Source organism: Lathyrus oleraceus, chromosome 7, assembly GCF_024323335.1.
Source record: "Lathyrus oleraceus cultivar Zhongwan6 chromosome 7, CAAS_Psat_ZW6_1.0, whole genome shotgun sequence".
Taxonomy (NCBI): Eukaryota; Viridiplantae; Streptophyta; class Magnoliopsida; order Fabales; family Fabaceae; genus Lathyrus; species Lathyrus oleraceus.
This window is the reverse complement of record NC_066585.1, coordinates 189,971,048-190,115,226: the sequence shown is the minus strand read 5'-3', so window position 1 is coordinate 190,115,226 and position 144,179 is coordinate 189,971,048. Positions and strand designations below refer to the sequence as shown.

General features: G+C 36.1%; 1 protein-coding gene across 1 annotated transcript; it reads right to left on the bottom strand.

Annotated features, from left to right (window-relative positions):
* Nucleotides 1–66,722: 66,722 nt before the first annotated feature.
* On the bottom strand, nucleotides 66,723–117,701 carry LOC127102830 (serine/threonine-protein phosphatase 7 long form homolog). Its single transcript, XM_051040158.1, has 3 exons — nucleotides 117,572–117,701; nucleotides 116,965–117,389; nucleotides 66,723–66,924 (listed from the first exon to the last, which is right to left on the bottom strand). The coding sequence occupies exons 1-3, from the start codon at nucleotides 117,629–117,631 to the stop codon at nucleotides 66,723–66,725; spliced, it is 687 nt and encodes a 228-aa protein (XP_050896115.1). The 5' UTR covers nucleotides 117,632–117,701.
* Between the last annotated feature and the right edge of the window lie 26,478 nt (nucleotides 117,702–144,179).

Below are 144,179 nucleotides of genomic sequence, written 5' to 3'. Positions count from 1 at the left end.
TCTTCAGCTTGAAAGATTGGATTTTCAAAGTCGAAACGAGCCGTAGCAGAAACGTTATCAATAGGATCCGGTGATGTGCATCTGCATGAGTGATGGTATGTGCTTATGAGTGTGAAAGAAAAAAAAAAGTGGAAACTAAACAAAACATTGCCATTTTTTTTTATTTTGAAAAACTGTAAAAATAGAAAGACAGGGAACGAAATATTTGAATGCAAAAATACGTCCTTTATTTATAATAAAAATGCAAGTGTCACATAGATGAGCCCTTACAATGAGTCATTACGCCCTAGGCGGAACGTAAGACTTGGATATGCATGAATAAACAAAGAAAATTACTCTTTAAGAAGAGTGACGTGGATAATCTCTTCAGAAGACCAATTGTTGATGACTTCACCCGGGATCCTCGGACGCACCCAGTTGTCAATGTCACAATCACTATCCCCATCTTCTTCGTTGACCGCAGAGACCTGGCCACACTGAATGATGCCAGCACTGGAGAAAGTGATCGGCCCCTGAGGTGTTGTAGAAGTCAAAACTGGCTGATACCCAATCCCGAACTTATCTTCTTTCATTGGTAATTCCAACAGACGCCCCCAACCGGGAGCAACACCTGAATCCACCACGGCCCGTGCCTGCTTAAAGGATGAGATAGAGGCACCCGCCTTAACCTCTTCCAGCGGAGCTGCATCCTTGACTTGAACTGACTCAAAGGCCTGACACAGAGTCTCATGAATTTCACCTTCTACTTCTACATACTTGAATGTAGACAGGTTACTGACTAGGATGTCCTCCTCACCACAGACGGTGATAATTCGTCCGTTGACCGGAAACTTAATCTTCTGATGTAGAGTTGAAGAGACTGCCCCAGCATTATGGATCCAAGGACGACCCAGCAGGCAACTGTAGGAAGGACTGATATCCATCACGTAGAAGACAGTGTTGAAGGTTTGTGATCCAATCAGAATTGACAATTCTACCTCTCCAAACACCGATCTCTTAGAACCATCGAAGGCTCTCAAAATAAGATCTGAAGGTTTCAAGACCAAACCCTCTACTTCTAACTTCGACAGGGCTCTCTTGGGTAGCACATTGAGAGAGGAGCCTGTACCCACCAGAACATGCGATAGCATGGTGTCTCTGCATTCCATCGAGATGTGTAGAGCCTTGTTATGATTGCGTCCGGCTGGTGTCAAGTCAGAATCGGTAAAACCCAACTCGTTGCTTGCATGCACATTGGCGACGATCCCTTCTAGTTGGTTTACCGAGATTTCCTGAGGCACATATGCAGCATTAAGGACCTTCAGAAGTGCCTCCCTGTGTGCCTCTGAACACAACAGGAGTGAGAGAATGGATATCTTAGACGGCGTCTGAATCAACTGATCGACTACCTTGTAGTCGCTTTTCTTTATAATTCTTAAGAGCTCATCCACATCCTTCGCAAAAGTAGGCTCAGAACCAGTCTGTGGTGCAGAAGTACCCTCATTCACGACTTGCTTGCCTTTGGCCTTAGCCGCGGCATCAACACTATCAGCTTGGGTAACGGGTGGCGAGAATAGTCTGCCACTCCTGGTGAATCGCCCGATTCCACCAACATTGTCCACTGCGGGACCTTCAACTTCGAGTTCAGACTTTTGACCCTCTTCTACCTTCGAAGGTCATTCCACCCCATGATCGTGTGTGTATACACTCCCCCCATAATGCCACGGAATGGCCCTTTCACTTGTGAAAGGTAAAGGACCAGGGGTTGTGATTGTCATAGCGGTCGGTCGCACTGGTGGAACTGGTTGCGCTTCTGGAACACTGATCTGATTAGTCGGGTAAAAGATGGTGATAGTAGCGACATCATAGTCATACTCAGGAATCTCGTTCATTGAAACAAAAACATCCGGAACACCGGAATCAAGTTCAGTTACATCAAAATCAGACACATTGTTTGGTATATCAGCAACAACATTTGAAAAATTAAATACATCAATGGGAAATACACAATCAGCAGGAACAACATCTGTGAATTCTTCAACAGCATCTTCAAATACCTCTTCAACTACCCCTTCAGCAAACTCTTTGACAGACAAGTCTTCAACTTGGAGGGTACCATTGTCAAGCAAGACCTGGATACCCTGCTGCAGCTTCAAGCAATCCTTACCCTGTGTAGCGCAATCCAAACAACCTTTCCTACAACCGGGGAAAACATCGGCCTTCAACAAGCATTCCTTAATTTCCCACAACGGGATCTTCAACTGCAACACATCCTTAACAGACTTGGCTTCTTCCTCCAGCATATTAACGTTTGCACCACCATGCTGTGGCATGGGATTATTGACGACATTTGGAGCCGGTGCAAGGCTGATAGCCTTTGAATCAATGAGGTCCTGAACTACGTGCTTAAAAGCTTTGCAGTTCTCGATATTGTGGCCAGGTGCCCCAAAGTGGAAACTACACCTAGCATTGGCATCGTAACCCGCCAGAAGTCTACCAACCGGAGGAGCCAGAGTGCGTAGCTGCACAAGTTGTAGCTGTTGAAGACTAGCAAGCAGTTGAGCGCACGACATTGGAAGAGTGTCGAAACGCCGGTCCATCATCCTCTGCCTCTGCTGATAGGCGGGTCTGTTACCTGGCTGTTGTTGTTGTTGATACTGAGCTGGCTGACGTTGTGGTTGTTGCTGATACTGAGTTTGCTGGCGTTGTGGTTGTTGTTGTTGTAGTGGTGCTGCAGCTGGAATGGTCACAGCCGCAACATACGGTTGTTGATGATAGTTTTGAAAATTATTCCTCCTGTTTATTCCTATTTTGATATGAAGACACAAAATTCACGCCCCCTTCCCTCTGCTTCTGTCCTCCCATAAACGGCTTCTTTACACCTGATGAAGATCCACCTCCATTGTGGCTCTTGTAGGTCTTCAGGTAATTCTCTACCCTCTCTCCGGTAGAGACCACATCAGCAAAGTTGGAGGCATTGCACCCCACCAGACGCTCTAGGTAAGGTCCAGGCAACGTATTCATGAACATGTTGGCCATTTCCTTTTCCAACATGGGAGGTTGAACACGGGAAGCTGTCTCCCTCCAGCGTTGAGCGTACTCCCTGAAGCACTCATTGCTTTTTAGAGACAGATTCTGGAGTTGAGTTCTGTCCGGGTCCATGTCTGCATTATACTGGTATTGCTTCACAAAAGCTTCCGCCAAATCCCTCCAGCAACGGATGTGGACTCTATCCAACCTCATGTACCATTCCAGGGATGCCCCAGCTAGGCTATCCTGGAAGAAATACATAAGTAGCTTCTCGTCGTCAGAATATGCAACCATCTTTCGGAAATAGGCTTGCACGTGGGTCTTCGGGCAAGAGCTACCATTGTACTTGTCGAAGATTGGGACTTTGAACTTTGGTGGGACCCTCACGCCTGGGACCAATCCCAAGTCAGAAACATCTACCCCCAGGGGGTTTTGTCCTTCTACCGCCTTCAGCCTCTCCTCTAATCTCCTGAACATGGGATCCATGCCATGGCCCATGCCAAAGTCTTCTGGCAGCAAGAACTGATCATCTTGATCATCGTGAATGGGTTGTTGATCGTGGTTGTTATGTGGGATCGGGACAGGCCCCGGTCCATTAACCTCTGCAATTGGAGGATCAGTCACGACCTCTGGTTGGGTAGTTGCGGGATTCCTTTGTATCATTTGTCTAATCTCCTGTTGTCCCTGCGCTACTCCCTGAACCACATCCATGAATTGGTTCATGCGGACCCTCATCTCAGCAAGTTCTGCTTGTAGACCCTCCATTGCTTTCTGCTGGTTTCTGCGGGTACCGTACCGGTGAATTCCCGAATCAGCTATCCTGCTAATGGAACACCCCACAAAATGAGAACACCGCGACGGTACCTGTTATGCAAGACATGCTATGGATATGCAAATGTAATGACATGTTTATCAATTCCAAAAGGCATTCTAACCCTTTGATTCCAGTCTCTCGTCAGATAAAAAGTGTAAGAAAAACCCTGACCAGAATCAAGAAGAAGATATCAGCCCCTGGGAATAGATAAACATGTGTTAAATGATATGAATGCAAAATGATGTGATGCAATGTAGTGACATGGAAATCAGGATTGCTGTATCCTCTTGAGCAACTGTCGGGTTGCACTGTCTGAAGAGAAAACCCACTGAAGAATAAGATCAAAACTCTGCTCCAGAAAACCGGGTTGGTTGGAGGTTAAGGTTTCCTGAATTTTGCCCGCCCCTCACTGGTAGGTTCTAAGAACAGAAGTTTGTCAGCTTTAGCCCTTCAGTCGAGAATAATACGTTTACCACTGAAGGTTTGGCATTATTTCGGGATAAAAGACCTCTGCTGACTCCCCTCAACAGGATATCCTAAAGCAAGTTCCCAGTCTCGGGGTCCTCGGATTGAGCAGCGAGAATGCGCCCACCAGAGCTAACATAAAGGCGTCTCGGAGGAGAGGCCTCGACTGAGTTCTCGAGAAATGGTCACCAGAGTCGACGATTCCTAAAGGAATATCTGTCGTTATGGAACACCCATAGGACAAAATATATCCAACAGAAACCTCGTCTGGAATGTGGGTCTCATGAACAACTTAACGTAGCAACATACCACGCAAGCCTCATGACTATCCACTCTAAAACCTATGTGTACACTCAAGCCTGGGTAGTGGGCTTATCTCTCATAGAACAGTCCCAACCCAACAAACAAACAACCCACAGAACCCACAGATACAGCAAGCATATGTACATGAATGCAATAAGGTAAAGCAGGTAAATGCTGAAAATAAATAACTGTACAAAAGAATAAACACCCAACAAACAAGAAAACCTACAAAAGCTAGGAGGGACTCGCTTAGGGAAACCAGAGATTCTGGGTTCGTTCCCCAGCAGAGTCGCCAGCTGTCGCAGCCTGAAAAATACAGAGGTGCGAAAAAACAACCGGCGAGAAAGAAATGACAGAAGAGTCGCCACCGTGCGTTATTTATCCCAAAGGAGGGAAAGGAAATGCTCGAAGTAAACCTGGAGAAAGGAAAGGAAAAGACAAGGTCTCGCAACCAAATCTTGGGTTCGGGAGTCGATTATGCGAAGGGAAGGTATTAGCACCCCTACGCATCCGTAGTACTCTACGGGATCCACTCTTGTTGTTTCTTGTCTAAAAGGGTGTGTGTTTATCTAATGTACTATTTACTAAAAGGGTCAATAGAAAAATGACTCGCACAGATATCGCATCCATTGCATACGTATCTCGTCTGAATATGAGAATCAGAGTCTTCGTAGCTCGGCTACCTATGGGTGAAAGAGATGTGTGCTCGCTAAGACATCGCGTCTTATGCCTACGTATCTCATCGGGAATGAGAATCAGAGCAAAACGTAGTTCAAACTACGGGAATAAGGGTCTCGATTGTAACTAGGGCAAGAGAAAAGGAAAGGTCTCGATCGCAACGAGGGCGAGAGAAAGGATCGCAACAAGGGCGAGAGCAAACAAGGATTAGTTGTTAGTCGTTAGTCAAACTCGGCAAGACATCGCATCTTGTGCCTACGTATCTCATCTGAACATGAGAATCAGAGTTGTCGTAGTTCGGCTCACGCACGCCGAAACAAAACAAAACACAAAAGGCAAACATGGAACCCGAATGCCAATCGCTGGACTTACATCGGCTTCCGAACCAAACAAACCCACACTGGAAACCAGATGCCACTTGATGGACTTATACCGGACTCCAAGCACACAACAATAGGATACGGAATGCCAATCGCTGGGCTTACATCCATATCCTAACACACACAAGAAGAAACAAGCAACAAGTTACTAAGGAGTCGGGAACTCGAGCCTAGCAACTGTCAAGCAAACACGCACAAAAAAGGAAAAGGGTGAAAAAGAAAAAAAAGTTGCCCGGAGAGATCTCGTACGACCTCCTGCCTACGTACCTCATCTGGTATGAGGATCAGAGCAACGTAGTTCCCCTTTATAGGGATTGCCCTCTGAATATGGACTTACGAAAGGAGGACACCAGTTGTGTCAAAGGAGAGTGGGCGATGTGTTCACGTCCTAGCAGTAGGTGTCGCAGCTCGCTGAATCGAGTCTTAGGCAGTTACCTCTTTGCAATAGAACGGACTACATGCCGCAAGATCGGAGACGCTCGGAAAGGTCTAGAAGTGGGGGAAACTCTGCCCTAGAGTTGTCATGCAATATGTACTTAGGTGTTTAGGATTTACAAATGGGAATATCTACCTAATGTTAGCATGCAAAGAATATGGGAATTCTACCTATGTTATCATACAAAAGAATATGGGAATCTTACCTATGTTATCATACAAAGTGTTCTATCTAATGGGTGCTACCTAATCGGAACAAGAGTTGACGAGTGGAGCAAGGAGAAATGTTAGGGATAAGGGTAGATGGCGATGCATGAAGCAATCGACTTACAAGGTTGATGGCGATGCATAGAGCAATCGACTTACAAGGTTGATGGCGATGCATAAAGCAATCGACTTACAAAAGGGTGGATGAATACGTGCTGGTTCTGTTAGGTTTTGAGAAAAGTGATTACTCGACGTTGGATCGAGGTTTTGGTCTTGTTTTGAAATGGTTATCGGGTATTCATTTTATTTCTTGTATTAACAGATGAATAAAGAATGAAAGAATATTATACATTTCATGGGAGAGGGATACATTTGTTATGAATGGGGGTTGTCATGGCAATCAAACAATATAAATATATGCCTCATACATCATACAAGTAGGCAACAATCAAACAATAAGATATTTAAACAAGTATATGATCAAATCAAATAATCAAAGAAATGAAATGAATGAGCATTAAACAACGTATGGGTGTAAGTGTAAGGGAACCGACTCATTGTAAGAAAGCCCAAGAGTAAGCTATGTGAGGTTGATGGCGATGCTTAAAAAGCAATCGACTTACAAGGGTGTAAAAAAATGGGCTCGATATTAAATCGAGAAAGTATGATTTTTATAGTTTGAAAAAATGGTTTTTTGAACTAAATTCAAATACAATAACTATGCATTATTAACAAATGAAATTATAATAAACATAAAAAAAGATATTAACAAAATACTAAAAGAATAAAAAAGGCTAAAGGAAGATAAAATCAAATAAAAAGCAAAAAGTACCACACATGAGTATTGAACCCTCCCCACCTAATATTATGCAACTACCATCTCTCCACTAGGCCACTCAACACTATCTACTATTGAGGTACTACCAAAAATATATGAACTGGAATAAAAGTTTAAAATAAAAAAACAAAACAAAAAATTTCATGGTTTTTATATTATTTCTGTAAAAAAAAACAAATTAAGTTAAATAAATAAAAAGAAAATAGTTAAAAAAGAAAAAAAAACAAAAAAAAGGAAAACGACAGAAACCCTTCTCCATCGCCTTCGTCTTCCTCCCCTCACGAACCCGACCTTCCCAAACTCTCTCAGGCGAAAACCTCTCCCTGCTCTCAGAATCACTATCCCTCAAACTCACCCAATCGTCTCTCAAATGCACTCAAACGAACCCCCCTGCTCTCAAAATCGTTCGCGTCTATCTCTCAAAAACCCTCACCAATATTTTCAGACAACAAGCGTATGAGAAAAAAATAGAGAGAACGAAAGAGAAATTCTTACAAAGCGTCGCAGTGGTGGCGGTATAGGACGTGCAAACGCTGGCCTCCAGGTAATCACTCTTGGGATTTTTAGGGTTTCCTCTCAGATTTTCGCCTCCAACTCTCTGTTGTTCTCTTTTTGGATTAGGGTTTTTTAGTCTCTATTTTCGCCTTCAACTCTCTTACTGATTTCTCCCCTTTTATAATCCCATTGCTAGGGTTTGGATGAGATCAAAAGAGTATGGAATTGGAAGTGCTTTTTTTTTGCTGCTCTGTTGTCTATCCCATTTTGGTGTTTGCTCTGAAAAAGGTAACATGTACCTTGTACTTCTTCTGTGAAAATGTTTCATTTTTGTTGCTTGTGAATTTTTACCATCTTACCGAGTTGTTGTGATTTTACTGCAGTGAATTTTCTTGCAACTTTGAGGCTTCTGTTAACAACACTCAACCTTGCAAGAGTAGCTTGTTATATGAATGTAATCTCTGTTCATGAATTAGTTCATTGCTTCACGGGTTATTTCCACTGCTGGTATTCTACTCCTTACCCTTACTTGTTTTGCTGCAGCATGCTTGAATTGGCCTTCCATTGCCCTGCTGGACCCCTTTATTCAATTCATCAGGTGGTAGGTATGGCTTTTTTTTGTATGAAGCTTTGGTTTTGCAGGCTGCTGATGCTTGGCGGCAGGACCATGGCTTTGTAGGAATTTGTTGACAGGATATTGTAACAGCAGATATGACTCTGTATAGCATGATTGACATTGTTATGCTCAAATGGGATATAACTACATGACTTGCATTATCTGTTGACTGCTCCTGCTACAGACTGTAGGTTCATTACTTGCAAGGGAGCATGGCTGGCTACTGATGTTGGTTGGGACAGGTCTTAACTGATGTAGATTGGTGCCTAACACGTGCAAGGTTGTCTCAACGGTCATGTTTTGCAACCAGGTATGCAACTGGACTAACCATTCAATTTGATGTGGCCTAGTTTAGCTTTAGGTCTGTCACCTGTTGCATTGTTGTTTGCAAGTTGTCTTGGTCTGAACTGTTATATCCTGGCCCTTGGATTTGCAGCAGGTAGGCCAATATGCATTAATACTTCTGGCTTTGCTTCTACAGGGATGATTCTTCTGCTGTAAATTTCATGAGCCCTCTCCATCATCATGAACTCCAGACCTACTACATATGTAAGTATGTCTAATGTCCTTTGATTAATGGTGCTAGTAGTGAACTGTTAGTATACTCTTTGTGATCACTGTATGCTTGGTATTTGATGATGAACATGGATGCTGCAGGATATATGGCCAATGCCCCTTGCTTTCAAATCCAAGTAAACTCATTGTGTTAGTAGTTCACAGTTCAGGACAACAGGATTTTAGACTTGGTAACTGTTTGTGGTGAATGCAGGGCAGTTCAGCAGGGTAAAGGTTGGTCTTCTTGTTTGCTGAATTGGTTTGTGCATCCAACATGGTGTTATGGTTGCTGAGAAGTACATGTGTATGTGAATGTCCTTATTGCATTGCAACCACCTTCCATGATTCTTTGAACTGTAATGGACTGTGTTATTCCAATGCAGATTTTTAAGGCTGGGTTGAAGCAGTTAGATGCTAGCATGGCTTTGGTTTGCTGCAACATGATGCAGGTGGAACTCCATTGAGCTAATGCAAGCAAATCCCATCTGATTTTCTGCTGATTTTATTTCAGGTTGCCATGCATTTTGCAGATGAATGCCATTTCAGGCATGCAACATCAACATGAGCATTGCATCTTGTTGTTGTTGATGTGCTGCCAATACTTACCTTGCTGTAGGATTTTATTATGGACATGGATGAACTGCTGTCATGCTGCAGATTGTGTTGTTCTGCAGGCCTAAACCAATTGTTATGCATTGCATTTGGAATATCAGAGGGTGTGAATTAATTTCAAGCAATTATGCAGCAGGTTAACTCCATTTGGTTCAGTACTTCATGGCTTGGTTATGGTATCATCTAGTAATATGTGCATTTACAACATGTCTCTACTGCAGGTCTTGGCTCAAACAAGGCTTGGTAATGGTGTCCACCGAGGGTCCAAAACAAACTCCTCATGCCTTTATTCAATAGCAACAAAGCAATGCAAACAGTATGGCCAAGTGTTGGATGGTTAGCTGCAGCAACAAGGCCAGATTTGTTGCATCATGGACTCTTCAATAGTTAAACCATGCATTTCCTTTGGCTTGGTGAGTTTCTTTGGTTAGAACCATGAGTGACAAGGTTGTGCTGTTAGAGCTCTTTTGAGATTGATTTGGAACAAACCACATTCAAAGGTTATTGATGCCAAAATGTCAAGATAACATGGCAGGTGCACAATGGGACTTGCTTGCAATGGAAGAGACCAAGAAAAATCAACAACAAACATGAAGATTTGGGTGATGTATTGAAGAAAAAGGCCAGGCCAAGTTGGATGGGCAAGAGCAAGTGAAAGTTGACTTTGGTCAAAGTTGACCCAAAAGTCAACTGTTGACCAAAGTCAACAAATGGTCAAAATGTATTTTCTTTTTGATTTCTTTGTAAATGGATATTTAAATGGAAAATTATGGGTAAATTTAGGGTTTAATGGATTTGGGTTGACTTTGGTCAAAGTTGACCAAAAAGTCAACTGTTGACCAAAGTCAACAATTGGTCAAAGTGTCAATTTTTGTGTATTTTTTTTGTATGGAATCAAATGTAATGAAATAAAATTGAAATGGATTAACAAAATGGTTTGAAGTTGGTTTCACAATTGGTTTAATCATAACTTGAATGTTTGACTCTTGAAAAGAAAATAACTTGACTGATAATGTGTATGAACAAAACCATGAAATAAGACCATAAGGTTAGGGTTTTGACATAGTATCCATGAACCAATAACACGACCAGCAAGTGGCTTGAAACACAAGAAGCTTGATTGTTCAGATGACCAAGACCATATGTGCATTAACAATCACATGAACAAACACCATGACTTTGGACCAAAACCAATCCTCATATAAAACCAAAGTAAGGTTAGGCCGAGCATGCTAAACAAACATAAAAAAAAAATCAGGACCAAAATCGGGGTATGACATCAAGGTGAATGTTGCAACTACAGATATTCAATGCCTTAATGTGAGAAGTGTTGAAGTGGAAAGTGAGTTGTGTCACAAGAGACTGAGGCATCTGAACTACTTAAGCTTAAGATATATGAGTTCAAAGAATCTGGTACATGGAATTTCTAAGATTGTGGCACCATAAAACTAATTCCCAAGTTTGCTACATTTATGCATACATTACTAAAGGGTACAAAGTAGAAGTTGGTCAAAGAACAGGTGAACATGATAAAGAAAGATGAGACGACAGTGCCTCCACAATTGCCACCAAAACTAAAGGATCCAGAAAAGTTCACCATCAATTACACTATTGGTGCAGTAAAGATCCCACACACTTCGTGTGATTTAGGATCAAGTATTAATGTGATGCCACTAAATAAGGTTAAAGAATTGAACTTGGGAGAGATCATACTGAGTAATACGACTCTCACCTTGACTGATTTATCTGTTACTCATTTGCTTGGTATCTTACAATAAGTGTTAGTACATGCCGATGGTTTAGTTTTTCCTGCAGAGTTTGTGGTGATTGATATGAAAGGAGATTTAGGAGGGTCAATTATTCTTGAATGGCCATTCTTGGCAACTGGGAAAGCTTTAATAGATGTGAAAATAGGTGAACTTGTCTTGAAGTTCAACAAGGAGAAAGTGGTGTTTAATATGAATGGATACCGTATGTGGATGACCTAGGGAAATGCTACCAACTAGAAGAAAAAGGTAGTAAGGATGACAGAGGGAAAAAGGAAAGTGAATTGACCGGCGTGAGGGTATCCCTTGCACCTAACATGTTGATGACAATTCATCATTGCATATATTTAGTCAAAGATTCGGAGCAAAACAAGTGAAGTTCACGTAAATATGAGAAGTAATGACCAAAGAATGAGGAAAAAATAGCTAAGTGTGCAAATTATGTACTTAGTGAAAATTTGAGTAAAAAATGAGCAAAAAAGATTGAAGTTTCGAAAATAATAACATCCACCATCACGCAACATCGTGCACGCGATAGGGCATTAAAAGTTGCATCGCGCGATGCATGGAATCTTGCGCACGATGGTCACTTTTCTGGGCCTTTTTCTGATGCGTCCTGGTCCATTCTGACGCCTTTAAAAGGGGAAATTAACCACTTTCACGAGGGTTACAAAATTTGGCACTGTGAGCATGATTTTACATCATCAAAAGGGTAATTTTGAGAGCATTAAAAGCCATTGGAGGCTAATCCTTCAAGGGAACTCATATGTTATTCTTCTTTATTTAATTGGTATTGTAATTTTGACTATGATTGACTAAGCTTCTCTAGGTTAGGTTGTGTGATGGTGAACCTTATTCAATCTTGTTGGCATTATATGTTGGTTTGACATTGTATGAATCCTTTGAATTATAATCTTATTCATTTGTTTCTTAATCTTAATACTTTTTATTTGAGATACTTTGTAAATCTAATATTAGACACATAAAGATTATTGACCCTTAGCCTATGTGTTGGACCTAAGGCAATTGTTCTACTTATGATGATTAAATATGGATAGGAGACCCCGAGTAGTGTCCTAGGGAATTAACGTTCTAAATATTGCCTAACCCTGTTTACGATGGCGGACTAGGGATAGAAATCTCTGTGTAGTGGTTAGTGATTTATTTTGCGAGGGATCGGCTATAACGGTTTTGTTAGTTCGCCGTGAGATTATAAGGATTATACCATTCATACAAGGCATCATACATCAAAAAGAGAGGATAATGGGATTATAATACACAACCTAATTGTCTTAATACTTCTGTTTTAAACTCGTAATTTGTTTTCCGTTATAAAACCTAACCCCCTCATTTACTGTTTTCCTTTATATTGAACAATTATTGGCTTGTCAGAAAAAAGTCCCTGTGGATTCGATCTTTTATTACTGCGACACTATCAATACACTTGGTGAGAAGTCATTACATGCCTTAGGCATAGTGCATCAAGATAATGACGGAAATAAGCATTGGATGGGAGGCAACCCATCGGTTATAACCATTTTTTTATTTTTGCAGAATTTACATTATGTTATTCGAGACATTCAATAAGAAGAATTAGCCACTAGAGCATGTCTCTCCACTTTAATCTATGTTTCCTTTAGTGAACAAGTGTGTATCAGTTGTTTCTTTCAGATTTACAAAGTTTACAACTTTAACAGTGAACAAATAAACCAAAAGGAAACTTGATCATCAGGAAAGCGACTTACAACGTGAAGGCAAATGATGAAAAAATAATCAAAAGACTTGTACTCAACCTTCAGATACCTCAACTAGTAAGGTTTGATCCAAATAAATTCCATTTTTTACTGGGTGTATGTCAACTGGTTTTTGCTTTGTGGTGATTCTTATAGTTTTTCTTTTGTTTATCTGCCATCACTCTTCTTTCAACTTTATTGCCACTTACATCTATTGGGTGTACGTAGCCATCAATTGCCATATCACATAGATCAACATCGTGACCTAGAAAGAAGCTCTTTATTTTATCCTTCCAATATTCAAATCTATCGCCATCAAAAACAAGAGGTTTAGCATTGTAGTGATCTTTATCATTTGTTTGAGCAGCTGGTGGTGGAAGGGAAGCCATTGTGTTTCACACTGGATCTTTATCTGACACTGTAAAGTATTTGATAATCTTATCAAGATCAGAACCAAAGCTCTGATGCCAAATGAAGGTGGCAAGAAACACAAGAAATGGGATTTGAATTGAGTTTCTAAAAACAAAAGCTTTTTCAAAACCAACTCAATAAAGAAATGACATAAACAAGAAAAATAACAAAGTTATTTTTATACTGGTTAGCTGTTAATGAAGTTACCTCCAGTCCACCCTACCAAGGTAATTTTGCCTTCTTAACAAGGACTTAATCCACTATAACTGAAACTGATTACAGACACCATAAAGATAAACCGTCTTTGTCTTCTTGAGTCTATCTGACTAAAATCTAGTCACTCAAGGAAACCACTCAAACAACTTTAAGATTTACAAGTTTGTGTTTACAAAGAATGCTTCTAAGAAAGCATATTAACACAATATTAATACAAAGAATATTTATTCCAATAACGAGCAATAACTCTTGTGTGCTTATAAAGAATATACACAGAAAATATTTACTTCAGCAAGAACGTGTGTATGTTCAAAGCAACGTGAATTAGAAACCTCTTCCAATCTTCCAAGTCTCCTTTATATAGGCAGTTAAAAGATTCGTTGGAGGGTAGAATTGAAATAACAAATCACAGTTGTCTCCTTTTATAACGGTTTGCATATAGGAGGTAAAATGGTCTAATAGTATTGTCCTTAGTCCACAAAATCAGCATAGTAGAGGAAAGGGTGATCTTGTACTATGTACTATTTTTCTGACACAAAACCTTATGATATTATCTTATAATCTTCAGAGGCTTCTGATGAAATAATGTTGAAGCATGCTTAGAAGGATCAAGAGACAAGTTGACAGAATCTTAAGAATCTCGGTCTTTAGAGTCTTGACACAGTTCCTCAAAACCTGGTCTTTAGAGTCTTCAAATCTTGTTCTTCATAATCTTTAGAACTTGAGCGCAGAATCTTGAAAGCAGACAATCCTTAAGAGGCTCTTCAATCAGAGTCACAGTTAGAAGTTTTACCATAAATGTTCATCAAAATCGTTGTCTAAGAGCTTTCTAGAACTTGAGAGCATATTGTAAATCACTTGTATCTCTTCAGAGTCAGAGTGTGTTGATTCCAGAGTCTGATGATGTCACACGTCAATGCGTCAGAGTCAGAACCTGTTAGAAAAAGCTACACACTAGATAAAAACCATTAGTGTACAAAATTGTTCTCTAAGAAACAATGCATTGTTATCATCAAAACTAAAGGTCAGATGCATAACCAAATCTTGTTCTAACAGTATAATGAAAATGTTTTCTCTGATGACCAAGAACGCCATCTTCTTCCCCACTTGTCGAATAGTTTGTGCCTTCCCCTGTATTTTGATCGATTTGTCCACTATTAAATCATCAAGATCCCTTACTTGGGTCCATTCGTTGACATCAACAGAGGTCTTTAACTGGATCTCAATTAGAAGAATGAAGTTATAATTGGCGGCAAGTGGATCATCTTCAATCGAGAGATTTGATGCAACAGCAGTGGCGACGACAAGTATTTATTTGCGGCAGAGCTTCTACTGCTTTGCGGCTTCCTCCTTAGCACCCTTTCTGTGAGATAAGACATAAATGAGGGTTTTTCTGAAATTTCTAGGACCTGCAGATGTACTGTGAGCAATCGTTGTAGATGATACACATGAGATAAATCGTTGCAGAGGATACACCGAAGTTGAATCGTTGTAGGTGATACACAGATCGATGAATCGATGCAACCATAAATGAAGATGAACAATTAGAATTTGGTTTAGGAATAAGAATCGATGCAACGACGCAGGAGAATGAATTCACGCGGTGATACACAAGTTGATAGGAGAGAATGAATTCACGCAAGAAAATTTAGATGCAGGAGAAGTGGGAGAAGTGTTTTTGATGATTTGAGATTTTTTACAACTTTTAGCTCTTAAAATTTCGTTTAGAAAAATTTGAAATAAAATAAAATAAATTCTTTTACAAAATAAAAGGTTAAGTAAAAAATAATAATAAAAGGTTATTTATTCACGTCCTCAGTTCGATACTATTAAAGACCCTATATCAAATATACGATTTATAATTCTGGTCTCTAAATATACCAAAGTTTTTTTTTTACCGTCACTAAATCTGTCAGTTGGTATATGGCAAATTTCTTATAGTGTTTTTCGATGTTTTGTTAATAATTATAGAAATTATAATAAATTCTGATCATTGTAATGAGTTAAAAGATAATAAAATCTTTATAAATTATGATATCTTCTATTTTATTGTGAAAATTATATTAAACGGAAAAATTGGAATTAGTGGTCCAAATATAAAAAAGTGCGTGTTATTTTTCAATTAATTAAATGTGTTTACACTAGGTTACGAATTAAAATTTATACAGTTAAAATAATAATTGCAAAATGTATAACATTGATGTAAATAAGGAAATATATTTATATAAAAGAAAAAATGGTACCGGTGATACAAATACAAAAAAAAATATGTGTCACTTATAAATTAAGTAAATAATATTTTTTTTTCACATTAATGTGTAAATCTGATTTTTTGTTGTTGTTAATTTTAGTGAAGGGATGATAATGTAATTTGTCATTTGTTTTTTTTGGAATTATAAATTTAATTTGTTAAACAAAATATATAATATCATAATAATCATTTATAAAAAATAAGTTTAAATAAATTAGCACACAGTTATATACCATTAAATAAAGTTTAGTATAAAGTTAACTATTGAATAATGATAATGGTATGGTGGGTAGGGACATGAACTAAAGCCATAAAGGAGCATTGAAAGAGTATACGTCAAAACCATAACCGTTTTGTGCACGTGATTTTAATGCAACAAATTAAGATAAAGTAAGGATTCATCATTCTTTTAATTTGATTCATTAATCACATGAAACTAAACTATCAGCTTTTAAATATAGCCGGCATTCGGGACCACCACATTTTGTCGTCTGCTGAATATGATTTTTTTATAAGGGTCCATTGAATTTGAAATTGAAATTGCATGAAACTAAACTATCAGCTTTTAAATATAGTTATGAATCTTTTCTAGTGGCCATTAAATATCTATGACAGATATTGATGTCATCTTCGTAATCCTAACAAGCAAACAAAATATATAAGTCCTAGCATTATTTGATGGGGTGGTGGGGCGTTGCTTCAAACTTGGATTATCTCTCAATGTAAACCTCTCTCTACATTTTGAAATTAAATAAAAAGCAAAATACGAAAATGTTGGTAGACCATCAATAATTATATTTTTAAAGGTAGTTTATATTTCATTAATAAATAATTGATTAGTCAAGAAAGACAGACATACGATTTAGTATATGAGACGATCTTCTTTCAACCGATCAACAATTAGTAGAGTGTAAATACACCTTATATAAAGTAGTCAAATTTTTATTAAGTTAATTGAAGTCTACAAAGGTAGTAGAAGTCTTCGAATCAATTGAAATTTAGTAGGACTTGACCATTAAGCTCTTTTTAAAAAAAAATCAACTGATATAATCAATCAAATAATATATATATATATATATATATATGAGATTAATTGTTATGCAATGTCAGTGTAAAAAATTTTACACTGTCAATACATCACAATCATCCGTTAGGGTTACTTTACATGTGATTATAGAAAAAGTCAAACTTCTCTATAAAATCAATGGTTGTGATTAACTGACAGTGTAAAATTTCTTTACACTGTCAGTGCATTTCAATTAAACTCTCTCTCTCTCTCTCTCTCTCTCTCTCTCTCTCTCTCTCTCTCTCTCTCTCTCTCTCTCTCTCTCTCTCTCTCTCTCTCTCTCTCTCTCTCTCTCTCTCTCTCTCTCTCTCTCTCTCTCTCTCTCTCTCTCTCTCTCTCTCTCTCTCTCTCTCTCTCTCTCTCTCTCTCTCTCTCTCTCTCTCTCTCTCTCTCTCTCTCTCTCTCTCTCTCTCTCTCTCTATATATATATATATATATATATATATATATATATATATATATATATATATATATATATATATATATATATATATATATATATATATATATATTATATATATTATGTTTTGTCTTATATATTAATTATGCATTTTGTTCGGTAGCTCAAACACACAAAACATTGTATGTTTACTACTCTTTGAAATAGTTAAGAAATTTGCAATCGAGTTACGTGACTTTTTCATAGCGTAGTCGTTTGGAGAAAATCAAATCACTATTAAGAGCTATTAGTAAGTATATCGGTGTTAAACAATAAATTTGGCATGACCGATGGTGCACTATGGCCAAAAACATTGAAAATTCCAGTTATCTGAATCTAAACTTCATCAGGCGCATGCACATGCATTCGGAAAAAAAGTCTCATCAACATGGATCAGCCATTGCTTTTATTAACATAAATGAAATTAGACAAACAAAGACTTATCAAACCTCCACATAGGTTAGAAATGCCACCATCTTCAGTTGTTTACAATGATGGTGCACAAGATGATAAAGATGAACAATGGAAATAAGAAAGAGAAGAGAGAATAATAACAAACTTCCACTACTCTAAAAACGGTTACAGTAATGCTCACACCACTCACTTGCTTAAATACAAGTGAGACTTAAGTAGAAATACTAAAATACCCTCTAACAAACTTTGCCTACAAGTTTTTGAAAATGAATTAATTCTAACACCGTCCCTTAATTCATATTCAGCTTAACAAAAACTAACAACACCAATTTCATCCCTCAATGGAGAAATTGATCAGTCTTGATCGCCTTCGTCGGAACATCTGCCAACTTTTTCTAGGTGCTAAAGTGCACAACTTCTAGCACTCCATTCTCAACCTGATTTCTCAGAAAATGATATTTAATCTCAATATGCTTGTTTCTCCCATGCACCACTAGATTCTTGGCAAGATTGATTACAAACTTATTATCAATCATCAGCTTCAAAGGCTTGTTTACTTTGATCTTCAAACCCTGCAGTAAATTCAGAAGCCACACAGCTTGAGATGCAGTCAGAGAACATGCAATATATTATGCTTCATATGTTGACAAAGCAACAATTGGTTGCTTCTTAGAACACCAATAAATAGGACTTCCCAAAAACTTAAACAAGTACCCAGAAGTTCTTCTTCTGTTAACTCTATTTCCACACCAATCAAAATATGAGTAACTTAGAAGTTCTGAGTCGGTTTCAACATCAGAAGGGAACAAAACTCCATACTTTAGAGTTCCCTTTATATACCTCATAATTTTGACAGCAGCTTGGTAATGAGACCACTTCGGTTTACTCATAAATCTACTCATCATTCCAACTGCATAACAAATATCATGTCTGGTATTATACAAATACCTCAGAGAACCTACCAACTACTTGAACGTTGTCGCATCTACATCATTATCATCAAAATCAGAATCCAATTTCTGATTTGTATCATTAGGTGTGACATTAACTTTACAATTCAGCAGCTAAATCTCTTCAGAAGCTCAAGTTCATATTTCAGCTAATGTACAATTATGCCTTTCTTAGAGTACATAATCTCCATCCCTAGAAAATAAACCATATTTTCTAGATCAGTCATCTCAAACTCATTCATCGACTCCTTCTTAAACTTAACTATCTCATGTTCACAATTTCCTGTTAGCAATATGTCATCAACATACAGACACACCATAATCATATTGCCTTCAGAAGTATGTTGAACATAGACACCACACCATACTCCATCTCACATTTCTGAAATCCGTGCTTCTTGAAAAATGAATCAAATTTCAAATTCCAAGCTTCATGGGCTTGCTTCAGTCCATACAAAGCTTTGTGTAATCTGTAAACCATGCCGTCCCAATTCTTTTTCTCAAATCTAGGAGGTTGTGATACATAAACCTCTTCTTCTAATGGACCTTTTAGAAATGTAGATTTCACGTCTAAATGCATCAGAGGCCAATTCCTATTAGCAACTATTGCAATCACCAACCTGATTGTTTCATGTCTTGCAATCAACTATTGCAATCACTTCAAAGTAATCTAACCCAGGTTTCTACAGAAAACCTCTCACAACTAACCTTGCTTTGTGTTTTCCAATTGATCCATCTGGCTTTAGCTTCACCTTATAAACCCATATCACGCTGATAAATTTCTTGTTCTTTGGAAGTTTTGTCAGCTTTCAAGTCTTATTCTCTCAAGTTCTTCTTTCATGGCCTTCAACAAGATTTTATTCTTGAGAGCTTTTTCCGTACTCACGGGTTCAGAATCTACTAACATGGTACACTGAATAACTTCCCCTTCAGAATCTACTTCAGTATCTTGCAGCATGTTAAGCTCACCAAACCTTCTCAGAATGTTTCTGATTCTTTGTGGCCTATGAACTTGTTCAGAACCTTTTGATTCTGGAATAGTATCAGATGCTGGAACTCTAGAAATACCGACTTCAGAATCATGAACACCTTTAGAATATGGAATATTCCTAGAATCTGGACTACCACCAGAATCTGAATCAGGATCAGAATCAAATTCTTCCTTATAATCAATCTCACATTCTGATTCTGACTCACTCTCATAATCATTTTCAGGCTCTGACTAATCTTTAAAATCAGAAACAATATCTTCAGAATTTAACTCTGTACCGAAGTTGGATTAAGAGTTGCTCCAATCCCATACTTCTGACTCTTTTACAATAACATATTTGTTGACTTCAACCTTATTAGTGAATGGACAATAAAGCTTATAAGCATTTGTACTGTGATACTCCACCAGTAACATCACCTTGCTTCTATCATCCAACTTCTTTCTAGTAGCATCTAAAACGTGTTTATAACAGACAGAACCAAGTACTCTAAAATGACTCACACTTTGCTTATCTCCAGTCCACCTATCAAAGGGAACAATTTCCTTCAGCTTCTTGGTTGGACACCTGTTGAGCACATATGTCGCAGTGGCAACAACTTCTCCCCACAAAGTGTTAGGAAACTTCTTCTCCTTCAACGCGCTCCTTGCCATATCAAGCAAAGTTAGGTTTCTCCTTTCAGCAAAACCATTGTATTAAGAAGTATATGGAAAAGTCACTTCATGATCAATTCCATTCTCCTCGCAGAACTTCTTGAACTCTGTAGAGTTATACTTACCTCCACCATCAGTTTTGAGAATCTTCAGAGTCTGACCACTCTTTTTATCAGCCTTGATTCTAAATTTCTTAAATTCAGTAAACATCTTATGTTTGAACTTTATAAGGGATACCCATGTCATCCTTGCGAACTCATCCACAAATGACATAAAGTATTTATTCCCTCCCAGTGAAGGTTCTGGAAATGGTCCACACACATCAGAATGCACTACTCCCAAAGCATGTTTTGCTCTTGGAGCTACTTCTAATGCAAATGGAAGTCTTGGTTGCTTCCCTCTCATGCACACATTGCATGACTTTTCTAGTTTCTTAATTTCAGGAATTCCACGTACCAGTTTCTTTGAATTCATATTCCCTAAGCTTTTGAAGTTCAAATGATCAAATCTTTTGTGCCACAACTCACTTTCCCTCACAACACTTGTTGTGTTAAGGCATTCAGAGTCTGCAGTTTTAACATTCACCTTGAATGTTCTATTCCTTCCCTGTTCTGACTCCATAATCAGCTTCTGATTACAGTCATACAACTTCAAAAGATTGTCCTTCAGGATAACTGAGAATCCATTTTCAATTAATTGACCTACACTCATCAGATTGCTCTTCATGCCAGGAGCATACTAGACGTTATGAATTAACACAAATTTGCTATTATTCAGAATCACTCTAACATTCTCTATTCCTTCAGCATTCAGATACTTATCATTAGTACATCTGATCTTGGTCCTCTTCCCAAATCCAAAATTAAACAGCCATTTCTTATTTCCAGTAAGATGGTTTGAACAACCAATGTCCATATACCACCAGTCTTCTAGAGACGCACTATTGGAATCAGAATCCATTAATAACACATTTTCATCATCAGAACTTCTGACTATATTCACTTCTTTTGATTTCCTCTCCTTGTTTGACCAACAATCTACAACGAAGTGGCCAAACTTCTTACAACAGTAACATTGAAATTTTCTCTTGTCATACTTCTCCTTTCTCTTATGACTCCTAGAAGTTGAGATTTCTGACTTCTGAGACCTACCATGTCTTTTCTTGGCTTCTGACCAATACTGCTTCTGGTCTTTTTTAACAAAAGAAGCTTTCAGAGCCTGCTCTACCTCTCTCACAAAGGTTCTTTCACTCAGACGCAATTCTTGCACCTCTAGACTGTTTTGCGACTCTTCTATTCTCATGATGCTCAGATCCTTAGAATGTTCAATTGCTACAACAATGTAATCAAAATGAGAAATAAGATATCTAAGTACCTTCTCAATGATACTTTCTTCAGAGAGAGTTTCTCCATACGACTTTATCTCATTTGTGATCAAAATCACTCTAGAGATATAGTCAGGTACCTTCTCATTGTTCTTCATGATGAGATTCTCATATTGCTTACATAGAGACTGAAGCTTCACCTTTTTCACTGACACATCACCTCCGTAGCACCGCACCAGTGTGTCCCACGCAACTTTCGTCGTTATCCAATCAACAATTTTCTCAAATATATTCATATCCACACACTGAGGGTGTAGAACAACGCCTTCTGATCCTTCTTCCTCAGATCACGCTGAGTATTTCTCTACGCATCAATTTCATTTTCTAGAATTTGAGCATATTCGTCGTTGACGAGATCAAGAACATCTTGAGATCCAAACAACACACGTATCTGAATCATCCAATGATTCCAGTTCTTTCCATCGAACATTGGAAGCTTGATACTCAGATTACCATTTCAGTTCATCTTCAACCTTGTGCAATACACTCATATCTCACATAAACACAGTGTTTCCCAATCCCGCAGAATCAAGATGTGTGATTCTGTTATGATTTTCATCAGAAATACAACACGAATTCTCCGAACAAAAATAATCACACAACGCCTCACCGTTTCACTCGTGTTTCCCATGGTGTTTCCTTGTGGATCTGAGCCGGAGCTCTAGATACCAATTATTGGTGTATAAGGTGATAAAGATGAACAATGGAAATAAGAGAGAGAAAAGAGAATAATAACAAACTTCCATAACTCTAAAATGGTTATTAAAAACACACACACTACTCTGCTACACTACATAGGCTTCAAAAAGGAATAATGATGCTCACACCACTCACTTGCTTAAATACAAGTGAGACTTAAGTAGAAATACTATAATACCATATAACAAATTTTGTCTACAAGTTTCTGAAAATGAATTAATTATTTTTTGTTGTTATGTTTTGTCTTATAAATTAATTATACATTTTTGTTCAGTAGCTCAAACACCCAAAACAATGTATATTTACTACTCTTTGAAGTAGTTGAGAAGTCTGCAATCGAGTTACATGATTTTTTAATAGCGTAGTCGTTTGAAGAAAAATGAATCACTATTGAGAGCTATTAGTAAGTATATCGGCGCCAAACAGTAAACTTGGCATGACCGATGGTGCACTATGGACAAAAACATTGAAAATTCCAGTTATCTGAAGCAAGACTTCGTCAGGCGCATGCACATGCATTCGGGAAAAAAGTCTCATCAGCATGGATCAACCATCGCTTTTATTAACATCAATGAAATCAGACAAATAAAGACTTATCAAACCTCCACAGAGGTTAGAAATGTCACCATCTTCAGATGTTTACAATGTTTTTGGAGATATGCCGGTTGATTCACCTGAAACACTAGTGTAATACTAACATGTTTTATTAGACAAAATATAAACATGGGATATATGATATCATGTATCAAGTCTGTCAACATTGTTTAACCCATAATTAAAAATGAGATTTAAAAATTAGGGAATTGAAGACTAAATAAGTCAATTCTTATGACAACTTTGTCACTTTTGCAATTCAAGAAGTTCATAGTAATTAAGATCCGACATACAAGTTAATCAAAGATAGTCGATCATTGTGACAATAGGATGTAAAATTTATTCTTTTCAATTATCATTTGATACTTTTTCCATGAATAACCTTGAAGATATCCATTGACAAATGGTATGTTTAATATGGTCAATCATCGCTTCAAAAAAAATACATATGATAATATGAATGTCAAGATGCATAAACTATTTTACCATCTGCATCCCCACCATTTCCATTTTCGTCACAGATTCCCATTGATTTTGTCCTCCATCGTCATCTCCACAAATCTCTATGGTTCTCGCTGTGTTCCATTAGCATAAAAAAATTATAATTTATATTATTTAAAATCAAATTAATAAAAAAATTCAAAAACTAACCAAAAAAAATTAAAAAATTAAAAAATTAAAAAATTATTCCTCTACAATATCAACTCATTTTTCTGTAAAATATTTTTTTGTAATATTTGATTCCCGCTCATAAGTGATGATCATCAAATTTCTTCTTACATTACTTTTTTACATACTTCAATATATTATTATAAAATATGATTATAATGGTTTATCATATAAAATTATAATATTTAATTATTACGTTAAAGGTTAAATTATAATTTAATCTAATTATCTTATGAATTATTTTTTCATCTAAATATGTATCATATTAATTATTATTAATTATTAAAAAACATTAATATATAATCTCATACAAGATTGGCAAGTGGTTGAAGAAAAATATAGATGATGTTTATATATCTCTAAGTCTAACTATTGTCAAATAAAAGACATAATTGTTTCTACTACTATGAAGTGATTTTATTTTTGTTGGTTAAGAAGTTTTATTTTAGTTTGTTGGTTGAGGTAAAAAAAATTATCATAGAAAATGCATCATATTTTTTTGGTCATAGGTTCGATTTTTGTTGTTTGATCCATAGTAATTGAATTTTGTATTTTCAAAGCACACACAATTTTACCTCTTAGTTTCTTTTTATACCCGAGGTAAAAAATTAGTATTTATCTTTGTTGGTAGTTCCAATCGAAGGGAAAAACTTTTTTTTTAAAATTTTACTTAATTTTTATTTATATTTATATTTATACACATTTTGAGACAAAATCTATATTCACATGTTGTGAGATTTTTTCAACATAAATCACATATACACATTTTTGGACAGAAATCTATATACACATTTTGTGAAAGAATATGCATGTTTTCAACAAGGTAACACATATATTGTTTACAACCAATCCAAGATTGCACACATACATTTACATTATACTAATATAGGTTATTAGACATCAACCCATGAGAAATTAGTTTAAATCATAAGAAATCTAGGAAGCAACCGATCCAAAGTGAATTAATATCATTTATATCTTCTTGTTTGAATGGTGTATCATCATTAAACAACTATAATTTAAACAAAATTTATATTAGGATAACATAACAACAATATCTAACTTTCAATCTCCACAACAATAACATAAATATTTTACTACCTCAAAAACAACCTAACATAAATAAATTATATGCATATGGATAAAGTGATTACCTTAATCCATGAATCCCTAATCTCTCCAAAGACAATATCTGACATGTGTTTCATAACATGATATCCACACGCATATGAGTTTGGTTGTCTTCGCGACTACAAATAATTTGTATATAGTAATTAATACACATAAAGCAATGGTGTAACGAGCATAACATAATTATATAATTTTGCTTGGGACAAATAATTATTAGTTGTCAATGACCACTGCATAAACATCCAGAATAATTAATAACAGATAAAAACTTGAATATTAAATAAGAGAAAACATAAATCATATATACTTACGAATTGATAAACGATCCTAGGAATAATATTTTTTCTCCTGAATTAACTTATTTTGTATGTACATTTAGATATTATTTGATGAATGTTGGGTAAATTGAATATGGTATGGAGCCAAGAAACCATACTTTTGTAAATCTATTTGTGCAGAAAAAGGATGCATGTACCTAAATGATGTTAACAAAAAAGTTGACATTAATTAAAAGTATTTGGTAACAATGAATATAATTTGAAATCACCATAAAAGTTGTACTTATGTGCACCATATTTGAAGTACAGTTATGTCAAGCCAGTTAACACCCTCCATAATATTCCTAATATAACTCTTTGATATATAATTTTTTTGTTCTAGATCATGTTCAAATTGTATCCAAAAGGACTCTCCAAGACCCTCTAACATGCTTGTCAATCTATGCAATGGATTTGGTTGAGGCTCTAGGGTCTCAATCTTTTGAAGGGGGCTGAAGCTGACCAACTATCTTTCATACTTGGATCATCCAAAATAACTTTCTCATATATGTCTAGTTAATTTAAATATGGGTGGGTGAGTACACTCATCGATTTCAATTTATACATCATAAAAACAATAACAACACAATAAGTAATTTAAAAAAATAGCAATAACACACAACACATATTTTTAATCAAACAAATGAAAAAGAAAACTCCTAAACTAAACTTATATTTACCTAAATCACATCCCGAGCCACAATGTTCTGCATCTCCTGGGCCACATTCTCCTGCATCTCATTTGTCACTCTCTCTTGTACCTCCTTGGTATCACTCTCCCGCGCCTCCTTGGTCACCATCTCCTTCACCTCATTGGTCATCATCTTTGCACCTTCTGATTCACCCTCTCCTCTACTTCTTTGGTCATACTTTCCCGTATAGCCACCTACTCATTTTCTAATACTCCCTATATCTTCCTGTGCATATTATCCTCTAGCCTCTGATCTATTAGCTCTTCAATTTGTTTTTTGCATATTAAGTCACTCTTTGATGATGATCCGAAAAAGAACCGCATGTCGACGCCTCTTCCAGCACCACATATACGCCAACCATGCTCACTAGCTCCAATCGTTTCTACCAATATGTCATGGCGTCGTTGTGGAACCAAAGACACCAACATTGGTTTTTTAAACCAACAAAACCTTCAACACAAATAAAAGTTCATTACAAAATTGAATTAACTACAATTAATAATGTTGAAAAAAGAATCTACTTACAATATTATCAACAACTGTGTGTGTAGCCTTTGATGTAAAATCACCTCCTGATCTTTGATGTGCTCTCTTACATTTCTCACAGCATGATGGTGGAGACGGGTTACGATCAAGCTTATAGAAGGATCTCTCAACTCTTATTTTCTTTGTTTTCTTTTATCTTTTATCATCGCCTCCTCCATTTTATCATATCCTCCATGTGACAATATATGAGGATACATTTTCTCAATTCTTCTTTCCTTTTGGACTCTTAGCCAAGAACTTAGGAGTGTTCTGAGGCTCAACAAATTTGTCCCAAACGTCTTTATCAATAAAACAATGAGTCACATATGGAGGCATTAAGTCAGTACTCTTTGGATTTGTAATATAATATATTTTGAGTTATGTCTTAAAGCCCCTCAAATGCTCACTAGCATATTATATCCATTTCTTTGCCTGCTTACCATCTTCTGAAAAAAAAAAGTGTTCTACATTTACATAATAAAGTTGGTATTAGTATTAAACAAAAAAATAAATTGTCATATATACTTATAAGTATATGGCATTGAAGGAGAGGTGGTAGTTGTAGGAGAGATGGTAGTTATATGAGAGATGGTGGTTGAATCGTCCATCTATGTTGAAACAATAAATGAAAATAAATATATTACTTTCTAAGAGAACTTCATATGTATAACCTCAAAATCATTTTACTTAAGACAAGAATTGCATCAACAGAGACACCTAATGTGAGATTCATGGAACATATTTGGCATATATTAGTTAACACATTCCTAACAATAATTCATTAGAATAACATCATAAATATTTTGCATAAAACAATATCAACAAAACTAACACTAAAAAGGAAAAAGATATTACTTAACTCATGGTATATATGGACTTTTGTCAATATCGACACAAGAAAGGAAAAACCTATTTTCATATTTATCAACATAATAAGAATAACATAATCTACAAACAAAAACTAACATTTATAAGTTACGTGTTTGGACAAAGTGAGTAAGTTACGTACTGAATACATGATGAAGAAGATAAACAATGATGAAAGAAACTTCATTTATGTTTGATTGTCTTTCCACTGTTTAAAGTTATGCTTGAGCTTAAATGGTATTATGGCGTTGAAGGGAGGAAAGATACGATGATGTTTGAACACTTACGTGTGTCGGAAGAGATGATATTTCAAAAATGATTATGGAATATGGACTAGATGTTAGAGCATTTGGATGGAAAGGATGAAGATAAATATCTCTTAGGGTATATTTTCTTAAAATACCTTTCAGTTCTGCGGAAGAATGAAGATGAATGAGAGTTGGAAAGTAAATAAATAGTTGGAGACTATAATTTTGGAAAATACGTGCAAAATATATTGCCTCTCAGTTGGACAATCCAATCGAGGAAATATATAAATTTAAATAATAAATATCTTTTTAAATAGATAATTAATATTACCTCTCAGTTGGATAATTCAACCGAATGAATAGATACATTTGAAAAGAAAAAAAAGTAAGGCGCCAATTTTTTTTATAAAAAATAATAGATAAATTTTAAATAAATAAAAAGTAAAAATGTCTTTATAAATAGATAACAAATATTACCTCTGGGTTGGATAATCCAAATCGAGGGAATAGATACATATGAAATTAAAAAATAAAGTAGGATTCCTGTTTAAAAAATGAATAATAGATAAATTTTCAATTAAAAAAAAAAGAAGAGAAAAACACCTTCTGAGAGTTAAATCGATACATTATAAAAAAGTAAAAGTAAAAACTGCAAGAGTTGGGACTCAAAGCGTGATCCATGGACCACATTTTTTCTCGGTTGGATGGATAAACTAATGATATGTGATATATTTTTAAATTAACAATGTAAATTTACATTAAGGCGCCTAGTGGTGGTGATTGTACCTCGGTTGGGTATACTACAAACATAAACTTTTGTTATAAAATATAGTATTTGTAGTAGTGTTTCAATGGTTCCTCAAGTGTAACAACCATTTAAAGTTTAGAAATAGTAGGAAAATGCAGGGTCGTTGGCATTCCAAGTGATTATGGAGGATCATTCAATCATTGTTAGATTACATTCTTGTAGATGATGGTGATATTTGATCCATATTGTTGTGATTCTTTTCAGGGTCTTAGGTGCATACGCCAAGTATATTTCTCACATGTGATTGAGAATTTTAATAGTATTGGTCGTAGTGTTCCACTGAGCATCTCAATTTTTTTATTGAACTATAAAAGTTAGTTGAGTATCGATTGATATCTCTCGACAGTGATTACTTTTTTTTAAAGAAATTATATCGAGGGATTGACTTTATCCCTCAGTTGTGGATTCCTTAACTAGTCCAAAGGATATTAAGTATGAGTATGAGAAATGTTACTATTAGACTAAGATATACATAAGAATACATTAAATATAAAGGCGAAAATGTGTAAATAATTTGATTGGTTGATTGGATGTTGTTTGAAATTTAAAATGTTTAGTATTTATATATGAAACTATCATAATGGTCATAGCATCGTGATTTGAACCAAAGTTGTCTAAAGAACAATGATCTTAATTTTTGATTTTGATGATAACCATGTTTAAAAGAATAATTTTATTCTCTAATACTTGTTACATGTGTACAAAGTTATTTAAATGATTTTAAGTAACTTTAACTTTTAAAAAGAGTGTGCAAAATTGACTTGTGTTAAAGTGTTTTCTTCTCTCAAGATATATCTTATAAAATATCTTTAACACATTGATCAATAACAATTATATTAACACATCAAATTAAATATCATTTGGACGTATGCCTAAAGATTTTTCTCCTTTATTATCTATCTAATGCTTGCATTGTTATTCTCTACTCTAAAACTTTATAAATAAATAATTATGTTCTTTTCGCTGACTCAATTCTACAAAGTCATAATCAACCTTGTTTTATTTATTAACAAGTTAAAAAAAAAACTTTTTAAACTAAATATAATTCAAACTCCCATTTTTTTTGTTTTCCAAACATTCAAAGTCTAGAGTCTTGACGACCATGCTAAATCTCAATAAATTTGGAAAAGATTAGATTTATCCTTACTAAATTATAAATGTATTCGTTTGACTCTGTTTTTAAAATTATTTGTCCTTATAAATGTACTTGCTTGACTGTATCTTATTTTATTTTTAAGTGTAAACAAATGCAAATATTGATCCCACAACAATCTTGGACTTATAATAATGTTCTTTAACCTTAGAAAGCAAGTCAAATTTATACATAATTTTGACACTCTAATTCATAATTAATTTGTTAAACTTGATACATAACTATAAATCAAATTTGAGTTGTAAATTGAATTCATTAACTAAATAAACTAGATAGAAGTATATATAGATCGACTCAATTGATCCGTCTTAAAATAAGTGATTTAGTTAATTATATTACAAAAATTAAAAAATATATATAAGTAAAAGACATAATAATATTTTTAATGAAATTATAATATATTTAGTTTTATCATAATACAATGTAAAAAATATTTAATTGAAAAAAATATAAGTAATATGATAGAATTAAAAAATTAATATTGTTTTGAAAATTAGTAAAGTTAATCATTTTAAATAATTGTTTTAGAAATAAATTCCCCTAAAAATATTAGGGAATATTCAAATCTCATATAAAATAAAGTAAGGTGAAAATGAGATGAAGTAAATCCAATAAATTGTATTTTATGAGCACCAAGACACGGTCAAGATCAAGATTGTCAAAGAAGTCAAAAAATCCAACCAACGAAACAGTGGCAACTATTGTAATTTCGTAGCATAACAAGGGTATTTCTGACAGCCTCATTCTATATATAACCAAACCTCAAACCATCAAACCACAACACAAAGAACACACCACTCCAGCTCAAAAATTAGTATATCTTCGTTTCTTCTTCACTAAGCACAGAAAAAGATGGGAGGTGCAAGGAGTAATAATGGCATGATGAACGGTGGCGGAAGAAGAAGCGTCTCTCAGAGGCATCCAATTCCAAAAAGAGGACAGGTGAAAGTTGGAATAGTAATTGGTCTCGCCACCTCCGTTGCTTCCATTTTCTCTCGCCAAAGGATTGCACCTAGGACTTGTTCTTCTCACTAACTTGCCCACAGCAACAAAGTTTTGATCATCATTTTCCATTTTGTACAAATTGGGAATGTTTTTTTTCTAGTTCCCTTGTGTTGTGTTCTGTTCTTCTGTACAAATCTCTTGTTCTGTTTTCTTGGTAATGAATTACTAATGAACCCCTTTCGTTCATAATTACTTACCTTCTATTGAGCATAATTTTGTAGTTGATTTTTGATGAATGTTATGCCTACACAATGGATTCTAGCTAGTATACTTATAAAAAGTAAAATTAAAACTACTTCAGGATCACGATGTTCTGCAATTTTTTCCTGTAATTGATAGACCAAAAGAGAAACTTATTATAAGAAGTCAGAAAGTTACATTCTAGAGCGTTGGATTACCGGCAGATATAAAATATCTAAACTTTAAATTGAAACTGTTTTACCTAACATCAATGAAAAGCTAACAATTTTATATTAATCATTAAGCAACTTATCATGTTTATGTTTATTACACTAACTATTATTATTTATTATAGATTTTTTTAGAGATAGAGTCTATGATCAGTCATGAAACAAATAAAGAGGTTTGAGAAGATAAATAAAAAATAATAGGTCTTGTTAACTAATGTCCTCTCACAGACACTCTTAAAGAAAAAATTCGGCCTTATTAATTTAAAGACTATTCTAATGTAAAAATAGGTTTAATTTTTTTTAAATACAATTAAAATAATTAAAAATAATATATAAAAAATATAATTATATATTAATTTAAAATAATTTTAATTATAATTATTTTAACTTTTAATTATTTTTTTAATATATTAAGTTTTTATTATAATATTTTTTTATTATATTTTTATTATGATATTTTTTTATGTCTATTAATATTAATGAAAGAAAATGCAAAATTAAGGGCCTCCAATATTTGGGGCATGTGGCGTGTAGAGCTTGTTGCTCTTGCATAGATTTGATCCAGTTTAAGAATTACAAATAAAAAAAAAAGTTAATTATTTTAATTTTCAATGCATTAAATACGCATATTTTCAAAAAAGAGTTGTTCTTTTAATGCCTTAAAGAGTATCCTAAAACACTCGATAGCACTGCCTTTGTGATTTAAATGCCAAGGTTAGATTTATTAATAAAAATTATTATACTTTTAAGGTTTAATATCTTTTTACCCTTCGTATTTATTGATCGGTGTTTATATTGATCCATTAATTTTAAAATGACAAATTCATCCCTCAACTTTATTAATTGTTTAAAGTTTATACTTCTTAGTCATATTTCTTAAACGCTATTATATTTTTTAACGTTTTGTCCTAGTTAGCAGGATGTGGCAAACGCATAAGATCACATGTTATAAACCTAATCGTCTCTTTTTGAAATTCTCGTAATGCTATCGCGTGAATCTTCTTCAACCTTATGAATTATGGTTCATAATACTTCTTCCTCAACCTTGGTCCTTTACACCTCTTCTGCAACTTTACATGCTTCTTCAAGTTAAGTCGTCTCCATTTTGAGAACGAAGAAAAAGAATGTCGTCTACAAATTTGTCTCTGTTTCCAAAAGTTTCCTGGTAATGACGGAGAAGACATAAACTTTTCCCTATTGAGGGCTTATTCATCTTCTTCGAAGAAGCAATGGAGTTCTAGTCGTTGGTGTGGAAACTTGGTTGTATTTAGAAGACAACAATGGTTAATAATTTTGGGAATGTCCACACTATAAGGTATGATTTTTCTTATAATTTTTTAATTTTAATTTGACATAATGTGTAATGTTTTCGTAAATTCATGCAAGAGACTACTAAAAAAGGATGTGATTGTTTTGCTTTGTATTATTACGAAACGGAATATGATAAGGACATATTTATCATGAAACAAAAAAAAGAGGTTGAAAATTTTAGTTAAAGAAAATGAAGATCAAAATTCATAAATTAGTTTAATGTGAAAGAAGAATTGAAAGACAGAGGAAAAATTGGTGTGCAAGAGTTAGAAGAACTCGAAGTAGCTCTCAAGAATACAATCAAGTGGAAGAAATTTTGGAAAAAATTATGTTTTGTAGTTATAAGTGTTTTAATGTACAATTTGATATTTTAATCATGTAATTGTGTCCCTATAAGTTTATGTGTGAGTTGTTTTTTTAATGTAATTTGAGATGAATGAAATGAAATTCAAGTTTTAATGTTTACATGTTATATATGTATCTGGTATACTCATCTTTTTGGAGATGAAATTGACAATAATTTGACACACCAAATATATTTCTACTATACATTTGGTTTATTTTGAACATCAATTTGGCAGACCAATATGTTTCTGATATACATCTGATTTGTATTGAATATCAATTTGACAAAACAATTTGACATCATTTTAGTTGAATTAGATGCATGATTTTTTATTGGATGTGTCATTCTTGAATCAATAAACAATAATCAGTAAACATTCTTGTATCAGTAAACAATAATCATTAAACATAGAATGACAAAACATTAAACTCCATTCATTAATTAGCAAGTTCATCAAGGATAAAGTACCAAAATAGAGTAGCAAAAGATAACCCAATACATCATAATAGAGTTCAAAAAGACATCTAACTTAACATTACAACAATCCTAAACCAAAATAGATTTCTAAAAGGCATAACTATCCTAAACCAAAATAGAGTTCCAAAAGAAATCTAATTTGTCTACTTGCTTGTTTGAGATGAACTGAGCCTAGTGGTAAGGCCTAAGACATTGCTTGTTGCACTTAACCTAATTGTAGGACCTGGTGATTCAACACTCTTGGATGGCCTCCTTATGCTTAACTTCTTGATTTTCTGTTTCTCTTGATCAAAATCCAACAATATATACTTAAGTGTTCATAATAATACGAATGAAACTCTTTTCAATGAAATGAAAATTATGCACAAAGTTTCATATTTGATGGATATATGAAGACTAGAAAAAATTATTTTAATTATGTAAAAATGATGTATGAAAGAGGTAATTTCAACTTCTAATTTTTGAACCTTTATATACATCATAAAAGACCTTTATGAATTGATGCATATGCTTGGAAACGTTACCATGAAGATTTATAACCTTTTAGACTCATGTTGGTTCAGATTAAAACATTCTTCCTTGGGTATAACCGGTTACCAAAAACCTGTAGCATGTTACACCTCAGAAACACGTTAAAATTTTAAGATTTTTCATACCTGTAACCCATTACAGGTTTTGTGTAACCGTTATAGCTATGCTGAAAGTGCTAAAAACTTGTTTTCCATGGCATGGATCAAACGAATTAATGCAATATGATGTAAGAAGCTTTGAGATAAATAGGCATGATAATTTATTATCATTAATATGTATAATATGAATTGTAATGCATACTTTAACCATCTTGATTCTTTTTTTTGATTTACAAAGCTTATGATCGCTTGAGCTTGATTGTGCTAGTCTTCAATCTTTTTATTTTTATACAAGCTTTTGTCTTCTTTTTGTTGATGTGTTTGTCTTCATCAAAATTTTAACAAAGGTCAAGAAGAACTTTTCTTCACAAAACCTTACAAGTTTCCTTCTTATTACCATTTTCTTGCATCTGCTGAGGTAGAACCATACCAATAAATAAAAACAAAGTCATTAACAAAACATCATAAATTACAAATAGAAAGCATACTTAAATAACATACATATATCTTTTGTTGATCTGATATGAATGTATAGGTACAACATTGACTTATACCTCTAAGATCATAAATGAGTAGTTCCAAAAACCACGACCAATTGTCAGTTGTTTCACCTTCAACAACTGCAAAGGCTATTGGCATTATTTTATCATTTGGATCTCTTTTTATGCTGCCAATATTTCTCATCTACATAGTCCCTATAAAAAAACATCCATCAAGTCCAAGTATAGGTATGTATAGTTTGAAACTCTCCTTACATGATGCATAATCTCTAGAAGTAAGGCCTCTTATCAACTGCATTATCTAGAACAAGTTGAACATTCACCTTACCTATTAAAGAAAGATTTATTCTAAGAATTTCATGGCAATAGTCATAAATTCTATTGTACTATTCTAAGAAGGAACCATCAACCATTCCTCAGCTTCACACTTATCCTTAACTGTCTTAGTCTTATTTACACCAACATTCCATTTCCTTTGGGATTTTTCCTTGATATCCTTTATTTTCATTTTATGATGATCTTTCAATGAGTTTTGAATTCTCTAAATTATCCACTTTATAGTCATCGTCTTCAACTGCATTCACCTAAACCCCAATCACCTCATCCATATTCACCCCGACATGATTGTCTCTGACTACACCATTACTTATCTTAGCCTCATTCATCTTAAATTCGTACAATCACATTCATATAACCCAAATTAACATTTAGAATCAGAACCGACACTGATTCCTAAAACCAATAGAAATTCATACATTAACATTCATACAACACACATTAACATTTAGAATCAGAAACAACACAAATTCCTAAATATTGGTGTAAGCCCTAGATGCCAATACTTTTGGTACTTGTATCGAATTATTTATTAATAATAAAAGACTTTTTCTTTATTATGTTTGTCTAATAAAGTCCCTAGAATAGATAGTCTGTTTAATGTATCAAGTGTGACTATACCATGAGATCACATTAAACATAAGGACATTATTCTTAAAGTATCCATAGTCGAGCTTTATTGTGAAATGGGATAACATTAAAGCATTAAGACTATTATATCTATAGACTGGTGATCACATCTCATGGATCATGGATAAGGAGTTATCAAGTCTTAAACATAGGTATGAATATTAAGAGTAATATTTATACTGGATTAACCCACTATGAGAATACTATATAGAATGTTATGCAAAGTATCATAAGTTATTCTCATGGTGATAATGGTGTATACCACCCTTCGACCTGAAACCACTATGGACCCTAGATGTAGAGTCGAGTGCCTTATTGATAATCAAACATTGTCCGTAACTAGATGACCATAAAGACAGTTGATGGGTACTCCATGAAGCATGCTAAGGGACATGAGTGACCTAGATGGAATTTGCACATCCTGCGTAACAGGATAAATGTCTATGGGCCCAATATTGAACTGGACAAGGATGACACGGTCTATGCCTTGTGTTCAATATAGACATAAGAGCAAAAGGGTAATTGTACACATAAGTATTATCACAAAAGGATTTGTCAGATCACATGACATTTTCGTGTCTTGGGTAGTAGTAATGTGTTGCTAGATACCGCTCACTATTTATTATGTTAAATACGTGATTCAATATAATTGCCAATGCCGCGAAAACCTACAGGGTCACACACAAAAGGACGGATTGATGAGAGATAGAGTAACTAAGGAATATCGTAATGTACGGTTCCCTTAAGTGAATTGTAGAACATCGTAAGGTACGGTTTACTTAAGTAGAATACGAAATATGGTAAGGTGCCACACGCTTAAGTGATTTTGGCATATTATAAGATATGGGCCACATACACTTGAGTGGGCTTTTTAGCTTGCAGCCTACACAAGTGGTTCTATAAATAGAACCCTTGTGTAGAAGCATTTGAGCAATTACAATTTCGTTTCTCTCTCTCACTCACTCAAAGCCTTCATTCGTAGCAGCTAACACTGAGATTGAAGGAATCCATTCGTGTGGACTGAGTAGAGGCGTTGTCGTCGTTCAACGTTCGTGATCGCTCCGTAGATTTGCATCAAAGGTTACAATCGCCACAAGAGGTAATGATTCTATCACTGATCATGCCCATTCGTAAGGATCATTAAAGGAGAAATTTCGAATTTCGCCGTGTTTTGGATCGCTCTTCTCCTTCACTAAAACCATGAGAAAACCCTAATATGAAGACTATACCCTAAAACTAAAATTCTACGTTAAACTCCACACATTAAACCCAATAAACCCTAAATTAAAAAGGGACAAAAAATGAAAACCCAATAAAACCTAAACTAGAAAGGGGAGAAAATGAACATTACCAATATACTTTTCTTCATCTTTTCATTTTAGAAATCTTCTCTCGTTTCTTTTCCTCTCGCTTTAGGAGTCATTCCTTCGTTCGCAGCCTTGTGGGAGAGTTCCTTCGTTCGCATTCGCAACAACACTTCTTCGTTATTCTTTCGTGTCACTTTGAGAGAAAATATGAGAGATATGAAAGCAATGCTGCTTGTAAATCTCATTAAGTATTATTAAGTATTAACTTTATGTTTGGGCTTATTGGGCATAGTTTAGATCTAGGCATATTACAATGTATTAGTTACTTTGATTGTAGCCTATACAAGGCAAATAGTATTTTGAATGGAATAAAATTTGGGAACATTTTTACACAACAAGTGGTATCAGTAAGGCCCATAACTAAAGGCCTTGAGTTTAAAAAAAACGGTCGTATCATCTTTTTCCTTAGTCGTCATCTTTGTCGTCTCAATGGAGGAATATTACAATTTTACCCACCAAATTGTCCCTAAATTGAACGGATATTATGAACATTGGTCTATGCTGATGGAGAATCTTCTCCGTTCAATGGAGTCTTAGAGTTTGATTGAAACGAGCGTCGTCACAACTCATGCTGATGCCACGCTAGAGCAACGGAAGACAGTGCATGAGAGCAAATTGCATGATTTCATTGCCAATAATTACCTTTTTCAATCTATTGATCAGTCCATTCTTGAAAGAATTTTGGTTTGTGACACGGCGAAGGATATTTGGGGAGCGATGCGAAGGAAGTATCAAGGTTCCACAAAGTTGAAACTAGCGCATTTGTAATCTTAACGACGTGAATTTGAGGTACTTTGAAAGAACCCTAGCTATTGCAAATAGAATGAATGCACATGGAGAAAGAATGGAATATATTGCGGTGGTAGAGGAAATATTGAGGTTCATGCCTGTGAAATTCAATTACGTGGTGTGATCTATAGTAGAATCCAATGATGTAACATTTATGTCAATTGATGAGCTTTGGACTAGTCTTCTTGTTCATGAACAACAAATGCAAAGGCACAATGATCATAGTGAAGAACATGCTCTCAAGATGAGTAATGATGGTACAGGTAGAGGAAGAAAGGTCTTAAGAGGTCGTGGTAGAGGAAGAAAAAGTAGAGAATTCGTTTAATTATATAAGTGTCATAAGCTTGGACGTTATCACAATGAATGTCCTTATTGGGAGGATAATTCCAACTACATCGAGTTCAAAGAAGAAGAGATACTCTTAATGGCATATTCTGAAGAAAATAGAGAAGTCAAGGAAGAAATGTGGTATATTGATAGTGGTTGCAACAATCACATAGAGAGAACCAAAGTGTGGTTCTTCGATTTTGATGACAAGTTCAGAGAATTCGCGAGACATGGAAATGATTCTAAAATGGTTGTTATGGGAATAGGAAATGTGAAGCTTTGTTTTAAAGGACGGATCTATGTCATCATAGTTGTGTATTATATACCAGGATTAGGGAATAATTTCTTGAGTGTTGCGCAATTGCAACAAAGGAATATCACAATTGTATTAAAAAACAATGTGTGTCAATTGTTTCATGGACCCCCGTTCCCGCTGACCGGGCAGCGGACCCCCGACTAACTATGCGTTGTGTGATTGGTCATCGAAATTTAATTTGGTTATAATTAATTAAAAGAATTAAAATTAATAATAATAATGTGTTTATTATTATTGTCTTCTGGTGATCGGTTATGGCCTTAGTTTTCTTTATTTTGTTTTGGGTTTTTAAAATACGACCTGCGTGTCGTGCCTCTCTTTTAATCTCTTAATGTAACTTCTTTTCTCATCTCACTCCCTCGTATGTAAAACGAGTTTCTTTTATGTAATATAATGTTATGAAGAAAGAGAAGAATTCAATATCAAAGGAGGACAACCTTGAAGGTCTTGCTTGGAGAAGCTTAGACCGTTATTAGGTTAGCTTAGGTTCTCTCATTGGCTTGGGAGAACAATTGCGCTAGGGGCCATAACTGTTTCATTATGTATGTTGATGCATGTGAATGTATGTTGGTGCATGTGAGAGACGATTTATATGATAAATAAGCCGGTGAGATCAGAATAATTGCAAATTCCCTCAAATTAAATATTAAGTTTATGCTTTCCAAGTTTTAGCACTCATCAAGACTAGTATCGGATAATGTAGGTTTCGCCTACGCAAGGTGCATGTTCTAATATAGTAAGGTGCGATGGGATAATTGTAATATCCAATTGCTAAAACAATGGATCAAACTTAACTAAACAAATTATAATAAGATTATATATGTTTAGAAGCAAGAGTTGGAAATGATCCATGTGATGGATTGGAATAAGGAGTTATTCACCCAACTAAAATATTCGAGAGTTGTATTAGATACAATTGGAAGGAGTTCCTACCTAAATAACCTAGTTTTGTATAATCCGCCTACGCGGACTTAAAACAATGTGAAATATGGATCTTGGCCCACTAGAAAATCTTCCAACGGGATTTTCCGAATCAAATGGTGAGGGTCATTTGTTTTGAGTAAAATAGTGGGAGCATATTTAATTAAAGGCCTAATTAAATATGTTATTGATACTTATATTTTCATTATTTTCATGTAGATTACTATGACAACAAACACCTCTAACAACATTTGCGATCAATCTTTGACAAGGAAAAATTGTCTGGGACAAATTTTCTGGATTGGCACCGAAATCTGAGGATTGTCCTCAAACATGATAGAAAGTTGTATGTTTTGGAGAAACCTGTTCCTGAAGAGGAACCTCCTAGTTCTGCACCTAAGGCAGAAAGAGATGATTATAAGAAGCATGTCGATGATGCCAATGAAACTGCTTGTCTCATGCTAGCTACCATGAACTCAGAGTTGCAAAAGCAACATGAGAACATGGCAGCGTTCGATATGATCGAACACCTGAAGATGCTCTATCAAGAGCAAGCAAGGCATGAAAGGTTTGAAGTTTCAAAAGCCCTTTTTCAAGGCAAGTTAGCTGAGGGAGCCCCTGTAGGTCCCCATGTGCTCAAGATGATTGGGTATGTGGAGAACCCTGAGAGGTTGGGTTTTCCCCTCGGAAAGGAACTTGCGACTGATTTGATCTTGCAATCGTTGCCAGATAGATTCAGTCAATTTGTCCTAAATTTCAATATGAATGATATGGACAAATCTCTTCCTGAACTGCTAGCCATGTTAAGAACCGCTGAGCAAAATCTGAAGTCAAAAGGGAAGTCCATTCTGATGATCGGAAATGGAAAGAGACAGAACAAAAGACCCAGCAAGCAGGGTGATAAAGGGAAAGGCAAGGAAGTTGTCAAACCCAAACCCACTGTTGCTACTTTAAAGCCTAGTGGAGGCATAGCAAAGGAAGGCACCTGCTTCCATTGCGGTAAGACCGGACACTGGAAGAGAAACTGCCCAAAGTACCTGGAAGATAAGAATAATGGAGTAGAGACTTTAACTTCAGGTATTTTTGTTATTGAAATTAATTTATCTACTTCTGCATCATGGGTATTAGATATTGGATGAGGTTCTCACATTTGTACAATGTGCAAGGGATAAAAAGGAGTAGAGATTTGGCAAAAGGTGAAGTTGACCTACGAGTTGGCAATGGAGAAAAGGTTGTTGCTTTAGCCATAGGAACTTATGTATTGACTTTACCTAGTGGTTTAATAATTCAGTTAGAGAACTGTTATTATGTACCTGCAATTAGCAGAAATATTATTTCCGTTTCTTGTTTGGACAAGTTTGATTTTTCATTTATAATAAAGAACAATTGTTGCTCAAGTTATTTGAATGATATATTCTATGCTACTACACAAATGAACAATGGACTATATGTCATTGATCTTGAAATGCCTATTTATAACATTAATACTAAAAGGACGAAACCTAATGAGTTAAATCCAACTTACCTTTGGCATTGTTGATTAGGCCACATAAATGAGAAACGCATTTCCAAACTCCATAAAGATGGACTCTTGGACTCTTTTGATTATGAATCATATGAGACATGCAAATCTTGTTTAATTGGAAAGATGACAAAGTCTCCATTCACAGGAAAAGGTGAAAGAGCTAATGATCTTTTGGCCCTCATACATACTGATGTATGTGGACCACTGAACATACTGGGCATAGGAGGTTTTCAGTACTTCATCACATTTACTGATGATTTCAGTAGATATGGTTATGTGTATTTAATGAAACACAAATCAGAGTCCTTTGAAAAGTTCAAGGAATTCAAGAATGAAGTACAAAACCAACTAGGTAAGAATATTAAAACTCTTCAATCAGATCGAGGTGGTGAGTATTTAAGCCTAGAGTTTGATGACCATCTGAAAGAGTGTGGGATCCTATCCCAACTTACTCCTCCTGGAACACCCCAATGAAATGGTGTATCTGAGAGAAGAAATCGAACCCTGTTAGACATGGTCTGATCCATGATGAGTCACGCCGATCTTCCAAACTCCTTTTGGGGACATGCTCTATTGACAACAACTTACACAAGTAACCGTGTTCCATCCTAAAGAAGACACCATATGAGATATGGAGTGGTAAGAAACCACATATGTCTTACATGAAGATTTGGGGTTGCGAAGTTTATGTGAAACGACAAATTTCAACAAAGCTTGAGCCTAAATATGACAAATGCTTATTTGTGGGGTATCCTAAAGAATCAAGAGGGTATTACTTCTACAATCCTTCTGAAGGCAAAGTGTTTGTCGCTCGAACTGGAGTTTTCCTAGAAAAGGATTTTATTTCCAAAGGAATCAGTGGGAGGAAATTAGAGCTTGAAGAAATTCAAGATTCACAAAGCATCGATACACCTATGGAGGAATTAGAGCAGGAAACACAAGTAGTTGTGGAAGAGCAACCTGCTCAAGTAGAACAAGACCATCGTAGGTCAAGCAGGATACATCACCAACCTGAGAGATATGGATATCTAATAACTGATCAAGGTGATGTATTACTCATGGATCAAGATGAGCCTGTGACCTACCAAGAGGCCATAACTGGTCCCGAGTCTGAGAAGTGGCTAGAAGCCATGAAATCTGAAATGGATTCCATGTACACAAACCAAGTTTGGACCTTGGTAGAGCCTCCTGTAGGAGTTAACCCTATAGGATGCAAGTGGGTCTTCAAAAAGAAGATTGACATGGATGGTAAGGTACGTACATATAAGGCAAGACTGGTTGCAAAAGGATATAAACAAATTCATAGGGTTGACTATGATGAAACCTTTTCACCAGTTGCAATGCTTAAATCTGTTCGGATTTTACTTGCTATCGCTGCATATCATGATTATGAAATATGGCAGATGGATGTCAAAACTGCTTTCCTTAATGGGAATCTTCTTGAGGATGTGTACATGACACAACCTGAAGGATTTGACATACCAGAAGAAGCCCAAAAGATATGTAAGTTACAAATATCAATCTATGGACTGAAGCAAGCTTCTAGAAGCTGGAATCTTCGTTTTGATGAAACAGTAAAACAATTTGGATTCATCAAGAACGAAGATGAGCCTTGTGTCTACAAGAAGGTTAGTGGGAGCATGATTGTTTTCCTGGTATTATATGTAGATGACATATTACTCATTGGAAACGATGTCCCTACCCTACAACAAGTAAAGTCTTGGTTGGGGAAATGCTTTTCTATGAAGGACCTAGGTGAAACAGCCTATATATTAGGAATCAAAATCTATAGAGATGGATCACAAAAACTGTTTGGCCTAAGTCAGAGTACATACATAGACAAAGTGTTGAGATGCTTTAATATGCATGATTCCAAGAAAGGATTCATACCTATGCAACATGGCCTGTGTCTATCAAAAACACAATCCCCTTCAACTAAGGAAGAAAGGGATCGCATGAATAAGATTCCATATGCATCTGCAATAGGATCTATCATATATGCCATATTATGTACTCGACCAGATGTCTCGTATGATTTAAGTGCAACGAGTAGGTACCAATCTGATCCTGGTGATGCTCATTGGGCAGCTGTTAAGAATATCCTTAAGTATTTGAGAATGACTAAGGACTCATTCTTGATATATGGAGGTCAGCAAGAGCTGGCTGTAATTGGATACACCGATGCTAGTTTCCAGACAGATAAGGATGACTTTAGATCGCAATCTGGTTATGTGTTTTGCTTAAACGGTGGCGCTGTGAGCTGGAAAAGTTCAAAGCAAGACACAGTTGCTGATTCTACAACCGAGGCCGAGTATATTGTTGTCTCAAGTGCAGCAAAGGAAGCTGTTTGGATTAAAAAGTTCATTAGTGAACTTGGCATAGTTCCTAGCATTGTGGATCCCATTGGTCTCTATTGTGATAACAATGGTGCCATCACACAAGCTAAGGAGCCTAGATCTCACCAACGATCCAAACACATACTTAGGCGTTATCACCTCATTCGAGAGATAATAGATAGAGGAGATGTGAAAATATGCAGAGTACCTACACTTGACAATATTGCTGACCCACTGACAAAGCCTCTTGCGCAGCAGAAGCATGATGGCCATACTAGATCTATGGGCATTAGGGGTATGCCTGATTGGCTCTAGTGCTAGTGGGAGATTGTTGGTGTAAGCCCTAGAGGCCAATACTTTTGGTACTTGTATCGAATTATTTATTAATAATAAAAGGCTTTTTCTTTATTATGTTTGTCTAATAAAGTCCCTAGAATAGATAGTCCGTTTAATGTATCAAGTATGACTTAATCATGAGATCACATTAAACATAAGGACACTATTCTTAAAGTATCCATAGTCGAGCTTTATTATGAAGTGGGATAACATTAAAGCATTAAGACTATTATGTATATAGACTGATGATCACATCTCATGGATCATGGATAAGGAGTTATCAAGTCTTAAACATAGGTATGAATATTAAGAGTAATATTTATACTGGATTAACCCGCTATGAGAATACTATATAGAATGTTATGCAAAGTGTCATAAGTTATTCTCATGGTGATAATGGTGTATACCACCCTTCGACCTGAAACCACTATGGACCCTAGATGTAGAGTCGAGTGCCTTATTGCTGATCAAACATTGCCCGTAACTGGATGACCATAAAGACAGTTGATGGGTATTCCACGAAGCATGCTAAGGGACATGAGTGACCTAGATGGAATTTGCCCATCCTACGTAACAGGATAAATGTCTATGGGCCCAATATTGAACTGGACAAGGATGACACAGTCTATGCCTTGTGTTCAATATAGACATAAGGGCAAAAGGGTAATTGTACACATAAGTATTATCACAAAAGGATTTGTCAGATCACATGACATTTTCGTGTCTTGGGTAGCAGTGATGTGTTGCTAGATCCTGCTCACTATTTATTATGTTAAATACGTGATTCAATATAATTGCCAATGCCGCGAAAACCTACAGGGTCACACACAAAAGGACAGATTGATGAGAGATAGAGTAACTAAGGAATACGGTGCCCTTAAGTGAATTATAGAACATCGTAAGGTACAATGTACTTAAGTAGAATAGGAAATATGGTAAGGTACCACGCGCTTAAGTGATTTTGGCATATTATAAGATATGGGACACATACACTTGAGTGGGCTGTTTAGCTTGCAGCCCACACAAGTGGTTCTATAAATAGAATCCTTGTGGAGAAGCATTCATTGTGATTGCATTTTCATTTCTCTCTCTCTCTCTCTCTCTCTCTCTCTCTCTCTCTCTCTCTCTCTCTCTCTCTCTCTATCTCTCTCTCTTACTCAAAGCCTTCATTCGTAGCAGTTATCACTGAGATTGAAGGAATCTGTTCGTGTGGACTGAGTAGAGGCATTGTCATCGTTCAACGTTCGTGTCGCTCCGTAGATCTGCATCAAAGGTTTCTATCATCACAAGAGGTAACTATTCTATCACTGATCATCCCCATTTGTAAGGATCACTAAAGGAGAAAATTTTAAATTCCGTTGCGTTTTGGATCGCCATTCTCCTTCAGAGGGGCGCTAAGTAAAGCGCCATGAAGGGAAGACCGTCAGCTTGCTAACGTCCGCCATGGCCCCACGATCTCCATTCCTTCTTAGCACATCATGACGGGCAGATCGTCATGGGCATGACGCCCAGACCCAGAAAAATTGCCTACGAAATAATAGACAGTTTTCCACTTCTCCAACATTATCTCCATTACTTTGGCACAATCTCTTCATTTCGACTTTGAATCTCAGCTTATAAATATGCCTTTAGAGCTGAATTTTTGACACCCAAACTTAATTAAAACATATATTTCAGTTGTAAAAAGCAATAATATCTCACATTGAGTGATTATTGCAACTTTAATTTCTAAGTGTATCTAAGAAATTCTAGTCTGAAGTTGATGAAATGGGTTGTGTATGTAATGAATAGACGTCCTACACATGTTGTAAAGGATATTACCCCAAAAAAAGCTTGGAGTGGAGTCAATCCCTATGTGCATCATTTCAGAATTTTTGGATGCTTAGCTCATGTTCATGTTCTTGATGTTCACATAAGAAAACTAGATAGTAAGCCATCAAGTCTGTCCTCCTTCGTATTAGTGAAGATTCAAAGACTTATAAGATATATAATCCCATTGAGAGAAAGACCATTGTTAGTATAGATGTTTTTTTTAAGAATCCAAGGGGTGGAATTGGAACAAGTCAAGTGCAATCAAAAAATTTGATCATGTAAGTGATGATGACGACAATGATGAAATTGAACTACAAAATGACCAAGATGAGAAATATTACTATTAGACCTAAGCAACTTCTGATCTCTTGTATTGACTTTGACTAACACCTCTGACGTCAAAGAGAAATGTAACTATGTTTGAATAATTGAATGACACATGTACTTATATATATATATATATATATATATATATATATATATATATATATATATATATATATATATATATATATATATATATATATATAAAATTATAAAATTATGTAGACTCTGATGAATAATTTTTCAATTAGTGGTGGCTATTTCATTCTTGGAGATTTCTTGTACAATGAATTTTCTTTTAATAAATAATCCTGTTTAAAAAGTAGGATAAGGATAATGGTAATGTCAAGCTGTGGTCCTTCAAAATTAAGTGCATGACTAGATTAGGTAAAGCGACAATACAGCAAGTTGTCCTAAATATAACATCAAATTCACCAATAATTGGCATAACAATGGATTTAACAGCTGTCACACATGTTTTTGTAATAATATATTGCTATTTTTGTTGTCTTCAAATCTAAATATTCCTTCAATAGAATCCGACATAATTAAACCAATGTAGTATTTGAAAAATGGTACAGTACGATTGTAGTACATTGCATAATTTTGTATCAATAGCTTCCCTAACAAGATTCAGTGCACTGCAATTCCTTTTTGATTACAAATCTACAAAAAATCTATTCTCTCTCTTTTTTAACTCCTGTTTGTAGAAATTTTTCTATAAAGTCTCTTTGTCACATTCACATTAGTATGTAACGAACATGTGCAAAAAAAGGTAAATAAGAAAGAAAGTCATGCCATCTTTTTCATGTGTTCACATTGAATGACTCTCATGTGTAGATTGTAGTAGCACTTCATGATGTTAGTGAAGTAAATTAATGTGTATGCCTTTAACCGGGCATCTCAATGAAATTACTTTATTCCTTTTAAATAAATGTCATTTTACTAAAAAGAAAAAGGGTTAAATGTAGTGTATTTACGGTGTAAAATTATTTTATATTGTCGATGTATATCTTTTTTTTTATTAAAATAAAAAAATTTAAGTTTTATTTGTCTTTTATATAAAATTAATTAATACATTATAATTTTATTCATAAATTAATATTTGATGCATCACTTTTATCTGCATATTCTTTTTGAAATTAAATTTAAAATTGAAATATTGAAAAAGTCTCTAGTTTTACATCACAAGACATCTAAGTCAAAACTATGTAATTTTAGTTAACATATTTAATTTGAGAGTCTCGTCTATGAAATGTCGTTAAGTGTTGGAAAGAGTTTAAGAATTCATATAATAATGAATTTAAAGAAAGGTCGTTAAGTATTTGAAAGAGTTTAAAAATTCACATAATAATGAGTTTAAAGATAATTCATTCTCAGGGTAAATAAATTTTACACAAATATTTAATCAAAATATTTAAATTCATATTCATTTAAGACCGGGATCCTCTCCTGCCACGTGTGCAGCACTAATTTTAACCATTGAATTTATATTTTATTTCTCTCTCTTCTAATTAATTGTATCAATTAATTTTTTTTAACCATCAGATTCAAGGTAGAATGATGGCCGAATGAAAAACGTAGGAGAAGATCCTTATCCGTCTATAAGATAGCGAATAAATCTCCAATAAAAAATAAGAGAACAAAGAATATACACATAAAATATTTTATACTCTGAATCAATGGAGGATGTATTTTATTAAATCACGTATTTATTATTAAAATATTAATATAATATAATTAAATGATACGATTTTATTAAAATAATGACGTAAAATTATTTTACACGATGCAATACCTTTAATTTCAAAAGGTAAATAGTTGACATTAAACCAATCATAAAATGACATATACATTAGCTACATACCACTTCAATTTCATATAGTATTATCAAATTCTGAAAACAAGTATAGAAACATAGTAATATACTCACCGAAAGAAGACACATTAATTCAAGTCATAATTTATAGATGCCTGTATTAGACATGCATAGATCTATCTCCTGAAACAAATATCTAGTGCTCTTGAGGCATTCGAATTTTTCCACTCCCTTGTCCAAAACTAGTTGAAAACTAACATTAAAGCAATTCAATCATATTTTGGGAGAGAGTTTATACCATTCACTAGGTATCTAACCGAGTTGGAGATCTCACATAGACTTACCTGTCACCATGATCTTGTGAGGGGTATTAGAAGACACGACAAGAAACTGGTTATTCTTAGTAACAAGATAAAACAAGTCTGATATGAAAAGTGAAGAAGTTTCAATAATATGTTTAATGTAAAACTTTGTAATAGTTAGTGAGTAAAAGATTTGTAAAAAGTTAGTTAGAGTAGTTTGCCACAGATTAATACACTCTTTGCTTGTATATAAATGTATCTGTAACAAACTATTATGAATAAGAAGATTGTGCAATTCAAATTTTGAAGGAAAGCTTCAATGGCTACACATGATTTCCAATACTATTTAGAAGAGACACAACCTGAATCATATACACATCTATCTTCTCTTATGGAAAATAAAAACACATATATCAAGAATATAAAATCAAAATTTGACTACATTTGGATACGCAGTTATCACCATAGAAATATGATGGGAATTTCTAACTAAAGAATTGAGTCTATTGAAAAAATCGCAAAATTCCATGTTGATAAAAGATAGAGTTTATATAAAGTGACATATTTTACCTTACAAATCGATTTATAAGATTGAGTTAGACGCAATCCATCTATTCTAATATTGTATTTGAATTTTTTGATCAGATTATGGATCGTCCACCGTTAATATATATATGCACCAAACTCAATAATTATATGTATAAGAGAATGTATGGGAACAATCCTAAAATCTCACATTAGATTGAATTTTTTTTTATATAAAGTGACACCTTTTATATTAAATCGTTTTCTAAAGTTGAGCTAAACACAACCCAGATAGATCGGGTCGTGGTTGCATTTTTTTGTTACCTAAGTGGTTGTACTTGTGATTTTTTTCCTTCTACATAACCATGTTTTTCAATTAAAATACCACAATAATCATCTTTTCCCACAATTAATCAAAATATCCATGTTTCAAATAAAAATATTTTATATCAAAGAGGAGGCACCACACACACCGACACATGCATTAAAAATTAAATTCATGCGCCACACACATTGACGCATGCACCATCAATGCGTCAGTCCTGTTGGTGCCAATGTTGTAGGGCAAAGAGGAGACGTCAATGAGTGTGGCGCTTATGTGTATTCCTATTTTTTTATTTATAAATAGGTCATTCTTTCCCCAATATTTTTTACACATCTTCTCATTTCATTTTTAATTTTTTTCTTTAAATTATCTAACATGATTATTAAAAGAGATGGGTATGTTTGTTATTCAATTCTTAAGTCTTCGTTGAGGAACTGAGTTTGGAGCACCCAAACTTTAGAGCATCTTAAGAGGATCTTGGTTTGTTGGTTAGACAGAGAAATCAAAAAAGGTGAAAAATTAGAAGAGTTAATAAGCTTGTTTCGGTGTTCAACATCAAGAATGAGGATAACGAAGTACAATGTGTATGGAAGTCAGTTAAAACTAACAGTGATGTTCATGTTATGATGTACGAACCATATGATATTGTTTTGATGGTTGTAATATCTTAGATATGTTTTAAGTGTTAAATCTTTTTATTTTTTCTTCGTGTTGTTGTTTTAGGCGTGTTTGTGTTCGTTTTGTTTGTAATCAAAAGTTGTATTCAATATTAAATTTCTTGGTTACAAAAAATAAATTATATTTCAAGAGTGCATACAATAATTATATCATGGAGTTTGTTTCAATTTTGGGACAATGTGTCAGTGAGTGTTCAGACTGACGACATATACCACATAATCTTACAGTTTTTTCAAGCGAATCCATTTCAGTTCTAATACGCGTGCTGTTAGGGTGACCCTTTTTTTCCTTCACATGTTTTCATTGTGTCACACTATGTCCCCTTGATATGTAGGCCAACATTCCTCATTTCTACCACCAGAAAGACATTATTGTACACATTGAATATATTTATGACTTTGTAAATGGCAAATAGATGCTTGGAAGGGTCCTGACGAGCATATGAACATGCCACAATGATATGGGAGCAAGATATACAAAAGGCTTGAAACTTTCTGTAATCGCACCAACCTCTATTTAGTTCGACCTGATAGTATCCCTTTGGCCTCCCCTCATTATGGTCAATTGTCTCCTCTATATTGAAAGTGTGTCTATGATTCTCAAACATTGTAACCACATGTTTGTTACCTTTGGCAGTTTCCACCTTAACAAATTTCATATAACTTTCACTAGACAAGTGCCTCGATTCTAACAATGAACTCCACTTTGAACCTTTGGTCCTGAATAATGACCCTCACCTAAAATAGGCTACTCTTACCAACGCGGTTATGAGTAACTTTCTGGTTTATTTGAAGATATAGTTCATTGATTATACATGATTTATAGTCATGTGGTCCCATAATTGACCATTTGCAAAAGCCCTAGTCCACTTCTCTATTGGATTATTATCGATCCACCTTAATGCATCCGCATTTGACAATATGATCTCTTAGCGGTTGTGTTGGAATGATGGTTAAGTTAACACATACTCTGCGTTCACAACTCTTTTCTGAAGCGTCTTGTCTCTGATTTCCCGCATGAATTATGTGCAATATGTCTAATGTAGTAGACATGCGTAGAAGAAGGATCTTTCCAACCATTCTTAGGGTTATTGTATCCATTCTCAATAGATACATGTCTATCTGAAATCAAATAGAGGTTGGGTTGCGAAGCAACATGTATTTGAAGATTTTTTAGAAAAAACCAGCCACCAATAGTCTAACCTTTAACCAGAGCGAAGGAAATTTGAAAGATATTATTGTTGCCATCTTGTGTCACTGCCATGAGCAGTGTTCCTTTATACTTCCTGTACAACCATATTTCATCAATTTGAATAATAAGTTTAGATAACGCAAAATCTTTGATGCATGGATGATATGCCCAGAAGAGTTGATAGAATATTCCATTTTCACTAACAGAAATTCTGTCTGGCATAAATGCTGGCAGTGTCTCCAAAATTGTAACACTTCCCAGAGCATATGTCTTAAGTGCCACCAAATATTGTGGAAGTTCTTTGTACGAATCCTCCCAATTTCTATACACTCGCTCAACAACCTTAGTCATAACTATCCATGCCTTCCTGTATGAGGGAGTATAATTATATCGTGTAACAATATGGGAGATTATTGAACTCACCTTAAATTACAGATCCTTGCTAAATGAGAGCAAGATTTCTTGGCATATCATCTGAGAGCTTAGTTTACGATGATCCCGCAATAGATTGGTGGTAATGCAAGTGTGAGGTGGATCTATGGAACTTATTTCCCAATAATCATTTCTCTTCCTATAAGATGTTGTCAACTGAAACATGCAGAGCATGTTACGACACAAAACGACGTACATCCCCACATCAGTGTGATCTATAGTATAATCAATAGAGTTTTCCATGTGAAAATATTTAATAGCTCTCACACAATCTTCTTTTGTACAAATTTTTTTATAACTTTTTTATAGTTCTCACACTATTATTGTAAACCTAGTAATATTGGTATTTCAAAAATTAAATCTGAATATTTCACAGTCATATGTCTCACCATTGATGTGAGTGTTAATAATGTATTTTGGTGCATAAGCCATTTCATGTGTATTTTGGGTTAAGAGTAGTATGATATTGGTGTTAGAGATGTGTTTAGAATAGTTTGGAAGAGCTTAAATAGATGAAATTTGCATGGAAAAAAACACAGGTACCACATCCTTTAAAAAATCATATAAGCGCCAAATTGAATGGCCCATCCACTTTATACATGCATGCATATTGCACCCTCCCATACAGACGCTAACACTGCATGCACCACATTGAATGACACATCCCTTTATGCATGCATGCAAACTGCCTTACGACCATCCTACCATATAGCCATTTTGCCATTCGGATTGCCATGCAGACGCTGCCATGATGACACTGTGCATGCGCCATTTTAAACAACACATATGTGTAAAATACAATATATGCGACGATAGTTATGACACCAATGAGAAAATGTAACACCCCAACTTTAAATCATTAATCTCATTTAATCATTTGAGTGTTTTTATGTGTGCTTGATTTATTTAAATTTATTCTGAATTATTTGAGTTATTTTGGTGGTTTGTGGAATTTATGAGTATTTTAGTAATTTAATAATTACTGAGAATATAGAGTATTTGAGGGCGGAGAAAAAAAATTGAATTATTAGAATAATTAGAGATATTTTAAATAATGAGTTGAATAAAATAAAAATGGTTATTTTATAATTATTAAGTAAATTAGATTTTTATTAAATAATTATTTAGTGAAATTTTATTTAATAGAATAAAAGTGTTACATTATTTAGAAAATAGAAATTAATAAAATAAAATAATTATTAGGATTATTTTACTAATTATTGAGATTATTAGTAATATTATCGTTGAGAAGCACTTGGAGTTAATTATTGAAGAGTTATATTTAAACTAATGTGAGGGGACTTGAGGATACAGAGAAAACAATTAGAATTTGCGAAAGCAACCGATCGTAAAATTGGAGTTTTTGAATAGAACTTTGGGAGCGACCGTGAGGAACATGAAGATATTTGTCAAAACTTCAAATTTTGAGGTAAATCGAGGAAATTATTTTACTTACGGGTGACCTTAAGCAATCAAGATAGTGAGAGGTCATTACCCTCTTATCTCTGTATTTTATATTATACGGCCTTTGTCCTTATTGGTGATCCAGGGGGTTTGGTCAAAACCCCTAAGACCATTAATTGATGTTTTACTATATAATTTTGTATTACAATGAAATCACGTATGAATCTGTGATTGTTGTGATGCCCTTTTTGGGATTTTCTGATAATTTGTGAGTTGTATGATTACTATGATATTACTGTTATGATTTCTGAACTTTTGGGATTTTCGTAAAATTTGGAAATTATATTGCTCTGTCTGTCCTGGTGCAATCTTGTTATTTTGGTCTGCTTCTCAATGCATAGAAACTAAGCATTTTTAAAAATGTCAGAAAAACAGATTTTTCTTAAAATTGTATATTTTAACAAAAAATCGAAAAAATTGAGTACGGATTGTACGAAGGGGCTTTACGGAGCGACTGTACAGTTGTACGACGGGGTTGTACAAATGTATGGTGGGGCTGCACAGTGGGGGCTGTACGGGAAGATTGGGGACGACAGACAGCGGTTTTCGAGTTTGAGGGTCAGTTTGGAGGAATTCGAGCAATTTTATTGTCAGTAACATTTTTGACAAGTTAGGATAAAATTATTATTTTAGAGTTTTTTTTGTGGTTACTTGAGTCAAACCGTCAACCCCTAAGGAGCTCAGTAGAGTTACCACTCCTGAAAGTTATTAGTGAGACACTTTCGAGTACTTTGAGTACGCAAGGGTCACCCTAGAATTGTCATGTTTTGTTGGCGAGTTATTTAGAGTTTCCTTGTGAATTTTGTGGAATTATTTAAATTATTTTGGATTTGAGAATATATAATATAAAATATACCCCTTTGAGATGTTTTTGAGTTTATTGACTAAGTTAAGGTAAATTATTGAGTAACAACACAATTTTACTCCATGATTGATTATTGGCTTAATACAGGTTTTAGTCTCTTAACTTAATATAATATTCCACTTTAGCCCCTTAACTAAAAAGCATTACAAGTTAGCCCCTTAACATCACTTTTGTTATCCTATTTGGTCCATCGCGTCAATTTCTATCAAAAAACTTTAACTTCTGATGACGTGGTGTGACAATAAGGTCATTGGTACAAATCTGAATTAATATATATAGTTAAAAATTGATACACGGTTTAAACTGTGGGGGTTCCTCGAAAATAAAACTCCCGCAATTTAAACAATGTATCAATTTTTAACTACATATGCTAACTCATATTTGTACCAATGGCCTTGTTATCACGGCACATCACCAAAACTTAACATCTTTTGTCAAAAATTGATGGAAGAGATTAAATAGGGTAACAAAAATGAAGTTAAAAACTAACTTGTAACTTTTTTTAGTTAAGAGACTAAAGCAGAATATTAAATTAAGTTAAGGCACTTGGTGACTATTTATGCCTTGATTATTTTAAGAAAATATATAAATATATTATGTTTTGAGTTTAGTAGTAATTCAATGGAATTACAATTAGGGCATGTTATTGTCAACTTGTGGAATTTTGAGTAATTCGATGGACTTACATTAAGGCTTGTTATTGGCAAATTATGGTTCAAGAGTGTAACTTATTTTTTAGTATAAATTTTGAGATTAGATGTTGATGATTGTATGATTGTTTCAGCTTATGATGTCATAACCATGCATACATGTATATTGGAGTTAAGTAGGACTTCGGCCCAGTGAGGTCAGATTCAGAGAGGAACCATGACAGTCTCATGTCCAGAGAGGGACACGGTTCAGAGAGGAACTGGAGACAGAGACAATCAGTAACATACCTTTGATCCTAAAAACCCAGTACCACATGCATACTTGGAGGAGATGTTGTTGCATTCACATTTGCATTATGAATTGTTTGGTTGTTATTGTTGTGTGAAAATGGTTTGTGTAATTACTATTACTATCATGTTTTCTATTTTCACCGCTAACATTTCTAAGGTTTATTCTCAACATATTTTTCCAATGCGACGTGTTGATAGAACTGTATTTACAATGTGTCGGTTTTGGTAATCTCCTCAACATATTTTTCCACTTTGTTGATTATAAATGTATCATTGTATTACTTGAAAAGTGGAGACCCAAAACACACATTTCACCTTCCCACCGGCTAATGTACCGTCACACTAGAGGACATGTACATGTTGTTGGGTCTACGTATCAAAGGTAAGACTATTAATGGTAACGTAAACCAAGACAATGCAATGTATGAGGAACTTTTAGGTGCCGATTTTTTTGAAGATGCGGGAAGGGGACATAGAGTAGGAGGCGTACGCCTTACTACCGTGCATCTTCAACATCCACAAACAAACTTTCAAAATAATTCGACCGAAAAGGGAGTAGAAGGCGTTCGCCTTATTATTCCTCGAAAGAATTGACCGATTGGTGTACACCACATTGCTCAATCTTTCGTCGTTCTTCAAAAACATCTCCAACAATCAATCTAACTTCTCGCCCCCGAGCGATCGAAACCAATCAAACCCAAACACATCAATTCAACTCGTCACCCCCGCGTGACCAAAACCCTTTCAAAAGAGCACTGTCAATCCTTTCTAATGCGCACAACAAACCAGTGCTAGAGCCTCCACCGAGAGTAGACAAGCCAGCGTTTAGCCGTTAGAACGCCGACCTACACAGTCGTTCATCAAAACAAAACACACCAAATATTCGTAGTGGCCCGAACTACGAATGCTCTGATTTCCTTATTGCACCATAAGGATACGTAGGCAGGAGATTGCTGTATCTTCGTGAGCACACCAATAAAAAACCTCCCATTTCCCCCTCCTGAGGTCTTCATCCATATCTATCATCAATTCTAATCACTCGAAGCAAGTAAATAACAGTCAAATAGCAAAATCAGACTAAGAGGTTCCCGTTGAGTACAACGGACGTAAGGGGTGCTAATACCTTCCCCTTGTGTAGTCGACTCCCGAACCCGAATATGGTTGCGACGACCATTATTCCATTTTCTTAAAGGTTTTCTCGATATTTCCCTATTCCTTCATTGGGATAAATAAAGTTCGGTGGCGACTCTGTTTCGAACAACATTTTTACCGCGTTCCATCGCGAGGGATCGCATTATCATTTTTTTTGAGGTGCGACACATAGTATTTATCTAAGGTACCTTAAATAGCATTACCAATATTTGGTATTAACTGAAGGTTCAACCGAGAACGAAAAAATAATCAAAACTATATGTTATATTATAATACTATTTGGTCACCTTTTGTTTCTTGGAACTAATGGTAATACTGTAAATATTATGTATTTATCTTTGTTAAGAGACATAGATACAATAAGATCATATAGTTTGGGTTCAGCCGTTTTGTCCCATCTATATAGTTCTTTGTGTAAAAATGCACATAAGGTACTTGTTCATTTTATTCCTAGGCTCTTTTGCTCCATGTATGGGCTTGGCCAAGAATGTCGTCCCTAACCCCTGTCAACGAGAACGACTTCACATTCCCTTATGCGACAAAATAAGTTTTTAACATTATTTCCATTTACTTACTTTCTACAATAAATGTTTAACATTATTTCCATTTACTTGCTTTATACAATAAATAACTCTAAATAATTTATTTTCACTCTTTTGGTTTAGGTGGTCCACTCGAGGGATAAACTACAACAAATACCCTAAAGAATGTATCACGGTCCATCGAAACCTTTTGGATCACCTTGGACCAGACGATCTATTACAACTAAATTATTCATCATCTCGCTAATATAGTTTTAATATTAACCATTTACTAATCTAGTAATATATTATTTTCTCAATAATATATTTGGAGGCCATATCTAGGCCTGGAACCTGAAATTAACCCCGAAGATGTTGCAGTTTGAAATACAAAAACAACTATCATCAGGTTCACTACTGCGGAGATGTACCATAGTGATCGTGTCAAGTTGTAGTTCAGCATGCATCAAGAAATTACAGATTCCCCGAAGTGTTTGGGATAATGGCATTAACTTATATTCGATGCCCAATGAAATTTTACTAATTGGAGAGACTTCTTTAAGAATGCGTGATGTCATTGGAAGCACCATCATCAACAAGTCATAAACAAAGTTGTCATGCCATATGAATCTAGACCAACTCAAAATTATATGAATTGGTATAGATTCATTACAACAACTTATTTTTTGTTTGAATTGAGGTATTTGAACGACCCACACCTACGAGCTTCATCATCAAACACCCAACATGATTACTAACACAACTACACCCAACAACCAACCCAACAAAATTATCATCCCACCTACACCTAACAACCAACCCAACATGAATACCAACCCAACAAAATTATCATCCCACCTACACCTAACAACCAACCCAACATGAATACCAACCCACCTACACCTAACAACCAACCCAACAACATTACCAAACAACATACACCCAACAACCAACCAACCATGATTACCAAACCACATACAACCAAATTATTCAGAATGAAGGATGATGAAGACATTGAAACCATGTTTTCTAGGTTTCAGGTTCTTGTATTTGGAATTCAGGTTCTAAACAAGATCTACACTACATATGATCATGTCAATATGATTCTTAGGAGTCTTCCTATCATATACATACCTAAAGTGATAGCTATTCAGGAGGCTAAAGACTTAAACACATTAATTATTTAAATTCTTAACAACAATCTCCAGAGCTCTGATATGGAGCTCAATGGAGATGAACCTGTGATACAACCAAAGCTTATGGATTTGAAATCTTTTGCTAAAACTACCAAGGCTCCTCAAGCATGGGAGTCTGAAGAAGCTTCTCATATAGAAGGTTCTGAAGATGACTCAGATGATAAGGAAATGACCTTTATCATTAAAAGGTTTCAGTATATGTCCAAGAAGAACAAGATATTCTTTGGCAAAAGCAGTGGCTTCAGAGGATCTGGCTCTAGAGAAAAGAAGGATGATCAGAAGGGATGTTTCATCTGCAAGAAGTCGGGTAACTTCATTGTTGATTGTCCTAAACTACAAAACGACAAGTGTTAAAGAATGGAAGCTTTCAGAAATATAACTTCACAAAAAATTCAAGAAGAGTCTCATGGCAACATGGGATGGACTTGACAATGAAGAAGACTCTAAAAAGGATGAAGAGAAAGTCAACCTTTCTTTGATGACTCTTACATCTTCTGAAGCAGAATCTGATTCAGATTCTGGTTCAGAGTCCGAGGAAGAGGATGAAGTATTTTCTAAACTATCTTGTTCTGATTTAATTACTTTCATTCAAGATCTCATGGGAAGATATCAAGAGAAATCTAGACACATGAAAATATTGAAAAAGCAATATGATCTTTTTAAGGAAGAATTAAATTCTATTCAAAACAAAAAATGATGCCCTAGAGAAGGAACATATTGCTCTAGTAAAGGAAGTCTTTGATAAACCTCTTGATGAGCATGAAATAACTCTTCAAGAGTTATCATAAATGATTTGATTAGAATTAAACTTGATTCTATGACGTATGGAGTAAGTAGGAGCAAAGGGGAAGGTATTGGCTACTCCCAAAAATCTTTTAATATAATGTTTGAAACCTTGAGTAAACCAAAATATCCTTCTTCTTCAAGCTCTGCTCGAAAAGGGCTTGACTCTTATTTTGTACCTGCTGCTAAAATTGCAAAGGTTCTAAACCAGTTGAAACCTAAAGTTGTTGAGTTAGGGGTGAAGGAGAAGGGCGATCCAAAACGCAACGGAATTTAAAATTTCTCCTTTAATGGTCCTTATGAATGGGCATGATCTCTGATAGAATTGTTACCTCTTGTGGCGATTATAACCTTTGATGTAGATCTACGAAGCGATCACGAACGTTGAACAATGACAACGCCTCTACTCAGTCCACACGAACAGATTCCTTCAATCTCAGTGCTAGCTGCTACGAATGAAGGCTTTGAGTGAGAGAGAGAGAGAGAGAGAGAGAGAGAGAGAGAGAGAGAAACGAAATTGCAACTGCAACAATGCTTCTACACAAGGGTTCTATTTATAAAACCACTTGTGTGGGGTGCAAGCTAAAAAGCCCACTCAGGTGTATATGGCCCATATCTTATAATATGCCAAAATCACTTAAGCGCGTGGTACCTTACCATATTTCGTATTCTACTTAAGTACACCGTACCTTACCTTGTTCTATAATTCACTTAAGGGCACCGTACATTACAGTATTCCTTAATTACTCTATCTCTCATCAATCCGTCATTTGTGTGTGACCCTATAGGTTTTCGCGGCATTGACAATTATATTAAATCACGTATTTAACATAATAAACAGTGAGCGGTATCTAGCAACACATCACTGCTACCCAAGACACGAAAATGTCATGTGATCTGACAAATCCTTCTGTGATAATAATTATGTGTATAATTACCCTTTTTCCCTTATGTCTATATTGAACACAAGACATAGACCGTGCCATCCTTGTCCAGTTCAATATTGGGCCCATAGACATTTATCCTGTTATGCAGGATGGGCAAATTCCATCTAGGTCACTCATGTCCCTTAGCATGCTTCGTGAAGTACCCATCAACTGTCTTTATGGTCATCCAATTACGGACAACGTTTGATCAGCAATAAGGCACTCGACTTTAAATCTAGGGTCCATAGTGGTTTCAGGTTGAAGGGTGGTATACACCATTATCACCATAAGAATAACTTATGACACTTTGCATAACATTCTATATAGTATTCTCATAGCGGGTCAATCCAGTATAAATATTACTCTTAATATTCATACCTATGTTTAAGACTTGATAACTCCTTATCCATGATCCATGAGATGTGATCATCAGTCTATAAACATAATAGTCTTCATGCTTTAATGTTATCCCACTTCACAATAAAGCTTGACTACGGATACTTATTGTCCTTATGTTTAATGTGATCTCATGATTAAGTCATACTTGATACATTAAACGGACTAGCTATACTAGGGACTTTATTAAACAAACATAATAAAGAAAAAGCCTTTTATTATTAATAAATAATTCAATACAAGTACCAAAAGTATTGGCCTCTAGGGCTTACACCAACAATCTCCCACTAGCACTATAGCCAATCAGGCATACCCCTAATGCCCATAGATCTTGTATGGCCATCATGCTTCTGCTGCGCAAGAGGCTTTTTCAGTGGGTCAGCAATATTGTCAAGTGTAGGTACTCTGCATATTTTCACATCTCCTCTATCTATTATCTCTCGAATGAGGTGATAACGCCTAAGTATGTGTTTGGATCGTTGGTGAGATCTAGGCTCCTTATCTTGTGCGATAGCACCATTGTTATCATAATAGAGACCAATGGGATCCACAATGCTAGGAACTATGTCAAGTTCACTAATGAACTTTTTGATCCAAACAGCTTCCTTCACTGCACTAGAGGCAACAATATACTCGGCCTCGGTTGTAGAATCAGCAACTGTATCTTGCTTTGAACTTTTCCAGCTCACAGTGCCACCATTTAAGCAAAAACACATAACCATTGGAATCATGCATATTAAAGCATCTCAGCACTTTGTCTATGTATGTACTCTGACTTAGGCCAAGCAGTTTTGTGATCTATCTCTATAGATTATGATTCCTAATATATAGGCTGCTTCTCCTAGGTCCTTCATAAAAAAACATTTCCCTAACCAAGACTTTACTTGTTGCAGGGTAGGGACATCGTTTCCAATGAGTAATATGTCATCTACATATAATACCAGGAAAACGATCATGCTCCCACTAACCTTCTTGTAGACACAAGGCTCATCTTCGTTCTTGATTCATAAGTAATACATCACCTTGATTAGTTATGAGATATCCATATCTCTCAGGTAGGTGACGTATCCTGCCTGACCTACGCTAGTCTTGTTCTACTTGAGCAGGTTGCTCTTCCATTGTGTTTCCTGCTCTAATTCCTCCATAGGTGTATCAATGCTTTGTGATTCTTGAATTTCTTCAAGCTCTACTTTCCTCCCACTGATTCCTTTGGAAATAAAATCCTTTTCTAGGAAAACTCCAGTTAGAGCGACAAACACTTTGCCCTCAGAAGGATTGTAGAAGTAATACCCTCTTGTTTCTTTAGGATACCCCACAAATAAGCATTTGTCAGATTTGGGCTCAAGCTTAGTTGAAACTTGTCGTTTCACATAAACTTTGCAACCCCAAATCTTCATGTAAGACATATGTGGTTTCTCACCACTCCATATCTCATATGGTGTCTTCTCAACCTTTTTAGATGGAACACGGTTAAGTGTGTAAGCTGATGTCAATAGTGCATGTCCCCAAAAGGAGTTTGGAAGATCAGCGTGACTCATCATGGATCGGACCATATCTAATAGGGTTCGAATTCTTCTCTCAGATACACCATTCCATTAGGGTGTTCCAGGAGGAGTAAGCTGGGATAGGATCCCACACTCTTTTAGATGGTCATCAAACTCTAGGCTTAAATACTCACCACCTCGATCTGATCGAAGAGTTTTAATATTCTTACCTAGTTGGTTTTGTACTTCATTCTTGAATTCCTTGAACTTTTCAAAGGACTCCGATTTGTGTTTCATTAGATACACATAACCATATCTACTGAAATCATCAGTAAATATGATGAAGTACTGAAAACCTCCTCTGGCTAGTATGTTCAGTGGTCCACATACATCAGTATGTATGAGGGCCAAAAGATCATTAGCTCTTTCACCTTTTCCTGTGAATGGAGACTTTGTCATCTTTCCAATTAAACAAGATTTGCATGTCTCATATGATTCATAATCAAAAGAGTCCAAGAGTCCATCTTTATGGAGTTTGGAAATGTGTTTCTCATTTATGTGGCCTAATCGACAATGCCAAAGGTAAGTTGGATTTAACTCATTAGGTTTCATCCTTTTTAGTATTAATGTTATAAATAGGCATTTCAAGATCAAGGACATATAGTCCATTGTTCATTTGTGCAGTAGCATTGAATATATCATTCAAATAAACTGAGCAACAATTGTTCTTTATTATAAATGAAAAACCAAACTTGTCCAAACAAGAAACGGAAATAATATTCCTGCTAATTGCAGGTACAAAATAACAATTCTCTAACTGAATTATTAAACCACTAGGTAAAGTCAATACATAAGTTCCTACGGCTAAAGCAGCAACCTTTGCTCCATTGCCAACTCGTAGGTCGACTTCACCTTTTGCCAAATCTCTACTCCTTTTTAGTCCCTGCACATTGGTACAAATGTGAGAACCACATCCAGTATCTAATACCCATGATGCAGAAGTAGATAAATTAATTTCAATAACAAAAATACCTGAAGTTGAAGTCTCTACTCCATTATTCTTATCTTCCAGGTACTTTGGGCAGTTTCTCTTCCAGTGTCCGGTCTTACCGCAATGGAAGCAGGTGCCTTCTTTTGCTATACCTCCACTAGGCTTCAAAGCAGCAATAGTGGGTTTGGGTTTGGCAACTTCCTTGCCTTTCCCTTTATCACCCTGCTTGGTGGGCCTTTTGTTCTGTCTCTTTCCATTTCTGATCATCAGAATGGACTTCCCTTTTGACTTCAGATTCTGCTTAGCAGTTCTTAACATGGCTAGCAGTTCAGGAAGAGATTTGTCCATATCAATCATATTGAAATTTAGGACAAATTGACTGAATCTATCTGGCAACGATTGCAAGATCAAATCAGTCGCAAGTTCCTTTCCGAGGGGAAAACCCAACCTCTCAAGGTTTTCCACATACCCAATCATCTTGAGCACATGGGGACCTACAGGGGCTCCCTCAGCTAACTTGTCTTGAAAAAGAGCTTTTGAAACTTCAAACCTTTCATGCCTTTCTTGCTCTTGATAGAGCATCTTCAGGTGTTCGATCATATCGAACGCTGCCATGTTCTCATGTTGCTTTTGTAACTCTGAGTTCATGATAGCTAGCATGAGACAAACAGTTTCATTGGCATCATCGACATGCTTCTTATAAGCATCTCTTTCTGCCTTATGTGCAGAACTAGGAGGTTCCTCTTCAGGAACAGGTTTCTCCAAGACGTACAACTTTCTATCATGTTTGAGGATAATCCTCAGATTTCGGTGTCAATCCAGAAAATTTGTCCCAGACAATTTTTCCTTGTCAAGGATTAATCGCAAAATGTTGTTAGAGGTGTTTGTTGTCATGGTAATCTACATGAAAATAATGAAAATATAAGTATCAATAACATATTTAATTAGGCCTTTAATTAAATATGCTCCCACTATTTTACTCAAAACAAATGACCCTCATCATTTGATTCGGAAAATCCCGTTGGAAGATTTTCTAGTGGGTCGAGATCCATATTTCACTTCGTTCTAAGTCCGCGTAGGCGGATTACACAAAACTAGGTTATTCAGGTAGGAACTCCTTCCAATTGTATCTCATACAACTCTCGAAAATTTCAGTTGGGTGAATAACTCCTTATTCCAATCCATCATATGGATCATTCCCAACTCTTGCTTCTAAACATATATAATATTATTATAATTTATTAAGTTTGACCCATTGTCTTAGCAGTTGGATATTACAATTATCCCATCGCACCTTACTAATATAGAACATGCACCTCGCGTAGGCGAAACCTACATTATCCGATACTAGTCTTGATGAGTGCTAAAACTTGGAAAGCAAACATATATAATATTATTATAATTTGTTTAGTTAAGTTTGACCCACTGTCTTAGCAGTTGGATATTACAATTATCCCATCGCAACTTACTAATATAGAATATGCACCTCGCGTAGGCGAAACCTACATTATCCGATACTAGTCTTGATGAGTGCTAAAACTTGGAAAGCATAAACTTAATATTCAGTTTGAGGGAATTGCAATTGTTTTGATCTCACCAGCTTATTTATCATATAAATCGTCTCTCACATGCATCAATATATATTCACATGCATCAACATATATACACATGCATCAACATACATAATGAAACAGTTATGACCCCTAGCGCAATTGTTCTCCCAAGCCAATGAGAGAACCTAAGCTAACCTAATAACGATCTAAGCTTCTCCAAGCAAGATCTTCAAGGTTGTCCTCCTTTGATATTGAATTCTTCTCTTTCTTCATAACATTGTCCTCCTTTGATATTGAATTCTTCTCTTTCTTCATAACATTGTCCTCCTTTGATATTGAATTCTTCTTTTTCTTCATAACATTACATTACAGAAGAAACTCGTTTTACATACGAGGGATTGAGATGAGAAAAGAAGTTACATTAAGAGATTAAAAGGAGAGAGGCACGACACGCAGGTCGTATTTAAAACCCAAAACAAAATAAAGGAAAACTAAGGCCATAACCGATCACCGCAAGACAATAATAATAAACAAATTATTATTATTATTATTAATTTTAATTATTTTAATTAATTAAAACCAAATTAAATTTCGGCGACCGATCACACTACGCAGAGTCAGCCAAAATTTTTAATGAACAATTCATTTGAAATCGACGTCGTTTTTCGCATCAACACTTGATACTTTAAAGCACAACTCTTGCGCAGTCACAACCCTAATCGCATAACTCTTTGACAACACAACCCTTGTGCCGTCATTAACCCTAATGCATAACTCTTTGACAACACAACCCTTGTGCAGTCATTAACCCTAATGTATAACTCTTTGACAACACAAGCCTTGTGCCGTCATTAACCCTAATGCACCAATTTCAGACCGTCAAACACATCTCGATTGTTGATTCAGTATGATTGATCAACATGTCATTGCTTCACCATACTAATGTCGGATCAAGAAGCAAACGACCATTGATTGCTCAAAGGAAAACAACTATTAAGTGTTTGAATGAATGAAACAGAAACAGTATATCATATATACCGTATTTTGCATCAGGATTACTTATATCATATATATAACTTGATCGATCTCAATTTAATTACTCGTTTATTCTTTGATTCATTCTGTCTTTTAATCGTATTAATACAGATAATACAGAAAATAAACAGCTATCAGATGCATGGTTTCGTAAGTGGCTCTGATACCACTGAAGGAGAAGGGCAATCCAAAGTGCAGCGGAATTTAAAATTTCTCCTTTAATGATCCTTACGAATGGGCATGATCAGTGATAGAATCATTACCTCTTGTGGCGATTATAACCTTTGATGCAGATCTACGAAGAGATCACGAACGTTGAACAATGACAACGCCTTTACTCAGTCCACACGAACGAATTCCTTCTATCTCAGTGCTAGCTGCTACGAATGAAGGCTTTGAGTGAGAGAGAGAGAGAGAGAGAGAGAGAGAGAGAGAGAGAAACGAAATTGCAACTGCAACAATGCTTCTACACAAGGGTTCTATTTATAGAACCACTTGTGTGGGCTGCAAGTTAAAAAGCTCACTCAAGTGTATATGGCCCATATCTTATAATATGCCAAAATCACTTAAGCACATGGTACCTTACCATATTTCGTATTCTACTTAAGTACACCGTACCTTACGATGTTCTATAATTCACTTAAGGGCACCGTACATTATGGTATTCCTTAATTACTCTATCTCTCATCAATCCGTCCTTTGTGTGTGACCCTATAGGTTTTCACGGCATTGGCAATTATATTAAATCACGTATTTAACATAATAAATAGTGAGCGGTATCTAGCAACACATCACTGCTACCCAAGACACGAAAATGTCATGTGATCTGACAAATCCTTCTGTGATAATAATTATGTGTATAATTACCCTTTTTCCCTTATGTCTATATTGAACACAAGACATAGACCGTGTCATCCTTGTCCAGTTCAATATTGGGCCCATAGACATTTATTCTGTTACGCAGGATGGGCAAATTCCATCTAGGTCACTCATGTCCCTTAGCATGCTTCGTGGAGTACCCATCAACTGTCTTTATGGTCATCCAATTACGAACAACGTTTAATCAGCAATAAGGCACCCGACTCTACATCTAGGGTCCATAGTGGTTTCAGGTCGGAGGGTGGTATACACCATTATCACCATGAGAATACTTTATGACACTTTGTATAACATTCTATATAGTATTCTCATAGCGAGTCAATCCAATATAAATATTACTCTTAATATTCATACATATGTTTAAGACTTGATAACTATTTATCCATGATCCATGAGATGTGATCATCAGTCTATAAACATAATAGTCTTCATGCTTTAATGTTATCCCACTTCACAATAAAGCTTGACTACGGATAATTTAAGAATAGTGTCCTTGTGTTTAATGTGATCTCATGATTAAGTCATACTTGATACATTAAACGGACTAGCTATTCTAGGAACTTTATTAAACAAACATAATAAAGAAAAAGCCTTTTATTATTAATAAATAATTCGATACAAGTACCAAAAGTATTGGCCTCTAGGGCTTACACCAACAAGGGGTTATGAAGAAACCATAACCTAAGACTCTAAAGTCAAAGGTTCTGAAGAAGCCAGAACCTAAGATACAAGGAGCTAAGGTTCTGAAAGGTTCATAACCTAAAGCTAAGGTCCATTCAAGATAACAAACTTTTAAATCAAAAGTCTTGAATGATCCCAAGCCTTATCATATGATAGAAAAGGTACAAAACAAGAAGAAACCTGTTAGAACTAACCCTAAAGAACCCATAAGATTATGGGTACCACTACTACAAATAACACATCTAATATCGGCCGCAAAATTCATTTAACCTCGACTACACAGGCGAGGTAACAAAGGGCAACATGAAAAGCAATCACTTGCCACCTTGGTGATTCTAAAACCGAGGTTAGAAATTAAAAGGTCATGAGTTTGATCCCCAACATCAACATTTTTATTATTTTCAGAACTGGATGGTGCGCCCCATATTATTACCTCAATTTTATTTAAACACTGAGGGGTAAAGTTTGTTTTTTATTTGTACTGTCGTTTGCACCTATGTTACAGTACCATATTCCTGAATATAGAACCATATTTTTAGAACCAATTACAAGAATATAGAACCATATTTTTTGGAACTTGTATTATATAACCAATTACAAAACCATTTTCAAAACTAAAATAAAGGATTATGAAACAAAAGCAATAACCAAAATGAAAAGTTTTGTAGGATGTCCAATGAGAAACAAAAGCAATAACCAAAATGAAAAGTTTTGTAGGATGTCCAATGAGATTTGTCACTGGTCCTTAAGCACCTATAGTTTGAACAATATTTGAAACTAATTAGGTCAATCAACAACAACTTTAACTATATAGTACAATGATAAAAAATGAGTAAAATTATTAATTATAAATTTCAAAAGGATATAAAACATTTACTTACTACTTTTCCCATATCCCCTCTTCATGATCACGACGAATAACATGCACATCATCTGAATAATTTTCTTCAGATGCTTGACATACATGTGTTGATAAACAAGACGTCTCAGAGTTCAAATATTGATTTTCATCAATACTATCGGGAAGATGCTTACCTTGAAGAAAAATTGACCATCTAGTGTTAGAAGGATCTGTGACATAAAAAACTTGTTTTACTTGGGTTTCCATGATGAAAGATTCGTTCTTATAAGTTGCCTTACGAATATTAACCCGTGTGAATCCCAATTCATATATTTCTACACCAGTGTTATTGTCGATCCACTTGCACTTAAATAAAGGCACTTTAAAAGAAACATAGTCAATATGCAAAATCTCATTAATGACCCCAAAATACGCCATAAATGCTAGTACTGGATTGTTATCTTTAGAACTAAAAAAGTGCATGGGTTCAACCTCAACCATAACCCCACTATTTTTCATGGTGCTACGATCATCCTTTGATCTTGCCGTATACCCATCACAACCATATCTTCGCGGGATTTCTTAGTATATTTTTTCTTGACTTTAATATTGAAAAGTGTTCCAATCAGACTATCACATACATTTTTATCCACATGCATCACATTAAGATAATGTATCAAGACTAGACCAGTATGAAAGATCAAAGAATACCGACCTCTTTTTCCAAATATTCTTCTCCATGAACTTTTTTTGTTTCTTTTCAAAGGTAACCTTAATGTGTTGTTGTTTTCTATAAACTTCTTTTCCATTTAAGGGCTTTGGAGCGATATCAAACTCCTGCTCTCCATTAAAAGCCTTATGCAATCTACAATATGAATGATTAGGTCTTAGAAATTTTTTATGCCCAAGATAAACTATCTTTTATCCATTTTCTAATTGGTGGTGACATGTATCAACTTCACATATAGGATACGCTTTATGTCCCTTGACGTTGTATCTAGACAAATTTCAGTATGTAGGAAAGTCATTGATTGTGAAAAATAACATGGAACGCAACTTAAAGTTATCACTTGTATATTCAACACCAACATCTGCCTACCAAAAAAGTCTTAAATCTTCAATTAATTGCATTAAATAAACATCAATGTCGTTCCCTGGTTGTTTTGGACCCGAAATCATAATCTTTTTCCATTTCGATAGGATTTTTACCATTTGAAGGTTTCAAAAGTTTTCACTTATATGGCCGTCATGTCTTTAACTCAACCACATTTATTTCCCCTTCTATTTTCTATGGAACTTATTGCTTCTAGCTTTCTCAGTGTTCTCATCCTTCAACCGCTCGACTTATCGAACTCTATCAGACAGTTGGGCCATATCCCTTAAATACTGGGTATCTAATTTCTTTCTAATGGAATAGTCCAGGCCACCAGCAACCATTTCAACCAATTCATGCTCTGGGACTTGGGTGAAACACCTCTCCTTGAGCAATCTAAACCTATTAAGGTATTTGTCTATAGATTCAGGAACCTTTCTTTTTACACTGGCCAGCTCTTTCAAACTTATCTTTGATTGGCCCATGTAAAACTGTTCATGAAAGATTTTTTCTAATTGATTCCAAGTGTGTATGGAATTTGGAGGTAGTGTCGTAAACCACGTAAACACATTCTTTATTAGCGATGAGGGTAAATATTTCATTTTCAAGCCCTCATTATTTTCTATGTCGCTCGCCTCACTTTGATATCTGGCGACATGTTCCATTGTGGACTCATTGGTCTCCCCGGAGAATTTGGTGAATTTAGGGACTTTCCATCCCCTAGGCAACTCAGTTTGTCGAATGAAAGTGGGTTTACGTAAACCCATGTTGAACCCATTTTGTGCCATAATCGCTTCGATAACGGTAGCTATATTGTTTTGTCCTACGATATTGTTTTGGTAGACATTCCTTCATACATGGTCAGCATCTTGATTCCTCTGCACTATAATGGGACTAGGATTATGCTGCACTATGTACTCCTCTTCGTCCCTATTTGACTTTACCTGTCGAAACCCGAGGGGTTGCCCTAGATTTTGGGTCGTTCCTATTCCAAGCGTTTCGACTTGCCTAGCATCCGACACCTGGGGCGTTGGTCGCGTCGGACTTGAGGGGCGCCGAAGAAATCGACTATTCGACCCATCTGGTTCGCCAATGCTTCGTAACTTTGGTTAGTATTGGTAATTAAAGGGTTAGATATTGTTCCCATTTGTTGGGTTAGAGTATTTACTAACTCATGGTTACTCTCATCCATTTGCTGCCTCATGGCCATCATGGATATCAAATTTAATGATGGTGTATCATGAGGAATATAACTGATTCCCCCTGGACTAAAAACTCCGCTTGTGTTCGACGCAGAAGCATGATGGCTATTAAACATTAAAATCCCAGCCGCTGTGATATCCAAATATGATGGTTGATTACTATTTGGGCATATCATCATCGACGTAGGCATACCATATGGCAGCTCTCTCCCTAATGGGGGAATTGTAAATCTTGTTTGGAATGGTGGTCTTGGATCTCTACTTCCAATGCCTCCCAAGGGATTGGTATAAAGACGCTTGGTTGTGGCAGGGGAATGACCCCTTGTGACACAACAATTGATGATGCGTTTGTCAATCCTATAGTGGCAGTTATGCCACTGATTGTCGCCATGTTTTCAACTGGGGTAAGGATAGGTCCCCCCTAGTTTCTGGTGTAACATTTTGTGGTGTATTAAAAACGCTTATATCCGTTGGTGGACGTGTCATTTTTGGCAACGATTTACCGCTCCTCAAGTGCATACATCAACAAGAGTAAATAACAACACTATGCGCATAAAGTACCAACAAACTACAAAAAGTGAAAAAATGCTGAACGTTTTTCAAAAGTTATAAAAGATAGTTAACATTGTCCCACTTGGCGTGCCAAATTGTTTCCGGTGAAAATTGATAAACAAACGCTGGTCTATTTTTATTGCAAAAAGTGACTCGAGGGGCCAACCAGTGAATCTAGAGACATGTGCTAATTACTTTGTTTCTTTGTAATATTTGTAAAAGTGTTGTAACGTTTGATAAACGTCTACTAATTTTAACGAAGCCAAAATCTGGGTAATTGTGTGAAAATGTTTGAGTAAAAAGGGATTGGAAAGAAATTGACAGGATTTAACTTGCATAAAAATTGTTGAGAAAAGTAAAGGACGTCGAAAGATAAAAGGCCAGTATTTAAAAGGGTGCAGGGAAATTAAAGGGTCGATAAAGAGAAGAAGTGCAGGAAATGTAAAGGAAAATAAAGAACTTGACTAAAAAGGTAAAAGCTTTACTAAAAAGTAAATTGGTAACTGAACTCATACATTTTGCCTTGAGAACTCATTTTCACTCTGTAACACGAATACTCTGAGTTTCAATGGTTTTTTGTATACAAGTCAGCACCCTGAATCCTATCATTAGAACTACTATACATAGTGTTGAATAGCATAATCGTCGCTGCTACGTGTTACTCTCTCTTGTCGACGCACCTTCATTGCATGCCCAATTCTCCTCACTTGCTGCCACGACTTCTACAATGAAGGAAAAATACGGTTACGTGAGATGTTTGAACTTTGAATCTCCTGTCTTGGAAGATCTTTGTCGCTGTCGATTTCGACGCAACCCTGGCTTGTCGAGACCCTCACTCATTCTCTTCCAGAATTTCACTGATTCTTTTAAACGCGGCTTCAACACTTAAATCTGACAAACTCTATCGAACGTCTTCATTGTCTACTTGAAAAACTGAAGTTTTCCCACACTTAGGAAAATTCCTATCTAACAGCAGCGCATCCCAATATAGGTGGTGGCAAGAGATGCTAGATTTCATTGAGACACTAATATCACAGAGACCTTGCACCAAACATCTCAGGTGAATCCTGAGAGGCAACAACCACCTCAAGAAAATCGTGGAAGACCTCAACAACAAAGGACAGCGTTGAGGTGTGGAACCGATGGCCGTTATGAATGTATGTACAAAATTTTCCATTCTATTTTAATTAAATAATATTAGTATTTAATTTTATATTTGATAATTTTTTTATTATTTACTTATTAATTTAATTTTAAAAAAAATCCAATATACATGGGGGCCAGGTCTACTTGCGCCTCCTCTTTGTACAATAATACATGTGGTAAGCCCATTGACCCATTGGTGGTGCAGTCGTCGGTGTATGTGTGATGTCTCTGTTATTTTTTTAGTACATTCGTCATTATCAATGACATCTCCTCTTTACTATGATTTTTTTTTGTTTGAGACATAATTATTGTTGTATTTTAATTTTAAGAAAATCTGCAGTTGTTGGAATAAAGAAAAGGTATTATATAATTATATATAATCAAATAATGTTTAGCTTAAAGTTAACTATTGAATAATGATAGTGGTGCGGTGGGTAGTGCCATGAACGAGTATACTCCAAAACAATAACCGGTTGTGTTGCTTTGGCCTTTCGTAAGAGGGTGGAATTATATGCACGTGATTTTAATGCAACAAATTAAGATAAACTAAGGATTCATTATTTTTTTCTATTTGATTAATTAATCACATTAAACTAACCTAGCAGAGCAGCCTTTAAATATAGCCAGCATCCGGGACCACCACCACATTTTATCGTCTACTAAATTTGAATTTGAAATATAAATTCATGATGCACACATATAGTTTTTTATTTTTATTAAACTAATGTATTAATATCTTTATCTTTGACAGATATGGATGTCGTCTTCATAATCCTAACAAACAAATATAAAAGTTGAAGTATTATTTGATATGGTGGGGCGTTTGTTCAAACTTGGAATATCTCTCTTCTTGGCAATGTAAATCTTTCAACATTTTGAATCTAAAAAAACAAAAGAAATATTGATTGATTGTTTATACGTACGTTTAAAATTATATTTAAAAGAAGAAAATATTGGTAGACCATCAATAATTATATTTTTAAAATTATTGGAAAAGTATAATTAAAATTGTAGTCGGTGTCATTTTATTTTAATTTTTTATTTAAACATAACTGTATGTAATTAAATTTATCGTAGATGTATATTTTGAAGATATCTTTCCATTTAATAAAGTTTTTTTTTTCAAATAAAAAATATAGATGCGTTGTTCCGCGTACTAACCATAGTCACTGCAGACCTCAAAATTCAAAAAACACTTACAAAAATACTAAGAGATCACCCATCATAGCCTAAGAATTTGGTCTAATACTATAAGAAAAGTTGTTTCTATCCACGGTGATTTAGTGATGTGAAATTCATGAGACTAAAAATGATGGTTGGAGTATGAAAATCACATCATTAAATATTAAAAATAATAAAATATTTATCCTTAGGTTTTCATACGAGGGGATTGTAAAATTTCAAAAAATTAGTTGTGACATATATTTCACGTAGCTAACCAAAATTAAAAAATTAAAAAAATTTGAATGGGAAATGTTGACCGTGTGAATTGATTGGACTCACAACTTTATCAGTTTGTAGTGTGATTTTCACGTCGCTAACATTTGTGACGCGGTTTTCACATGACAAATTTGTAGCAGGATTTTCACGTGACAAATTTTCTATTCCCCACACGTTATCACTTTTCTAAAATTTCTTTTCACTTCTTATTTTCGCAACCTTTCCTCTTCCTCTTTCTGCAATGAATCACCTCCACCATTTTTTTTTCTTCTTCTTCTTCTTTCTCCCCTCCATTTTTCTTCCACCAAAAACCACCACCATTAATTCAAAAGGTAATATTTTTTAATTTTGTTACCGTTAAAACTATAATTTATTTTTATTATTATTTAATTTTTATTTTATTTGTTAACAAATACTCAAAAACTTAATCAAAAACTCAACAAACCCTATTGACTGATCTCTATTTTTATTTGATTTCTTCACAATAAGATATGTATTTTTTTTTAATTTTCAAATATAAAAATATATTAAATTATGGGTTGTTTGATTTTTTTTGTATGTATTGTGTAATATTTATATAAAAATATTGAATAATTTTTTATTTTTGAAAATCCAAAAATTTTAGTTTCTAATTCTTTATATATATATATATATATATATATATATATATATATATATATATATATATATATATATATATATATATATATAAAATATTAAATCTACGTAGACATTTTTGGCGTGATTTTCATGTGACAAGTTTGTGGCATGAATTTTGTGTGGCAAATTTCTGACACATGGTAGACCAAACCTGCAATCTATGTTAAAGTTTGTGACGTGATTTTTATGTGGCAAAGTTGTGGCCTGATTTTCACGTGGCAAAAAAGTTGCTACAAGTGCTCCTGCCGCATGACTTTCCACGTCGTTAATCAATGGTTGTGACGTAACTTTCACCTTTGTGGCGTGAAAATCACTTGGTTGATTACAATTTTTTTGTAGTGTAAGTCAATATGTTGAGTGTAGCTTGAATAACAAGTTATAAAATTGATATCAAGGTTTTTTATGAAGCTTGATTCGAATCAGATGTTCTTGTGATTTGAATCAAACATTAACATGAAGTTTGAAATTTGGTTATACTAGGTTGATATGAATCAAAGATGTGTGTTATTCGAATCACAACATTTCTTGACTCGAATCACAAAACTTTTTATTTGAATCATGTGACCTAAGAATCTTTTAAAAAATAACTATGATTCGAGTTATGCTTTAACTTGACTCCAATCATAAACACCAATCTTGATTCAAATCAAATGACGAATTCCTCATTTTACTACTTTTGATTCAAATCATTCTTTCTTTGATTCATATCATAATCTCATGATTTAACTTAAATAATTTTTTTTCTTTTCTCCACCTTTTATAGTGTATCCTCGAGCATGTATTTAAACTCTATAATGTCTCTTTGAGAGGTTAGATGGTTGGATACTAAGATGATCATTTTTTTCTATGTTGAAAATTTTGTTTTAGAATTGATGGATTTTCCTCTTGTCAATTGATCCAAGAATATTCATCAAGAAAGAGAAGTCTCACAATGAGATTCTTTTCAGAGTGAGATCTCTTGAGATTCATACCCATAATTTTAGAAAGCTTGAGAAAAACTATGAGATTTATTCATTCATAAACACATTATCTCCTTGATTCAACCATGTGGAAAACTTTCTAGAATGTTGATATTGTGGGAGTTTTTAGTTGTGTTGTGTGAGATTTTGTAGACATCCTTCATAATCTTCAACCTTGTACCAAAAAACCATTTTCGTGGTGCTCAACTCTAAAGATAAATTTGATATGTAGATTCAAGGTTCATTATGGAAACTAGTGTTTTTTCTGAAGTTTTTGTTATGTGTTTCATGAAAATAATTTCTTTTTGTCTATGGTATGTGTGGTGATCATCCATCAAGAGAATAATTTTTTGGTATTCCATGAAAGACTTCGGTGGAATTGAGTAAATGTTACCGCATAATGAAGTTGGGAGTTTTCTAATCTTTCTTGGTTATAATAATCGCTTAGACATGGAACTTGTAGATCCTAGTAAAGCTTATTGCAGAATGAAAGCTTTAAGAAGAATTATTGTGTCTAGCAAGATCTTTGGATCACAATTATTGAAGATCTTGAATGTGTACAGTTGAGTAATTTGCTTCAACAGATAAGAATGCCAATTTAGATATGTGTTGGTTAAAGCATTGGGCTTGTAGTATTCATATTGTTGATAATCCGTTGTACCAAAATACTTGTATCATTATCTTTATAAATAGTTGAAGACATTATAATTTTCAATGGTAAAACCATTGAAGAGTGGACTAAGGTCTAGCAAAGACGAGTGATTCAAACCACTAAACATACGATGTATATTTCTCTTTCCCTATCTCCTTTAATTTTCTACATTATATCACATGCTTTTAAATTTGCTAATCTTTATAATGTTATTTAGATTTTTGATCTTGCTTATAGTGTTCAATCATATAAGTTTAGGTCTGCAATGTATCTAGTTCATTGATTATTTTATACCTTGATTAAAATTGTAATGATTATAAGTTTGGATTATAATCAATCAATGTTATATCTCAAATTTGAGCTTTGCAAAAATTGTAGTATGATCAATATTGAATTTCTTATTAAGGCAACTTCTTTTATCTCACTTTGTTTCAATTTTGATTGAATCATGCATGTCAAGAAGACGGTGAAATATATAATCCTTGAATCCATCTGTTGTATTTTGCTTCCACCTACATTGTTTTCTATCGCTGATTGAACTCTGATTTTGCGCAAGATTTTTTTTTCGAAAATGGTTTTAGAGAATTGGTCTATTCAACCCCTCTTCTAGACCTGTTTAATCACTGTTGATTCTAAGTGTTGGCAGGAATTTTGGTAAAACAAAGAGTGTTCACAAGATGTTATGTGTGATGTCTTAACATGAGATATCCTATGTACCTGCTGGAGTTCAAGAACATGTGCAAGCAGGATTGTTTCAGAATGCCACATACAATGCCATGGCTTCTGATATTGGATGTACCTGCTTGAGCTTAGATGAAAGACATGTTCATGCAGGATTGTTTCAGATGACATACACAAGGTCATGACATCTGATATGGATGTACCTGCTGGAAGTTATAAAACGAATTATTGGATTATGCAGGATTTTTCCAGGATGTCAGACCCGATGTCATGACATCCTGTACACAGAACATTCAATATGAATGTCTGGTGTTTTGTGATTGCACTATTAATGGCAATCTTTGGATGATTGAAGATATGATTAGCTGGCGCATTCAATCATGGATTACAACCAGATTTACTTATTTTCCAAGGAGATCTATACAGCTGTTATAAAAAGATTTGATTGGAAATTAGATTTAGGGTTTTCAAGATGTCCAAGCCCAACTGAAAGCTTCTATAAAAAGGGACTTAGAAAACCTGTTTGGACACACAACCAAGACTGAGCGAACACTACGCCAAAAACTGGAATAGACAGCGCCCCTTAGAGGGCGCTTTATTACAAAAGCGCACTCTAAAGTGAAGAGAAAAAATAAGGAGCATACTATTGGAATAGACAACGCACTTTAGAGGGCGCTTTTGTAACAAAGCGCACACTAAAGTGAAGCGAAAAAATAATGAGGAAATGGAGGGACACCAATAGAGGACGCTTTATTGAAAGCGCCCTCTAAGGGTAACCTTAGAGGGCGCTTTTAAAAAAGCGCTCTCTATGTCCATGTACATTTCCAGTTTATAAGGCGCTTTTGGAAAGCCTTAGAGAGCGCTTTTAGAAGCGCCCTCTTAGGCCCCCTTTAGAGGGCGCTTCTGTAACAAAGCGCCCTCTAAAGTGAAGCCAAAAAAAATAATGAGGAAATGGAGGGACAACAATAGAGGGCGCTTTAGTGAAAGCGCCCTCTAAGGTTACCCTTAGAGGGCGCTTTTAAAAAAGCGCTCTCTAAGTCCATGTACATTTCCAGTTTAGAAGGCGCTTTTGGAAAGCCTTAGAGAGCGCTTTCAGAAACGCCCTCTTAGGCCCCCTTTAGAGGGCGCTTTTTTTACAAAAGCGCCCTCTAAGGTCCCCTTTAGTAAACATTAAAATTATAACATATACTGCACGTCTCTTTATTTTCCCTCTCTATAAGCTATTTCGTTTACGTAACTGGGTTTTCTCTCTACTGCGATTACTCTCTACTGCGATTACTCTCGTCCTCCGTCCGTTCTCCCTCCCTCACTGTCATCGTCGCCGTCGCCTTTTTCTGCTGCTGCGTTCACGTTCACGTCCACCGTCACTGTTCACTTTCTTCTCCATCGTTACCGTCACCTTGAAGGTATTTCTCTTCTCCATCGTTACCGTTCACTTTCTTCATGTGTTTGATTAGGGCATTTTCTAAACTTAGTTTTACATTTTGTGCATTATGTTGATTAATGTTGTTTAGGGCAAACTGAGTTTTTTATTTCTGATTGAAAACTGATATCATTTGAAGTGTGTTTGAGCTTGTGCTTGGAAGTTTGATGATTATGGATGCAAGTTTGTTCATGTTCCAAACACCATAAGTTTGCATTGGTCTTTTGCATGCAGTAGGTGTGTGTGAGTTTGTATTCAATAATGATAAAAAAAAGAGTTTAGATTGTTGTAACATGAGAGAAATGGAAGGTATATGAATGTGTTCACGTATTGAATCATTGTCTTACTTGGGTCTGATTGAATCATTTCTATATTACAGATAAAATGGCTAACCAAGACGATACCCATGACGCGAATGGATCACGTAACAATGTTGAAAAAGAAATCAAACGAGGATTGACTGTTATGAAGTCAATCATTCATGCAAGAGACAAGGGTGTAAAATTTGAAGTACATTGGAGTGTTGAAGACCAACTAATTGAGCCTAACGGTTCAATGTTGGCAAGTTACATTGGTTTCCTTGTTCGACAACATATTCCGATTACATGTGATAATTGGAGAAGTCCGGACTTGAAGGTTGGCAAAGAAAAAATATGGTCGGAGATACAGGTACTTACCATATATTGTTATATGTTTTTTTTGTTGACTATTTGTTGACCATATATTGTTATAATATTACTTTATAATAACACACTCCATGTGTATGTTTTTTAGAGATCCTTTCACATCGATGAAAGCCGGCAAAAATATTGTATTCAATTGGCCGGAAAAAGACTCCGAGGATTTCGATCCTTTTTGTCCAACAAATTTTTCAAGGATGAGGAAGGAAAATTTGTTGAAGCAGAACGGCCAATGAAGTATGCCGAGATTATTTCAGCCGATGAATGGAATAACTTTGTCGCCAAACGAAGAAACGAAAAATTCCATGTAATGTCTATTAATTATGGTATTATACAATTGTTAAGTTACTTGGTTCTAATATGCCTTAAACTTTTTTATCCAGGAAGTAAGCGACGTAAATCGGAAAAGGGCATAAAAACCCGCGTATCCGTACAAAAAAGGGCGTACGGGATATGCACGGTTACAACAAAGAATTGTGAGTATATTCAAATGCTATGAGCTTATACATTGTCACAATATGTTATAATTGATGATCTTATAATCTAATTCAATGTGTAGCTAGCCGAGGAGAAAAGTGACGCAACATCTCTTCCGGAGCACGTATTATGGAAGGCTGCTCGGGTTGGGAAGGATAGGGCTGTCGTTGAAGCGGTCCAAACTGTTTATGACGAATGTGTAAGTATATGTAACATTATTTCTTTAATTATATCGAAAATTTTGTTAGACATATAATTCATTTTTAATCTCCTCTAATAATATTTCAGGAGACTTTATCCCAAACCTTACCTTCAACCGAGGTCCAGGATTGCAGGAGCGTACTTAGTCGAGTACTAAATGTTCCTGAGTATTCCGGTCGTGTGAGGGGTAAGGGTTTTGGTGTGACTCCGTCGTCATTTTATAAAAAACCAAAAACAAAAAATCCTACCAACAAAGAGGTGATGGAGACCTTGGTGGAGTTAAGGGCACAAGTACTCCAACTGCAAAACGAGAATGCAAGGTATAGAGAGGAAAGGTGCGCCTCCGAGGCAAAAGATACTAGTGACCGAGCTAGTATCAATTGTCAACCGAAATCTCCCGAGGTAATTATATATGTTATTATGAAATTAAAATAGAACTTTTTTACTTGACACATATACACGTTAACAATAACATTTATTATTGGTTTAGGGCATTTCACCTTGTCAGTTGTATCTATCGTCACCAACTTATCGCATGGTTGGCAAGGGAAAAGTGCACAACACTTCGGGTGAATTACTTCACCATAATCCCCTCCCGGTGGGATATATGAAAGTTTCGATTGACCTTGTATTAGATACCGACGCGCTTCTACCATTACCTGACGTTGTTTCAGAGACAACGTTGATGCGAGAAGCAGTCGGATCCTTTGTTGGATGGCCGTCAGATCTAATTTTCCCAGATGCCGAGGTATATATGTTCTAAATGATTATGAATCTTTAGTATTCACATTTCAATTCAGCTACAATTATGATATTTAATCAATCCTTATTACATGGTAATGTTAGACTCCTACAAGACCCACGCATAAAGCTGATAAAGGGATTTCAAGACGCATCGAGTCGGTTGCATCTCTAAAAGAGGTACAAATATATATACCTATTGAATTATATACGCAACGATTCTGTTGCATCACAAAAAGTCATGATTTAATTTATATGAATTTTTAGGTTCCCGGTCGAAAGTTGAAAAAAGCTGGTAACGATATTCCTCCAACGACGTCCGGGACAAAATCTCAAATTATGATGCGTCTTGAGAAAATGGTGAATGAGTCCGATATTATGCACGGGGCCATTCGTAGTATAGATTTTGATGAAGGTGTTTTCGGAGCTGCTCATTTCGAAATAATTGCAAAGGAGGACATGCAACAACTTTTTGAACACGACGAATTGGGCATCGCTGTCATTCATACATACATATGGTACTCCGATCAATCTATAATTTACTTAGTTGAACAATTTATTTACACATTTCAATGAGTAGTCTAATGTTTATTATGTTTCTATTTAAGGTATATGTATGTAACATTGCTGCGGGGAACTGAATTGTGTAACCGTTTCAATTTTATTGCTGCTTCCCGTATCAACGCAACGTTAATAACGAAAAATCCAACATCCGTAAAGAATGATCTAGTCGATAGATTCATGGCGGCCGGCGATAATACTACACCCAGTTTGTATTTTTTAACGTTTAATTCTGGCAACGGGTTAGATTTTCTTTCTAATAATTTCATTCTAATCTATGTATATCTTTTACGTAGAAAATTTTCATTCATCTAAATTTTTGTTTTATTTTACAGTGGTCACTGGGTGTTGGTTGCTATGGATCTTTCGAGACTAATAGTGTATTATCTCGATTCGTTATCGGGTGATTGGAGTAAATATCCGAGTATGAAGAAGACGGTTGACGCGTAAGTGAAATTCCCCTAAATATTCGTGTGTATTTGTATATTTAATTATGTCTGTCAGATTGATCTCAATATACGTTTTTATTTTGTTAGGGCAATAATAAAATTTAGATCGAAAAAGAATTATCGCAATAGGAAGGACATTACCTGGATCAGAGTTCAGGTATATATTAAGTATCTTATTTTTACTTATAATAGTGTTTGTTTTTTTGCTTATAATAGTGTTTGTAAGAAATTAACTATATATATATTGTTTGTTTTTCTGTGTAGTGTCCTCAGCAAAATAATTCGGTCGATTGCGGATTTTTTGTATTGAGATTTATGAGAGATATCATTGCGTTGAATCGTATAGACATCCCAAAAATGGTATGGAATAATAACTTAGGGTTTATTTTAATATTATCGGATATTTCATCTACTTTGTTACTAAATCATGAATATGTTTTATTCTCTTAATTGTAGTACTTTGAGGAATACAAATCTTACTCAAGAGCTCATTTGGATGAAATGAAGGATGAATTGTGTCAATTCATTGTTGATCAAAGAATCATATAGCTAGGTTGTATATTGTTGTACATATATGTATGGAATGTTGTTGTATGCTGTTGTTGTATATATGTTGTATATTGTTGTTGTACTTTTACTAAATCATGAATATGTTGTTGTATATTGTTGATCAAAGAATCATATATTATGTTGTATATATGGAGGATTAATGTTGTATATAAATGGATTCATGTTGTATATATCAATGGATTAATGGTGTATAACATTGGATTAAAGGATGAAATCAATATGAATTTTACACTTTTGCAGCATGCGAACAGGTTACCAATTAAATATCCACTGTTTTTCAAACAAATTTTTTTAAAATAACTAACACTTTAGAGGGCGCTTTCTGTAGGAAGCGCCCTCTAAACATTTTACATTGACAACTTTAGAGGGCGCTTTGTCCAGAAAGCGCCCTCTAAACACTTTACATTGACAACTTTAGAGGGCGCTTTTTCCAGAAAGCGCCCTCTAAACACTTTACATTGACAACTTTAGAGGGTGCTTTTTCCAGAAAGCGCCCTCTAAGGTGTCCCTTTATGGACCACTCCAGAGGGCGCTTTTTTCTGAAAGCGCACTATAATATGGCCCTTAAAGGGCCACTTTAGACAGCGCTTTCTCCAGGAAAACAAAGCGTTGTCTTTACCTATGCCAGCGCCACTTTAGAGGGCGCTTAAAAGCGCTGTTATAGGCCAAAATAAGCGCCCTCTTTTCCCTTATTTGGCGTAGTGGAAATATAGAGAGAGAGCTAGGGTTTGTGTCTGTTTAGTCGTAAGACTTGTAGGTCATTCAAGTCATCCATTGATGATTGAATTGGACTGATTTGTGGTTGTAATTTGTCACTCTAAAGCTGTTAAGCAAGAGTGTGTGTCTTCTTGATCAAAGCTGTGAAGCAAGATCAAGAGTGTGTCTTCTTGATTGAAACTGTGAAGTAAAATCAAGAGTGTGTAATTGAAAAGTATTTTCTTTTCACAAGGGATTGTTGTTTAAAATCACTGGTGTGTGATTGTAGGGAAGTGAGTGGGTTCTCATATCTAAGAGTGCTTAGGTAGAAATTGCACGGGTAGAGATTAGGTGAGAAAGACTGTAACTTGTTGAAGTGTACGGAGAGTCTTTGAACTAATTTTATTTTAGTGAATTTCCTTCCTGGCTTGGTAGCCCCCAGACGTAGGTGAGTTGCACCGAACTGGGTTAACAATTGCTTGTGTTATTCGCTTTACCATTCCGTTTTTGTTTATCCATTGTGTATTACCAGATATTAGTGTCGTGACATTACCTTCGACATCTTATATCTGATACCAGAATTTCAATTGGTATCAGAGTAGGCATCCTGCTCTGGTTCTGGGTGAGATCCAGGGGCATTACTTTCTGGTACAATGGAGAGAGATGGAGGATCTGTTCATAGGCCACCAATTTTGGATGGTTCTAACTATGACTATTGGAAACCTCGAATGGTAGCGTTTCTAAAATCCCTTGATAACAAGGCTTGGAAAGTTGTGTTAACAGGTTGGGTACATCCTGTCATTACTAAAGAAGGAGAAGCCACCACTAAGAAACCTGAAGAACAATGGTCCAAGGAGGAGGATGATCTTGCTCTTGGAAACTCTAAAGCCTTGAATGCAATATTCAATGGGGTAGAAAAAAACATTTTCAGGCTGGTAAACAACTGTGAAGTGGCCAAAGAGGCTTGGGACATTCTCAAGACCACTCATGAAGGCACCTCTAGGGTAAAGATGTCTAGACTTCAGCTGCTCACCTCCAAGTTTGAAAACTTAAGAATGAAAGAAGATGAAAATATTCATGAATTCTACATGAGTGTCCTTGAAATTGCCAATGCCTCTGGAGCCCTGGGTGAGAAGATGTCAAATGATTGCCAATACTCAGATCACTCCCCAAGAGATTTGCTATGAAAGCAACAGCCATAGAGGAATCTCAAGATATCTCAAATATGAGAGTTGATGAGCTAATTGGATCCCTCCAAACATTTGAGATGGGAATATGTGATGGAGCTGAAAAGAAAGCCAAGAGCATAATATTTATGTCAAACACTGAAGAGGAAGATGAGGAAGGTGGTCAAGATATTGATGAAGACCTGGCAAATGAGATAGCAATGCTGGGAAGACAGTTCAACAAACTGATAAAAAAGGTAGATGTGAGAGCAAAGGGAAATGTCAAGAACATCACATCTGACATCAGTAAATCCAACAACTTTGGTAAGAAACCAAAGTCTGAAGAAAAGCCCAAAGAAGTTCAGTGCTATGAGTGTAATGGGTATGGTCATATTAAAACTGAATATGAAACCTACCTCAAGAAACAAAAGAGGAGTCTTGTGGCCTCTTGGTCTGATGGAAGTGAAACAGAAGAAGCCACAAACCATGTGACTGCATTGACAGGAAGATGGGAGTCTGAGGAAGAGTCAATTGATGATGAAAGAACCCTTAACGAGTTGTGCCACAGAAGGGCAGGAGTGTGCAGACAAGTTGAAAGCCAGAAGAAAGTGATAGCTCAGCTGGAAAATGAAAAGGAAGAGCTTGTGGAAACCATCTCAAAATTAAAGGTGGAAGTTGTATTCTTGAATTCCAAACTAGATGAGATGACTAAGTATGTAAGAATGCTTAACAATGGATCTGCCATCTTAGACAAGATTCTCCAGACTGGCCAAATAACAGGAAACAAATATGGTATTGGATTCAAGGCTGAGTACAGTTACACTGGTTGCAAACCAGAATCCAAACCTAAGTGCGGCCATGTTAAAAGCAAACCTAAGATGTCACATCAGATGTCACAACAGCAAAAAGGGAAGCATCAAAGATGGAAATGCCAATACTGTGGAAAATTTGGCCACCTGAAGCCCTTTTGCTATAAGCTATGTGGCTATCTTGGCCCTGTTCAGTCTCAATACCAATCAAGGTCCAAGCATCACAAGACTGTCAACAAAAAGCAATGGGCTCCTAAAACAAATCTCACAAGTCTCATAGCTCACACTTCCCTCAGAGTTTCTGCCAAAGAAGATTGGTATTTTGACAGTGGTTGCGCCAGACATATGACTGGAAACAAAAATCTGCTAACTGAACTTCATCCTTATGCCATGAGTTAAGTTACCTTTGGTGATGGTGCAAAGGGGGAAATCAAGGGAATAAGTAAGCTGGATTGCCCTGGAGTTCCTGACCTTGATGACGTCCTACTTGTTAAGGAATTAACTGCTAATCTAATAAGCATCAGTCAACTGTGTGATCAAGGTCTGAATGTAAACTTCACCAAAACTGAATGTCTGATTACTAACAAAGAAAATAAAGTAATCATGAAGGGAGTTAGGTCCAAAGACAACTGCTACATGTGGAGCTCTCAAGAAACTGGATACTCCTCAATGTGTACCTTAGCCAAAGAAGAAGAGGTAAAGATATGGCATCAAAGATTGGGCCATCTGCACCTTAAAGGTATAAAAAGGATCATATATGTTGAAGTTGTTAGAGGAATTCCCAACTTAAAGATTGATGAGGGAAAAATATGTGGAGAATGTCAGATTGGAAAACAAACAAGGATGTCACACCAGAGGCTTAGACATGACACAACTACCAGAGTCCTGGAGTTACTTCATATGGACTTGATGGGACCCATGCAAGTTGAAAGCCTTGGTGGGAAGAAATATGCATATGTGGTGGTAGATGATTTCTCCAGATACACCTGGATCAATTTCATAAGAGAAAAATCTGATGTATTTGAAGTCTTTAAGGAGCTTTGTTTGAAACTTCAAAGGGAAAAAGAAAGTCCTGTTGTCAAAATTAGAGGTGATCATGGGAAGGAGTTTGAGAACAGCAAATTTGCTGAATTCTGCTCTTCAGAAGGAATTCATCATGAGTTCTCATCCCCCATCACTCCCCAGCAAAATGGTGTGGTGGAAAGAAAAAATAGGACTCTTCAAGAATCAGCCAGAGCTATGATTCATGCTAAGAAATTGCCATATCATTTTTGGGCTGAAGCCATGAACACAGCCTGCTATGTTCACAACAGAGTGACATTGAAGAAAGGAACTCCCACAACCCTTTATGAAGTCTGGAAAGGAAGAAAACCCACAGTCAAATACTTCCATGTATTTGGTAGTAAATGTTATATCCTGGTTGATCGTGAACAAAGAAGGAAGATGGATCCCAAAAGTGATGAAGGAATATTTTGGGGCTATTCAACAAACAGTAGAGCCTACAGGGTCTTTAATTCCAGAACTAATGTATTGATGGAATCCATTAATGTTGTGGTTGATGACCAACAGACGAATGTCACAGACGATGTTGAGACATCTCTGAATGATTCTCCAGTTGACCACTCTGACAAAAATAAGGAAGAAGAACCTCCTCAAGCTGAAACTGAAGATAACAAAATAAACAAGGGACCCTCTATCAGAATTCAGAAGGATCATCCCAAAGATCTTATCATAGGAGATCCAGATAAAGGAGTCACTACTAGATCAAGGGAAGTAATCTCACATGGCTGCTTTGTGTCAAAGATTGAACCCAAAAATATCAAGGAAGCCTTGACTGATGAGTTTTGGATCAATGCAATGCAAGAAGAGTTAGGCCAATTCAAGAGGAATGAAGTATGGGAATTGGTTCCTAGACCTGAAGGAGTAAATATCATAGGAACAAAGTGGGTTTATAAGAATAAATCTGATGAACAAGGGGTTGTTACTAAAAACAAAGCTAGATTAGTAGCTCAAGGATATACTCAAGTTGAAGGAGTGGACTTTGATGAAACATTTGCTCCTGTAGATCGCCTTGAGTCCATTAGACTATTGCTTGGAGTGACATGTATTCTGAAATTCAAGCTGTTTCAAATGGATGTAAAAAGTGCCTTCCTGAATGGCTACTTAAATGAAGAAGTATATGTTGAATAGCTTAAAGGATTCACAAATCCAAATCTTCCACAACATGTGTACAGATTAAAGAAAGCCCTCTATGGGTTGAAGCAAGCTCTCAGGGCTTGGTATGAGAGACTCACAGTGTTCCTCACTGACAATGGATACAAAAAGGGAGGTATTGACAAAACTCTGTTTGTGAAGAATGAAGGAGGAAAGCTCATGGTGGCACAAATATATGTAGATGACATTGTTTTTGGTGGGATGTCAGAACAGATGGTTGAACATTTTGTTAGACAAATGCAATCTGAGTTTGAGATGAGCCTTGTTGGAGAACTGACCTACTTTCTTGGGCTACAAGTCAAACAGATGGAAGACTCTATCTTTCTATCTCAAAGCAAGTATGCCAAGAACATTGTGAATAACTTTGGAATGGAAAATGCAAGCCATAAAAGGACACCTGCTCCTACTCATGTGAAAATCTCCAAAGACGAAAATGGTGTCAGTGTAGAGCAGAGTCTATACAGAAGCATGATAGGAAGTCTCCTATATCTCATGGCAAGCAGACCTGACATTGTATTTGTTGTAGGTGTTTGTGCTAGGTATCAAGCTGAACCAAAAGTCAGTCACATAAACCAAGTGAAGAGAATACTGAAATATGTCAATGGTACCAGTGACTATGGGATGTTGTATACTCATGGATCTGGATCCATGTTGACTGGTTACTATGATGCTGACTGGGCTGGAAGTGCTGATGATAGAAAAAGCACATCTGGGGGATGCTTTTTTTTAGGGAACAATCTGATTTCATGGTTTAGCAAGAAACAAAACTGTGTATCTCTATCCACTGCTGAAGCTGAATACATAGCAGCTGGGAGTAGTTGTTCTCAACTGGTTTGGATGAAGCAGATGTTGTCTGAATACAATGTCACACAAGAAGTCATGACATTATACTGTGATAACCTGAGTGCCATAAATATTTCCAAAAATCATATTCAACATAGCAGGACAAAGCACATTGACATTCGTCATCACTTCATCAGAGAACTCGTAGAAGAGAAGATCATAACTCTGGAGCATGTTACTACTGAAAAGCAATTAGCTGACATTTTCACTAAAGCTTTGGATGCCAATCAATTTGAATGGTTAAGGGGGAAGTTGGGGATCTGTGTTCATGAGAACCTATAGCAAACAAAGGAGTTTGTGGTTATCCCAGAGGATATTTTTGACTGGGAAAACTGTGTTGTGGCAAGTACTAGACTGTGTGGCTGGAAGCTATTCTGATACTGATGTTTGAAAGATTGAAGTTTTATTTTGAAATAAGGTCACCTTTGGTCAATTTTGACTAAAAAGGGGGAGAAGTGCTGATATGGAAGCTGATGTGGAAGCTGTATGTGGCTGGACAGAAGGACATCTATTATTGAAAGAAGTGCAAAGGTGCTAAAATAGAATGTTGTTCTGTTTACAGAAGTTTACAGATGTCAAAGAGGATGTCTGATATGGTGCACAGGTGTTGATGTTAAAGCAGATGTCAGTATGACATTCTGGCTGGTACAGGTGCTGGAGTTACAGTAGCTGTTATGTTTGTTGTATGCACAGATTTAGGGGGAGAAGGAGTACCCTTGTGCATTTGTGTGTCTTACTAGTTGCATCCATACCTAGTAATTCTGTTTTTGTTACACAGATTTAGGGGGAGGAGAAGTACCCTTGTGCATGTGTGTATTACTAGTAGCCATAGCTAGTAATTGTTTTGCTTCTGCTGCTGATTAAACTACTGTTATGTTGTTTAACTGCTGATAGTTTACCTTGTGAACAAAAAGGACTGATATATGTGAAATTCTAGTTATCAGACTTTGGATGTCACACTGGTTGTTATGACATCCAATTCTGCACAGACGGGAATTATGCAGAAGTTAATAGTAAGTGCAGTAAATAACACAAGTAATTGTTCACCCAGTTCAGTCCAACATGACCTACGTCTGGGGGCTACCAAGCCAGGGAGGAAATCCATTATTAGTAGTATCAATTCAAAGCTAAACTCACCCGTTTACAACTTATCACTTAATCCCTACCCAATGCAATTTCAATCTTAACCTAAGATCAGAGTTCCTACTCACTCCCCCTCAATCACCTCAGTGATTACTATCTTTAAACAATATTAAAGACAAGTTGAAGTCACACTTCAAACAACTCTTGATTGTGCTTCACAGCTTTAATCAAGATACACAGCACTCACGCTTAAAAGCTTTGAGTGACACAACACTTACAACTCAATGAACACCCTATGCCAAAGCTATCATCTACTTGATAATGACTTGGCTTACAAGATACGTCTAATACAAGACTCACAAAAATACAGCAGTGAAGTATGATGGACACACAAAATCTTCACGCCTCAAAATCCCTGAAACTGAATGAAGGAACGCCTTCCTTTTATATTGCAGTATCCTGGGCTTTTGCACCTGTATTCTCCTGAATTTAAGGTCACACAAGTTCCCATAAATTCAACATTTAGGTTACTAACAAATAGGCTATTTGTTAGGTTCATTGAATGTAGATTGGTTGTTGATTTCCTGGTTTTTCTCTAAGCTGTTGACTTCCTGAAGAATAGCCTGAGAAAAAGCTGAAACAGAAAACTGAACAACCTACAATATAGCATATGCTGTCAGGCATGAATGTCACGACATTCAGCTTGACATCAAGGTCCATATGCTGAGTCTGTTTTTCCAGAAAACAGACTGTACAATTTTGCTGACCTGTACATGATCAAAATGACCATACTACAGTGAAAGCTTACATTAATAAATGTCAAAGTGTCCAACTTAACATTTACACAATTGGCCTTAAGTTAGTTCTGTTATTCTTTTGAAGAACAAACTAAGTTACATGCTGAAGTATAGCAGAACACCACTCTGTCTAATCTTCAGCAGCTGCTGTCAATGATGAATGTCATAACATCCAGTTTGACATTCAGTCAGTAGGCCTTATGCCAGGTCTGGTCTTTCCTTGATAACCAGACTGGAAATAGATACTAAGTTCTAACAGAACACCTGCTGTTCTATTCCTTAGTATCTGTTGACAGGTATGAATGTCACAGCATCCAGTTTGACATTCAATAAGTCCTGTGTTAGCTAGTCCTGCAGTAACTACACTGTAGTCACACATACATGTCATGACATCAGTCAAGACATTAGTAACCATCTAGTGTTTTACCATATAATGCAGCCAATTAAACACCTACAAACTCCCCCTTTGGCAAATTTTTGGCTAAAACACTTTGATCCCCATAACAGAGTTCATAGCAGCGGAATCACACACCTAGCAGGAAATAATACTAGCTAATATACTCAGAGTGGCAGCACACTCACACACATGGAAGTTAAATAAAAACTTCACACAGAATTGCTGCAGGGGAGGAATCTGTCGTCCTGAGAGTCTGTTGTAGAGACCCATGAGTGTCTGTTGTAGAGACACCCACTCTGTTTGTTCAGGGGTTACTCCCCCTTTTTGTCAAAAATGTTGCCAAAGCCAACAACATAACCAGAGAATAACGACAGAGTTACAGACTTGGTTTTACTTCACAGTTTCAACCAAGTTACCATCCACTTGATCTTGCTTCACAGCTTTGATCAAGTAATCACCCACTTTTGCTTTACAGTAGGTACCACCATATCAGATGCCATGATGTTGTTTCTGACATCCAGAACCACTCCTGCATGAACAACATCCTTGAACTCCTGCAGATACATTGGCCTTCTCACAGTGGGGTGTCTCCTTACCCTCCTGTAGCCACCCTTGTTGCAGGTAGCATAGCTATGATCTGGTGACCAATCATAGCCTAGTACAAATTGTTTAATAGGCAGAGATATTAAACAATTTATCCCAAACATCAGTGGTTGCTATAAGGTCTCAGAGAGACATATTCCCAGTTTGCTCCTCAAGTTTTCAAACTGAGTAGCATCCAGAGCCTTTGTAAATATGTCAGCCAGTTGAAGATCCGTGGCTACATGTTCCAAAGTGATCACCTTGTCTTCCACCAGATCTCTGATGAAGTGGTGCCTAATGTCAATATGTTTGGTCCTGCTGTGTTGGATGGGATTCTTGGAGATATTGATGGCACTGAGATTATCACAGAACAATGTCATGACATTTTGAGTGACATTGTACTCAGTGAGCATCTGTTTCATCCAAACCAGTTGGGAACAACTGCTTCCAGCCGCTATGTATTCAGCCTCTGCAGTGGACATAGAGACATAGTTCTGCTTCTTGCTGAACCAAGATATGAGGTTGTCTCCTAAGAAGAAGCATCCACCTGATGTGCTTTTTCTGTCATCAGCACTCCCAGCCCAGTCTGCATCACAATACCCATATAGGACAGGCTCAGACCCATGTGAGTACAGCATCCCATAGTCACATGTCCTATTGATGTACTTGAGAATCCGTTTGACTTGATTCAAGTGGCTCACCTTAGGCTCTGCTTGATATCTGGCACAAACTCCAACTGCATAAGAAATGTCAGGTCTACTTGCAGTTAGGTACAGCAGGCTACCTATCATGCTTCTATACAGGCATTGATCAACACTAGGCCCTCCATCATCTTTGGTTAACTTCAGATGAGTGGGAGCAGGAGTCCTCTTGTGCCTAGCATTATCCATACCAAACTTCTTAACTATGTTCTTGGCATACTTGCTTTGGGAGAGAAACATAGAGTCCTCCATTTGGTTTACTTGCATTCCAAGGAAATAGGTCAGTTCTCCCACTAGACTCATTTCAAACTCAGACTGCATCTGGTGAACAAATTTTTGAACCATTTGTTCTGACATTCCACCAAAGACTATATCATCAACATAGATTTGAGCTATCATGATTTTTCCTTCTTCATCCTTCACAAACAAGGTTTTATCTATGCCACCCTTTCTGTATCCATTTGAGGTCAGAAATTCGGTTAACCTTTCATACCATGCTCTAGGTGCTTGTTTCAACCCATACAAGGCTTTCCTCAACTTGTATACATGCTCAGGTTGGTTAGGATCACAGAACCCTTTAGGTTGTTCCACATAGACTTCTTCATTCAGGTATCCATTCAAGAATGCACTCTTCACATCCATTTGGAATAGCTTAAACTTCAGGATGCATGCTACCCCCAACAGCAATCTGATGGACTCAAGCCTAGCCACAGGAGCAAATGTCTCATCAAAATCTACCCCTTCAACTTGAGTGTATCCTTGAGCTACTAGTCTTGCTTTATTCCTAGTAATTACTCCTTTCTCATCAGACTTGTTTTTGTAGATCCACTTGGTACCAATGATGTTGGTCCCTTCAGGTCTTGGAACTAGCTCCCAGACTTCATTCCTTTTGAACTGCGCAAGTTCCTCTTGCATGGCAGTGATCCAGTATTCATCAGTCAGGACTTCCTTCACATTCTTTGGTTCAACCTTGGATACAAAGCAGGAATTTGAGTTTATTCCTCTTGACCTGGTAGTTACACCACTGGTGGGATCCCCTAGATAAGATCCTTAGGGTGGTCTTTCTGAATTCTGATAGATAGCACTTTGGTGGTTGCATCTACTTCACATTCAGGAGGAGGTTCCTGTACTTCTTCAGACTTGACTGGACTGTCAGTTGAACTGTCAAGGAATGTTTCAACATCCTCCATGACATCGGTTCCTTCCTCTTTATCGTCCACAATGACATTTATGGATTCCATCAGGACATTGGTCCTGTAGTTGAACACTCTGTAGGCTCTGCTGTTTGTGGAGTATCCCAAAAATATATCTTCATCACTTTTGGGATCTAGCTTCCTTCTCTGTTCACGATCTGTGAGAATGTAGCATTTACTTCCAAAGATATGAAAGTACTTCACAGTGGGTTTTCTGCCTTTCCATATTTCATACAGAGTAATGTACAATGTCATGACATTCCGGGTGACATTGTACTCCGTCTGCATCAGGTTCCTCCATACTAGAGATGACCACTTGCTACCACAAGCTAGGTACTGAGTTTCTGCAGACGTCAATAATACACACCTCTGTCTGTCCCTTGCTGTCATATCAATTGCATGATGACCAATGGGAACCAAGGGCTCATTACTTTTGATCAGACACTTTCCACAGTCTGTCCTTTTACCTAAAGACAGATATGAGACTCTTCTCGTAGCTCCTTTGGAACTGCTCTTCTTCACTCCTTTTACATGAAGGGGATCAAGTCTTCCATGTCCCAGCTTCCCTTCCTGATCTCCCTTGGCCAAAGGGCATTTGGGAAGGTTGAGAGAGTCTTTAGATTTCCATAAATAGCAATTATCTTTGGATCTATCTCCTCTCATCACTTCTTGATTGCACCCATTCAACACCACACATCCTCCCTTGGTAAATTCCACCCTGTATCCTTGGTCACACAGCTGGCTTATGCTTATGAGGTTCACAGTTAGTCCTTTTACTAACAATACATCACTCAATTTTGGAGTTTCTGAACAGTCCAGCTTCCCAACACCCATGACTTCTCTTTTAGTTCCATCACCTAATGTCACAAACTTGGTGTTGGCAGGATGTAGATTCACCACTAGGTTGTTCATCCCAGTCATATGCCTTGAGCAGCCACTATCAAGGTACCAATCTTGTCTGATATGTCCCCTTGAAGAAGTGTGAGCAAGGTTAGCAACACACTGTTGATTCTCAGGCAAGAAGTGAATCTTAGATGCCAGCTGCTTAGGATTGACCTGAGGTGTCTGCTTAGCCGCCCATGTTTGTTTCTTAATGGGGACATTATGCGTACACACCTTTTTCTTAGGCCTACCTTGAGGGGTCTGGTTTGGGTAACCATGCAGCCTATAGCAGAATGGTTTTATGTGACCGAATCTACCACAGTAATGACATTTCCATCTCTTGAATTTCTTCTTCTGATGGTTGTTCATTCTGGTTCCTCGATGTTGTGACATTGGATGTGACTTCCCTTTGGATTTCTGAACTTTAGCCTTTGGGCGTTTGCGTTCAGCTGAGGATCTTTTCCCAAAGCCTAAACCAGATGTGGTTCCAGACTTCTGTCCTGTCTTCAGGATTTCTTCCCAGGTGTCAGATCCCTTATTCAACATTTTGATGGATTTGGTCATTTGGTCTAGCTTAGAGATCAACGAAGAAATCTCACCCTTCAGACCCTCTATGACTTTCAGCTGCTCTAGTTTCTCAGCTTCAAGCTCTTTGATGAGTTTCTTATGCTTTTCTCCTTGGATGCAAACTTCTGCACTTTTAACACATAATTCTTTATATGAGACAGCAAGCTCATCCAAGGTGAGCTCATCTCCACTTGAGTTATCCTCAGAGGCACAAACACTGGTCAGAGCAGTGACATGTTTGGCTGATTCTCCTTCAGATTCACTCTCAGTGTCTTCTTCTGACCAGGTGACAGATAGCCCTTTCCTTTGCCTCATGAGAAAGGTAGGGCAGTCAGCCTTAATATGACCATATCCTTCACATCCATGGCACTGGATTCCCTTGCCTTGGTTGACCTTTTCTTCAGAAGTTGATCTTTTATTTATGTCAGACGGGATGTTCTTGACATTAGGTCTACCCTGTTGATCAACTTTCTTTATGAGCTTGTTGAACTGTCTCCCAAGCATGGCTAAGGCTTCTGATATACTTTCATCACCTCCAGTATATCCTGCTTCTGACTCCTCTTCAGCATTAGATACGAAAGCTATGCTTTTGTTCTTTTTCTCAGCATACTCACCCAAGCCCATTTCAAAGGTTTGGAGGGAACCAATGAGTTCATCCACCTTCATGTTGCAGATGTCCTGCGCCTCCTCTATGGATGTGACCTTCATAGCAAATCTCTTAGGCAAGGACCTGAGAATCTTTCTTACAAGTTTCTCTTCAGCCATTTTCTCACCTAGTCCACCAGAGGTGTTTGCAATTTCAAGAATATTCATGTGAAAGTCATGAATAGTCTCATCCTCTTTCATCCTCAGATTTTCAAACTTGGTGGTCAGCATCTGAAGTTTGGACATCTTCACTTTGGAAGTACCTTCATGAGTTACCTTGAGGGTATCCCAAACTTCCTTAGCTAGTTCACAGTGGTGTACCAGCCTGAAGATGTTCTTGCTGATTCCATTGAACAATGCATTCAAGGCCTTGGAATTTCCAAGAGCTAATGCCTCTTGCTCCTTGTCCCACTCTTCTTCAGGAATCTGCACACTGACTCCATCTTCACCTGTCCTCATTGGATGTTCCCATCCTTTGTTGACAGCTCTCCAGACTTTGCTGTCTAGAGACCTTAAGAAGGCTATCATACGAGGCTTCCAGTCATCATAATTAGAGCCATCCAACATGGGTGGTCTGTTTGAGTGTCCTAAATCCTTGTCCATGGTACTAGAAAGTAACTTCCCTAGATCTCACCCAGAAGTTCACAGGCAGGGTGCCTGCTCTGATACCAATTGAAATTCTAGTTATCAGACTTTGGATGTCACACTGGTTGTTATGACATCCAATTCTGCACAGACAGAGATTATGCAGAAGTTAACAGTAAGTGCAGTAAATAACACAAGTAATTGTTCACCCAGTTCAGTCCAACATGACCTACGTCTGGGGGCTACCAAGCCAGGGAGGAAATCCACTATTAGTAGTATCAATTCAAAGCTAAACTCACCCGTTTACAACTTATCACTTAATCCCTACCCAATGCAATTTCAATCTTAACCTAAGATCAGAGTTCCTACTCACTCCCCCTCAATCACCTCAGTGATTACTATCTTTAAACAATATTAAAGACAAGTTGAAGTCACACTTCAAACAACTCTTGATTGTGCTTCACAGCTTTAATCAAGATACACAGCACTCACGCTTAAAAGCTTTGAGTGACACAACACTTACAACTCAATGAACACCCTATGCCAAAGCTATCATCTACTTGATAATGACTTGGCTTACAAGATACGTCTAATACAAGACTCACAAAAATACAGCAGTGAAGTATGATGGACACACAAAATCTTCACGCCTCAAAATCCCTGAAACTGAATGAAGGAACGCCTTCCTTTTATATTGCAGTATCCTAGGCTTTTGCACCTGTATTCTCCTGAATTTAAGGTCACACAAGTTCCCATAAATTCAACATTTAGGTTACTAACAAATAGGCTATTTGTTAGGTTCATTAAATATAGATTGGTTGTTGATTTCCTGGTTTTTCTCTAAGCTGTTGACTTCCTGAAGAATAGCCTGAGAAAAAGCTGAAACAGAAAACTGAACAACCTACAATATAGCATATGCTGTCAGGCATGAATGTCACGACATTCAGCTTGACATCAAGGTCCATATGTTGAGTCTGTTTTTCCAGAAAACAGACTGTACAATTTTGCTGACCTGTACATGATCAAAATGACCATACTACAGTGAAAGCTTACATTAATAAATGTCAAAGTGTCCAACTTAACATTTACACAATTGGCCTTAAGTTAGTTCTGTTATTCTTTTGAAGAACAAACTAAGTTACATGCTGAAGTATAGCAGAACACCACTCTGTCTAATCTTCAGCAGCTGCTGTCAATGATGAATGTCATAACATCCAGTTTGACATTCAGTCAGTGGGCCTTATGCCAGGTCTGGTCTTTCCTTGATAACCAGACTGGAAATAGATACTAAGTTCTAACAGAACACCTGCTGTTCTATTCCTTAGCATCTGTTGACAGGTATGAATGTCACATCATCCAGTTTGACATTCAATAAGTCCTGTGTTAGCTAGTCCTGCAGTAACTACACTGTAGTCACACATACATGTCATGACATCAGTTAAGACATTAGTAACCATCTAGTGTTTTACCATATAATGCAGCCAATTAAACACCTACAATATGTTTTAGCCAAAATTTGCCAAAGGGGGAGTTTGTTGATTCTAAGTGTTGGCAGGAATTTTGGTAAAACAAAGAGTGTTCACAAGATGTTATGTGTGATGTCTTAACATGAGATATCCTATGTACCTGCTGGAGTTCAAGAACATGTGCAAGCAGGATTGTTTCAGAATGCCACATACAATGCCATGGCTTCTGATATTGGATGTACCTGCTGGAGCTTAGATGAAAGACATGTTCATGCAGGATTGTTTCAGATGACATACACAAGGTCATGACATCTGATATGGATGTACCTGCTGGAAGTTATAAAACGAATTATTGGATTATGCAGGATTTTTCCAGGATGTCAGACCCGATGTCATGACATCCTGTACACAGAACATTCAATATGAATGTCTGGTGTTTTGTGATTGCACTATTAATGGCAATCTTTGGATGATTGAAGATATGATTAGCTGGCGCATTCAATCATGGATTACAACCAGATTTACTTATTTTCCAAGGAGATCTATACAGCTGTTATAAAAAGATTTGATTGGAAAATAGATTTAGGGTTTTCAAGATGTCCAAGCCCAGCTGAAAGCTTCTATAAAAAGGGACTTAGAAAACCTGTTTGGACACACAACCAAGACTGAGCGAAATATAGAGAGAGAGCTAGGGTTTGTGTCTGTTTAGTCGTAAGACTTGTAGGTCATTCAAGTCATCCATTGATGATTGAATTGGACTGATTTGTGGTTGTAATTTGTCATTCTAAAGCTGTTAAGCAAGAGTGTGTGTCTTCTTGATCAAAGCTGTGAAGCAAGATCAAGAGTGTGTCTTCTTGATTGAAACTGTGAAGTAAAATCAAGAGTGTGTAATTGAAAAGTATTTTCTTTTCACAAGGGATTGTTGTTTAAAATCACTGGTGTGTGATTGTAGGGAAGTGAGTGGGTTCTCATATCTAAGAGTGCTTAGGTAGAAATTGCACGGGTAGAGATTAGGTGAGAAAGACTGTAACTTGTTGAAGTGTACGGAGAGTCTTTGAACTAATTCTATTTTAGTGAATTTCCTTCCTGGCTTGGTAGCCCCCAAACGTAGGTGAGTTGCACTGAACTGGGTTAACAATTGCTTGTGTTATTCGCTTTACCATTCCGTTTTTGTTTATCCATTGTGTATTACCAGATATTAGTGTCGTGACATTACCTTCGACATCTTATATCTGATACCAGAATTTCAATCACTATATTCTCGCCCAACACATTTGACTGGGTTAAGAGGCATAATATATTCTTTGATCAAATTCAATGTTTCTTTAAGGTCATTATTATGATTCTTTCCTTTGAGAGTCTTTATCACCATGATGTCAATATAAACTTTCAGGTTGTGTATAATCTAATATGTGAATATCATATCTATTAACCTTTACTCTCATATTGATATTACGTCATAACAATAGTTGCATTTGTTAGTCATAAAAGTTGTTTTGGATTCATTGACTTGGTGCATTTCATTTGATAATAACCAAAGTAGGCATCCATACTTAAGTATCCAGTATCCAAAAGACCCATCAATTAACTTATCTATGTTTGACAAGGGATATGAGTATTTAGGACACACTAGGTTGAGGTTGGTGAAATCCACATATATACGTCACTTGTGTGTTGTCTTCTTTACCATCACCATATTAGTTAGCCAAGTTGGGTACTTGATCTTGATAATGAAACCTCCCGCTTGTAGTTTCTTATCTCTTCATCGAGAAGCATTCTTTTTCTCTTCTCTTATTTTGGGATTCTTTTGAACTATGGTTTTGAAACTTATATTAAGGGCGAGGTGATGTCAGATGACGTCGATGTTAAATCTATATTTTTCTGGAGTAGTCGTAAAATCTTGTACTCCTTCTCTCGTTAAAGAGGTACCTACCTTTGTTGTTTGGAGCCTTAATGGACATATTTGCATGTCTTTCAAATCTTCCGTAGTATTTCTTCAACATATTCCCCCCTTGGGTTTAGGTCTACAAAGTTTACACCATGGACGTTGGATTTTGACGCGGTGCATGTCATCATTGCCTCTACCTTCATTTTCAGGCTGACTTGATAACTCTTCTGTGCACCTTGTGAACTCCTTTTATAATTCCTACTCATTCGTTATCCCAACGAATTTTCATGGTTAAATGAAACATAGATAACACTGCTTCTAGGGAGTTAAATATGATACTACTTGTGATAATATTGTAGGAAATGGCCATCTACTACTAGATACACGACTTTGACAATTTTGGAGCTCTTGGCTTCTCTAGAAGTAGTTTTGTTTTTTATATAAATGCAGACTTGCACTTGATCACCTGAAAATCCTACTAATTACCCTTTGAAAGTTTGCAACTGATTTAGATCTAACTGAAACCTTTTGAAAGCCTCTCAATAAAGGGCATCAGTTGAGCTACAAGGAATGATCATAACTTTCTTCACATTTGATTGGAAAGTTTAAGTGGTGTTGACCATGGGAGCATCCTCATGGGATATGATTCTGGTTGCATCATAATGTGAGAAGGTGATGTCAAACTAGGGGGACTTATTAATGATTTTATGGGTAGTTCCAAGATATTCATAACTCGACGAGCATATATTTTTCGAGAGGATCTTGATTTTCCTCCCCTAGAAAAACCTCTCGTACGATAGCATTAAGAGTCTAACGAACATGTTTTCAAATTTCATACCATTTTCCTTTTTCCCGTCGATGACTCTTGGGACAATCTCGTCCAGAATGATGTGATTTCCCTCCAAAATTTTATTGAGCTCCTTGTACATTTCTTTCTAAATGGCCTTCCTGGATGAGACTTTCAATCTCATTCTTCAATTGGTGGCATCTTTTTCTGTGACAACTCTTAAATTTTTGGTACTTATGCCACTTGATGGATTTTCTCCCAATTTCATATTATTTGGGAGGTGGAGGGTCAAGGATGGGCCTAGTGTGATAGACTTCCATCCATATATGCTCTCACATAGTATTCGTAGGTGTGTAATATTTTACAAGTCTTGTAGTATGTTCTTACTTCTATTAGGTTTGAAGGCCACCCTTTCTAGGATTAGCTGCATGAGGTGGTTCTTTCAATTAATGAAGAAATTGGATCCCTAATATTTCACTCTTTTGCATCTCTGGCCCTCTTTTAAGCATTACTTTCTTCTTCTTTCACGTAACAAATATGATATTTCCATAATCTATAACATCAAATCTGTTGGCTTTTGTGCAAGGGACTCATTGAAGTGTTTAACCTTAATCCCATTCTAGAAAGTGCCTACAAAAATTTCCTAATTGGAGTCAACTACTTTGATGGTAGCCTTTTTGAACCTCTATAGATATTATCTCTATGATTTTGAGTGTCCTTGGCGTACATTAAACTAACTGGTAGTATATACCTTCAAATGATTTCTCCCTAATAATGGGTGGTGTTGGAACAAAATAGGTTTGTACCATATCTCTAAGATTTTGATGATAAAAAAGTATTAAAGAACAATAGGGTATTACTAACAAATGTTCAAGTGTTCAGAACCATATACTAAAAATTATAAAGAGAACCTAGTACTGGTATTGAGAATGGAGATTTAAAGAGAAGCTTAAGATCCAAATTCTGAAAAATCAGAAGCTGGAGACTTAGACTCTAAATGGCGCCAACATCTAAAGATTCAGACTTTGAAGAGTCATCCTCTAAAGATCCAGGTTGTGGAGATACAAACTTTCAAGATCTAGTCAACACAAGGATAAAGGAGATTCTGATAGGTCACTATCAGACTCTGAAGACATTTTGTCTTCTTCTGATCACGTAAAGACTTAATCAAAAATATATAGAAGACAACTGTGATACAACATATAATTCCTTTTGTAGAAAAAGGATTTCAAATGAGCTTTCAACGGTATTAACCATATTAAGAAACATCTCAACGTCTCTGAGACAAGCTTCTCAATGACTCTCTTGTGCAAACTCTTCAACGACTCTTTTCTTTATCTCTATATAAGAAACTAAAGACTTGAAGGACTACAACAAACCATTAACAATAAAAGAGTTGTTACTATGTCAAATAAAAAGAACAAGGTTAACTTATAATTTATTAACACTTATATATTCTAGAAATTCATAAGTTTTAAAGAGTCTTTCTGTGTTGTATTTTGTCTCCACTTCTGATTATATATCAAGTGTAGTTTTTCATAATCACCTAATTATAAGTTGGAGTTTAAGAAGTATCTTTCTAAATGTTTGAGCATTTAAAGTCTCTTGCTTGTATCTTCGAGCATTTAAAGTCTCTTACTTATGTGTTTGAGCATTTTAAGTGTCTTGCTTGTATGTTTGAGCATAAAAGCCTCTTACTTGTATGCTTGAACATTGGAAGTCTCTTGTTTTGTGCTTGAGCAATTGTAATCAGTTTTGATTATAGTGAAAATCCCTTGGAAGTGCAAGGGGACTGAACTACTCTCGATTTATAGGAGGAACCAAGATAACTACTTGTGTCTCTCTTACTTTCCTTTCTAACTCTGAACTACTTTAATCTGCTGCTAAACTCTTAACTCTGATTCAGATTCCAGACCTTGTATTTAGAATCTGATAAGAAATTTTCAAAAAAGAAAAGAAATCTAACACAATTCAACCCCCTTCTTGTGTTTTTCTAACCTTCGGGTGGATTACAATTTTTAGATAGATCTTGATAACTGGTTACCGTAACTTTCGAAGGTTCGTGTGCCAGCACATGGCCGCTTACTTCAATGTATTGGCTAGGAGCTTACATTTTAGGAAATCCTCCTTGATAATTATTTCCATTTATCATGATGACGACAATGAGATATTATAAAGGATCGCTCTTTCCATCAAATGTTACCAAGGAAGGAGGCTTGAAGTTATTTAGGATAAGGTGTCCCAAATCTCAGTAGAGATATTAGGGATCCAACTCCTTTGATCCCCCTTATGCATCTTCTTCCTGTTATTGATGATGGATATTTAGGAAGCTATTTTGAATGGTTTCATTATGACGACATAATTTGTCCATGGTTGTTTGCATCCTTTCTAGGAGATCATCATCGTTAGAGCTGGGTATGTGTCGCGTGCCTACCATACTGAAACAATGGTTTGACAAAAATAAAGATTCTTTGAAGAAATCAGGTGTGACCCTGGTTATTTTTACTGGATTCTATGATGGGTGCCAACTATGTCAGACAAGTAGAGACTTAATATGTCCATTATGTGAGTTAGTGATACCTTACTCAGACCCTATCTTGCATATTTTTTGTAGTTTTGACTTATATGATCGTTTACCTTTATTACAACAATTACATCTTCATGGACATCACTATCATGTTTTTTTGTCTTGGATTCGTCCGCATAGTATCAACAACCATTATGTGATTCATAGTTGAGTGATATCTCTATTTCAAAAGTTGAGTGGTACTTCTAGTTCGTGATCCTACCTTCTTATCAAATTGTTGCGAGTTGCTCAATATGACTCGAGGTCAGAATCACCTCGCATATTCCCACTTAAGTACTCTCTGAGGGTTCAACAAGCTCTGGAGTGGATGGATCGAGTCTTCTTGATTCAAGGAAGGTTTGGGCCATTACTTACATATCAGTACATAGTCTTTTAAATTTGATGCTTATAAGAAAAAGTGATTTATGCAACATATTTGATAGTTCATAGTCCCTCAAGCACGAGGCTTGTGGCGGTGAAGTTATTTATACAACATATTTGATAGTTCAACATCCAATATCATTCTAGAATTTCATAATGGTCTTGTTTAACCTTGTTTCCTTGTGAGATAAATCGGCATTATTATAAATTTATGTACCCGAACCATAAAGAAAATGATTTCATGTTTAAAACTTCAAAAACTTATCTACACATGGTGGATGAGGAGGGAGACTTCTAAGGGAGAATGGGAATACCCCTGAGGATAGTCAACTTCTTTCTCCAGACTCAACTTGTTAGAAATTGTAGCTTCAGAGCTATCCACACGCCTTTCCATGAAGCATGCCCTTCCTTCATGATCAAAGGACCCCATTGGAATTATGTAGAGACTTTTATAAGCAAGAAAATAATACTTATCTTTGAATCCTTCGAAGCTTTCCATATATACATCAAACATATTACGACATTGCTTCAAAGAGAGCATATCTTAAGGGTGGTCAGAAAGAAAATAATTTCTTAAAAATGGAACAATTGGAAGAATAACATCAACATAGGAAAGTTATTCTTATACTCACACCAGTATTGAAACACCTTTATATAGGCTCAATTTACATGATTAAGTTGTAAGCTGGAAATCCCAAGAATACTCGGAACTCCAACTTTAGAGTCATTAAAAGGAAGGGTGAACCCCATTTTGGAAAATAAACATCATTCTATAGGCATTCCACACACCTCATACCGACTACATGGGCATTTACCATTTTTATAGAAATTCACCTGTGAATCTAATGACGATGTTAAATCTCGATGAGCATACTCCATTCTACATTCAACATTGTAGAAGGATGGAGTCATCGAATTTCGTCATCCACCTAATGATATTCATCAGCATCATTAGGTAGGTCAAACATTGATGATTTCAGCCTCTTCTCCATATCTTCTTCATTGTTCATAGACAAAATATGCTTACCATAAGTTTTACACCTCGATCGATCTTGAAGCCACCACCTTACCTCATCCTCAATGACCCAATTATTTAACATATGTCATAATAGTGACACTTTAGGTCGACCAATCATCCAATAGATTCCCTATAGAAATGGGTAACCCAGTTGGATTTTACGAAAGGAAAACCCAACACAAACCTACCTCATTTGATCCTACTAGTGTAAGCTCACTATCTTTACGATTACCTACTTCTGGTTCAATTCTATAATCAACATCACTTATTTCTACATCGCTAAGGTCTCTAATGGGGTTATCTCGATCTAAGTTTCCTAGGTGTGCCATACTCTGTAGCGGGGTATTCGTTACCATTAGAGATATTGACTAAATCCAAGGTAAATCATACAAGTCGAGTCTCCACCGCACTTCTATTTATCCAAAGGAATGGTTAGAAAGCGAACAAAAACCTAAAAGTTTTATCGAATCAAAAACTAGTAAAAATGTCAGAGATCTGGGTAAGGGGGTTGGTTATGCAATGGGAAGGTATTAGGCACCCAAAGCATCCTAGGTACTCCTAGGGAGCCCTTTTCACATTTGTTGCAAAGGTTGTTGTTTTTGTGAAAATTTATTTGTGCAAACATGATTGAAGGGATGAGAAAAGCGTGTATGTTTATCTAATGTACTACTTACTAAAAGAAGGGTCAAAAGAAAATGACTCGCACGGACGTCGCATCCACTGCATACGTATCTCATCTGAATCTGAGAATCAGAGTCTTCGTAGCTCGGCTACCTATGGGTTAAAGAGGAGTGTGCTCGCTAAGACATCGCGTCTTATGCCTACGTATCTCATATGGGATGAAAATCAGAGCAAAACGTAGTTCGACTAACTACGGGGTAAGGGTTGAACGACATTACTACGCAATCTACCGGATGCTCGACCTTTGGAGACTTATTCGCCTGTAGTAGAAGGAGTAAACGTGTTCTTAGGAGAAGAAAAATCAATGAGTTTGGGGTGTTTAGGGATGCTCATGCAAAAAGGCAGTCCTGGATGAAGGAACCGCGCTACCTTAAATGACATGCCACGAGAGGTTATACGAAACCTAAGAAATCGGTAACATGCGGGAAAAGTAAAGGGATCGAGAGATCTACCGTACGGATAAAGATCCGAAGTAACAGCAATTAGATAAATAAGAAACCCAAAGACTCTTCCAAGCTAAACACCATCAAAGAAAGCGAGTCAGTACAGGTAATCGGAATAGACCTCCAGGTGGTACCCCACAAATAAAGTGGAACACCAGACAAGCCATCTCTGCAAGAGTCATATGAGCCCTCACAAAACAAAACTCAACAAACAGGTTAGAGAAACAAGATAGGGTAATCAAGAGTTGCCCCCAAATCAAAATGTAACCACATGAATCATGCCATTAAAATTCACAAAAAGCAACCAAGGGTAGGAGGCATAAACCTCTTGTCAAACACATGCATCAAAAGGGTATCAAATTCACCCATAATACCTCATACATTCAGAGCATTCAAATTAAAAGCATAAAGTAATGGGAATAAGGCAAACCTGACTGGAGAGATCGAATAAAATTGAATTGCCCGGTTGGGTTTGCAAAGCACTCTTAGGGTTTATATGAGAGGGAATTGGTTCTTTGCAGATGAGTTCCCTTCAGTCTCTGGAGGTTGCTCTGAACTCTGTTAGCTCTTCTCTCACTATCTTTTTCCTGCCAGGGTAATAGGAATAGAATTGCCTTTTGTTTCACTGAAACTCTGAATTTATAACCTGATTTTTGTGGACCTGTGGGCTCAAATGAGAGAAGCCCAAGTCCAAAAAATTTTTGTTATTTTTTATTTATTTATTTATATTTTTCGTTTTTTTTTCATTTTTTTTTAAACACGTGGGCTTCGCCTAGCGAGCATGACAGTTCAAGAAATTCCTCTGAGCGTAGGTGATTCTGGTGGCTTTTCTTGAGACTCGCTAGGCGACCTATTCTGCTCGCCTAGCGAGCATGACAACTCATGAACAAACTTTTGCTCCTTCAAGATTAACGTTTTGATTGACGAATAGACCCCATTTGAACCTGTTGGAAGTATCTCAAGTCATTCCCTTGTGTTGACTGATCATCTAAATAGAACCCACAAAGTGTCTTGGATGATACTCAACCTTCAAACAAAAGATGTTAGTGACACATTTTTGTGCTTTTGGTTAGTAAACAAAAGTAAGAGAAACAATGATGTATAATTCAAGCATGCTTGGTGATCTCAAACCAATCACAAGGAGTCCCACCCAAAGGCAAAGGGAACCAAGATGCTAAAGATCCTTGAGGCAATGCAAATGCAATGTTATGATGCCATGAGGGATCTTAGGGTCAAAATTGGGGTCTTACAGATGTCCCTATTTAAGGTCATTCTAGCCGGAGAAGTGAAGGTTAAAATCTTCGTCTCGACGGGGTAGAATGGGCTTAAATAATAACAAAGAGACGAATTTTGGTCCCTAAGAGACCTCATGATGCAAATGTAGGTATGAAAAATGGTAGCACTCTATGGAGATATGTGTCCACAAAAGCAAAGAAATCAGAAGCCACTGATAATCCATTTGAGCAATTCACTCCATGGGACCAAGACCCTGGGGACTCTCCTGGGGATAGAAAAGGGATAAAAATGCGCTAGCAGGTCACGACTCAAAGCGTGGGGAACAGAATTCCAAAGGGAAAAGATCCAATGGAAAGACTCGAGCTGACTCGAAGATGCATGTATTGGGGAATATGCCAATACAGCAAAAAACTATCCACAACGGATACTTCGGATAAAATCCGGATGAAAATAATCCACTAAGGGACTTCGCTGGGGATGTCAAGGACACTCCTGGGGAAGCAGCGGGACGAGGTATTATCGGTTACTGGGTAATAAGCTCAAGGAGACATGTGATCTGAACGTCAGGTATGAGGGTGAGAGATACAACATGCTCAGGAAGAGATGAATATCCAAGACCGGTATAAGGGTGAGAGATATCAAAACTTCAAAACGTCTGAGGAAAACCTAAAAGGTATACTTCAACTCAGGGATTCTGACTCCACAGGGGACAAAAAGTCATAATAGGGAGTAGAGAGGAAGGAACACCAGGGATACCGGTTACTGCGCATATAATAGGTGACCAACCAAGGCGTGAATTGGGGAATATTCCCAAAACACTCATCATCCAAAAGAGGGCTAAAAGCAAACTCGATTACAGGATGGATATTCGACTCCACAAAGGGGATACAAATCTTACTCAACTGGGGAAGAACAAAAGGCTTCAGACCCGAGAGTGCATGAGATATACTATCTATTACCGTCAGAACATAGATAATATACTCGCATGGACGATTATCCACAACCGGTTATTGGGTTAATAAAGGATAAATCGACCGAAAAGAAAAGGCATCGGGATACCGAAACTAGGTATATAATGATGACCAATTCAGGGGAGAAACAATCGTTACCAACAACAACAAGGTAGACGAGAGATGACCCGCTGGGGATAAATTGCGTAATCAGGGCAATTATCCGAGCAGATGAGGGGATATCAACACCGAATATTGGATGATGATAATTGAAACCAATTAAAGATGAGCAAAAATAGTTACTCTGCAAAAAGGGAAGAAATAGGGTTTACAACTACCGGTATGAGGGTAGAGAACCACAGACTCCGCCGGGGATAATAATTGCTAATTATTGAGCAATTATTCATTTACCACGGGGAAACAGGAAAAGAGTCTCAAGAGACCGATCTAGGATCAAACTAGATAGGCACACCAAATCAAGACTTGTCTCGGTGAGGATATAACTCAATAGGGAAAACCATCCCAGTATATGTGTTGGGAAGGAACAAAAACAATCGACATCCACGAGGATATAACCCGGTGGGAAATATGGAAGAAAGGATAGACGCTTTCTGCTTATGGAGCTGACTATATATGGAGAGATCAAACACACACATCTGCTCTGGGAAGTATATCACCAAATAGCAGGAGACAGCAAACAACGATATATGGCAAAGAATGCAACATGAATATCTGAATGTTATAATTATGCATGAATATGCGTGGTTTATGTATGATGTATGCTGACAAACAGACATATCTAACACAACCAGGTCCAGGAATCAACCACCCGGTACTACATCTCAAGAGAGAAAGCCAAATTCACCGGAGAGTATCCAATCTGCTGGGGATCAGAGATACCAGGACGCAAAGTACTCTGCAGGGGATGAATCATCAATCATTCCAGCTGGGGACGAGAGTTATCACAGACAAGGTCCACCACACCAACAACTCTACTGGGGAATTTATCCGAGGAGATAAAGGATTTATCGGGATCAACCACCAAATGCCTCTCTTGCCCAAAGAGATCCAAGCTGCTGAGGAAGAAAGATTGCTACTCTGCTGAAGGGAAGAGAGGTGACTCTCAACAAGCAATCCACTTGGTAGGGTAAACCACAAGAGGTTCCGGAGGGAGGAGATACAGTCATGCCAGGAATATGGACAAAAATCTTACCCTGTTGGGGATCGTACCACCCTTGGGAGAGCACTGAGGATCTCCTAAGTATCCTTTCGTCATTGTGAATGTTCACTTTGTTTAAAAACAAATTATAAAAAATTTGATCGTTTAAAACAATGATATTTTCTTAATCAAAACATGCAAAACATTTGTTGAATAGAAACAGATAAGAGTGCCAATAATTGGATAAAAGGCTCAAATTTATTTGATAGAATGGTAGTCTGCGAATGGCAAGACTTCATAGATCTTTACAAATTTGAAATTGGTGATATATATTGGAAAAGGGCTACATTGAACATAATGACCATTTCTCCACCAATTCTGAATCCGATGTATTTGAAGCTTTGGCTGATAATGAGCAAGGATCTCTGACGGACGACAATTGTAGAACAAAGTCTTGTCAGGATGCAGTTACTTGCCAATTCCCTAATTTTTGCCTAGATTGCCCTAGGATGAGGTACTCAATCTAGCGGGATACATATATCATTATTATATTTTTTTTTGTCTCTAACTTTTGCCTGGATTGCCCTTTCGGGTTTTCAATCCACCGAGACACTCATTTTTGCCTAAGCCGCCCTTTCGGGTTTTCAACTTAGCGAGCTATTCAGTTTTTATTTTTAGGCGAAGTATTTCTTGACTGCATCTGAATTCACAGGACGAGTGAAATCCTCCCCATCCATAGTTGTAAGTATCAAAGCATCGCCTGAAATGGCTCTCTTAACAACATATGGATCTTCATAGTTTGGAGTCCACTTGCCCCTGGAATCGGGCGCGAAAGACAAGACTTTCTTGAGCACAAGGTCACCTTCTTGGAACACACGAGGCTTGACCTTCTTATCAAAATCTTTCTTCATCCTTTGCTGATATAGTTGACCGTGGCACATGGCAGTCAATCTCTTCTCTTCAATCAAATTCAGCTGGTCATAACAACTTTGAACCCATTTAGCATCAATCAACTTGGCTTCCATCAAGACTCTCATTGATGGGATCTCCACCTTTACAGGGAGTACAGCCTCCAATCTTGACTTAGCGATCATATCATAAATATACACCTCAATCTCCTTATGCATCATGTCATGGAACAAGGTAGTCATAGCTCGTTGACACGTGGCTCCGGCGTTCTTCAAATCGAAGGGCATCACTCGATAACAGAATGTTCCCCAAGGTGTGGTGAATGTTGTCTTCTCCATATCCTCGGGTGCCATTTTAATCTGATTATATCCGGAAAATCCATCCATAAACGAGAAGACTTTGAATTTAGCTGTATTATCTACCAACATATCAATATGTGGTAGAAGGAAATCATCTTTCGGACTAGCTTTATTCAAGTCTCTATAGTCCACACACATCCGGACTTTTCCATCTTTCTTAGGCACGGGCACAATATTGGCCACCCATTGAGGATATATAGAAGTCACCAGGAACCCCGCATCAATTTGCTTCTGAACTTACTCTCTGATCTTCACTGCCATATCAGGATGAGTTCTTCTGAGCTTCTGCTTTACAGGCATGCACTCAGGCTTTAAAGGTAGGAAATGTTGCACAATATCAGTATCTAGACCAGGCATGTCTTCATATGACCAGGCAAAGACGTCAACATATTCTCGTAGCAACTTAATCAACCCCTTCTTAACAGATTCTTCCAGAAGTGCCCCAATCTTTACCTCTCGCACACAATCTTCAGACCCCAAGTTGATTGTTTCCAGATTCTCCAGATGCGGCTGAATGATCTTCTCTTCATGCTCAAGTAGTCGGGTGATCTCATCAGGAATCTCTTCAACATCATCTTCCTCTGCCTCAAATACAGGGAATTCAAAATTGGGAGATGGTGTTAGGTCATTATGTTCAATGGGTTTAGAAATCAACCTGCATAATGATTTTTGGATATGAAAAGCTTTAGAATTCAAACAAGGCAAATCATTATGCAGATGAGAAGGTTGATTTTATTTTATTTTTTAGGGTTTTATGTGATCACCAATTTCATGCAAAAACAAAAAGGGAAAAAATGGGAAAAACAAACATTTAACATGAATTTATTGAATGAAAATATCATTGTACTTATGTGCCATCAATGTCATCACTCCTCATTTTGGCATGGGAGAAGGGTTTTTAAACAAAGTGATCATTACGTTGACTTATGGACAACTGTTGGAATATCCACAGCGACCCAATTGTTGCAGACCCCTCCAGGGATGATGAAATTGCCAGAATCCTTTGTATCTTCTTCTAAAACGGCAGCAGCCTCCTCATCTAGACCAGTGTGGATGAAACCTCCACTCTTGAATAACCCTTGCTTGTTGAAAGTACCAGAAGAAAAACCTATGCCAGCCCGGGACTCATTGTCTTCTAACTCAATCATTTTTCCTAGACCAGTGGTTGCACCACGCTCAATGGCCAACTTTGTATCTTTGTAGGAAGCAAATGAAAGAGCTCTTTTCTCAATAGGCTCAGCAATAGATAACGCTTGGAAAGGAGTTCCAACTTCAACCTCAGCATCTATATAAGAGAAGGAAGACAAATGACTAACTAGGAGAGCCCTTTCTCCTTTAGCTCGCGGTTCTCTTGCTCTAAGTGATCCATTAGTCTTGAAATATTGGCTCTAGTGTAGTACCGGTGAGTCAGCTTGTCTTCAAAATAAATGAAGGACACAGAGTTAGACCACAGGGCAAGGGACCGGAAACAAAACCTGCTTATGCATATGATGCATGCAATGCTTGTGCATATGATTTGTTTTTTATTTCAAAGGAACTTTAGAGTTTTATTTGCAAATTTTGGAAATATTAAGCGTTTTATCACATACGGAAATATCTCATCAAATAATATCAGGGAAAAGAAGTGAAGCATCGTCAATCATGTACAAGAGAAAAGGAAAATAATCGTCCTATGGATCCCTAGAAATAATCATCTAAAGCTCGGGACACAGGAAGATAAGATGCGCGAAGCCTCTTCACCTCCCTCTCGTAGGCTGCCTCCATATCGGCCTTCTCTTTGGCGAGTCGATCATACTTCCTCTTCCAGAACTTAGAAGACTGAGGAAGTAGAGAAGTACATACATCATCAGGGTCATCAATAACCTGATGCTCAAGAAACTCAATCAACGCGTCCTTCTCTTTAATTTGCTGAAGCAACTCTTCACGTTCACGGATCCAGGCACGTGAACGGTCTTCGTCTCTCAACTCCCCTACTCCTTGATTAGGGAGGGTTGAAGGCCCATCCATAATCATAGATGTAGGTCTCAGATACTCGTAAGGCATGAGATACTCAGACGCCCTCTTCCTAACCCAATCAGTGTAAGGCTCCATAGCGATGCAATTCTTAGGACCCAACTCTTTCCTTCCTTTCCTATGAATCTTGCGCCAAGCGCGGACCATCCTAGCTTTCAAGCCTTGGGGATCTTTACCATCCTGAGAGAATACACCCTCTAACAGAATGTTATTGGGTTTATCCTTTAAGGGGAACCCAAGATGCCGACGTGCCAAAACAGGATTGTAGTTAATCCCACCACATGTACCAAGAAGAGGTACATTGGAGAATTCGCCACAAGAGTCAATAATCCGCACACCATCATACACATGGTTATACCAAGATATATCATCATTAGTGAGAGACATAAGTCTCGTGGACCACCGTAGACATTCCTTGTTCTCCTTGAAAGCGATTTTCTGAGGTAAGTGAGAAATAAACCACTTATACAACAGAGGCAAACAACACACAATGGCGCCACCACCCTTTGCATTCCTCATATGCAAAGAGAAGTAGGTATCGCCCAACAGAGTCGGAACGGGATTAAGAGTAGAGAAGATCCTAATAGCATTCACATCCACAAACTTGTCGATGTTGGGGAACAATATCAATCCATAGATGAGAAGTACAAATATGGCTTCAAAGGCATCCTCACTCATGGCCTTCCCATATATAGTAGCTTGAGCAATGAGGAACTCATAAGGGAGACCTTGAATTCCACCTTTGGTAGTCATATGAGCACCAACAATAAATTCATCTATGTGTAACATGTCAGCTATCTCTTGAGAAGTAGGAATACTCTCCAAGCCACTGAACGGCAACTGGTCTAGAATAGGTATACCCACAAGGTAAGCATACTCCTCAAGGGTAGGCAAAAGCTGGAAATCCGGAAACGTGAAGCAACGGGACAAGGGATCATAAAACTGCACCAATACACTCACCAATCCTTCATCCACCTGAGTAGTCAGAAGAGGAAGAAGCTTCCCAAAACGAGCTTTGAAACCCAAGGGATCTAATACATAAGATGTCAAATTCCTTAACTCTTTCAAGTCTGGTTGTCTGAAACTGTACTTCTTTGTATTCCTTCTTTGTCTTTCCATGTCTGAAAATTTTGCAAATAAACCTCTTAAGTTCCTTGAAAATTTTCTTATTTATTGATGATATGGATGCAAATGGGTGCATGAATGCATGAATGCAACAATCACACTCAAGGATCAAGCAAAGCACACCAAACAAAGGTCATGGGATGGATCATGTTATCCTTAATATCAATCATCCATTTTGGTGGATTATGGTTTACACCTTATCAACACCCAAGTTCCATTGATATTAAGGATTCATGAACGGATCCAACCATGAATCAAGGGTTTGTTGTAAGTCACGAGCATGGAGTTAGGTTAAGAACCACCCAAAAGGGAGTGTACTAGGGTTTAAACTTGCCAAACATGTTCTACAAGAGGTTCCCATAGTCATCATCCCATCTTTCGGATATTATCGGATAGACGACTACTCGTATTCCAAAAATATTCTCAAGAGAGACTCTTATGAGTGTAGTATCGCGTAACAATCGTATCAAATCTTACACTTGAACGACTTTCGCACTACATCCTAAGAATATGCCAAGATGGGCTTGGTATAAACTAAGGTCCTTGGCTTCTAAGGTCTATATTGGAAAGAGTAATGTCTAACCACAACTTACTTGTGTGACATTATTGATCCCAACATAACCTCCACCAAGTGAATGGACTTGCAAGTCAACTTGCTAAGGAATAACTCCACACAAGTCGACAAGACTATGCCATTCTCCTATCCTAAGTGCACTCGAGTCCGGGTATAGAACTCATCTCACAAAGATCACCAAGCATACAAGGAATTAATATTCAAACAATTCAATCATTACATATAATACAGTAATCCCAAATTGCACAAAAATATGTCACACAAAAAAATATACAATACAATACAACAAATATGAAAAGTAGGCAAAACCCACTAGGAAAATACATATCCCCAGCAGAGTCGCCACTTTTCTGTAGCGGGGTATTCGTTACCATTAGAGATATTGACTAAATCCAAGGTAAATCATACAAGTCGAGTCGCCACCGCACTTCTATTTATCCAAAGGAATGGTTAGAAAGCAAACAAAAACCTAAAAGTTTTATCGAATCAAAAACTAGTAAAAATGTCAGAGATCTGGGTAAGGGGGTTGGTTATGCAATGGGAAGGTATTAGGCACCCAAAGCATCCTAGGTACTCCTAGGGAGCCCTTTTCACATTTGTTGCAAAGGTTGTTGTTTTTGTGAAAATTTATTTGTGCAAACATGATTGAAGGGATGAGAAAAGCGTGTATGTTTATCTAATGTACTACTTACTAAAAGAAGGGTCAAAAGAAAATGACTCGCACGGACGTCGCATCCACTGCATACGTATCTCATCTGAATCTGAGAATCAGAGTCTTCGTAGCTCGGCTACCTATGGGTTAAAGAGGAGTGTGCTCGTTAAGACATCATGTCTTATGCCTACGTATCTCATATGGGATGAAAATCAGAGCAAAACGTAGTTCGACTAACTACGGGGTAAGGGTTGAACGACGTTACTACGCAATCTACCGGATGCTCGACCTTTGGAGACTTATTCGCCTGTAGTAGAAGGAGTAAACGTGTTCTTAGGAGAAGAAAAATCAATGAGTTTGGGGTGTTTATGGATGCTCATGCAAAAAGGCAGTCCTTGATGAAGGAACCGCGCTACCTTAAATGACATGCCACGAGAGGCTATACGAAACCTAAGAAATCGGTAACATGCGGGAAAAGTAAAGGGATTGAGAGATCTATCGTACGGATAAAGATCCGAAGTAACAACAATTAGATAAATAAGAAACCCAAAGACTCTTCCAATCTAAACACCATCAAAGAAAGCGAGTCAGTACAGGTAATCGGAATAGACCTCCAGGTGGTACCCCACAAATAAAGTGGAACACCAGGCAAGCCATCTCTGCAAGAGTCATATGAGCCCTCACAAAACAAAACTCAACAAACAGGTTAGAGAAACAAGATAGGGTAATCAAGAGTTGCCCCCAAATCAAAATGTAACGACATGAATCATGCCATTAAAATTCACAAAAAGCTCACATAAAGCAACCAAGGGTAGGAGGCCTAAACCTCTTGTCAAACACATGCATCAAAAGGGTATCAAATTCACCCATAATACCTCATACATTCAGAGCATTCAAATTAAAAGCATAAAGTAATGGGAATAAGGCAAACCTGACTGGAGAGATCGAATAAAATTGAATTGCCCGGTTGGCTTTGCAAAGCACTCTTAGGGTTTATATGAGAGGGAATTGGTTCTTTGCAGATGAGTTCCCTTCAGTCTATGGAGGTTGCTCTGAACTCTGTTAGCTCTTCTCTCCCTATCTTTTTCCTTCCAGGGTAATAGGAATAGAATTGTCTTTTGTTTCACTGAAACTCTGAATTTATAACCTGATTTTTATGGATCTGTGGGCTCAAATGAGAGAGGCCCAAGTCCAAAATTTTTCTGTTATTTTTTATTTATTTATTTATATTTTTCGTTTTTTTTTCTTTTTTTTCTTCGTTTTTTCTTAAACACGTGGGCTTCGCCTAGCGAGCATGACAGTTCAAGAAATTCCTCTGAGCGTAGGTGATTTTGGTGGCTTTTCTTGGGACTCGCTAGGCGACTCATTCTGCTCGCCTAGTGAGCATGACAGCTCATTAACAAACTTTTGCTCCTTCAAGATTAACGTTTTGACTGACAAATAGACCCCATTTGAACCTGTTGGAAGTATCTTAAGCCATTCCCTTGTGTTGACTGATCATCTAAATAAAATCCACAATGTGTCTTGGATGATACTCAAGCTTCAAACAAAAGATGTTAGTGACACATTTTTGTGCTTTTGGTTAGTAAACAAAAGTAAGAGAAACAATGATGTATAATTCAAGCATGCTTGGTGATCTCAAACCAATCACAAGGAGTCCCACCCAAAGGCAAAGGGAACCAAGATGCTAAAGATCCTTGAGGCAATGCAAATGCAATGTTATGATGTCATGAGGGATCTTAGGATCAAAATTGGGGTCTTACATACTCGAAGAAGATTTAAAAATGAAGAATTTAAAGAAGGAAGGAGAAGTAGAAAATACCTTAAGTAATGCAATTAGATGTAAACGTAAGTGAAGAATTAAAAAGAAGCTTCGAAATGATGATCTGAAATCCAGAAATTGCAACAAGTTCAAAATGAAGTAGAAACAAACTCTCTCTGATAGCACACAAGATGAAGAAGTTGAAACATGAAAATGAAACTAAAGTTCCCCTTTTATAAGCATGAAAAGAGTTAATTTCAATGATCATGAATCAATAGAAGATCAAAAATCGCATTCAATAAGACAAAAGAAGTCCCGAACTTATAACTGCACTTGAGTTCACTTTAGTACACTTGTGTGCACCACCTCCCTATCATTCGCATGTGGGTGCACGTGGAAACCTCCATAATAGCAATTTTGTGTCTGCACAAGAAACATTAAATGTGCATGTTCTCAATATCAAGTACTCCTACTTAATGCCACATCGAGGCTCTCTCTTCCTGGTGGAACTTCTCAATTGACAATACATCTCAACGGTACCTATTCTCAGACCAGTCTCACTAATTCCTACTTCAACACTCTTTGTTTCAAAGCTAATCAAAGACTTGGAGGTCAACTGTTCTGGACTAGCAAAATGTCGATTATAATCGACTTAATTCATAGGTCCAATCTCACAGATGGTGCTCCTTTCAATGATACATTGTACACATGTGGATCCCAAGTCACACTGATGTAGTTTTTTACAACCCATGAACGATTTTAATTGTCTTCTCTATATAAGCGGGATTGTGATTCACACTCATGTATTCTTTTACACACTTAAAAAATTCCACCTCATTCAAACATTGACTCAAGTGTTAGAGTGCTAACTTTTTTGCAAACAACTCTCTATTAACTAAAAACCATAACCACCGATATAGAAAATTATACACAATGATCATCTTCGTCAATTTATTCGTTATTGATTCTAGTGCGAAATGCCCAACACTGTTCAAACAATAGAATGCAAGAACTTATTGGAATTAAAAAAAATTGAGATACTTTATTTAAAACTAGATTAAATTAGTTAAAGATGATTCTTATAGTCCAAATAAATAAAAGGTAAAATACTTTTTTTGGTCCTTTAACTTTATCTCGGGGTCCATTTTGATCCCTCAATTTTAAAAGGTTCAAAGGTGATCCTTTAATTGTTCAAACAACGCCACATTAGTCCTTTCTGTTTGCTCCGTCAGTCAAAGTTAGAATAGAAGACCACTTGACATACACCTGGCCTGATGTGGCATATGTTCTTATTATTATATCAAACTCATTATTTCCATCTCTCTTCCCTCATTCTCTCTCATGTTCATGAACATTCATCAAAGAACAACAACAATAATTCATCAAAGATCAAATCGAACAAAGCTTAAAGAATGAAAATCAGACATGGCGTAGACTACTATAAGCACAACATCACACAACAACAACAATTTCACCAATATGTGAAGAACAATGAAACCCTAAAAGCTAAATTAAATGGCAATGGTGAAAAATTGAGGCATGTAAGTATGAGGATATGATTCTGTATGGGTGCAAAAACAAGATCGTATCAAGAAACCATAGAAATGATGCGAGTTTGAAGTTCTAACTGATGAAGCTCAAGAATACAATGAAGATTCTGGTGGAATATGCAGATTCCGACGAGTCTCTGACCAAGCTTCGGCTATGTGTTTTTTCAAGTGGTGCTCGACAGATCTTAATGCTACAATTGAAAAAAATTATTCTGCATTATAATATAACCAGTCACAATGGAGAATGAGGTATAAAACTAACTAAGAACACGTCTTTACAAAAGTGGATTCAGTTGTTTATATGATACATTCAATTGTTATTGTTGTAGTAGGCAATTGAAAGATATAAATGGTATTTATATGATACAGTCTCCAACAAAAAAAAAGATATTTTAATAAGCAACACTTCATTTGGTGTCGTGTGAGTAAACAAATGAGGTCTTTTAATAAACAAACATATATATTGAGAGATGATTATTATGTAAAAAACAAATTTTATATGTAAAGGATAAGTAAGAGGTCCCATAAAAAAAAAAGATTATTTCTCAACTATTTGTTTGATCAGTTTTAATTGGATGAATTTGGTAGAATGGGAATTTTTTTTTAAAATAACCATGATTTTGAATTTAAATACGATAATAACCGGGTTTTCAAAATATTTTCCAAAATAACCATGTTTTTTAAGGGATGCGCCGGAGGAGTGGGCGCATCCCTTAAAAATTTCAGGAGCCTTAAAGGCAGGCGTCAAAGGGGCAGGCGCCTTAGTTAGAGCCCCCTTAAGGGAGGCGCCCCTAGGATTGGCGCCCTTGTGTGCCCTTAAGGGAGGCGCCCCTAGGGTTGGCGCCCTTGTGTGCCCTTAAGGGAGGCGCCCCTAGGGTTGGCGCCTTAGCCTCCCACAAAGGGAGGCGCCCCTAAGGCTGGCGCCTGTGTGTGCCTTTTAATTTTTTTTTGAATTTTTTTTTAATTATAATTATTTATAGTATATTTTTTTTTAATATTTCATATTAATTATTTAATACGTAATAAATAAAAATAAAAATAAAATGACTTCATTAAATATATAAAAAATGATTACATTAGAATGACCAAAACCCTAATGACCCGCCCGATTATAACGTCCCCCGGTTCCACATCCCGGTGCGTTAGGTTGTCTCCGAGGTCTCCCACGATTTTCTTGAGGTGTTTGTGGTCTTTGGGTGCTGACCTGATCGAGCGATGGCTGGTTGGAAGGTCCGGCAGAGGTTCCGGCGGTATTCGAAAGATGTGTCATCATTTGCTCCCAATACCCGGAGGGGCTGTGGCCAACGGCGCTTCCGTAATGGAGTTCGGTGCCCATGTCATCGTAGTTAGGGCGTTGGGGTTGGGTGGATTGGGTGAATTGGGGACAGTATAGTTGCCCAAATTGGGTCATTGAGTCGTTTTGAAAACGAAGCAATGGTTCTTGGGGCGTACTATAGTTAAACAGTGGTTGGGTGTTAAATGGTGGGGGGCTAGGATGACGTGACCCATATGAATCATCGGTGGTATAGACGGTTGTGGTTGCGGGGTTTGGTTCTTGGTTTTGTGTTTGGGTGGGTGGTATGAAGGGATTGCGACGTTGGATGGTTCGTTGTTGGGTGGTTGGCATGAACGGGTTGCGATGTTGGGTGTTTGGTTGGTTTGAGTATGTGGTCGGTTGATGTTGTGTGGTTGGTTGTTGGGTTTGGGTGGGTTCACATTGGTGTTGGGTGGGGAATTGTTGTGGGACGTACGATGACGAAGCAAGTTGGCGCGGATCCATCAAATACCGCGGCTCAGATACGAATTGCTGAGTTGTTACAGACCTAAACCATGCCATATATTGTTGAGTCGGTCTTACACCTTGGATGACTGGTTCGTTGAGGATGTGTTGTCGTCTATTTCTCCATTGACGACACATGTCTTTTGCAAAGTCTCTCCAGTCCGAAAAATCCCACTGTGCATCGACCCTTTTTTGATGCCAAATTCCCAAACATGTGGGAGACTCTGGGATATGTTGTACCATTCCGAACTGCAGTTTGACCCTGTCACTTTGGTGCATTTCAACTGTAGTGAATCGGATAATTGGAGTCTTCGCTGTCCAAACTGCAGCATCGTCATGGTTCACATCATGATCCAGACCCAGATATGGCCTCCATACAAACTGGAAAAAAATAAGAAATCGTTAGATGAGAAATAATTTGAGAACTATTTTAAGATTAACTATAGTTTGGTAGGAGTATTACATCGTCATGTCCAATGTGATCCAATAGATTTCGATAGACTACAATAGCGTGTTTCGGACACCTATTGTAGTTCATTCCCCTTACTGACCACCTAAGATAAAAAAAAGGAGTGAAAAATATTATTTACTGTTAATTTAAATAATACATATAATTAACAAAATGGTAAATAGTAAAGTGGTAGACTTACTTGGTTGCAAAGGGGAACGCGAATGGACGTTCATTTTCTGGGGCGAGCGACGGCATCCTAGACCACCCCCAAGCTTGAAGCAAATAAGCACATGAAAAAAAAGTACAGGTATTCTTTTTTGCATTTTTACACAATGCACTATATAGATGGGCCAACACAGCTGAACCCCAACTATAAGTGTTTACCTTATTGATGTTGCGTAATAAAGGTAAATACATTATATTCACAGAATTACCTGTACTTTCTGGAAACAAAAAGTTACCAAATAAAATCATAATATAACACCGAGTTTTTATTATCTTCTCATACTCGGTTGAATCTTCAGACAGTACTATACTGTTATAATATTGTCTAAGGTATTTTAAATTTATACCTTGCCCCCTTGCTTGACTGGATGTGTCTCCCTCAGGTTCGTCGTCTAACAAAGGGGCACCCAGTAATTCATTGCATATGTCGTTGACATGGTTAACTTTCCCATTGACTGCCTTTCCATCTATACGAAGGCCCAACAGCATGTACACGTCCTCAAGTGTGACGGTACACTCACCAATCGGAAGGTGAAATGTGTGGGTCTCGGGTCTCCACCTCTCCAACAAAGCTAGGATGAACTTGTAGTCCACCGAGTACGAAACAATGTTTAGGAGATTTCCAAATCCACATCCTCTAATATATGGTTCTATTAAAGGATCGTGGGGTACATATTCATGTACACGACATCTAAACCGCTTCGGATCCTAATAACAAAAAAACAAAAATACAATTAGTAGAAGAAATACATTCTAAAGAAATATGTACAACATGTAATCCATAAATAGAAACAAAAAAGAAAGAGATTTGTTTGAAAGGTATAACACATAGAACACAGAGATATTACAAGTAATCCATAAATAGTAACTAAAAGAGAGAGATAACATACAAATGTCGAGATATTCTCGATTGTGCCTCTGTGTTCATCGCCCATAGTTAACAAAGACATGATTCGATTTTGCAAAGCTTAAGTTTGTTAGATGAAAGAAATGTGGTAGAAGGAAAGAGTGTGATGAAGATGGTTTGATAATGTTGATATGAGAGGGTATTTATAGATGAATAAATGAGTAGGTTTTGAAACTATAATGAATTACTATTGGTTGCATGCAACGGCATAAGAGGTTAAAAACCTAGTGAATGACAAAAGAGGAAAAATCAATGACACAAAGTGAAAGGGAATCTAGCATAGCATGTGTGAATGACAAAAGTAGCATAAGGGAATCATAGGCGCATGTGAAGAAATCACATGCAATAGGAGGAGGAGCCTTTCCTAATGGCGCCTACATGTGATTTTTCACATGCAAGGAGGTGGCGCCCTTCCTCTAGGCGCCTAAGTGTAAGCCTTAGGAAGAGGCGCCCACACCATTGGCGCCTATGCATTATTTTAGGAAGAGGCGCCCAAACCATTGGCGCCTATGTTTTTTGCCAAGGGAATGGGCGCCTATGTTTAGTGTTAGGTCACTGAATAAATTAGGGCACAGAGATTCCTGATTCCCTCTGTATTGAGTATTCTTTTCACTCTTCCATCTTCAATCTTTTCACTCTTCCCTCTTTATGTTTAGTCTTTCCTTTGCGTGCAAGTATAGTCAAGTCTGTACAGACTATTATGAATTTATTAATGCATTGCCGAGTATTTATATTTTGCGGTTGAACAAGATTTACAAATCAGTTAGTTCAATTCCATTCAACACAATGTCTTCCACACAACAATATATGATCAGTGCACATGTTGACGGTGAAATATTTGATCATCAGTTGTTCGGTTTTTGTTTTCGAGACACACAAGTGACTCGTTTTACAATAAATCGGCGATCAAATTTTTCACACCTAAAACAAAGAATAGAAAAGAAGTTGCAGTCCAATAATGTCGGTCAGATCATCTATAAAAATCCAGTTTGTTTTGCAGATAACCAGGTAAAATTCTATCAAAGGAAGATTCGAGATGATGATGATGTTCAACATATGTTTGGCAGTCACGAACAATCCGGTTATAACGATATAGAGTTGTATATATTACCACATCAACAACAGGAGTCCCAGTACATTAATCAGTCACAAGTGTTTTCTGAGACTGATGATGAACAAGTTGAGGTGAATGTTCCAGACGATGAAGAAGAGGAACCTGAGATCATCGTTGATTCGATGGTGAACGCTGAAGAGGAAGAGGAGGCAATACCAGTAGGTCATGTATATTGCCCACCCCAACACATGACAAGGTTAAATTTGGGTTCGGATGAACCTTCGGGAGATGTATGGTACAATCCTTACGTGCAAATGCAAGGATCTCTGAAACAAGGAGACACATTTCGCACAAAAGAGGAATGTGTAAAAGCCATAAAAAAATTCCACATGGAACTAGCAGCAGATTTCAGAGTTGACAGAACTGACGCATTGAGGTATAAAATTTATTGTCCGAATGAGCACTGTCTTTTTAAGTTGTCAGCTTCGTACAGGAAGAGGAAGGAGTCTTGGGAGATTGGATCAATGGGTCCAGATCACACATGCATCCTGACCAACTCAATGCAGGATCATCGCAAATTAAGCTCCCAACTAATATGCGATGAAATATTATCTGTCATTGCCGATAATCCGTCTTTAAAGGTGAGTACAATAATCTCGCATATTAGGGCAGAGTACAACTACACACCATCATATAGGAAGGCATGGATAGCTAGAACAAAAGCTGTTGAAAAAGTGTTTGGCAATTGGGAGGAATCTTACAAACAACTTCCAAAATACATGTTCGCTCTAAAACACTATGCTCCCGGTACAATTTTCAAGATGGAAACATTGCCCGCATATACACCAAATGGTACATGTGCTGTTGGAAATAGAATATTTCACCGTCTATTTTGGGCGTATCAACCGTGTATCACAGGTTTTTCTTTCTGTAAACCAATTATACAAATTGATGGTACATGGTTGTATGGAAAATACAAAGGAACGTTATTGATGGCAGTGGCACAAGATGGGAACAGCAATATTTTTCCGATCGCCTTTGCCTTAGTTGAAGGGGAGACAGCTGAGGGATGGAGTTTTTTCCTAAGAAATCTCCGATTGCACGTAGCACCTCAACCTAACTTGTGTTTGATCTCTGATAGACACCCCTCAATCATCAGTGCATATAATAACATTGACAATGGCTGGCAAAATCCTCTTTCTACGCATGTGTTTTGTATTAGACATATTGCTCAGAATTTCATGCGAGAAATCAAAGATAAGACGTTGCGTAAGAAGGTTGTCAATGCAGGTTACGCATTGACGGAACCTTCTTTCAAACACTACCGCGACGAAATAAGATTGTCGAACGAAGATGCGGTTCGGTGGATTGATAGTATTCCGTTGGAGAAGTGGACTAGGGCATACGACGGCGGACAACGTTGGGGCCACATGACAACAAATCTTGTGGAATCAATGAACTCTGTCTTCAAAGGAATTCGTAACCTACCAATAACCGCTTTGGTCCGAGCTACATATTTCAGGCTTGGGGCGTTGTTTGAAACTAGACGATCAAAATGGAGTTCCGTGTTGCAATCTGAACAGTTGTTTAGTGATGCTTCAATGAAATTCATCAAACATGAAGCTGCCAAAGCAAACACACACGTGGTTACGGTATTTGACCGAACAAAAGGTTGGTTTAGTGTTGCCGAGTCCATGGATCACAATGAGGGCATGCCAATGGGACAGTACAGAGTTGAATTAGATAGAGGTTGGTGCGACTGCGGAAGGTTCCAAGCCTTCCGTACCCCCTGCTCCCATGTCATAGCGGCGTGCTCAAAGGTTCGAAGAGATCCATCCTACTTGCTATCTGAAGTTTACAAAGTCGCCAGCCTTTCAAATGTTTATAAAATTAGTTTTTCAGTAGTGGCAAAAGAGGATTATTGGCCAGAATATCAAGGGGACATCATCTGGCACAACGAAGTTATGCGAAGGAAGAAAAAGGGTCGCCCTAACAGCACCCGAATTCGAACCGAAATGGATACGGCGAACAAAATGGTTAGACTATGTAGTTCATGCCGTCAACCAGGTCACAATCGTAATAACTGTCCTAGTGTTAGAACTAGCACAACCAGATAAATTCAGATGTACGTCTATTGCTATATATGGAAACTTAAATTTATTTCAAAGTACCTCTGTTGCAATATATGGAAAATTAATTTTACTTCATAGTAGACGGCTTTGACGAAAAGACAGTTGTTCATAAAAAATAACACAAACAATTAAAACAACTAGAATACAAAAACTATGCGATTACAACCATCAAAACAATTTTGAACATGTACTGCATCATCCTACGAGCGTCTTGGTCGGTCTTAATATCCACCCATTCACGCACTTCTCCGCTTTGGTTGAACGTGGACACAAGCCATTGTATTCTTCTAATCCGTTCACCCTCTCCAATTTCGCCCTCTAACCAACTATACAACGTCCGATTAAGACGTTCAAACGTATCTGTGTTCCAAAGTCGAACCTGTATCGGAGCCGCAACGGCAGAAAATATTACATCAGCATTTCGTTTTTGAATATATCTAGACATTGTTAAAACAAAGAAAATCAAAAATGATGGTTGCACTACACTAGAAGATGAGTTTGAGTGAAAATATAAACTGAGAGATGAATTTGACTGAAAATTTGTATGCAAGATGATCGTATTTATAGAGGCGATAAATGAGACAAAGAAGACACACAGAAGGGCCCCTAAAAAAGACACACAAAAGAAACTAAAAAACCCTAGCGCACACACACAGGCGCCCAAGGGGCGCCTTCCCACTAGGGCACACACACACAGGCGCCAGCCTTAGGGGCGCCTCCCTTTGTGGGAGGCTAAGGCGCCAACCCTAGGGGCGCCTCCCTTAAGGGCACACAAGGGCGCCAACCCTAGGGGCGCCTCCCTTAAGGGCACACAAGGGCGCCAATCCTAGGGGCGCCTCCCTTAAGGGGGCTCTAACTAAGGCGCCTGCCCCTTTGGCGCCTGCCTTTAAGGCTCCTGCAATTTTTAAGGGATGCGCCCACTCCTCCGGCGCATCCCTTAAAAAACATGGTTATTTTGGAAAATATTTTGAAAACCCGGTTATTATCGTATTTAATTTCAAAATCATGGTTATTTTAAAAAAAAATTCGGTAGAATGCATCTCTTATAAATCTGTTAATATATATTTTATTCATGAAATAAATAAATAAATAAATATGATATAGTCTAGTAATGAGGACATTTTTTAGGGTTTTTATTAATAGATGGAAAAGACTTTTATGACTCTTAAAAGAAAAAAAATACCTTTAGAATTTAGAATGATATGTTATTATGAGACGTGTTTCAGAAATATAATAATAACTCTGTTATCTCCACATCAATTTCATAAACCTATATATATTAGTTGAAGCATAGTTATTAAGTGCATATCATTTTATTGTTTTTATAATAAATAAAAAAATGTGTACGGCTAGGTGTTAATATCAAACATAGAAAAACTGATACTTGAGCATCCATAAGAAATGCTGGATAGCTGGCAAAGAAAGCAAGGTCAAAATTGCCATCAATAATAAACAATTCAAAACCCACAACTCCACGTGACAACGACATCGTATTCAAGAAGATAAATACAGAATTTTACAATTAAATTATTCTAAGGTTTTAGCTCAAGCACTAAAATTCTATATAAGTGAAGTGAAGTGTAAAATACACAATATACAGCTAGCTAAAGAGAAACCTCTTGACTCTTGTTGTGAGTGAAACTCTATCGAAAAAAGAAAGAAGATGAAGGGAAAGATGGGTTTGGTTGTGATAACAAGAAGAGATTTGATGTACAAAAGTAATTTAACCAACAAGAGTAGTATTTCTAAGCGTCGTATGATTCCAAAGAGAGGCCAAGTGAAAATGGGGATTGTGGTTGGCTTGTTTCACAATGTTTCTTCCATTTTCTCTTCAAGATGTGTTCAATTATCTTGATTCTTTCTCAACAATGTTTTTTTGTTGTTGTTGTTGCACTTGTGAGTTATGACTTTTATTTGCTATCAAACATGTTGTACAAAGCTTCTTATTAGTTTGTTGATCTTTGTTATTTAAATAAATTGTAGTTTTTTTTTTCAGTTTTCTCAACACCTTTTAATTGATTTATTGTTCTAATAACGGGAACAAATCAAAAACTTCCATTTCTTGCAAACATCTATCATTGGCCAGTTGGTCGTGTAACAGTTTCAATTCATGAATTTATTCATAGTTTAATTGTATTTGTGTATACTGTAAAAAAAACACTAATTGAGTTGGTGACAAGTTGTTAGTTACTGTGATTGTTTGGTAACCTTCTTTTGTTCGAAAATAATGTATGCATGTAATTGTGATTTTTTTTATGATTAAAAAAAGAAGTTAAAATCAAACTGAAAATTGGAAACATAAACTTAACCTGAAAAAGAATAAATTAAAACAAAATGAACTAAAATTACAAATGTTTTCTACCCTTAAGCTAGTGTCATGTAATTCTAAAAAAAATAATAAATTAAAAAAATAATCTAATAATCAATGTTTCTTCTTCTTAGATAAAGAAACATATTTTAGCACGTGGAAATAAACACACTTAAATTTTACTTCAACTAAAATTATATATTGAGATGAGATTTTTTTTTTTTTTGAAAAATTTGATTTTGCCTCGTTTGATTCGGTGTGTGATTCTATGACTTATTATAAGATTTGATTCCATTTTTGTTAAGTCCAAGATTTTGTTGGTGCACAAAAGGATAAAGATAGAAGAGAGAGAAGAGAGAAAATTATAACTAACTTCTCACTAAAATCAAAATTTAGTTACAACAACTTTTACACAAAATGAAGCTTGACTTATATACATACAAAACATAAAATGACATTTAAAATTAACTCAAAATGCAACTTAAATGAAAATATCAATTGAATTTGAATTACACTCTAATACCATCCTTTACCACACTTAGGACTAAAATTAACAACACCAAAATCATTCTTCAAGTATATAAAGTGTTCAATCTTGATAGCTTTGGTTAGAACATCTGTCAAGTGTTTTTGAGTGCTACAGTGCATAACTTCAAGCACCCTATTTTGAACATGGTTCCTCAGAAAATGAAACTCCGTGTTAATGTGCTTGCTTCTTCCATGCAACACTGAATGTTTGGCAAAGCTTATAGCTGATTTGTTGTCAATCAACAACTTCACATACTTGCTCACCTTGATCTTCAGACCCTGCAGCAAGTTCAGAATCCATACATCATGACAAGCAGTCAAAGCACTTGTAGTGTACTCAGCTTCACATATTGACAAAGAAACAACTGGTTACTTCTTGGAGCACCAAGAAATAGGACCTCCCAGATACTTGAAAAAAATATCCAGAAGTACTTCTTTTGTCAACTATATCTCCACACCAATCAGAGTCTGAATAGCACATCTACTCTGACTCAATTTAAACACCACAAGAGAACAAAACTCCATACTTCAGAGTCCCATTAGCATACCTCAGTATCTTGACAACAACTTGGAAATGTGACCATTTTGGTTTGTTCATAAACATACTCATCATTCCAACTGCATAGCAAATATCAGGGTTGGTATTGCATGGATATCTCAATGAGTTTACCAACTGTTTAAAAGTTGTAGCATCTACATTATCACCCTTAACATCATAATCCAACTTGTGATTTGTTTCATCAGGTGTGATTGCAGACTTGCAATTCATCAACTCAAATCTCTTCATAAGCTCAAGTTCATACTTCAGATGATGCAAGATTATACCCTTGTCAGAGTACACAGTTTCCATTTCTAGAAAATATGTCATATTTCTTAGATCAGTCATCTTAAACTCATTCGTCAACACCTTCTTGAACTTAGCTATCTCATCTGAACAACTCCCTGCTAGTAATATGTCATCAACATAGAGACACATCAGAATCATATTGCTATCAGATGTATGTTGAACATAAATACCATACTCCTTATCACATTTTCTAAACCCTTGAAACTTGAAAAATGAATCAATTTTCAGATTCCAGGCTCTATGAGCTTGTTTCAGTCCATACAAGGCTTTATGAAACTTGTACACCGCCCCTTCCTGATTCTTTTTCGCAAATCTAGGAGGTTGTGATACATAAACTTACCCTTGTAAAGGGCTGTTCATAAATGCAGATTTCACATCTAAATGCATAAAATGCCAATTCTTGTTATCATCTATAGCAATCACCAGTTTGATTATTTCATGTTTACCTATAGGGGCAAACACTTCAAAGTAATCTAATCCAGATTTCTGTAGAAATCCTCTAGCTATTAACCTTGCTTTGTGTTTTCCAATTGATCCATCTAGCGTTAGTTTTACCTTGTTAACGCATCTAACACTGATGGAGTTCTTATTCTTTGGAAGCTCAGTCAACTCCCAGGTCTTGTTCCTTTCTATAGCCTCAAGTTTTTCTTTCATGGCCTTCAATCACAATTTCTTCTTGAGAGCTTCTTATGTACTTATTGGTTCAGAGTATACCAACACGGTACATTGAATGACTTCTCCTTTAGAGTCTGTCTCAATATCTTGCAACATGTCAAACTCTACAAATCTTCTTGGTATTTGTCAGATTCTTTGTAGTCTATGAACTGGTTCAAAATCTTCTTCAGATGCTGGAACAATATCAGATGTTGGACTACCTTCATAGGCATGATTACCACCATAATCTGGATTATCATCAGAATATGGATCATAATCAAATTCACCTTCAGATTCTTCTTCATCTCTAAAGTCACCTTCAGACTCTAACTCATCTCCCGACTCTTCTTCAGACTCGGAATCTCGTTCTGAGACATATTCTTATTTTGAGTCTGAAATATCTTTAGAAGTTAACTCAGCTGTCAACTCTGCATCAGAATTGGATTTAGACTTGCTCTAATCCCACACTTCTGATTCCTTCACAATGAGATCTATGTTGAATTCAACTTTGTTAGTGACAGGATAGTAGAGCTTATAAGCACTTGTACTGTGGTACCCTACAAGCAACATAATTATGCTTTTGTCATCCAACTTCTTTCTCTTAGCATATGTGACATGCTTATAACAAACAGAACCAACACCTTTAGATGGCTTACACTTTACTTATATCTAGTCCACTTATCCAAAGGAATAATTTTCTTCATCTTCTTAGTTGGACACTTGTTGAGCACATATGATGTTGTGGCAACAACTTTTCCCCACAAGGTGTGAGGTAGCTTTTTCTCCTTTAGCATGCAACTTGTCATATCAATCAAAGTTCTATTTCTTCTTTCAACAAGATCATTGTGTTAAGGAGTTTATGCAGCAGTAATCTCATGCTCAATTCCATTATCCTCACAGAACCTTCTGAACTCTGTAGAGTTGTACTCACCTCCACCATTAGTTCTGAGAATTTTTAGCTTCTGACCACTTTGTTTTTCTTCCTTCACCTTGAACTTCCGAAACTCAGGAAACACATCATGCTTAAACTTCATGAGTGCTACCCATGTCATTCTTGTGAACTCATCCACAAATGACACAAAGTACTTGTTTCCCCCAAGTGAAGGCACTTCAAATGGTCCACATACATCAGAATGTACTCCTCATAAAGCATGTTTTTCTCTTGGAGCTATTTATGATGCAAATGGAAATCTAGGTTGCTTACCTTTCGTGCATATCTCACATGACTTCTTAGGCTTCACAATCTTAGGAATGCCAAGTGCCAACTTCTAAGAACTCAGATGCCTTAAGCTTTTGAAGTTCAAATGCCCCAATTTCTTGTACCACGGCTCACTGTCACCTTCAACACCTTTTGTACTAAGGCATTTAGTTTCAGTTGTCTCCACATTCACCTTGAATATTCTATTGCTTCCCTGTTCAGACTGCATAGTCAACTTCTAATCATAATTATACAACTTCAAGAGATTGTCTTTCATAGTAACTGAGAAACCTTTCTCAATTAGCTGACCTACACTCATCAAATTGCTTTTCATGCCAGGAACATACCAAATATCCTTGACCAGAACAGTTTTTCCATTCTTCACTCTGACCTTGACATTTCCTATTCCTTCAGCATTCAGATACTTATAATCAGCATATCTGATTTTTGTCCTCTTTCTAGAGTCAAAATTAACCTGTCATTGTTTGTTTCCAGTTATGTGATTTGAGAATCCAGTGTCCATATACCTTTAGTCTACCAAATATCCACCATCAGATTCAGAAGCCATCAATAGCACAGGTTCATCATCAGATTCTCCTCTAGCTATGCTTGCTTATTATGATTTCCTTTCCTTTTTTGACCAACAGTCAACAACAAAGTGACCAAACTTCTTACAACAGTAACATTGAACCTTCTTCTTATCAAACTTCTCCTTTCATTTTTGATGCTTATTATCATCATAATTTGAGACTTATGACTTCTGATAACCACCATGTTTCTTCTTGGCCTCAAACTAAGACTACTTTTGATTCTTCTTACAAGAAGATGCTTTTAGAGTCTACTGTACCTCTCTTTCAGAGGTTCTCTCAATCATATGTAACTCTTGTGTCTCTAGACTGCTCTGCAACTCTTCAATACTCATGGTGCTCATATGCTTAGAATGTTTAATTGCTACAACAATATAATCTAACTGAGGAGTAAGTGATCTCAATACCTTCTTAACGATTACTTGTTTAGAAAGAGTCTCTCCATAGATTTCATATCATTTGTGATAAGAATCACTCTGGAGATTTAATCTGGTATCTTCTCATTGTTCTTCATGTTGATATTCGTGTACTACTTACACAGATACTGAAGCTTCACCTTCTTCATTGATGCATCACCTCCATAACAACATACCAGTATGTCTCACGCAGTTTCATCGACGTCAAATCAACAATCTCCTCAAACATATTCACATACACACACTGATGAATGTAGAACATATATTTCTGATCTTTCTTTCTCAACTCTCTGCACGTGTTCCTTTGTGCCTCATTTGCATCCGCTGCATAGCCGTCATTGACGAGATCAAGAACATCTTGAGCGCCAAATAACATATGCATCTGAATCATCTATCGATTTCAATTTTTTCCATTAAAGACTGGAAGCTTCGTATTCAAGCTACTGTTTCCACCATTCATATTCGATCTTGTGCAGAAATTTACTCAGGTCTCACCAAACACTCGTGTTTCCCAATCCCGCAGAATCAAGAAATATGATTCTGTTACGATTTTGATCCTAAATTTATCGTGAGTTCAAGAAAGGAAATCAAACACACACGCCTCACCGTTCACTCGTGTTTCCCGTGGATCTGAACCGGGGCTCTAGATGCCAATTGTTGGTGCACAAGAGGAAGAAGATTAAGATGGTGAATATGGAAGAGAGAGAAGAGAGAAAATTGTAATTGACTTCTCACTGAAATCAAAATTTTGTTACAACTACTTTCATACAAAATGAAACATGGCCTATACACAAATAGATCATAAAACGACATTCAAATTAACTATAATGCGGCTTACACTACTACAAAAAGTACTTTTAACATCGAACGCAAAATGCATTTTACCTTGACTGCAGTACCGAGGTAACGAAAGGTGTCAGGAAAAGTAACGACTTATCACCTTGATTTTTCAAACACCAGGGGGGTAAATTAATTTGCACATGGGTTCGAACCCCAACATCTGCACTTTTACTATTTACAAAACTAGTGCCTCATACATCTCGGTTATAATAAAATTGAGGGGTAAGATATATTGCTTTTTTTAATTGAAATTCGTTACATTGTTTACACAGAAAATAAATAAAAATAATGTGTTTACAAACTACAATGTTTACCTAGAATATTATATTGTTTACGCAGAATATTAAAATAAAAATTAAATTACCCCTGAAGATCATATGTTGGGTCTTTGACTCCTTGATATTTGGGCAAGATCAAATGCTTCACTTTGCAGTTATTTGTTTATGATATAAAACAAAAAAATGGTTTGAAAAATAAGTGATTTTCTACTCAAATGAATATTTAAAAACACAAACCTTGAACCTAGATAATTTTGTACACTTGCAATCCATCAGAGAGAACTCTTAATGGAAAAAGTTAAAGTGGAGGATGTAGATAGTTTCAAGCGCTTCATGACGTTTCTTTATCAATTATAGATATCAGAAGTCCTTTATAAGGGAAATTTTTTAGGTTTCACGCGGATCACTAGTGGTAGTGTCTTGAGGGTTGATAATCATGAAATGGGCGACAAAGATTTGTTTAAGGACGATGATCAATATAAAAAATTATCACGCTAAGTTAGCCTTTCGGTTTTGTTAAAAACCGAGGTGAACATGATTTTTTTTAAAATAAAATTGTTTACACAGAATATTGAAAAACAATAATACAACAAAATAATATTTTTTGTGTAAGAAGTTATGTGTTCCAAATATTGCACACATCCAATTTCTATGATTTATATGTTCTAACCATTGAATGCACCCAACTTCTAAAGGAATTATTTGTTCCAACATTAAAAAAATATTTTTCTGCAATTGCAATCCATCATAGAAAACTTTTTCAAGCTTCTATATACAACAACAACAACATCAATACCATTTTGTGAGATGGATCCCAAAAGAATGATGCTTCGAGTTTGGAGATGCTACATATAAGTTAAGATTAGGGTAACAATTGTTTAACGAGTGATTTTATAGTAAAATATGATTATCTTATCCCTCTGTTATTAAGGAAACCGACGGGATATATCATTTAGTTAACAAAAAAGATTATAATAATAAAAAGAAGGTTCCTGAATTGTTTTTCCCCTTAGATTTTTTGAATAACTGAGATAATAAGTTGATTGTCGCCTCAGTTTTGTTAAAATCCGAGGTAATATGTGGTTTTCTATTTCTAAAAAAAATAAATCATGTGGCACATTGGAATCATATCACTAGAATAACAATGATCATCCATATTAAAAAACGTAACATATCTTTTGGATTTTCAAGGAGACGTTTGAGCTTCTCTGATTGTTTCACTTCCTATTCTCCAATTTATTTAAACATTATTCCTAGTTTCAACGTCTCATTTCCAACTATTTGTGTCTTCAAACCTAGTTTCAAAGTTTTTTCTTTTCTTCAAAAATGTATTCAACAACCTTAGATGAAAATATTTTGTTTGTTATCAATGAAAAGTTTGTTAATTTTGGTGATTTGAAAGACAAAGGTTTTGATCTAAGGAAAACTATTCACAAACAAAAGTTGAATGGATACTTTGATATTCTTCATGGACCCATCTATATTAATCTTGTTAAAAAGAGTTCTGGTTAAATGCCTCCGTTGGGCCATCTGGTCATGATGTTGACTCAATCCAATCCTATGTCAACAACTTTCCTATCACAATTACTCAGTCACTTATTGATAAAACAACAAACTGTAAAGAGGAAGGTTGTTGTGTTGAATATTATAGATTTAACAAAAAGTATACTCATATCACCTTCGCCTAATTTATGCCAACTACGATAATCTCAACAACCCTGCTACTCTACTACCAATTGGAAAAGTTTTATATAAACTTCTAGTGTCAAATCTCTGTCCAAGAGAGAAACAACTGGAAATTCTTACTTGGGATGACAATCATCTCTTATTATTCCTTACCAAGAACATCAGAGTTAATCTTCCTCTTACTATTTTTAACTTCTTAAAGGAAATGATAATCATCTCTAGGGAGGAAATGACTTTTCTCGTACCATATGGAAGAGTTCTTTCTGAACTTTTCTCTCAGTTAGAGATAGTCAATAGTGATACTATTGAAATTGAGTGGAGTCAGATTTTTGAATATGTGGAATAGTTATTTGATGTCCTATTTTTAATTAATGAAATATTTCATTTCATATTATTGTCTATTCGTTTTTATTCATAACAAATTTTTTGAGAATTACTAATTAATAAGAAAAAAATGAAAAAAAAAATTAACTATGAAAAAAAGGGAAGTTGGAAGGCGTAAGTGAGAAATCATTGAAAAAAAACTTAAATGCAGCTACATGTATTTGAAGCGTGTCCCTTTATAGCCGCCCTATTCCCTCGGTTTTCAAAAACACTGATGTAATAGGTTTATTTATTTTTATGCAGAAAATATGGCGCTCACTTATAGCTATATTACCTCGGTTTTAAAAAACCGAGGGAAAATGTTTTTTTTTTAAAATCAAACATGTCGCTCCCATGAACTATAGCTCGATTTTTGGCATGCTCGAGGTGAAAGCTTCGTCATAAAAAGTGTTATTTATCATAGTATTAAATGAAAATATCAACTAAATTTGGATTACACTCTAATAAATTATACTAAAATGGTTTGCAAAGATTTAAATTAGAAATAGTTTAATCAAATAAATCTTGCATGAAGAGATGTTATTGTATTTGCATTTATGAGAAGATCTTTATCTTTTACTAAAGATGATTTAAGGAGACCATAAGAGATTATAGTTTCTCTTTTGAAAGAGATTGTATTGCCAATCATTTATTTGAGAAGTTAGAATTATGATTTATATCAAGTAAATATATTATTGGATCTGTTTTAATCAAGATTCAGAATTGTCTTAATGAATTTACGTGGAAAACAACATGTTAAGCAAAATGTTCCACAGTATGTAAGACATCTTGTCTCGGGTTGTTTTCTTGGAGCGCACAGATAATTAAAGTATATCTTGTGCTTTTGAGATTTGCTTCTTTTCTATCCAATTAGAGATATGAGTGTGTTAGCATGTGTTTGGATTAGGAAAATATTTCTCCTAAATATGTGTTTAGCAAGATTGTATTTGATGCTCTGATTTGTTCAAGATTTGTACCAATCAATCATTCATCATAATTAAGATTTGATTAGTTGTGCGTGTGTTTTTTTTTGAAAAAAGGATTTAATCTGAATTGAATTCATTAAGATTGAATTTGTTATAATTAAGATACTCATATTTATTTTATATTTAATCAATCAAGATTTGCAATCAACATTATTAAAGATTGATCTCATGCCCTTTTTAGACGTCCAGTCACTTTCAACTTCAAACCCTACTGGCTTTCTAGCTAGATTTTTATTAGTATTTAAGAAGACAATTATCTTTGTGAAGACTCAGACCTCAAGAAAAAATATCTACTAATATAAGAGAGTTTTAGTTGAGTGTGTGATTTATTTTGTATACTTTATTCATGGGCGTCAAGTAAAAGTCATTCGAATATACTATTGAATTAATTTAAAGTTTTATCATTTATCTTTGTAACTGAATAAACACCTGAGAGAGTGCTTGAGTGAAAGTTAGAGGTGTCTCAGATTCAGAGAGAGTCTTGATCGGAATTTCATGGGTAGTATTAAGAAAGTGGTATTGAAGATGATGACTTTAGATAAGATCAATTGTACTTCTGACTATTAAGAGTGATTTTCCTTTAAGGGGAGATTGGATCAAAACTTCACCAATAATCTTAGGAAAGCGACACTGAACATGGTGAGTTCACATAAGATCAATTGTACTTTTGACTATTAAGAGTGAATTTCCTTTAAGGGGGATTGGATCGAAACTTCACGGGTAATATTAGGAAAGCGACACTGAACATGGTGAGTTCACATAGGACTAATTATACTTCTAATTATTAAGAGTAAATTTCCTTTCATTGGGTTAATGCACTGAACTGGGTTAATAGTTCCTATGTTATTTTTATGTTATGCATTTATTCTTCCAGTTACGCATTATAATTTTCATACACATTGTTACAACATTATGTTTGACATCTTATTATATAGAGAACATAATTTTAATTGGCATCCGAGGAGGAACCCTGTTTTGTTTGGTTGTGTTCTAGGGTTCCTATTCTGGTCATCATGGAGAATTCCAGTGAAGGAGGATCATTAATCGACCAACGATTCTTGATGCTACTAAGAATCATCCAAAGATTATAGATGAAGATGATTTTGAAGATTGTGAAGACCAAGTAGAATATGATAGTGAAGAAAATCAGATGCTTGCAAAGATCTTGAGAAAGGCCATGGGAAGACTAGACATGAGATATGGGAATAATGTCTCTACTAATGTAAAAGGCAATCAGCAACAAAATTTCAAGAGTGGTAACTTTTCAGTGTAAAGGAAAAGATGGTGAAAGATCAAACCTTATCTATTCTTACAGAGGAAAATGGGCCCAGTGTCATGAAGGAAAAGGTTTTAAACATATTCAGGCCAAATTTCCAAGTTTTCTAAGGAAACAAAGAAAAGGTTACAATGTCACTAATTTATAAGATAAATGAAGAAAGTGAATCCGGTCAAGCAAACAATGTTGTGACGTTACCTACCCACATAAAATGTTCACATTTGATCACAATGTTATAAATTGTATGGTAGACGACCTCATCACCAACAAATGTATCCTCAGTGGAATGAGAAATGTGATATGCCTCCTCAATAAGTTTGGCGTCTAAAGCCTGATAATTTGGTTCATATTGCTTGTACCTCCCTCAAGGTATCTTCTCGTGAAGATAAGTGTTTTGATAGTAGCTACTCTAGTCACATGATAAGAGAAAGACACTATCTGAAAGACATCAAAGTATATTTCAACAATTATGTTATGTTTGGTGATGGGTGCTAAAAGAAAAATTGTTGAAAAAAGGAAGCTAGATTATCCTGGTCTTCGCTGCATTAACAATGTTTTACTTGTTGTTAGTCTCACTACTAATCTTATTAGTCAACTCTATGATCAAGAGTTATGTGTAAAGTTAATAGTATGGAATGCATAACTATAGATAAACATCACCCTCAACTTATGAAATGATCCAAGTCTTCAAAGATTTCTACATGTGGTCACCATCTGAGAAATGTCAACCTTAGACTTATCATATATCTAAAATGTTGAGAAAAAGAATAAATATGGTGCTAAGAAAAAGAAATATGTAAAGAGAAATATGACTACAGCTAACACTGCATAGTATAATGTTTAAGGTCATGTTTGTTAGGTTTGTCTTTTGGTGATTGGCTGCTTTTTGGAAAAACAAGTATTTTCCAGATGTTGAACAGGATGTCCTGACATGTTGCCTCAATATTCTGCATAATCAAGCTTGTGTTAGTTGTGAGATTTGGTGTCCTTAATTGTGTAATCTACAAATTCTCAATTTAGTTATTGTATTTTATTGTGCATTTTTTATGACTAATGAATACCATATCTTGACTTGCTCATGAAGGAACAATGTTAAGACATATTAGGAAACATTTGATTTAATGAGAATCGTATCTTCAGAAGATTGATAAGAGATCTTGGATTTGCTTCATATCAAAGACCTAAGCCCATGTGTCTCACTGCTATTTATAGAGGAGTTCTAAACCTAGGAAGGTATAAAAGCAGTGTCGTATTGTGTTATCATTAGAGTTTTGTGTGTGTGTTTTATGTGAGCCATTTGAGTATCACATTGATACTTGAATTGGACTGGGTGTAGTGAGTTGTAATTTACTATCCCTCAGAAGCTTTTAAGCAAGAGTGGATTGTGTTTTTTTGTTGTGTGTTATCGTGTGATTGAGGGAAGTGAGAGGGGTCTCATATCTAGGGTTGTCCTAGATAGAAATGTCCATAAGTAGAGATTATGAGAGAAGTCTGTAAACACTAAGGTTGTTCAAGACTTCATACTAATTCTGTGATAGAATATTTCCTTCCTAACTTGGTAGCCCTCAAATGTAAGTGACGTTGCACCGAACTAGGTTAACAACTAATTATGTTATTTAATGTCTTATTTATTCTGCTGTTGTTTGTTGTGTGGTAATGTATAGATCCTGAAGTCGTGACATCGTGTTCAACATCAGGGACGTTCTTTCCAAAATTTCAATGTTATTGATATTATGGATGATATTGTAGATACAAGAACTAAGTTATGACACATAAAGCTTAGGAGTATGAGGAACATTATTGTTGAAAAAGTTTTCATATGTATGCATGATCTCAAAATTTAAGAAGGTAAAATTTATGGTGACTCTCAAGTTGGGAAGAAAACCAAGATATCACATAAGTTTCAACATCCAGCCACAGCTGTGTTCCTAAATTACTTGATATGAATCTTATGGGACCTATACAAGTTGAGAGTCTTGGAGGAAAGAGATATGTATTTATCTATGATGATGACCACTCTAGATACACTTGGTTTGAGTTTATTTGCGAGAATTTTGAAACCTTCTATGTTTGTGAAGCTCTTTGCCATCACTTACGTCATAAAAAAGGAGAATAAATTAACAAGATCATTCTCATTCGAAGTGATCATGGAAAAGAATTTGAGAGCTCCAACTTCTTTTCTTTTGAACTACTAAAGGGATTGCTCATGAGTTTTTTACTCCCATCTCACCCCTGTAAATTGGTATTGTCTAAAGGAAGAACCTTACATAGGAAGAAATGGCGAGATTGATGATCTTTTCCATAAAACTTCTTAATGGGGTTCCTTATCTAATTTTTGGAATTTTTATTAATCAAAAGTATGTTAATGTTTCTGCTAGAGATGAACTAGGTGTTTCTCCTAGTTTTTTAAAATTCATTTATAAACTATTTTCTTGGGAACATTGTCTCCACGGGGGTTTCAGAATAACGAGTGAACTGGACGGACTCAACAAAAGATCAGAAGAGTCGCCACCCAAATTTACTTATGTGCCTCTATCGGAGAGGCGAGGGGAAATAGTCGATAAAACCCTAAAAAAGATAAGCGCACAAGAAATGCTAGAAAAAGGATAAAGAATCGGTCTCGCAATCAAGATTAGGGTTCGGTAATCGGTTATGCAAGGGGAAGGTATTAGCATCCCTCACGTCCATGGTATTCCATGGGAACCATTTGGATTATTTACGTACATGGGGATTTATCTATCATTGTTTTATTTTTCAAAAGAATATGTGTGAAAGAGAGGGCTTTTGTATTTTATTATAGTGTTTGCCAAAGATTGAGGTCCTTGTTCCTACGTATCACTCATTCGGGGATGAGGAATCAAAGCTCCGTAGTTCGGAGTAGGAAATGTTTGTGTGTTGATTGATTTTACCTTTGAGAAAAGGGTTTTTGGAGTGGTGCCCTAAGGCACAAAAAATTAGGTTTGATGGGTTGTATTGATTTTACCTTAAATAAGGGTTTATGAAAGAGTTTGTGATTAGATTGCACTAAAGTCTAGGGGCGGAGGTGAATATTCTAGCCAACAAGCCAAGCGTCTTACATCCAAAATAATCAGAGTGAGGATAGGAATGCTTAATTCTCACTCATTCTCCACCACTTAAGTCTCGTTGCGCACAATACTAATCGTAATTATTAAGTGTTTTGAATTTGATTAAAAAAAGTCGCTTGACATTGGATCAAGGGTTTGTTTATTTGATTAAGAAATTTGGCTTATGCAACATGAATGTAAAGTAACCAATAAGAAAATAAATGGTCTCATTGTAAGATAGCTCAAGAGAAAGTCTTGTGTGTGCAAAAGTGACCTATGATAAATAAAGGATAATGGTCTTACAAACATGTCCCCCTAAGGTGGTGCCATGATGCCATTCTTACAACAAGTATGTAAGTACAGATGAAACCCAAGTGTTTGAAACAAAGTGTCACAAGAAAGTAAAGGAGAAGGCTCCAAGCAAAGGTCCTAAATGGGACCCTCTAAGTCCAAGTGATTAAGTGCCATGACTTGTTTTTGGTCTTTTAATTCTATCATGTTTTGGTTGATTTTATGATGACAATAATTAAAGACAATAGTAAGGTATGTATGATGAGGTTGTACAATGATGATGATAATTATGACTTGAATGTAAATGACATAAATTAAATATCAATGGTAACAACAATGTTAATAACAAATAAAAAGGTTAGTAGTAATCAAAATTAACAAAGTTAGAGTTATGCACAAGTGGACCAATATATGGGGATTACCTATATTTAGGTTAATAGATTCAAAATATGGCACATCAAGAGATAACTTATCATTGATACAAAGTATAGAAGATGATCAATGTATCAACTTACCATATATTTGCAACAAATAAAGTTGTTCAACCTCAAGTTCATCTATCAATAGATTGAAAAAAAGAAGACTATACAACCCAAGGTTGAAAGATTAATTAAGTTGTTTAGGTTAGCAAGTTATATTGAACCAAATGAGACATTAACAAGTTATATAAACAAGGTACAATGTTAACAAGTTAGTATATGATATAAACAAGCAAGTAAAGGGTTAGTGGGTTAGTATAGACCAAATGAAATAACAATGTATCATATGAATCCACAAGTTAACACATGCAAGGCCTCATCTACATGTCCAATGACCCAAGTTGGTTGGTGTAGGAGCAACCTATCCCTGATTCAAAGTACCATGGATGATCATTCGATCATCCATTAGTAGGTTTGAAACAAGGAAGGTTCAATCAACCCTAACCAAGCCAACATCATGACAAAAAGTAGATCTCATTGGCCCTAAAGTTCAAGACCTCATAAGTCCCTCAAAAAATATCCAAATGACTTAAAACAAAGCACCAATAAATTCTAGAGGCAAAAATAAGGAGGGTTTATGTTCAACATATTTTCAAAATAATAAAAATTAAAGTGGTTAAAAATAAAATCAAAATGGAAATAAATAAGGAAAAATAAATAAATAAAATGTCATAAGTGAAAACTAACTGGAAGTTGCACACGCTGGGGGTTGAACCCCTAACCTTGGGGTCATGGGGGGATCAACCCCCTCTCCCACTGGGCCAATGGTTCAGTTGTGATAACAAGGCGCGTTCAGCAAATAAATAATAAAAATGCAAAGAAATAAGATATGTGCGCGAACCAGCCAATCAGAGTGGAACACAAGATATTTTCAAATTCAAAAAACGCGAGCAACATTCATCTTCAAACTTGGAACCTCAGAACCCAAACCCGAAAATAGGTGTTTTTCATGGGATTTAAGCACATAATCATTGCCCAATCATGAAAACGAATCAACCTCCACACTCATGAGCCACTGATTGGCTCTGAGTGTGGTGTATTTTGCCAAAACTTAGAAGAACAAGTTGACCTAAAATAAAAATAAAATTATGGATAATGGTTAAGCAAATCTGCAAGGTTAGGGACGATGATCAGCAAGAGATTTCGAGCAAGAGGGTAACTTGTTTGAGTGAAGGAGATGAGTGGAACTACCTGGTCGGAATCGGTTTCAAAGTGGGACTCCGATGACAATGGATAGCTCAGGGAAGGTGTTTGCAATGTGAGTTAGTGCTTCAGAAAGTTTCAATGGTGTTCAGGGATGGATTATGGGTGGTCATTTTAAACTGAAAGGGATTGAATCTCAAAAATAGAATCTCTATTAATTGAGGTTTGAGGGAGAAAGTCAGATACTGATGGGGGCCTTTTTCAGTGTGGTTTGGTAATGGGACACCTTCGCCTATTTATAAGGAAGGTGTATGGATGGTTTTGGGGAAAAATCTTGAAGGCTTAGACATAATTGGCATGTGAGTGGGAAGATGGTTGGAGTTGACTTGTGGAACATGGAAGCGGCTAGCATTTGTGACCATTTGCACTGCAGGTAAGTTTGTCTTGGCCCATAGCATGTTTCTGGAATAACTAAAGGCCATGAGACACCCTGTTGTAGAATATGTTTTTTGCCATTTTTGGCAAAAAGTGATTTCTTGCACATGAGGTCAGGTTCTTGGCTTGAAGGTGTTTTGGCATGCATGATAACCTTCATTCACACCTCAATACCATTTGTGAGATTTTTTTGGACCATTGGGATCAAAAGGAATGAGTTAGAAGACTTGGCATGCTGAATTGCAAATTCTGACTGATGTGCAATTGGCTTGTGCACCAAGGTAAGACACCAACTTTGAACCAAGGCCAAATAAAATTGGCTCGTGCATTTTGCATAAATTTTGGTAAATTTGTTCTTTGCTATGAACTTTATTGAATTCAAAAAGAACCAGGTTAAAAGGGCTTATGGTTTGGAAATAAAAATGTGTCAAAGCAAGTGTCATGACATGATTTTAGGGCATGGTAGGCATGTTGGACCAGTTTGGCCAATAGCAAACTTGAACCCCTTCCTCAATGAATTAGGTCTTGGACCTTGAAACAAAGTTGGAGAGGAAATTATCTAGATATTTGGATCGAAGTGGAATTTAAAAAGCTAAAAAAATGAGAAATTTATGGTCTTTGGAACTTCCCATAAGCCATTCTTGCTATAATGTGACCAACCAACATGACCTAGTTTTAGGGTTTTTGTGATTTCTTGTTTTTCAAGCTATAATGAAGGATGTTTTGATCTCAAATGATCATATCATGATGGGAAATGAAGTTGGGACCTTTGTGGAATGATTTTAGGTCAAATTGATGGGTGGATTAAGTCATGGAAAGTTGAAAAATCAAGTATGAACCAACTACTTGCAACATGGATTTAGAGGATGTTTCAATGGTTGGTTTTGATTGTATAATGGATGTTTCAAAAGGAGAGTCAAAATATAGCGTTTGGTCCTTGGGTGACCAGATGAATCTTGAGGCTTCTTCAAAGGGGACTCACCATCCAAATTGGACTTGGGGAGTTAGTGAGATGTCTTGAGTGGTCATACAAGCTTTGTGGGATGCTTGGGGATGAGATAATGGTCAAGGTGGATTAGAGAACACCTCAACATGATCATAGGATCTTGGAGCTTTGCATATGAATCTCATGCCTTGGACTTGTGGTTATTAAACGCAAACGCATATGAGATGATATGTATGAGATGTATGCTTAAGGTTTAGGGCTCAAGAAGATGACATAGGGTAGGGAAAATTTGAGGGTATGACAAACATTTCCCAGATATTGTTTATCCCAATATTCCACATTTTGATGAGTCTTGAGTGCTAGTGAAAATTTTCTTGATGTCTCGCCCACATATGTGCCTATTAGAAGTCATTTACTCAAAGTTCAAATATTGAATCCAAAGGCTGCTAGAGTGTCATCCTCTCAAGATGGTGTACAAAATGCTAAGAAAGATGTTGAGATATAACATGTGGATGAAGACCTGATAAGTAGTGATAAATGCATGATGTATATCATTTAATATCATATAGTTTTCAACAAATTCAAGCTAAATTCGAGATGAGCATGGTAGGTGAACTTACCTACTTTCTTGATTTTCGAGATGAGGCAAATGAATAATGGCATCTTTGTTTCTCAAAGTAAATATGCTAGAAACATTATGAAGAAATTTTTCCAGGAAAATGGTAGACACAAATGTACACCTACTACCACTCATGTAAAATTCTCTAAAGATGAGCAAGGTGTGCATGTTGATCAAATCCTCTATAGTAGTATGATTGGTAGACTCTTATGTCTCACTTCTAGCCTTCCTGGTGTTACTTTCTTTGTTGGTATATGTGATTTTTTTTAAACTAATCCTAAGAGTACTCATCTTATTCAAGTCAATAAAATCATTAAGTACATAATGGAATATATTACTATGTATTTTATACTCTTTTGATACCATCTTTTTGCAAGTTAGATATTATGATGCTGACTATGCAAAAGTAGAATATATTGTTATTGGAAGTACTTGCGCTTAACCATCATGGAGGAAACAAATTCTCAAAGAATATAATGTGACACAGGATGTCATGACATTATACTATGATAATTGAGTTCATTCTCTAAAAATCATGTTCAACATAATAAAACAAATGATATTGATATTCATCATCATTTCATTAGGAAACTAATTAAAGATAAGAAGATTAACCTTGATCATGTTCGAATAGACCAACAACTAGTTGTTAGTTATTATATTCAAAATAGCTCTTAATGTTGTCCAATTCAAGAATTTTCGATCAAATTTAGGCCTTTGCATTATCAACTTATAGAAATTATTGAAAGTATGAGGGAATGTTTTCTCTTGGGCGTATTAGAACTTCAATGGCCCACACATCTCAGTAATAATGCAACTTGTATATTTTAGAACAACAAAGAAAAGTTATTGTGTTTAAAATTTCAAATAGACCACATTTTTCTATTTTCACTTATGTGCTTCAAACCAATCTATGAATCTTCAATTTCTTCTGCAAAGTTCTTGAATCAATCCGCAATCATGGTAGGAACAAGGAAATGAATGAACAATTATGGTAATACAAATAATAAACCATAGAATAAAAGGCATGAAAGACACGTCGCGGTTACAAAAGCTCATGGAGTTCGTATGAAAGGATGGTGTCATTGAGAAAAGAATCATTAGAGGAAAGGAAAAAGGTAATTCTGAAGGTATTTCTTCTCTCGTCAAGCCTAAGGATATTCAAGAATGTGACAAATGTTATTTTGGAGGTTTAGGTTCTCACAACTGAAATTGGTCCCAGTAACCCCATGCACGATGCCCCCACTCACTTTGAACCTAAAGAGGTTAGTTATAATATTAATGTTTGTAAAGATGCCATTAAAGATGTTAATGAAGATCTAAATGAGGATTAGTTTGTAAGTGGAGATGTTAAAAATAATGAAAGTGAGGTTATCAATGTTGATATTGCTTATGAGATTTTTGTTGTTAGAAAACTCCCCAGAAAAAGAAATAAGATTGCTTATATCATTGTGGAGAACAATATCGAGGAACTTGTGACTCACATATTGGATGTCATTAATGAAGATGAGAATATTAATAAGGGTGTCATAAATGTTAAAATGTCTATTGAAGGAAAGAAGCTTCCAGAGAACACTCTGTCTAATCCTTTTGACATTGTTTATTTTCATTTTGAAGAAAGTATCACCAAATGTAATTTTGTTTATCATAGGAGAATGGCTCTTGAAAAAGAACCATATGTAAAACACAAAATATAGTGAAATTATGGAGCTTCTTAGTGATGCTCAGTTGTTGAAGACAATGATGAATGTTGGATCTTTTTATCTTAAGTTGGTGAAGGAATTTATTGTTAAACTTCCTATTGGGTTACTTTCTTTTATTTTTGGTATTAAGAATGATCTTATTACTCGTGAGGATGAAGTTGGCATTGCTCATGGGTTGTTGAATTTTAGTTACAAATTATTTGCTAGGAAACATGGGTATAACATTATTCTTCCCAGTGCTCCTATTATTGTTGAATTTTATTTAGTTGATGATGAAGATATGCTTAATGTGGCACCTATGTTTGAGTCGGAGAAAAGTTACATTCTCAAGATACTTATCCATGAAGCTAAAGCTCTACAAGAAATCACTGTCACATCCACTATCAGAAAAGGTGTTTATGAAGGTCTTATTAAAATGTTCAGTCTGCACTTAGCGTGTAGATTATATGAAGTTTCATTAGAGGATATTATATTATAAATGAGCATATTGGTAATGAAAGACTGGTGAATTTTTTCGTCTTCCCTCCCTGAAGATCGTAACTCGAGATATTAATGGAAATTTCCGTGAGAAATGGCCTTCAAATGGTCTTTTGGTAGTCACCAACTTGAGTTTGAAGTTTGTCATTTCGTACAAGATTTAAGGGGATAATTGGGCTCCCTCTTCTCATGGATGTTCTATCTCTCCTAGAATATTTAATTTTTTGTACTAGGTAGGAACTCATGTTGCCTTGGAATGAGGAGAATATTGTGTTTAACAATTTGTTATGCATGTTGAGTCTCATGTCTTCCAACCTCCTATGTGTGTTCTCTCTTTAATATATGGTATTTTAAGTGTTCAAAAGAATGTTGTTGTTACTTGTGTTAATGAGATGTGTGTTTCCCTAAGTGTGTTGTCTTTTAGTTACAAGTTGGATGTTGGGAAACATGTTACTGACATTTTGAACGCATTATTGCTCATGTTGATGAAACTGATGTAATTTTTGATGAAGAAATGTTGGATGTTGCTTCTCTTTCAGGGCCTATGAGAAGTCATATTCTTAAGGCATTGATTCATGATAAAAGCTTTTTCAAGAGATCATGGTCACGAATTTTGCAAGAAATAATGTGTGTGAATTTATTATCAAGATATGGACTCCTGAATCTACTAAAGCTTCTTCATCTCAACATATTGTCCCTAGTTTGACAGTTGTGTTTTGTGTGCTCTAATCTACTATATTTTGTGATCTTTGATATTGTTGATAATGTAATTTTGGTGTTTCATTGTGATATGTATTGTGTATGTATTCTTGAGATCTGATATGGAAGATTGTGTGTAAGAACGTGCCTAACATATTTCATGTTGCCTGGATCTGCTACCAGATATGTTGGTTGTTCATTTTTGTGAGTTTCTTATTTCTGACTTGTTTTGGTTGTTTCTTCGTTAATTTTTTGATGGTTGTTCTCTATCCTTTGTCTCTTTTGAGGTAAATACGTGGAGAAAGGAACACTTGTCTGCACACTTCTATTTCAGGATCATGTTTAAATATTTGCTTGTGTGTTATCCATGGTGTGTTCTTGAAGAAAGGTTTGTTATGTACTTTACCTAAAAAATATCAAAGGGGAAGTTTGTTACTACATTTGGATTACCTTATTTTTATAGAAAAAATGTCGAACAAGATATCTCAAAATTTGTTGAGAACACCTTGGCTACATGTTTATCTACTACACTATTTTTAGAAAGTTTGATTTTGGCTCATTTGATCATGTGTGTGATTCCAGAATTTATTACAAGACATGGTTCAGGTTTTGTTCAGCCCAAGATTATGTTGATGTGGTTTGAAAATATTTTAATCGGATATTTTTTAATAAAATTAATCTTGCATGAAGAGGTCTTATTGTACTTACATTAATTATAAGATTTGGATTTTTATTTAATGAGAAGATCTTCATCTTTTATTAAAGACGATTTAAGGATTTAAGGAGACCGTAAGAGATTATAGTTTCTCTTTTGGAAGATACTATATTATGAATCCTTTTTTCCAGAAGTTGGAATTATTATTTATATCAAGTAAAAATAATATTGGATTTGTTTTGATCAAGAATCAAATTTGGCTTTATGAATTTACGTCGAAACCAACATGTTAAGTAAAATGTTCCATGTTTTGTAAGACATCTTGTCTCAGGTTGTTTTCTTGGCGGACATGGTTAATTGAAGTATATCTCGCGCTTCAAAGATTTGCTTCCTTTTTTTGTCAAATAAGAGGTATGATGAGTGTGTTAACCTGTGTTTGGATTTGGAAAAGATTTATCCTAACTATGTTTTTAACAAGATTGCATTTGGTGTTTTGATTTTTTCAAGATTTGTATCAATCAAGGATCTTAATCATCATAATGAAGATTTGATTAATTATGCGAGTTTTTGGTTTAAAGAAATATTTGATCTGAATCTGAATTTATTATAATCAAAATATTCATATTTATTATAGATTTGATCATCAAGATTTACCATCAACGTTATTGAATATTGATTTCATGCACTTTTTTGAGGTTCATCTACTTTCAACTCCAAGCTCTACAGGGCTTTCTAGTTAGACTTTTGTTACTATTTAAAGAGACAATCTCTTTTCTGAATACTCAGACCTAAAAAAAAATATCAACTCTATAGGAGAGTTTTAGTTGAGTGTGTGCATTTGTATTTTGTACATTCTAGTCATGGGCATCAAGTGTAAGTTAGTCATATATAATATTGAATTGTATTAGAGTTTTATCTTTTATCTT

Bases quoted from the DNA above. Each gene is read 5' to 3' on its own strand.
- LOC127102830 (XM_051040158.1), bottom strand. From the start codon at position 117,631: ATGTCTTTGTTAACTATGGGCGATGAACACAGAGGCACAATCGAGAAT. The intron at 117,390-117,571 runs GTATGTTATCTC...TTTTGTTATTAG, and splicing joins TCGAGAATATCTCGACATTT to GATCCGAAGCGGTTTAGATG. The intron at 66,925-116,964 runs GTATGAGAAGAT...TTCATATTGTAG, and splicing joins CTGTCTGAAGATTCAACCGA to ATTGCATAAGGCTTTTAATG.